General features: G+C 46.3%; 2 protein-coding genes across 4 annotated transcripts; both read left to right on the forward strand.

The window, feature by feature from the left end:
• Positions 1 to 13,255: 13,255 nt before the first annotated feature.
• SMIM14 (small integral membrane protein 14) lies at positions 13,256 to 74,162 on the forward strand. Its single transcript, XM_056125538.1, has 5 exons — positions 13,256 to 13,475; positions 41,650 to 41,759; positions 60,360 to 60,408; positions 67,216 to 67,358; positions 69,724 to 74,162. Exons 2-5 carry the CDS (start codon positions 41,685 to 41,687, stop codon positions 69,754 to 69,756), a joined length of 300 nt encoding a protein of 99 aa, XP_055981513.1. The 5' UTR covers positions 13,256 to 13,475; positions 41,650 to 41,684; the 3' UTR covers positions 69,757 to 74,162.
• Positions 74,163 to 79,813: 5,651 nt separating this feature from the next.
• On the forward strand, positions 79,814 to 100,875 carry UGDH (UDP-glucose 6-dehydrogenase). 3 transcript variants are annotated; one of them, XM_056125532.1, is made up of 13 exons: positions 79,814 to 80,017; positions 81,139 to 81,211; positions 86,193 to 86,361; positions 88,420 to 88,521; positions 91,283 to 91,483; positions 91,968 to 92,165; positions 93,473 to 93,620; positions 95,404 to 95,498; positions 97,111 to 97,241; positions 97,862 to 97,995; positions 98,558 to 98,649; positions 98,770 to 98,880; positions 100,031 to 100,875. In XM_056125532.1, exons 3-13 carry the CDS (start codon positions 86,200 to 86,202, stop codon positions 100,139 to 100,141), a joined length of 1,485 nt encoding a protein of 494 aa, XP_055981507.1. In that variant the 5' UTR covers positions 79,814 to 80,017; positions 81,139 to 81,211; positions 86,193 to 86,199; the 3' UTR covers positions 100,142 to 100,875. The 3 variants fall into 3 exon arrangements, with proteins under 3 accessions (XP_055981507.1, XP_055981508.1, XP_055981509.1); XM_056125533.1 differs by lacking the exon at positions 81,139 to 81,211; XM_056125534.1 differs by lacking the exons at positions 79,814 to 80,017; positions 81,139 to 81,211 and having other exon boundaries at positions 86,233 to 86,361; positions 88,424 to 88,521.
• The last annotated feature ends 5,355 nt before the right edge of the window (positions 100,876 to 106,230 follow it).

Consider the following 106,230-nt stretch of genomic DNA (forward strand, 5'->3'; position numbering starts at 1 on the left):
ACGGCTTCCCCCCTCCCCCTGAAGATGATTTTGTTTCATTTGTGGACCACATCCAGAGACGCTCAGAGGTTACTTCTGACTCTGCACTCAGGGATCGCTCCTGGTGGGCCTTGTGGAGACTATCTGGGGTGTCTGGGATAGAACCTGGTGAACCTGGGGTAGGCCATGTGTAAGGCTGGCACCCTGTTCACTGAACCATCTCTCCAGGCCCTCAGGATGGTTTTTATTAAAGATGTGAGGAGAAAGAGGAGAAATGAGTGCAAGAGAGAACACAGGGCTTCTCCAAAGTGGATAGCAGAGAGATAGATAATGTGTTCAGGCAAGATAGATAGAGCAAGCGAGAACACATGCTTTGCCGGTGGTAGTTTAGTTCAAATCCCTGCACCATCTGCTCCCTTAGAGCACTGCTCGGTGTGACCCCAAGTAGTGAGCTAAGTATGGTGCCTCTCCATGAGACACCCCCCGAAAGATAAGTTGTTCTGAAGCAACCACATTTTTAAAAAAAATTTCTGGTAGTGGGGGGGGGGGACACTTGGTGGTGTTCAGGGTTTATTCCTGGGTCTCTGCTCAGGGATCACTCCCAGCAGGGCTTGAGGGACCATTGATGGATTGAACCTGAGTCAGCCACATACAAGACAAGTATTCTGTCGACTATTCTATTTCTCTGATCTTGAAGCAACCATTTCTGGTGGTTATCCAATGTACTGAAATATTGGATCTGTGGCTCAGTAGTAGAGTGGCCACTCTGCATTCCCAGAGCTGTGAGTTCAGTCCCGCCAGCATGGGGCGTGCTATGTGGTGTCTCAGTAGTTCCACCGTTAGGTTCTTCAGCCATTGCAGCAAAGAAGAGAATGTAAGCGGAAGGGGGCGAGGGGAGAGTAAGCTTTTTTGGTTTTGTTTTGGGGCCATAACCTGCCATTCACAGAGATTACTCCTGACTCTGCACTTACGAATCACTCCTGGTGGTACTCGGGAACATATGAGATGCCGGGAATCGAACCCAGGTTGGCCGTGTGCAAAGCAAGCGTCCTACCCACTGTACAATCTCTCCAGCCTCAGAGCAGTCATTTTATGATTTTTTTTTTTGTCCACATCTGGTGATGCTCAGGGGTTACTCCCGGATCTGCACACAGGAATCACTCCTGGTGGTACTCAGGGGACAATATGGGATGTCAGGGGATTTGAATCTGAGTTGGCTACATGCAAGGCAAATGCTTCTCCAGGCCTAGAAAAGTCGTTTTAAAAAATCGGCTCACAACTGACTTGGACTTGATCCTCTGCATCCCATATGGTCCTTGAGCCCTGCCGGTTGTAATCCCTGAGCACAGAGCCAGGAGTAAAGTTTGTGCGCAGTCAAATGTGCCCTAAAGACAAAAAAAAAAAAACCCCAAAAAGTCTAATGAGGGCCAGGAGAGATAGGAATTAGGAGGTAAGGTGTTTGTCTTAAAGGCAGTTGACCCTGATTAGATTCCTGGTACCACATATGGTCCACTGAGCAAGGCAGACTGTGCTTAGGGGACCATATGTGGTGACAGGGATTATTTCTGTTTAGGGATCATTCCTGGAAGAACTTTGGGGACAATATGGAGTGATGGGGAAGGACTCAGAACCCAGTTGGCGGTGTACAAAGCAAGTGCCCCACCTGCTGTACTCTCTCTCCAGCCCCAGGGATTACTGCTGAACACAGAGCTAGGAGTAGACCCTAAGCACTGCCAGATGTTATCCCAAACACCACCATCCCCCCCAAAGAAGAAAAAATCCACAAAGATGTTAATTGAGTGTTTGTGGAGGTAGATCAACAGACTATACCACATGCTTGCACACAGTAGGCCTGGATTCATTTTGAACCCCACACAGAAAAAGTTCCTCCCCACCCACAGCCCCTCAGAGACTGAGTCTGGGCACTGAGCCAGGAGCAGTCCCTAAGCACTGCTGGATATAACTCAAAAACAAAGAGGAAAAAAAAAGAAAAACAAAAACAAAAGAAACTTGGGGCTGGAGTGATAGTACAGCAGATAGGATGTGCATTTGCCCTGCATATGGGCAACCTAGGTTTCATCCTTGGCATCCCATCTAGTTCCCCGAGCCCCACCAGGACTGATTCCTGAGTGCAGAGCCAGGAGTAATCACTGAGCATGGCCGGGTGTGGCCAAAAAACCCAGGAGAAAAAAAAAAAAAAACCCTAAACCACACAAAAGTCTGATGAGCTTTTTCTGCTTTCAGAATTCTATCTTGCTATTGCCATTACCCTGTCTGTAGCAGAGATGAGAGAGTCATAGGATGATGTGATCTGGGGCTGGAGTCAAAGTGTCGTGACCTTCTGTTCTCAGTGTCATCTCCAGTTGGAAGGTCCTAGCAGTGCTGTCTGCTGTGTCACTGTGAAAATGGGATGCTGTGCCTGCTCCTTGTTTCTTGGATCTGACTCCAGACTGTTCTGCATGATGGGGTCCCGATGAGTATCTACTTGTGAGCGATGGGTGGACAGAGTCACCCGTAGTTTAATGGCGTTGGCTCCTTGTGTTATTTCCAGTATTTGGGTGGAGAACTATTTGTCAAAGCCAAGGACTGTGTGTTCTGACTCTGTCATGTTTATTCAGTCATTAAGTAACCACAGTGCCTCTCCCTGGTCTTTGGTGCTCAGTAGTTCTATGATTTAAGTGTTGAAAATGATATCAGCTCCTAAGTCATGTGTGTATATATAGGGTCACTCCTCCTGCAGGAAAAGCAAACCTACACCCCGACAGATCATTCTCTTCAAAACCTTTGACCTCCACTCTGTCCCTGGTTCAAATAGAAAAATCTTGGTTTCTATCATTTTAAGGCAGAACCTCTTTGCTTTTATACTGTACTTTCAAAATATTGGCAAAATATTTCAGGGTCAGAGATGTGGTTTGGTGATAAGGTGTGTGTCAGGCATGCATGAGACTTGGGTGGGACCCCTGGAAATCCCTCCCCACTGATGCCAAGTATGATGTCATTTCCCTTCTGTTTGAATCTATGGATCTTACTTATGGTCCTAAATTGGGCAGGGGATGTAGCTCCATTTTAGGGCACATGCCTTGCATATGTGAGGCCCTGCATTTGTTCACTGGCAGTGCAAAACACGCAAAAATCAAAACATACTTCCACTAGCCCTAGATTACATATTTACAGATTGGAAGTTGCTTTGAGGGCTGAAGAGGTAGTACAGATCTAGGACCACCTGCCTTGCATGCAGTTGACCTGGGTTCAATACCCAGCATTCCATATGGCCCGCCAGGAGTGATGCCTGAGTGCAGAGCCAGGGTTAACCCCTGCTAGGTTATTCTTCGCTCAGGGATCACTCCTGCTGGTGCTCTGGGAACCCTATGGGATGCTGTGGATGGAACCTGGGTGGGCTGCATGCAAGACAAACGTCCTCCCTATCGTACTGTAGTTCTGGCCCCAATTTATGTTGTTTCTAAGGCACCATGTCAATAATACTTTGTTTATAGTTTAGACTAAGATAGCATTGCAAAGAAAATTTTTGGGGGACCAAAGAGTACTGTGAGCAAGGTGCTTGCCTTGCACATGGCAGAGCGAGCATCAATCCCCAGTGCCCAGATGGTCCCCTAAGTTTGCTGGAAGTGATTCCTGAGTGCAGAGTCAGTAGTAAGTCCTAAGCATAGCTGGGCATGGTCCCAACCCCCACCCCTCCAAAAAGAAAAATTAAAATAAGCTATGAAAGACTTTTAAGTTACTGCATCATACTGCTTTAATTTCCTTCCACTAAAAATGTAACTACTTATCTGATGGCAAAGACCCAACCTCAGCCTTTCTCATTAGAAGTGATAGTACAGCCTTGCCTTGCATGCAGCCCACCTGGGTGATCCCCAGCATCTCATATGGTCCCCCAAGTCTTTCATTGGAGCAATAAATAAGGGGCCAATACTGGGGCTAGAGAGAGCATCGCAGGTAGGGGCTTGCCTTGCAAGTGGTCAGGCCATGTTCAATCCTTGGTTCTGCACATGGCCCCCAGGACCCCACTATGAGTGATTCCTGAGTGCAGAGCCAGCGGTAAACCCTGAGCATTGCTGGGCATGACAGAAGCCCCCTTCCCCCTCAAAAACCAAAGCCCCAAACCCCAAACCCAGGAGCAGTACTATGCTCTTGCCATCTGAGGATGACACTTCCTCCCCAGGAATGCTCCCCAGGGCTTCTTGTAAATATTGTCTTTTCTGCTGGCAAACAGAACAATTATTAAGTAGCTAAGCTTCAAAGAGTCCCACCAATATATTTTGTTATTTGTCCACTGTTGCATGTGTTGAGTTCCCCCATGCTGGTAAGAGATCAACTTAAGAGCCAAGAGCATATAATGGGACATGAGGAGTCTTTTTTAATATTGGTTTTACATTAAACATTATGTTTATTTCAATTATATAACACAATCAATATTTGTATATATTACAATGTGATCATAATTATAGTTGCAAAACTTTTTTTCTTGTGAGAATTTAGGATTTGTGTTCTCTTAGCAACTTTCAAATATAAAATATCATTAACTATAGTCACTACCATACATTATATTTCAGAACTTATTTTTATAACTGGAGGGTTTTTTTTTTTTTTTTTTTTTGCTTTTTGGGTCACACCTGGTGATGCACAGGGGCTACTCCTGGCTCTGGACTTGAGAATTACTCCTGGAAGTACTCTGGGAACCATATGGGATGCTGGGAATCGAACCCGGGTCAGCTGCATGCAAGGCAAATGCCCTACCCACTGTACTATTGGTCCAGCCCATAACTGGAGGTTTAAAAAATTTATTTTAGGGGGCTGGAGCGATAGCACAGCTGGTAGGGCGTTTGCCTTGTACGCGGCCAACCCCAGTTCGAATCCCAGCATCCCGTATGGTCCCCTAAGCACTGCGAGGAGTGACTCCTGAGTGCAAAGCCAGGAGTAACCCCTGAGCATCGCCAGGTGTGACCCAAAAAAAAAAGCAAAAAAAATTTATTTTAATTAAAAATTTCTTTTTCACATCTCAAAAAAAATTATAGCACCATGATTTACAAAATTATTCATGGTTGAGAAGAGTTTTTTTTTTTTTTTTTTTGCTTTTTGGGTCACACTCAGCAATGCACAGGGGTTACTCCTGGTTCATGCACTCAGGAATTACTCCTGGTCATGCTCGGGGGACCATATGGGATGCTGGGAATCAAACCCTGGTTGGGCTGCATGTAAGACAAACGCCCTATACGTTTTAGACATACAATATTGCAGTCTTGATCCCACCCCCAGTGTCAACACACACACAGCCTGCCATCTTGACAGGTACCTTTCTAACTTTGGTTGTTAAAGTTTGGTCTCTTGATTTCATGCTGTTTACTCTGTAATTTGGATATTTGTCTCTATCTTCCTTAACACCTCCTTTGTATCTGACTCCCCTAACTTGGACCTCATTGCTTCTCATCTGTCTCTTCCTCTCCCCCCGCCCCCCCCCCCCCCCCGCCAACTCTTTCTTTCCTATACTCTAGGTTCAAGGTTGATCAGGGCACCACCCCTTTATTTATTTATTTATTTTATTTTTATTTTTTTGTTTGTTTTTTGGATCACACCCAGTGATGCTCAGGGGTTACTCCTGGCTTTGCACTCAGGAATTACTCCTGGCGGTGCTCAGGGGACCATATGGGGTACTGGGAATTGAACCAGGTCGGCTGCATGCAAGGCAAACGCCCTACCCACTGTGCTATCACTCCAGCCCCACACCCCTTTAAAACATTGCATTCCCTCATCCAGGTATTTTAAGTACCACATATAAATGATATCAAGGGGAAATCTCTTAAATGGTGCTGGGATAAAATGAACCCCCACATGCAAAAGAAGAAACTAGAACACTATCTCACAGTGTCCTAGTTTGTTCTCACCGTGAACTAAATTTGATTCAAAATGCATAGAAAACTTGTAGGTAACACACACACACACACACACACACACACACACACACAAAGTCATCATGGGGCCAGAGAGATATTCCAGCAGGTAGGGTGCTTGCCTCACATGTGGCCAACCTGGGTTTTATCCCTGGTACTCCGTATTTCTATATGGTCCTCTGAGCTCTGCCAGGAGTGGTTCCTGAGAGTGGTTAGGAATAAACCACCCGTGTGGCTGAAAAAAAAAAAGCAAAAAGAAAAGACAATCAACTGTGAGAAATATTTTCACACAATTTATCCAATATCCAAACTTTAAATAAAAACATGCCAGAGGGGCCAGAGAGATAGTACTTAAGTAGTAAGTACTTAAGTAGTCTTGCATGAAGCTAACCCAGATTTGATTTCTGGCACCCAGGAGTAACCTTGGGCACAGAAAAGCCTTGAGCACTGCTGGGTGTGATCCCCAAACTCAACAACAAAAGGATGATGCTGTTTACATTTGTAGCCACATGGATGGAACTTAAGGGAATTAAACAAAGTGAAGTCAGTCAAAAGTAGAAAGACAAATACCAGATGATTTAACTCCTATGTGCACTATAAAGAAACCAAACTCAGGAACAGACAAAATCATGACAAAAATCTGCCCTTGACATCTGTGTGCTGGACCAAGGCCCCTGGAAGGAGAGAGAACAGGGTGGGAACAGGATGGAGTGCCCATTCCAGAGGGGCCATTTCTAATGGCTCCAGGAAATGCCAGGCATTGAACTAGCAGCCTCAGCACACAGGTGGGTAGAATATGATGAGCAACATTTCCAGGGCCTTGTGTTGCTTTTTTGAGTCTCAAAGTTACGTTTTTTTTTTTTTCTTTTGGGGTCACACATGGCAGTGCTTGGTGCACCATATGGGATGCTGGGAATCGAACTCAGGTCGGCCACGTGCAAGGCAAACACCCTACCTGCTATACTTTTGCTCCAGCCCCTCAAAGTTACTTTCTTTTTTTTTTTGCTTTTTGGGTCACACCCGGCGATGCACAGGGGTTACTCCTGGCTCTGCACTCAGTAGTTACTCCTGGCGGTACTCAGGGTACCATATGGGATGCTGGGAATCGAACCCAGGTTGGCCGCATGCAAGGTAAGCACCCTACGCGCTGTGCTATCTCTCCAGCTCCTCAGTTACTATTTTGAGTTTCAAATATAAAGTCTCAAATCTTTACTTAGCAGGAAGTCTATTTTTTTTCCTCTCAGAAAAATAAAAATTAAATTCTCACTCAGAGAAACTACACTGACCTTGAGACAGTGCTCTGAGTCTTTATTCTCCCCACCCAGTTCTTTTTTTAACTTCTTACTATTTCCCCTCCCCATCCTCATCCCCCAAGGGTTTTGAGGGAAAAACACAAACAAAAAAAACTCAGAGAATTTTTCCTTTGGCCCATCTTAGAAGCAATATTCCCAAAGTATATATCTCTGCGGACAGAGCTAAGTTATGGGGTTACATTCATGTTGAAAGCAGGCTGCGCCTACACCAGAGAAAGAATGTGACTTTAGGGAATCACATGGTCCAGTCTCTACCACACAGGATTATACCCTTGTGTGAATTCTGAGATCTTAATGAGGGTTGACTTTTGAGAAAAAGCTTCGACATTCCTTACGTTCATTGAGTTTCTCTCCACTGTGGATTCCCTGGAGCCTGCTGAGAGGAGCCCCGGAGAAGTTTTGTACATTCCTTACATTCACTGTGGTTCTCTGCTCCAGAGCACAAAGGCCTGTTAGTGGAATCCTAAGTTCTTCTGACAAGATTTTAATTGTTTGGATGGCTTTATGGTTTAACAAAAAATTTCATGTTCGGAGGCTGGAGCAATAGCACAGTGGGTAGGGAGTTTGCCTTGTATGCACCTGACCCGGGTTCGATTCCCAGCATCCCATATGGTCCCCTGAGCACCGCCAGAAGTAATTCCTGAGAGCAGAGCCAGAAGTAAACCCTGTGTATCGCCAGGTGTGACCCAAAAAGGAAAAAAAAATTTCTTCTTTGTTCATCCCGAGTGCTACTGAGTGGTGACCTTGAGCACTGTGCCAAGAGTGAACCCTGAACACCACAGGGTGCATGACAAAACAAAGAGATAGTTTTTTTTTTAATTATTATTAGTGAAACACCATGGGGTACAGTTGTAGACTTACAAACTTTCATGCTTGGGTTTTAGTTATACAATGATCGAGTACCCATCCCTCCACTAGTGCCCATTCTCCACCACCAATGATCCCAGTAGCCCTCCCATCCCCCCCCCCAAATCTGCCCCCTTTGTGGCAGGCATTCCCTTTTGCTCTCTCTTTCCTTTAGAGTGTCGTGGTTTGCAACAGAGGTATTGAGTGGCCATTGTGTTCGGTCTTCAGTCTACCTTCAGCACGCAAGAGATATACAGTTTTTATGCTCTTATACATTTCCTACCCTGTTTGCAAGGGGCCCTGGTTCCTGCCAGTGTGAAATGGTTTTCGGAGATCATAGTGAGGGTGCTTGGGGGAGCTCGATGCCACACACTTGGTTTCTATCTCTCTCTTTCATTAGTTAATTCTTTCCATTTTTGGGGGGTCATACCCAGTGATGCTCAAGGCTTACTCCTGGCTAGTAAGCAAGCTTGGTCCCCACAGCCACAAAGTCCCCTACAGATGTGCCCACCCTGCTAGCAAGGAGGACACCTGTCTCACCTGTGGGGCCTCCCCAATTCAGTCCCGCTGGGTGCACTCACTCCCATCTACCAGGACCTTTCCAATCTGCCTTGGTGCAGGGTATGCCACCTGGATTGGGTGACCACTGGAGCCCAGTAACTGCAGACACAGTGTCTCTGATGCCCTCCTTGGTGGCTGCTCAGGCTCTGTCTGAACTCAGTGCTACCTTGAGGCAGTTGTGACCTTGATGCCCTGGTCTCCCTCAGCCTCACTTGATCTTGGCACACGGCTGCTGTGGGCACTTGCAACCGCACACTCCTGGTCCCTGCCCAGGCCCTCTCACTCCTGTCATTTCAGGGCATGCCCAGCACTTCTCATGGGGACCCGATTGCCACGCAGGCTGGTCCACTGGGCACAGAGGCCCTTCCCAGGCACTTGGGAGCGTGAACCTGCCATCAGCTGCCCACATGTGCTCAGACTTGGCTCACAGGTGCTAGTACCCTTTTAAGTGCCAATTCCCATTCACCCCGTAGGCCTAATAGGCACTGACACCATTAATAGACACCAATCTGTGTAAACCCTTGGCCACTGTCCAAAACACCTGACCTCAGCACTCCAGCCTCTGGAGGGTCCTTGAAACTAAGAATTTCCTGTGGGTGCCTGGGTTCCCAGAGAAAATAGAACCAGCACCTGGCAATTGCAACCAGGAACTCCCAGTTGTCACTGAGACCTGCTCAAACATGGCACTCTGGCCCAGGTGCCCAAGTAGAACCAAACATAATGAGGGGATGGGGGAACTCAGTGGCTTGAGTGTCAAGATAAAAGCCCTTGGAGAATCCCAAGTACAGGACAGCAACCTAAACTTCCTGAAGCAACTGCCTAAATGGTGAGATCAGCGAAAGTTTCCTTCAACAAAGATGGAGAAAGTAAGAGAAAAGCCCAAACATCCATTAGGAAGCTAAATAATACAGTAGCGGACCTAAAGAGTCCAACAGAAGGGCTCCATAGCAGAGGACAGAAATTGAACACTGACGCAGTGAGCCTGAGAACAGGGCAGAGGAAACCATCCAAAAAGGCAAGCCAGGGACTAGGGAGAGAGTGCAGGAGTTAAGGCACTTGCCTTGCATGCAGCCAACCCTATGCGTTGCCAGGGTTCTTCACGAGCACAAACCAAGAAGAAGTCCTGGACATTACTGGTTATGGCCCTACAAATGAATCAGAAAGGAAAAGACAAAACCTGAAGGCTCTCACCAGTATGTGGAATGTAAAGAAGTAAAGCAAGATATTAGATAGTCCCCACGATCTAATTCGCTATCAGGAATGAACCCGGATAGTGCCCATGGAAGTATGAACTTGAGGTACAAGAGCAGAAAGGGGATCCTTGGATAGTGCTGGAAGGGTACTGCCACTCCACTTGTGGGGTGGTGGAGAAATAGTGCAGGTATGAAACAGTCGTGTTCAGACTAAGTGTAACTCATGAAATCTCGGTAAGGTCACTGATTTTAAAATAGGGGCTGGAATGTTAGTACAGTGGGTAGGGAGCTTGTCTCCCAAGCCTGCCAGGAGTGATCCCTGTGAGCAGAGCCAGCAGTGATCCCTAAGAGCAGAGCCCTGAGCACTGCTCGATGTTTACCCCCCATCAGAAAAAGGGGAGAAAAATATAATACATGTTATTATTTTTAAAAATGGGCCCTGGGGCTGGAGCGATAGCACAGTGGGTAGGGCGTTTACCTTGCATGCAGCCAACATGACCGACACGGGTTCGATTCCCAGCACCCCATATGGTCCCCTGAGCACCGCCAGGAGCAATTCCTGAGTGCATGAGCCAGGAGTAACCCCTGAGCATCGCCAGGTGTGACCCAAAAAGCAAAAAAAAAAAAAAAAAAAAAAAATGGGCCCTAGGGATGTAACTCACGGGTGGAGTACCTGCCTTGCTTGTGTGAAGCTAAGGTTTGATATCCAACACTGCAAAAATGGTTAAAATGGGATATTTTATGTATATAATATATAACATATATATATATTTAATTTTTTGTTTTTTCACACACGGTGGTGCTCAGTGATTGCTCCTGGCTCTGCACTCAGGAATCATTTCTGGCAGTGTCCAGGTGGACCTTATGGGATGAGGATTGAACCCAGATTGCTGCATGCAAGGCAAGTGACCCACCTGGTGTAGCGCTGTTCCGTTGTTCTGGCACTGCTTATTTATACTGAATGCCCCTCACTTCTGTCGAATGACTGTATGTGGAGAAAGGGCCTTTAAGCATGCAAGGAGTGCTATAGGAGCCATGAAGGTGGCTCCTGACACAATAGGACTGGTGTCCTCAGCAGAAAAGAGAGAGACAGCAGGTGTACCTGCCCAGAGGGAAGACCAGGTGAGGATGCAGAAGATGCCAGCTATGTGCTGGGAAGACAGCAGCACCTGCTTGGATTTCAGCCTCCAGAACTATGAGAAAATACCTTTTTTTTCGTTTCTTGTTCTTTTGGGTCTCACCTGACAGTGCTCAGGGGTTACCGCTGCTCTGCACTCAAGAATCTCTCCTGGAGGTGCTTGGCGGTCTATATGGGATGTCAAGGATTAAACCTGGGTCAGCTGTGCGGCAGGCAAGTGCTCTAACTGCTGTATCATCTCTCTGGCCCAAGACACAATACATCTTTATTGCTTACGTCACCCTGTCTGGTCTGCTGTGATGGCAGTCTGGGAAAATGACTACATCAAGATTTTATATGGAAATGGAGGGTCCGAGAGAGTGCTTGAAGGGCTGGGTTGTGCAGGCTCTGAGCTCCATCTTGTCATGGTCCCCTCAATACCACTGGGAGCCAAGCTGGCCCGCTCCACACCCCTGACCCCCTAATCTTACAGTAGTAGCATTCGTGGAGCATGGCTGGATGTGGTCCAACAACAACAACAACAACAAAATGAAATCAAGGCAAGCACTTACTGCTGTTCTATCTCCGTGGGCCAAATTTTCCTGATTTTCACGTTGTAAAGTCATTGCTGGTGATCTTAACCAACCACCTCCCAATGGCCGTTTTGCACCATCCTGTTCTTTTAAACACAGCTGTATATGTGACCATGATTGGACCCAAGCACACATGGCTGACTCTCAGTTCCTGAAAAGGAAAGTGTGACAGATCTAAGACCGTGCTACAGGTTCAGCCCATGAACTTGACTCGTGTTGGAGATTCTTCCAGGTCTCAGAATTCACTTGAGTTCAAGAATGTAAATTAAGGGTCAAGAAGCTTAATTGTGGACTTGTAGCCATAATTAACTAGGAAACACTTGAGTTTTACCAGAAAATTGAAATTGTCTAGAAACTTCCACCTGTGCTTAACATTCACTTTCTGAAGAGTTTTTGCAGATGGCTAATTTGCAAGGAGACGCAGGGATTGGAGGTGATGAATCAAATAGCTGACCTAGAAATCCCCTTGCTTGAAAAAGTCACCAAATCAGAGTGAGGCAGGTGGCATGTGCAGCTAACTTGTACCTCTTCTCCAGGGTAAGCAGAGGGACAGCTCTTTAAAATCTGATTTTACCACTGGTCCCATTTCCTTCCTTCCTTCCTTCCCTCTTTCCAGTCCTCCCTTCTTTTTTTTTTTTTTTGATTCGGGGCCACACACAGCAATGCTCAGGGGAAATTTCTGGCTCTGCATTCCAGAATCACTCTTGGTGGTACTTGGGGGGACCATATGAGATGCTGGGGATCAAACCCAGGTTTGCAAGGAAAGCACCCTGCCTGCTGTACTATCACTACGACCCCATCGTCCCAATTTAAAGTTTGTCAATTCATGGATTTAAGAAAAAGCACAATACCCCTCCATTTGCCAACAACAACAACAAAAAACCAAACAAAACCCAAAACCCAATTTCCCCAACCCCTAAGGCTTAGCATGGACATTGAGAGGCCAGAATGACAAGCGGCCCCAACCCGGTCTAAGACTGAAGCGAGATTTTTCTTCATTTCCACTTCACATCCTACCTATTATTTCTCTTACTCCATATAAGGTCAAAGCCATAAAGCCTGGGACTGGCCGCTTCAAGTTCCCACTTCCCCTTCTTCAACCACCTCTTGATCTTTTGTGACATCCAGGCTCCTCTGTCCAACTTCCTCTCGGTGAGCCAGCACTGAGGCTAAGGCGCTGGCCCGGCACGAAGCCCTCCGGGAGGTTTGATCCCCGGCACAGCACAAGGTCCCCGGAGCCTCGCGGGGAATAATCCCCGAGCTCAGAGCCAGGCAAGCCTTGAGCGCTACCAGGTGTGTCCCCCGCCTCCCCTGCAAAACAAAACAACCTCAGGCCAGGGATGTGGCTCGGCGGCAAGGCGCGGGTTGGTGCCTGTGTGCAGCCAACACCGGGTTGCATCCCAAGGCCTCAAAGATGCAGCCCCCACCCCCGACCCCCACCCCATCCTCCCTACAGGGGCATCCCGGCTCGGCCCACCTCTCCGCGCCCACCGCGGTTTTCCTGGAGACCCCCGAGGGGCCAAGCCTCTTGGCCACCGGGAGGCGCTCGGTAAAGGGTTCGATCCCCCCCACCCGCACCCCACCCCACCCCACGGCGGACACGTCACACAGGCCCCGGGAGCCAGCTCAGCCCCCGCGCCGCTCGCCCCCCGCGCCGGAAGCCCGCTCCCCGCCCCGTCCGCGCCGCGGCCCGCGGCCCCGTGACGCCCGGCACGGCCCGCCCCCCCGCGCATGCGCGCCGGGCCCCGCCGGCCGCCCGAGCCGCTGCAATCTGTTGCGCGGCCGCCCGCGGGAGCCGGCAGATCCGGGTCTCGTGGCCCAAAGTGACGTGGGCAATCGAACCAAAACAGAGGAGGGGAGGAAGCCGGCGGCCAGCAGCGGCGGCGGCGGCGGCGGCGTCCCGAGAAGGCTCCCGGGTTCCCGGCTCGCATCCCCTCCCGCCCCCGTCGCTCGGGTGTTCCGGGCGGGTGAGTGTCTTCCCCTTGCACCCCACCCGGACTCCCCCCACCCCGTCAAGCCCTCGCCCGGGGCTTCGCGAGTGCGGGGGGCTTGGCGGGGACTGCGGCAGGCGGCGGGGCGGGGGCTGCAGCCGCTACCGCCGCTGCCTCCGCCGCCGCCGCTGCTGCCGTTGCTGCTGCTGCTGCTGCTGCTGCTGGTGTTGCTGTTGCTGTTGCTGTTGCTGTTGCTGTTGCTGTTGCTGTTGCTGTTGCTGCTGCTGTTGCTGCTGCTGTTGCTGCTGCTGGGGGTGGCCCCGGCCCGGCCGGCTGGGCTGGAAGTGGACGCAGCCTCGGGGCGGGGGGTGGGGGGGGTTGACTTGTCTTTAGGGCCGGACAAGCCAACTCGGGTGGAGGCGTAGCGTGGAGTTAATAAGACACACAGACACACACACACACACACACAGACACGAGACTCAGCTGCTGGAAGGAGAAAAACCTTGCAAGCTCTCGAAATCCACACGCGGGTCCTTACACACACACACACACACACACACACACAGACACTCAGAACTGCTGGAAGGAGAGCAACCTCGCATGCAGTTAACACACACACACACACACACACGCACGAGACCCAGACAGAGCTGCTGGAAGGAGAGAAACCTCGCAAGCTCTCGAAATCCACACGCGGGTCCTTACACACACACACACACACACACACACGAGACTCAGAGCTGCTGGAAGAACAACCTCGCAAGCTCTCGGAATCCACCCCACGCGGGTCCTTTGGCCTCGGTGCCCCTCCCCTGGGTTCTGGGGAAGCCACCAGGATGCGTCCTTTGTTGGGATGGAAGAGGCAGGCAGGCCGCCGAGCAGGGTAGTGGGAGTCGCGATTCTTCTTCTTTTCCCTTGTTTTCGGAGCCCTTGTTGCATGGAGGCGAGTGGGAAGGGCCCCCCAGCCGGCTTGGCGCCGTGCGTGCCCGGGGCGGCGGCAGCCTTGGACCTGCCAGATCCGGGTGCACCCGGGAAGTGGCTGCAAGTTCCGTGTCCCTGACTCCAGCTGACGACGTTTTCCAACGTGGCTGTTTCCTTCTTGAGCGCGGTCAGGATTTTGGCGTGGCCAGGGGTGGTCCACTCCGAGAGGGGCGGGCGCCTGTTTTTCAGTTGTCTGGCTTTGCACATCAGAGATGGGGCCTTGACCCAGAAGACCTTTGCTTTGGTTTTGTAATTTTTCAGCCATCGGGCGAGTTGGGTGAACTTGACGCACGGAATATCCGTGCTTCCACTTTTTCCGCTGTTGTTGGCAGACTTGGTTGGCAGCTGTCCTCGGTGGGTGTGATAGTGTTGAGACCCTACCCGGCGCCCTGGAGTTCGCAGAAAGCCAGTGCCTCCTCTCCACCAGAGGTGCCTGGTCATGTAGATCTCTGCAGCTCTTCCCCACGGAGACCAGAAGACCCAAACTTCCAGTGCTGACTTGTTTAAAAAGCAACAACAACAACAAAAAACACTCCCTTCCTCCCCCACTCCTTAATTGAGGCTTTTCTTTGGTAAGCCTTAAGCTAGAAAAACAGAAGTACATGCCCAACGATTGCCTTTTGCATCCTATCCAGGTGGTTTCTTAGTGAGAGATTGTCTCACTCCCTTGAAGGATCTCTGTGCTCTTGTGGTGGCAAGTGGAGCTCTTCTAAGGGTTGATGTGTGTGAAGTTACGGGTGATTTTTCTTAGCATTGCAGTTAGAACCCTGCTGAGTTAACGCGGTTTTTCAAGTTTCTTGTTTAACCATTCGTGTTTATTGAAGATTTTGGTTTATACTAAATAATTTGGGATAATTGGAGAAAATGTTGATTATACTAGATAAGCAAAAAAAAAGATCATTAATGTCCATGCCATCCCCAAATCATCAAAGTGTTAGCAAGAGTTTTTTGGTTTTGTTTTGGTTCACACAATGTGATGCTCAGGGCTTACTCCTGGCTCTGTGCTCTGGAGACCATATGCGATGCTGGGGATCGAACGCTGGTTCACCACTTGAAAGGGAATTGCCTTACCCACTCTGCTATGGCTCCACTCTTTTTTGAAGCATTTGGGCCACATCTGGTGCTCAGACCTGCTTGGGAGAACATATGTGTTGCTGGGGACTGAACCAACTCAGCTGCAAACAAGGCAGGCACTGTAACCTGCTGTCCACCTTAACCAAGCCAGGGCTTTTATTCTCTGAGACTTCCTTTTAAAATTTTGATGTCTTTTCATTGGATTTTTTTTTTTTTTTTGCTTTTCGGGTCACACCTGGCGATGCTCAGGGGTTACTCCTGGTTTTGCACTCAGGAATCACTTCTGGCAGTGCTCAGGGGACCATATGGGATGCTGGGAATTGAACCCGGGTCAGCCGCGGGCAAGGCAAACGCCCTACCCGCTGTGCTATCACTCCAGCCCCCTGGATTTTGTTTTTCTTTTTGATTTTATTATTATATTTTATTGAATCGCAGGGAGATACATAGCTACAAAGTTGTTCATGGGTTTAGTCATACAATGTTTCAGTACCTGTCCCATCACTAGTGTGCATTTTCCTGTCACCAATGTCCTCAGTTCCCCCCCCCCCCCGCTCCCTCCCCCTTCCCCAGCCTGCTTCTATGATGTCTTTATGTACCCAAATGGTAACACACTGCGTGTGCTTTTCTGAAGCCTGATTCTTACACTGTTGTATTTCTTTGAGCGACAAAATTGAACTTTGTGCAGATATTTACAGATAAAAACTTTTGGACCTTAACATTAAGGGAATAGCCAAAGTATGTTTAGTAAATACTAATAATCAAGATTGTGTTCCTAAGAGGCATCCTCCCAAATCTATGCTATGGTAAGATTTAAAAATTGATATGCATTTGAGTGTCAAAAATAATGCTTTGCTGAAGTCTCAGAGAAGAGGCACAGGGGATTCCGACTTGACAACATGGAATCTTAAAAAGTTTTTGCTAATTTAGTGATTTGATTCAGAAAAATGTTTGTTCAGTTCTAAACCTCTAGGGCCCTCTGTGTTGCAGAAGCTAACCAGCTGTCCAGGCTGCTGGCATTTAGGTCGTGGAAGATTTCACTTTACAAATCAAACTTAGTTTGTTTTATTAACTCTGAGTCTTGATTGTGTGCCCAGCTAGCCCGTCGCTTTATCAGTGGCACCAGAAATAAAGGAAATGTCTCCTTCTTTTGTACTTCAAAGATAAATGTATTCACTGGAGTCTCCTAAGTACACTAATAACTTACCGTTTGGGTTCTTTACCGGTAAACTGAACGAAAATCTTTACATCTCTGTTTTCATTCTGTATCACTTGGGTTATTACTTCAGTTGCTTACTAATGATCTTAGTGGTTTTCACTGATTTGTCCTCATTTACCAGTGTTTTTTTTAAATTTAAAAAAAAATTAGGCTACTGCTATTGATGCTCAGGGGTTATTCCTGGTAGATCTTGGGGGGCCATATGGGATGCCTGGGATTGAGCTCTGGCCAGCTACATGGCCAAGCACCCTACTCCCATACTCTTGCTTCGGCCCTTCAGTGTTACAGACTGGTCTACTTCTGTTACCATTCCCCACCTGGCTTGCTGAGGTACGCTCCAACATTGGCTTTTGATCTTTAGAGATCCTTTCAATTGCAAACCAGATTATATTGTCTTGTTGTCTTGTTGAAAGCCTTCTATCAAGTTCAGAATCAGATCTAAAAAGTCTTGCTAAGACTTGGGCATGTTTTGGCTCTGCCTTTCTTACCCTCTGACTCTGTTGTCCCTGCCGCCACCAGTACTCGGGAGCCTGGCCACGTCTTTGACTGCCTGTGTTCTGGTTCCATCAGCATCGCCCTTGCTGTGCTCAGAAGCTTCAGTGCTCTCCCCTTCCAGCTTTGTCGTGACTGATTCTGTGTCACCATTCAGGTCTCCGTTCAGATGTGGGCACTTCGAAGCGATTGCACTTAGATTATCTCTCTCTCTTTTTTTCTTTCTTTTTGGGTCTTACCCTGCGATGCTCAGGGGTTACTCCTGGCTCTGCACAGGGGACCATATGGGATGCTGGGAATTGAACCCAGGTCGGCTATGTGGAAGGCAAACGCCCTACCTGCTGTGCAATTGCTCCAGCCCTAGATTATCTCTTTATTCACCTCCTCTCCACTCATCTCCTCTCCTTCCATCCCTTCCCTACTCCTCTCCTCCCCTCTCCCTGCCCCTCTCCTCCCCTTCTCTTCTTTTCTATCCTCTCCTCCCCTCCTCTCCCTTCCCTTCCTCTCCTCTACTTTCCTCTGGTTTCCTCCCCTCTCCTTCCCTTCCCTACCTTCTTCCTTCTCTCCTTTCCTCCCCTCCCTGCTCCTCTCCTCTCCTTCAGGTGTTTGTGCCACACCCTGTGGCTTTCAAGGCTTCTGCCTCTGGTCAGGGATTACTTCTAGCAAAGCCCTGGGGATCGAACCCAGGTTGGCCATGTGCAAGACAAATTGCCTTTTCTGCTCTATCACTCTTTTCTTTTTTTGTGTGTGTGTTTTGGGTCAAACCTGGTGATACTCAGGGGTTACCCCAGGCTCTGCACTCAGGAATCACTCCTGGTGGTGCTCGGGGGACCATATGGTAGCCCAGGATTGAATCTAGGTCGGCCATGTGAAAGGCAAACGTTCTCCCTACATTATCATCACTCCGGTCCCTCTATCACTTTTATTTATAACATTTAATCACTCCTGGGAATTTCCTTGATTAAAAAAGTTTTTTTGACACACCCAGATGTTCTGTGGTGGGGTGCGGATGGGGAGGGGGGTACAGGATTAAGCAATGATGAATATCTAAACTGGGCCTCCTGCATGCAAAGTGTGTGCACCAGACCTTTGCACTATCTCCCTAAGCCCAAAGTCGGGATGCCTGGGATTGAACCTGGGTTGGCCACGTGCTGGGCAAGCATGCTCCCTGCCCACTAGTGATTCTTGGTCAGGGGTGCTGGCAATTCAATACTAGGGTCCGAGGATTCTGTGTAACTCAGGCCCTGGCAGTTCCAGGGAGATCTGGGCCATGCTGTCCAGGGGATCGACAGTGCTGGGGGCCTCCAGCGCAGCATATCCATTGTTGCTGGGGGATGGTGTAGTGCTGGGATGCTGGGTCAGGCACATAGTAGGCATGCACTCTTAGTGTTGTACTATCTTCCGACCCCTACCGCTTTTGTGCTTTTTTTTTTTTTTTTTTTTTGCTTTTTGGGTCACACCTCGCGATGCACAGGGCTTACTCCTGGCTCATGCACTCAGGAATTACTCCTGGAGGTGCTCAGGGGACCATATGGGATGCTGGGAATCGAACCTGGGTTGGTCACGTGCAAGGCAAACGCCCTACCCGCTGTGCTACCTCTCCAGCCCCTGCATTTGCTTTTTTTAAATAATGCATATATTTATTTTGGAGGGGGGCCATACGTGGTAGTGCTCAGGGGCTACTCCTGGCTCTGTACTCAGGAATTACACCTATCTCTGTCACTGTCCTCCCGTTGTTCATCGATTTGCTCGAGCAGGCCCAGTAACGTCTCCATTGTGAGACTTGTTACTGTGTTTGGCATATCAAATACATCACAGGTAGCTTGCCAGGCTTTGCCGTGCAGGCAAGATACTCTCGGTAGCTTGCCAGGCTCTCTGAGAGGGGCGGAAGAATTGAACTCAGATTGTCCGTGTCGGTCACCTGCAAGGCAAATGCCCTACATGCTGTGTTACTGCTTGGAGGGGTCACATCTAGCTTATTTCTGGCTTTATGCTCCAGGATCATTCCTGGAAGGGCTATGGTTCTAGTCCCCTACAGGTTGGTTTTTGGGTGGGACTCCACACCTGTGGTGCTTCAAGGAACATGCAGTACCTGGGACTCCCACTTCTGGCGCTGGAGAGATAATACAGCCAATAGGGCGTTTGCCTATCAGCTGATTTGGGTTCGATCCCCTGTATCCCCTGTGCTTCCCCAAGCGTCGCCAGAATAATTCCTGAGTACAGAGCCAAGGGTAACCCCTGAGCATCTCTGGGTGTGGCTCCAAAGCCAAAAAGCAAACCAAAAAATCAAAGCCCCTTTCCCCCCAAACTCAACCAAACCAAACCTGTGCTCCAGTCTGATGAATTTCTTTCTCTCCAGCTCTCACTGTGCTATTTAGACTGCCACTGGATCACCACAAACTGTAGATTTCTCACACAAGTCCCCTTTCAAAAGAGGTGGAGGGGGAATTAAATTAGATTGTTGTATTGACTTTTGGGGAGGGAACTTAATCCAGAGAAGTACTGGTTGTCTTTCTTCCTAGTCTTGAAGCCTGTCTAACTTTAAAATTTAGATTAATGGTGACCTTTACCGGCTCTCTGTCCTAACTCACTGTAGACTTTTGTAAATAACTGTCAGTTCACTGGCTATTTTTTATTTTTTTTCTTGTTTTTTTTTTTTTTTTGGTCACACCTGGTGATGCACAGGAGTTACTCCTGGTTCATGCACTCAGGAATCACTCCTGGTGGTGCTCAGGGGACCATATGGGATGCTGGGAATCGAACCTGGGTCAGCCGCTTGCAAGGCAAATGCCCTTCCCACTGCACTGTCACTCCGGCCCCAAGGCATTTAATGTTCCAACACCACCAGTGTGACCTTTCCTCCACCAGTGTTCCCAGTTTCCCATTCATCCCTAAATTGCTCCCTTAGGTACATAACTAATTTGCTTTATATTACTTGTTCCAACAAAACTTTAAGAGATGGCAAATAGAATGATCAAAAAATAAAACAGTAAGAGCCAGTTTGTGATTACTATATGACTTTAACCTATGTAAATAAAATCCTTTAGTAAATATAATAAAATGCTTATTCTCATTTTCATATATAAGTTCTCAACTCTGGAATCCAAAGTATATTGCATTAAATTTTTATTTTATATTTGGATTTTTTTATGGTAACAATCATGCCTTACCTGTCTTTAATAAAACTTTTAAAGAAATTCAGTGCTAAGGGGACAGAGAAATAGTACAATATGTAGGGTTTTGCCTTGCACGTGGCCAACCTGGGTTCATTCTCCAGCATTCCATATAGTCCCCTGAGCACTGCCAGGAGTAATTCCTGGGTACAGAGCCAGGAGTAACCCCTGAGCATTGCTGGGTGTGACCCCACCAAAAAAAGGAAATTTTGTGCTAATATATTTTGGAGTTTACGTGATACATGTAATGCTTACTCATTTATTTATTTATTTATGCTTTTTTGGGTCACATCCAGCAATGCTTAGGGGTTATTCCTGGCTCTGCACTCAGGAATTACTCCTGGCGGTCCTTGGGGGACCATATGGGATGCCAGGGATTGAACCCAGTCAGCCGCATGCAAGGCAAATGCCCTACCCACTGTGCTATCAGTCCAATGCCTGCTCATTTAAACTTTCCCCCTACACTTGATGTAAACAGTGGTTTACAAAGTTGTTTATGATAATTTTTTATAAAAGGTAAGGTAAAGGCCCTCCCATTGATCGTCGATTTGCTCGAGCGGGCCCAGTAACGTCTCCATTGGAGACTTTGTTGTTACTGTGTCTGGCATATCGAATACTCTCGGTAGCTTGCCGGGCTCTCCAAGAGGGGCGGAGGAATCGAACTCGGGTCAGCCATGTTGGCCGCTTGTAAGGCGAACGCCCTACCCGCTGTGCTATCGCTCCAGCCCTTGAAGAGGCACTGTTAAGTTTTTATTTTAATATTCAACCGTTTACTCTTGGGCCCTCGTTGTCTGAGAGACAAAGGTCTCAATGATGACATCTTGAGAAGACCCAGCAGATTCGACGCCCAGCAACCCACCGTTTAATAAGCATTTAATTTGCTTGAGCGGGCCCAGTAACGTCTCCATTTTGAGACTTGTTGTTAACTGTATTTGGCATATTAAATATACTCTCGGTAGCTTGCCGGGCTCTCTGAGAGGGGAGGAGGATTTGAACCTGGCTCAGCCAGGCTGGCTGCATGCAAGGCAAACGCCCTACCGCTGTGCTATCACTCCAGCCCAGTAAAGGCCCTCCCGTTGATCATCGATTTGCTCAAGCGGGCCCAGTAACGTCTCCATTGGAGACTTTGTCGTTACTGTGTTTGGCATACCGAATACTCTCGGTAGCTTGCCGGGCTCTCCGAGAGGGGTGGAGAAATCGAACTCGGGTCGGCCATGTTGGCTGCGTGCAAGGCAGACGCCCTACCCGCTGTGCTATCGCTCCAGCCCATATCCACAGGGCCGGAGCGATAGCACAGCGGGAAGGGCGTTCGCCTTACACGCGGCCAACATGGCCGACCCGAGTTCGATTCCTCCGCCCCTCTCGGAGAGCCCGGCAAGCTACCGAGAGTATTCGATATGCCAGACACAGTAACAACAAAGTCTCCAATGGAGACGTTACTGGGCCCGCTCGATAATTTTTTATAGGCATTCAATATTCCAACACCATCCCCACTACCATTATCACCTTCCCTGCATTATTTTCTCCTATTTTCCCAAATACCCCTCAAGCCTGTCCCCGTAGCAGGCCCACAATAATTTATATTATATTGCTTGTTATCAATAAATTGCTAGCAGAATGATCAAAAAATAATTTTCTTAGGAGAAAATTAGTGTAAATTGTAATGGAGACATTAAGTCCTCATATGACAGATTATGAAGATGTTGTTACAGGTTAAGCCTTCAGTGTTAATGTTTGGTTAGTCGAGATTGGTTGCCTTCTATGTTACATCCCATCCAATCTGCTGTGCTGCTACTGGGTTATCGCTGTCATGGAGTTTGAAGATGTCATGTGGCCACCTTTGTGGCCACATGCTCCAGGAAGTTCAGAATTTTTTAACTGGGTGATACAGCTAGAGTTAAAATTTTAACTGGGCAGCCGGTGCGTGCATGTGTGTGTGTGTGTGTGTGTGTGTGTGTGAGACTGTTGGGGCTTTTGGTAGTACAGGGAGGTGGAAGGAGGTAGTCCATCCTGACCCTGGAAAAGCCTGGAGATTTCAGTCACAAAGACCTACATACCTGACTTTACAGCAGGTGAATTTCTGGGTGAGTCTGCATCCTGAGATAATGGAGTCTGGCCAGAGGCATGGTGATGATTTTGTGGTATGGGAATGACCAGCTGCAGGCAGGCCAGTCTAGGCCCCCCCCCCCCGCCCCCTCCTCCCCGGTATCTCAATAATGCTCAGGTGCCCAGAGGATTTTTGGCAGCTGCTTGATCTCTTTAAAGATTTATTTTTATTGCTATGGAGCAATCAATGACCATTTCTATCTGTCTTCTGACCTCCTGGATGGGGAAGCCATGAAGTCAGGCAGGAGCAGGGTGGCTAATGGCATAAAGGTCTCAACTTTCATCTCTATCCAAATAATACTTTGCTGAAAGGAATCATCTATAATCTTTCCCAATATCTTTATTTATTTGGCTTTTTCCCCCTCCACACCAGCTAGGGTCAGACTGCTGACTCTGTGCTCAGGGACCATTCCTGGCAGTGCTCAAGGAATTGCTCATGTGGCATATTGGATTAAACCCCAGTCAGCTGCATGCAAGGCAAGTGCCTTCCCCACCATACTAGCTCTCTGGCTCCATTCTCGGATATATTAATAGACCTTAGACCCTCAGTGCAAGACACAAAATAAACAAATAGTGATGTTTTTATACCTGGGCAGTAAAGATTTGTTTTATTTTTATTTATTTTTTTAAGATTGCAGAACTTGGGGGTTGGAGCGATAGCATAGTAGGTAGGGCGTTTGCCTTGCATGCAGCTGACCCGGTTTTGATTCCCAGCATCCTGTATGGTCCCCTGAGCACCACCAGGAGTAATTCCTGAGTGCATGAGCCAGGAGTAACCCCTGTGCATGGCTGGGTGTGACCCTCCAAAAAAAGATTGTGGAACTTCTTAGTTACTCATGCAGGTTTGTAAGATCGTATTTTGGTACATGTATGTACCTGTTTAGGCCACACCACCACTAATCCATTGGTATTTCTATAGTTTGGCACCTATGAGCACTTGTTAAAGAACAGTATGCTATGTCAAAACTAGTGTGTGTGTGTGTGTGTGTGTGTGTGTATGCATGCATGCGCAGGGGAAGTCTTACACCCAGGTGGGTGTAGGGGTCAGTGCTTGGGGTGCTATGCTTTGCTGGGATTGAGGCTGGGTCTCCCAGTTCCCAGTTGCAAAGCATGTGCTTCCACTCTTTGAGCACCAGCCCAAAGCAGTTTTGAAAGAGAACTGAAAATTATTTGACACTAAAATTTGAAAGATGACTAGCTGCTTTAATAGCAGCTATAATGGTACTCACTATTTGTCCATGACCATGCTCTTAACTTATAGTTAAGTATCATGGCGCTTGGTCTGGTCCATTTCAGTGCCAGGGTAGCTCACAGCTTGTATTGCGTCCATCCAGTCCCTTGTAGGGACCCTGCTCTTGGAGTGCTAGGAACTAAGGGCAACTGAGGCTTAAGTCAAGTAAATATGGATGTCCAGGAGTAAATATTATTTTGGAGTTAGTTAACTCCCATGTTACATAGCGTAGCATCAGTTGTCTTCCTGTGTCTATACAAAAAGGACATTACTAAATAAACCATACAAATGATATAAAGGAAAGAGAAAAGTAATATAAGATTATTTAGTTGTGCCTCAGTTGCGCTACTGTAGGAGTGGCTTTAATAAACCTTAAGCTCCCTGCGGAAGCAGCAAAGACAACCCAAGTGCTATCCAACAACTATTCATGGAATATAGATGACAGTGCCTTGACTTCCCTTAGAAACCCTCTGTTTGGCTCTCACAAAAATGCTCCAGGTGAGAAACTCAGACATAATATAAACTGATGGAGGCAGGCTTTGGTTGGTTAGGTAAATTGCCCAAGGTAAAACCATGAGTACTCCTAGGAGTAAAACTCCTCCCTCTGGCTAGAGAGAGAGAGAGAGAGCTCAATAGGCAAGAATGCATGATTTGTACCAGGAGGCTCGAATTTAGTCCCCAGAACCACATGGTCCCCCGAGCCTCACCATCACTGCCTGCTATGATCCTCAAGCCAAAAGAAAAGGAAATTAAAACAATTTTTTTCATGATATGTATGTTTGTGTGTAGAGTTGAAGATGGAGCCCAATATGTCATATATACATGGCCCTGAAATACAGTGATTTTAAATGGTATTCAACAAGCATATGCAGCATAGATATATTTGTAATGCTTAGAAAATACACGTAAAATAATCTTCTTTTTAATTTTTTTTTTTTGAGGGCCACACCTGGTAATGCCCAGGGATTACTTCAGACTCTATGCTCAGGAATTACTCCTGGCAGGCTCGGAGAATCACAGGCTCGGGGATCAAACCTGGGTCAGCCCCATGCAAGGCAAGGGCCCTACCCACTGCACTACTGCTGTAGCCCACATATAAAATAGGCTTGTTTTTGTTTTGGGATCATACCTAGCAGTGTGGTCCAGGCTCCAGGCTCAGGTATCACTCCTGGTTGGGCTCAGGAGACCCTCTGGGATGCCAGGGATCGAACCTGGGTCACCTGCATGCAAGGAAGTACCTTACCCACTGTAGTACTCGCTGGCTCCTCACATGAAGTTTTTTTTGTGGGGTTTGATTTTTTGCTGATTTTTGGTTTTTGGGCCACACCTGGAAGTGCTCAGGGCCTGCTCCTGGCTCTGCATTGTGGAATTACTCCTGTAATTGGGAAACCATATGGGATGTCGGGATCAAACCCAAGTGATCTGCGTGCAAGGCTAGTGCCCTTCTCATCGTGCTTTCTCTCTGGCCTGAGAATCCCTTTTACTTGGTGTTTTTTTTTTTGGGGGGGGGTTGGGGGCTTGGAGGGTGAAAGGGTAGGGTTGGTGGTGGTGGTGGGAGCTGGAACCCCTGTGCATCACATATGTTGAAACACTGAGCCATATTGTTAGCATCTCTCCCATGCCCTTGCTTTAAAAAAAAACCCACTTCCATATGTTAATTTAAAACTTATTACTTTTCAAATTAAAAAAATAACTGGAAAATTGTATATAAACACCAGTTTTTAGTTGTATAGGAGGATTTTTATTTTGTTTCTAACACCTCAGTGCTTTTATTTTGGAGAAAGTTCCATTCTCGTTGCTTATTTTCATATTGAATTTTCATTTCCTTTCTTGTATTTCAGTCTGAGCACAGATGTGTCTGTGCTCAGTGTAGCAAAAACACAGACCAGAGCTAGTTTTTGCTTGAATGAACTCATTGACAAGGTGGTGCTGAACTTTCAGAATGTAGCGAATAATAAAGGTACTTCACATCAGATTGGGGATCCTTCTGGCTACTGCTTTCGTTTATGGCACACTCTTCTGGGAGGTGGTGTTGGTTGGGGACACATCCGGCTGTGCTCAGGACTTTTTCCTGGAGTTGCATTCAGAGATCACTCCTTGCCAGGACTGAATCCAGGTTGGCTTTGTGTAAGACAAGCATGCTATCCACTGCATTAACCCTCCAGCTCCGTTTTATAGCATACTTTTTTTGGGAGGGAGGCGGTAGGGCACACCCAGCTGTACTCAGGGCTAACTCCTGGCTCTACACTGAGGAATCGCTCCTGGTGTGCTCAGGGGACCATATGGGATGCTGGGAATCGAACCCAGGTTGGCCGAGTGCAAAGCAAACGCTCTACCTGCTGTGCTATCACTCCAGACCCTAGATATATTCTTTCTGCTCTCCTTTGATGCCCAGTAAGTATTGCTTGAGGTGATTCCTAGAATACTGTAGGAGTGTAGGTAAGGAGGAAATAAATGGTCACCGAGATCATTGAAGTGATGTGAAGGATGTAGGAAGTCAAGCTGACATTAACTGAAAACCTCCCAGAGGAGCTAAGGGGATAATGCCTGGCAAGCACAAGGCTTCAATTCAAAGCTGTTGCCACCAGCCTGTGTCACCTGCAAGGCTGGAGTCAATCCTGACAGCCCTTCTGTCCCCAGCAGTGAAAGTCCTGAAGGCCATGAAGTCTGGGTTCACGGATGAAAAGGGAAGTGTGAAGATAGGAGCTTAACTCCAGGTGCCACTCATGCGTGTGCAAGACACTCCTCACCGCCCTGTGGTCTGGGGCCCCTGTTTAAGCTTCTTACTAGCAGTACGATAGAAGGTGACGGGGAGAGACGTTCTCCTTTTCTTTTGAGTTTTTAGCGTTTTCCAGAGAGATGATCTCAGAAGTGATCTGTAATATTCTTTTTGGCTGTTCATTAGATTACTGCTTTTATAAATGAATTTGATACGATTCATAATTGACTGCAAGCCCTTGAAAGTTCAGACAGTGTTTTATTCTCTTGTCTTCTGAACTCTTCTGCCTGTTGGGAACTTCATCTCCAAGGAGTTAGGTAAGAGCTGTCAGAAAACCACTTTTGCTGTGTGACTCGGGAACATTCATGGAAAACTCTCCGGGCCTCAGTTCTTCCTCCGTGACTGTGTGAGAACTGCTGGCCATTTTAATAGTACTAGTGAAGTTGAGTTTGTTGACCGTGAATAAATGATGATGACTTGGGCCCTCTGGTTCTTTTATTGTTGTTATTTTTTGTTTGGGGACCACATGCAGTGATGCTCAGGATGCTCAGGATGCTCAGGATGCTCCTGGCTCTGTGCTCAGGAATCACTCCTGGTGGTCTTTGGGTGAACCCTATGGGATGTGGGGATTGGACCTGTGTTGACTACGTGCAAAGCAGACAACCTACATGCTGTACTGTCACTCCAGCAGCAGACCTTGCTGCCTTTATATATTTTCATTTCTTTCCTTAGAAAATAACCATTTTGTCCTCCTTTCTAACCTATAGTGTCTTCTTTTGAATAGTATACGGTCTGAGTGGTTTTATTCTTTGTGTAACCCTTTAACATATTTTATACTAAAAATTTTGTAATTTGGAGCTGGGGGTGTTGCTCAGTGTAAAGCATGTGCCGTGCATGCCTGAGACCTGGGAACTGTTCCCTGCTCTGCCCCCCAAAAAAAAAAGGACATTCAAAATGTGTATTTTCACTGTAGTTTTACTCTTATATGTAGCTCCTTCTAGGTAGAATAATATAGGGCCACCCTGTACAAAATATTATAAAGTATTATACTACTTTATACTGTATACGATTTTTATACTATAATGCTTTATAATACCATAAAGTAATATAAAGTTATGAAGAATCTATTAAAAAAATTGTAACTGCTTTCTTGGCCATTTCAATTTTGAAAATTTGTCATGGTAGAATTCAGGAAGCACTGAAAAGCATAATTTCATCTCATACTTCATGCCACTGATGTACCAAGAGTAGCACACCACATTTGATGGGGTTTAAAGTAGAATGCAGCCAATTTCAGAAGGGAAAAAAGAAAAAAATATACACACACCCACATATATATATATATACATATATATATAAAAGCACATAAGGCTCAACCTTTAACAGCATGTTAATACTCTCTTATAGAAGGGCTTAATGGCTCCAGGTTGAAATACAACAATCTTCACACACTTTCCTCTAAGGAAACTTTCTTTGAATCATTTTTAGCAGATTATTCATAACAAGCAGTACAAAATAAATTATTTCAATTCTGCTTTGAAGGCAGGGTTGGAGACTTGGGGTAGAAACATTGGAAATATGGTGGTGGGAAGCTGCAGTGGCGGTGGGATTGGTGTTCGAATATTAAATGTAATCAATTATTATAAACAAATTTATAAAAAAATAAAATTCAATGAATTCAGCAAGCACTGAAATGTCTGATTATTTAGGGTATATAATGGGATTTATCTGAACATGTAAGGGGCTGGAGAGATAGCTCAGCAGGTAGGGCATTTGCCTTGCACGCGGCCAACCCGGGTTCGATTCCCAGCATCCCATATGGTCCCCCGAGCACCTCCAGGAGTGATTCCTGAGTACAGTTCCAGGAGGAACCCCTGAGCATTGCCGGGTGTAACCCCCCCCCCAAAAAAAAAACCAAAAAATAAAAAAAAAATCTGAACATGTAAGGTTTTTGTTTGTTTTGATTTTGGGGGGTTTCACCCAGTGGTGCTCAGGGCTTACTCCTGGTTCTGTGATCAGGGATCATCTTTGGTGGTGCTTGGGTGCTTGGTGCTTCTGGGGATTGAGCCTGGGTCAGCAATGTGCAAATCAAGCACTTTACCCTCTGTAGTTAACTACCTCTTGAGCCCCCTGGACATTTAGACTCTTAAAATTACCGACTTCTTTCCGGCATAGCTTTGACATAGTGTTTAACAAATGATGGGCCAATTTATACCTTTCCTTGCCCACTGCCCATGAGAGATGGGAATGTAGCATAGGTAAGGTAAAGGCCCTCCCGTTGATCGTCGATTTGCTCGAGCGGGCCCAGTAACGTCTCCATTGGAGACTTTGTTGTTACTGTGTTTGGCATATCGAATACTCTTGGTAGCTTGCCGGGCTCTCCGAGAGGGGCGGAGGAATCAAACTCGGGTCGGCCACGTTGGCTGCTTGTAAGGCGAACGCCCTACCACTGTGCTATCGCTCCAGCCAGAAATTATGTCTTTAGGGGCTGGAGAGATAGCACAGCGGGTAGGGCGTTTCCCTTGCATGCGCTGCCCGGGTTCGATTCCCAGCATCCCATATGGTCCCCTGAGCACTGCCAGGAGTAACTCCTCAGTGCAGAGCCAGAAGTAACCCCTGTGCATCGCCAGGTGTGACCCAAAAAGCAAAAAAAAAAAAAAAAAAAAAAAGGAAATAGAAAAAAATAAATTATGTCCTTAATAAGGAAGTCAGTTGCTTTGAAGTTGTTTTTGTCAAGGTGAAACAGATTCATTAGCACGATATGACCATATCTGACAGCTGTAGAATGAGCCCTGGTCAGGTATTTATATTGTGATTTCCTGTGTCATAATACCAGTATCATCATGGGCAAAGTGCTAGTTTATCAGAACTAACTGCTCTCTCTCTCTTTTTTTTTTTTTAACTACCCAGTGGATGCTCCTGGCTCTGTGCTTGGGGGTCCCTCTTGGCAGTACTCTGGGGACTAGAACTGGGCTGAGTGTTGGTGAAGAATGTACCAAGAGGCTTGGAGCTTTTCTCTGGTTCTGTTTTCATGGTAACACAGTGAATAATTTTCCTGCTTTTCCTTTGTCTGATGGGCAGTTAGTAGGACGTGAAAGTAGTTAATAAAGCTATAGGCAGATAGAAACAATTATTGGGCGTGGCTGTTTTTAACTGAGACTCTTCTTACAGTAGAATAAAGCCAGTAAGTACCTTGCAAAAGAAATATTATGTGTGACTGAATTTGAAGATCTTACCATTTACACGTTGGGTGCTTGGGTACAAGTAATCCTAGATTTTTATTTTTTCTTTTTGGGTCACACCCGACGATGTTCAGGAATTATTCCTGGCTCTGCACTCAGGAATTACTCCTGGCAGTGCTTGGGGGACCATACAGGATTCACACCAGGTCGGCCGCGTGCAAGGGAAACTCCCTACCCGCTGTGTTATTGCTCCAGCCCCAATCCCAGACTTCTTACAGTAGTCTGTTAGCATGTAGTTCTGTATTACTGGAATTGAATTGAGAGACAAATATTTTGCTGCCCCTGTTTAATATGAAAGGTTGAGTTCAGAGGTGTCTGCTCATTGGTTAATGAGCTTTCTAATTTTTAAAATAATTGTCACTGTCACTGTCCTCCGTTGTTCATCGATTTTTCTCGAGCAGGCCCAGTAACATCTCCATTGTGACACTTGTTACTGTGTTTGACATATCGAATATGTCACGGGTAGCTTGCCAGGCTTTGCTGTGCGGGCGAGATACTCTCGGTAGCTTTTAAAAAAAAATAATTATTGGGGCTGGAGTGATAGCACAGCGGGTAGGGTGTTTGCCTTGCACGCGGCCAACCCGGGTTCGATTCCCAGCATCCCATATGGTCCCCTGCGCACTGCCAGGAGTGATTTCCTGAGTGCAAAGCCAGGAGTAACCCCTGAGCATTGCCAGGTGTGACCCAAGAAGCAAAAGTAAAAAACATTTAATAAGGATTAAGGATTATTATTATTTTCTAATTAGTTTTTACTGGGTAAAAAATAATGTGGAAGGGTCTGGAGAGATAGTGCAAGGTCTGAGCACATATTTTGCATGCAGGGCCCATTTGTTCTCCGATTCCACCAGTGAAGACCCCCAACCATCACCTCCCTCTGTTCAGAGCTGGGAACAGCACTCCAAGCACTGCCAGGTGTGGTCCCTACGTGAACAGACCCCATTAGACCTGTAGGTAAAATCTTGGGGCCACTGAACTATTTTTATAAAAAAAAAGTTCTTAGAGCTTTTATTCACTGTGGAGAAGCCTATGTTCTCGCTTGAACTTGTATTTCTTTTTCTCTCCCTTCAGGTCCTTCCTCAGAAAGTTCCATTCAGTAAGAAATACCTTAATTTTTGATTCTCTAAAAAATAAAATATTCTTTTTTGGGTCACACCCGGCGATGCACAGGGGCTACTCCTGGCTACTCTGTACTCAGGAATTACTCCTGGCAGTGCTTGGAGGACCATACGGGATGCTGGGGATCGAACCTGGATGGGCCACTTGCAAGGCAAACACCCTACCAGCTGTATTATCACTCCGGCCCAAAACATTAAATATTCTTAGAGGTGAGTTCCAACCTCTGTGACATTGTGACATTGTGAACAAGATTCAAAGTACAGAGTGAAAGCATGTGTGGGCGCCCCTGAAGGTCCTTAGGCCAGTGCCAGCAGTTTCTGGCGTGCTCTGCTTTCTTGGTTTTATATTTTTGGGGTTTGAGTAAGAATGAAAGCTTTTTAGACGAAAATGCGTAACTCAGAATGCTCTTCTGAGTTCCCCCGTTTCACTGCCCAGCATCTCCCTTTCCTGTTACATAAAAATAAATATCATGCAAAGTCATTGCTTTGCATTTTGCTTCCCCGCACTACCCCTACCTGTATTTTGGATGACTCATTTTAGGGGGTCCCCAGGGATTGCTCCTGGCTCTCTGATCAGGGATCACTTCTGGCTTGGGGGACCATATGTGAAATCTAATTCTGTCGGCTGCATGCAAAGCAAGAGTCTTACCTCTCTACTCTCTCTCTGGCCTTGCTTTTTTGGGGGAGCGAGGATGGATTTTTGGGCCACCCCTGCCAGTGCTCAGTGGCTTCCCCTGGCTATTCCTGGGTTGTATCTCTCCTGGCAGTGCCCAAGGGCTGTGCAGTGTTGGGGATGGAGGCAGTGCCCCTTGGCGTGCAGAGAATGTGCTCAGTCTGTTGAGCTTCATTTTGCTAAAGTGATGTTTGATGATACTGTTTCGTACCCTACCTGCTGTGCTATCACTCCAGCACAAACTTTAATTAAAATTAAAATTTTAAATTTAAGAGATTTCAGAGACGGGGCTGGAGTGATAGCACAGTGGGTAGGGTGTTTGCCTTGCACACAGCTGACCCGGGTTCGATCCCCGGCATTCCATATGGTCCCCTGAGCACCGCCAGGAGTAATTCCTGAGTGCAAAACCAGGAGTAACCCCTGAGAATTGTTGGGTGTGACCCAAAAAGGAAAAAAAAATTTAAGAGACAGTACAGTGGTAGGGTGCTTGATTTGCACATGAGGATTTTGATCCCCATGAGGTACCATGCAAAGATGTACACAGCCCTGTCAGGATATTTGCTAACTTTTGGTAAAGCAAAAAGTAAAAGCTATGCTAATTTTGGGTCAAAGCTGTGTTAAAGGGGGCCAGAGCAATATTGCAGTGGGTAGGGCGTTTGCTTTGCATGCAGCCAACCTGGGTTTTGTTCCTGGCATCCCAAATGTTCCCCCAGCACCTTCAAGAGTAATTTCTTGAGTACAGAGCCAAGAGTAGCCTCTGAGCATTGCCAGATATGACCCAAAAAACTGGAGAAAAAAAAAAAGATTAAAGGCAGGCAGTATCTTTCCAAATTAATGTGGGAACCACAGTGGGTAATCTAGCATATGATTTGGGTATTTGCTTTAAAACTTCATGACTCCCCCAAATATTTTGCATCAAAAATACTTTTAAAGTATTTACTATATTTCCATTTTACAAAAATATCCAACTCATTTAAAAATTACCTTTATGATTTTGAGACCTATGATGATCTTTATTGCATTTGATCTTTTTGTTGTTGTTAATCCTATGTGTTTTGTAAAATTGTCTTCTTTTAAAAATTTAAAATGGGGCTGGAGAGATAGTACAATGGATAGGTCATATACTGAAAGCTCTCAGACTTTTTATGTGACCAAAAGCAAGTTGCAGAAGATGTTTAATGTGATCTCATGCAACTTCCCAGAATGACATATGTGAACCATTTCTAGGTTTGTAGGGCTGTATCCTGGGAAGCAGTTATACCAGCCTGTTAACTGTGGGACACCGCTGGGAGCAAGGAGAAGACTTGGGGAGCGAGGTGGAGAAAGCTCACGTTTTTCATTGTACTCCTTGTACTTCCTGGAAGTGTCACTGAGCTTAGTGATCTCATGTCAGTATAACACACTAATATAAATGGGTTGATTTATTATGTGCTAATAAGAGTGTTTAGACCTAGAATCACTTAAAAATATTTTTTTAAAGAGCTTACTCTTAAAAATTCTTTAAGAGTTTACTCCTGGCTTTGCACTCAGGGATCACTCCTTGTGGGCTTGGGGGATTGGACATGGGTCCACCATGTGCAAGGCAAGTGCTCTAGCTGGGTACTATGGCTCCCCTCCATTTCTTTTTTTTTTTTTCAATTAACTACTTTTCAGAATGAACTTTGTCTATAAGCAGGCCTCATTCTAGAAAACACATGTGTTGAAATGCCAACATATACTTTTTTTACCTTTTCCAGAGTTTTGGGCAGGCGATCGAGTGTCACGCTCCAGAGGTGAACTAAGGTCTTGTGTGACTGAGTCGGTGAACAGAGCTGGAAATTTCCCTCCACTCATAGAGAAACAGGATGACTCAGCCGAGTTATTATAGCTGAACTCGACTGGGAAAGGTTCTCGCGTTGTAGCATCAGATCTTGGAGACGTGAGGAGTGGTGTTCTCCCTCTTACCAGAGTTATTTCAGTACTTCGCTAGGCCAGGAATGGATGGTTTGAGAGCTTTGGGGACGGATGCACCCTTGTTCTGCTCTTAGGCTACCGATAAAGCCACTGGTAAAAACTTCATTTATATGGTTTCTGGGTGTGATCATAAATACTGTGATAGGAAAGTACTTTATTATTATTTTTTTTTTTTGGTAGGAGTACTGCTATTTATTCAGCCACTGATTAGCTGATTGAATTGGGCATGAACTCCACAAGTGCTGTATTTTAAAACACAAGAAAAAACTCCACCCCTCCAAAGTAGAATACTCTGGAAGTGCCCTCAGATATGTTCACTTTACCTGCAATCATGTCCTGTGCTCAGAGACTATTCCTGGTGGGACCTGTGGGGGGTGGGGTGAGGGCAGCGTGTGCTATATTGGATGCCAGGGATCGAACCTGGGTTGGCTGCATGCAAGGCAAGCACCCTATCCCTTTATTATATCTCAGGCCCCCCAAAACGTTGTTTTATTTGTTTTTAATTAGAACTGAAGCAGTAGCACTGGCTGGAGCAATAGCACAGCAGTAGGGCGTTTGCCTTGCAGGAGGCCAGCCTGGCCAAGTCGGGTTTGATTCCTCCGCCCCTCTCGGAGAGCCTGGCAAGCTACTGAGAGTATCTCTCCCGCACGGCAAAGCCTGGCAAGCTCCCCGTGACGTATTCGATACGCCAAAAACAGTAACAAGAAATCTCACAATGGAGACATTACTGGGCCTGCTTGAGCAAATCGATGAACAACGGGAGGACAATGCTACAGACAGTGCTAATTAGGACCATCACAATTTATTTATTTTTCTTGGATTGGAGTGATAGCACAGCAGTGGGCATTTGCCTTGTGCGTAGCCGGCCCGGCCGAGCCGGGTTCGATTCCTCCACCCCTCTCGGAGAGCCTGGCAAGCTATCGAGAGTATCTCTCCCGCACGGCAAAGCCTGGCAAGCTACCCGTGACGTATTCAATATGCCAAACACAGTAACAACAAGTCTCACGATGGAGACGTTACTTGGCCCGCTCGAGCAAATCGATGAACATCGGGAGGACCGTGACATATTTATTTTTCTTAAAAAACTTTTTATATTGGGGCCAGAGCGATAGTACAGCAGGTAGGCTGTTTGCCTTGCACGCGGCCGACCTGTGTTTAATCCCCGGCATCTCATATGATCCCCCAAGCACCACCGGGAGTAATTCCTGAGTGCAGAGCCAGGACTAACCCCTGAGCATTGCTGGGTGTGACCCCCCCCCCAAAAATGTGGAGCGATAGCACAGCGGTAGGGCATTCGCCTTACAAGCGGCCAACATGGCCGACCCAAGTTCGATTCCTCCGCCCCTCTCGGAGAGCCCGGCAAGCTACCCAGAGTATTCGATATGCCAAACACAGTAACAACAAAGTCTCCAATGGGGACGTTACTGGGCCCGCTCGAGCAAATCGACGATCAACGGGAGGGCCTTTACCTTTACCTTTTAAAAAACAAAACAAAACAAAATATATTTTAACATAGAAATAACTGTTGGTACAAGTCTAGAATTAAAATGGATTCGATGCGAAAGCTGCAATATTAAAATCAATAGATATAAAATCAATTAATGTGAAAATTGTGCTGTTTAAAGATGATTAAGTCTTTGTCTAAGAGTTGATGTAACTATTGGTTGCTTAGGAGGGGGTCAGTCCAGAGACTTCAGGATCTGTGTCCTGGGCCGATGAGTTGGTGCTGCGGTGGCTGTGGGAAGGATGGGGGGAGGGTGCCCACCCCAACTCCGTGAAAAGCATCCTAGTTGTCTGCCTGGGCACCGGATACCTGAAATTATTTGCAGATTGGCATCTCTGCAGAGTATTCGTGAAGTGGTGGAGAAAGGCACTGTGTTAAAGGAAGTTTTATCGTACATCTCTCGGAGACCGATTTCCCAGAGCTCTGCTTCTAATAACACAGTTCTGTCTCTCCCAGGATAGTGCAGCTTTTAATGTCTCCGGTTACCTGGGATTTAAATGTGGGCTGGGGTTGGGAGAATTTTGCTCTGGTGCTTAGCCACTGCTGTGCATTGTTACTTGTTCTTAAGTTCTAGCTAACAGACAAAAATGGCAAGCAAACAAACAAAAAAAAGGCATTTACTGAAAACAGTAGGACCTAAAACAGTGCCTTTTTTTTCTTTTAACACGAAAGATGTTCCGTGAGGCCTGGAACCTTTGAGGGAGAGCCTATTTGTAAATATTTTCTCATTTTACTGGAGGCTGATTAAGACTGGTATATATACACATGTAATTGTTTTGAGGCCGCATCCAACAGTGCTCAGGGCTTACTCTTGACTTTGTGCTCAAGGAACCACATCTGGCAGACTTGGGAATCTTATTGGGTGGCAGGGATTGGCCCTGTGCAAGGCAAGCATCTTACCCGCTGTACTATGTCTCTGATCCCTCAGCTGAAATGTATTTTAAAATCCTGCTTGAGGGCCGGAGAAGATAGTGTAACATGCTGTGTACGTGCTTTGCATGTAAGAGATTTTAAGCTTGATCCTCAATCCACAGCACTGCATGGTCCCCGAGCATGCTGGGTGTGACGCTATTTGACTTTCACGTTCCTGGCATATATATGCAGGAAAAAAAAAAAAACAAATCCCAAAACCCAGCAGTGTCAAGCACTCAGCAAATATTAATGGAATGTCATGCTTAAGCAGTGATAGCCAAACAGAACCATAACTGAGTTCGGTTCCTGCCCTCAAGAAGCTGTTTGTTTTTGGGGGCTGGAAAATTGGGTGGAGCCTAATTTTTTTAAAGGAAATGAAGAGAATTGGAAAGGGCCCATTTTCAGTGGTCTGGCTGGTCTGGCAGCTCCCTTGCTTGGGGAGAGTCTAGGTTTGAGCAGATGGGGCTTGTACCTTCCATGAGCCCAACCCAGGTTCATCCCTGGCACCCTGTATGTTCCCCCGAGCACTGCCAGGAGTGATCCCTGAGTGCAGAGCCAGTAACTAACCCCTAAGCATTGCTGGGTGTGCCTCCCTGCAAAAAAAAAATTCATCTTTAATATATTCTTGGACTTCTACATGTATCCATATTGTCTTCTTTAATTGTAATTGTAATTGATTTTTTTTTCCGGGGGGAGGGAATACCTGGTGATACTCTGGAGTTACTCCTGGATCTGTGCTCAGGGATCTCTCCTGGTGGTCTTTGGGGGACCTATGGAGTACAAGCATTGAACCTGGCTTGGCCATGTGCAAAGCAAACACCATAGCTGCTGTACTGTCACTCCAGCCCGTCTTTTTTTTTTTTTAAATAAGATTGCATCTTTTCTTACAGCTGCAGGATGTTCCGTTGTATTATATATACCACGGCTTCTTTATCCACTCCTGTCGTTGGACATTCGGAAAGAGGCAGATCAGAAATCACATAAGGACAGTGGTCTTGGATACTTTGGTGGTGGCGAAGGTGCAAGTAACTACATCATTATCATAAAAGTTATCATTGTAACTCATCTTACGTAAGGTATAATAAATATATGCATGTATACATATACACACATATGTATGTATATATATATATTATATATATATATATATATATAGTTTCGGGGTTATGCTCCGCTCTGTTCAGTGTCCTGGTGGTGCCGGAGGGACCATGTGAGGTTCTGGTGATCCAACCTGGATCAGCTGTGTGCAAGGCAAGTGCCCTACCCGCTGAACTATCTCTTGGCTTCCATTTACACATTTTTTTCTGTGATGCTCAGGGCTTACTTCTGGCTCTGCACTCAGGGATCACTCTGACAGGGCTCAGAGACCATGTAGGGAGCCAGGGATCAAACACAGGTAGGCCGCATGCAAGGCAAGCTCTGCTCTCTCTGTGGGCAAAGACCACTTTCTCCAGAGAGCTGGGAGCTAGATAGCTTCATGGCTGAATGTTTGCCTTGAAGCATGAGGTTGCGTGTTTGATTCCTGACGCCTCCTGCATTCTGTGTGTGATCACGAAGGCCCTGGTTTCAGGGTCCCAAGTGCTGTACAGAGTGTGGTCTTCAGATCCACCATGGCTAGGCGTCTGTGAACAGCCCACCAGAATGTGTGCGGTCTCCAGCAAGCACCGTAGCCAAGCATACAGCCCCCAGCGGGCACAGTCAAGCATATGGCCTACCCTAGAGTGATCCCCACAGCCAAGGGTGTGCCATCCCCAGGTCCTCCGAACAGCAAAAATGCAAGTGTGAAGATTCACAAAGTGACCGGTGGTACCTTTGATAGCTCAAAGGACTCAAACACTTGCCTTGCATATAGAGACCCAGGACCTACCGCATGGTCTCTCTGAGCATCACCAGGAGTGACCCCAACACTGTGCCAAGAGGAGACCCTGAACTCTGCTGGGTGTGTCTGCCCCCCACCCCCAGAAGCAAACTTGGACAAAATGTTTGTGCTCAAAATTATATTCTCTAAAATCTATCTATCTATAGATATAGATATATAGATATAGATATGGATATAGATATAGATATATTCTCTTGATGGACCAGAGAGATAGCCCAACAGGTAAGGCACTTTTCTGGCATATGACAGACCTTGGTTTGACTGCCGGCACCCCACAGGGTCCCCTGAACACGGCCAGGAGTGATCCCTGAGCGCAGAATCAGGAATAGCCTCAACATTCCATGTGTGGCCCAACATTTCCCTGTGCATCCCCCACCCTCCAAATTCTCTTCTCTTACTCGGTGGACTATATGGGATACCGGGGATCGAACCTGGGTTGGCCGCATGCAATGCAAATGCCCTACCCGCTGTAGTATTGCTCTGGCCCTGTTCTCTGGCTTCCTAGCTGTTGAGTTTGCTCTGTCTCTTCCTCCTTTTGCACCCACCCCTTTGTTGTGGTGGTGGGGGCTTGCACATTTTGGTTGTGATGCTCACACACACTTGCTCACCATGCCTGCCATGTGCTCTCAGTTGCAGTGCTCACGCCCACTGTGTATGACACATCCTGACCCACGGGCATGAGCTGCCAGGTCTCCCGGCCTGGGTACTCTTGGTGGTGTGGGTTGGCTCCAGGGTGCAAGCTCATGGTCTCACACCTGGACACAGGTACTCGACCACAGAGCCACATCTCTGGGCCCAACGAGCTAATCTAGCACTGTGTGGTCCCTTGAGCACCACTGGTGTGGCTCTAATACAAAAATCCACGGAGGCCTGATGGATAGTACAGCAGCTTGGGAGCTTACCTTGCACGTGGCTCACCCATGTTCCACCCCCAATACCCCATATGGTCCCCCAAGCCCCGCCTGGAGTAATTTTTGAGTGCAGAGCCAGAAGTAAGCTCTGAACACCACTAAGTGTTCCCCCTGCCAAAACAAAACAAAACAAAACAAAAATACCCTAAGAATTATTTTCCCAGTACTTTTCTTTCTTTCCTTTTTTTTTTTCTTTTTGGGTCACACCGGCAATGCACAGGGGTTACTCCTGGCACTGCACTCAGGAATTACTCCTGGCAGTGCTTGGGGGACCATATGGGATGCTGGGAATTGAACCTGGGTCAGCCACGTGCAAGGCAGGCCCTACTTGCTGTACTGTAGCTCCAGCCCCACAGTATTTTCTTTATATGTGCCAACATAACTCAGTTTTTCAGAAATACTATTATTCTACCATTAGATATCGCTTAAATTTTGTCATGTTCAGTCACTCACTATATTCCATTCTCATATTTAATATATCATAATCTCTCATTATATTCTAAATTCTGGCGAAATCCTGGACCAGTTTGTGGAGGTTCTTATCCATTGCTCTGGTTGACTGCCTCTAGGTTTCCCTGTTTTGTTCCATTTCTGTGGTGCCTGAGAGGGTGCCTCCGCGTGCACAGCCTGAGTTCTCACACTGAGTCCTAATTGTGTAACAGCTGTCAGTTTAGTGCGTCACAGTCTTGCTCAACCATCACCATTATCTGATTCCAAAATTTATGGCCCCCACCAGACACTGTTCTTTCAGCAATCACCCTCCGTTTCCCAGCCCCCTCCCTCTTTTTATTTTTGGGCCACGTCCAGTGGTGTTCAGGGGTTACTCCTGGCTCTGCACTCAGGGATCACTTCCTGGTAGGCTTGTGGGGAAACCATATGGGATGCTGGGAATTGAACCCAGGTCAGTCATGTGAAGGCAAGAGTCCTGCCTGCTTAAATTAAAAAAAAAAAAAAGCGATGGGGGGAAGCATGTAGTGATAGCACAGTGGGTAAAGCACTTGCCTTGCACATGGCCACCTGGCTTCAATCCCTGGCATCCTGCTGGTCCCCTGAGCACCAGCAAGGAGTGATTCCTGAGTGCAGAGCCAGGAGTAACCCCTGATCATCATCAGGTGTGACCCCAAAACAAAAACAACCAGAAAAAATTAGGTCACAACAGGTGGTGATTGGGGGCTATTCCTGGTGATGCCAGGGAGGGATCGGAAGCTCCCATGGGCATAACCTTTGCACGCTCTCCTCGTTCCCAGTGAGTTATGTTTGTGAAGCCAGGGATAGTTCAGATCTCCGCCTGCAAAGGTGTACAGTTGACCACTGAGTCCTATGTCTAGCCCTCTAACTTCATTTTGGTTTTTACCCCTTTCTTACCTTCTCTCCATTAATTTTTTTTTCTTTATGGGTCTAATAGGTGATGCACAGAGGGTTACTCCTGGTTCTGCACCAGGAATTGCTCCTGGCGGTGCTCGGGGGACCATATGGGATGCTGGGAATCAAACCCGGGTCGGCCACGTGCAAGGCAAACTCCCTACCTGCTGTACTGTCGCTCCAGCCCCTCTCCATTAATTTTGTTCCTGACTCTCGGCCGCTGTGCTTGCATGCTGTGCTGTAGGACCCACTAATGGTCACACTACTTTAGTGGTGGTGCTTGCTGAAGGTTGAATTTCATTAAGAAATTTAAAAAAATTAGGCACCATAAACCTGTTAACGAAGGGTTTCCATGTATAAAAATATTCCAACATCACAACCTCCACCCAAGTATCTACTTTCCTTCATACCTGTCCGGGTGTTCCCCCCACTGTCACTCCCCTTCATTATTGTGGTGTTTATGCATAACTGACTTTGCTGCAACCAGAAATCACTCATGACCCTTACGATCACAGGCAGAGTCGTCAGGATCCCACCTGGCGTATGTGGTGGCATCTGGGGTGGGATGCACAACCTGTTTCTGGGTTTTTGGACCATACCTGGCAATGCCCAGGGCTTGCTCCTGGCTCTGTGCTTAGTCATCACTCCTGGCGCTGCTCAGGGAACCGTATGGGGATGGTGGTCATAAAACCTGGGTTGGCCGCGTGCAAGGCAAGTGCTCTCCCTGCTGCAGTGCCCGTGGAACTCAACCTTATGCTTGTCAGACAGGCATTCTTAGTCATGAGTATTCCTCTGGGCCCCTAGAGGAATTTTGTGTGTATTTGGATATGTGATTTTATTTGCAAATACATCTCTTATTTGGGGGGTTTTCTTTTTGTTTTTTTCTTTTTTCTGAGTGGGGCATACCTGATGTGATGCTGACGGGTAGCTCCTAGCTCTGCACTCGGGAATCACTCTGGTGAGTGTGGGGACCATATGGGATGCTGGGGATCAAACCTGGGTCAGCCACATGCAAGGCAAGCACTATACCCTTGGTACCACCTCTCTGGCCCCTCTTTTAGTGGGTTTTCTTGTCAGTATTGGTTTGATGATCTTTTTAGCACCACATGTCATTCCGTCCCTCCCCCACCCCCAGCGCGGACAGGAGAAACTCCTGAGCACTGCCAGGTGTGGCCCCAAAACCAGAAATCAGTGATTGACTAAATGGCATGAATGTATACCACATGAGGTTTTCACGATTCAAGAGAGGGTAACTCTGAATTGCACTTTTGTTTGTTTTGGGGCCACATCTGGCGGTGCTTAGGGATAATTCCTGGCTCTGCACTCAGGAATCATTCCTGGCATGCTCTGGGGCCATGTGGATGCTAGGGATCGAACCTGGATCAGCTGTGTGTAAGGCAAGCGCTCTGCCCATTGTACATTTTCTCCAGCCCCTGAATTGCACTCTTTATTTTTATTTTTTGTTTTTCTTTGGGGGTTTTTCTTTGGCGATGCTCAGGGGATACTCCTGGCTCTGCACTCAAAATTACTCCTGGTGATGCTCAGGGAACTATATGGGATGCCAAGGAATGAGCCTGGGTTGGCCGTGTGCAAGGCAAATGTCCTACCCGCTGTACTATCTCTCGGGCCTGAATTGCACTCTTAACGATGTTTTCCCTTCCTTCTAGATCTAAGCAGTCAAGTTCACTCAAGCTGGGTAATCATGGCAGAAGGCGGATTCGATCCCTGTGAATGTGTTTGCTCTCACGAACATGCGATGAGAAGGCTGATCAATCTGGTGAGATGAGCAGGAGGGTACTGTTCAGAGCTGGGCTGTCCCCCTCCCCCCACCCCACTGTCTTTGTGAGAATGTTGGTGATTGGGAGTTTGCATCTGATGGTCACAAAAAAATTGCCTCAGCAATTGAAATTCCATGGTGATGTAAGTCATCATGGCTAAATCTGTATTTATGAGTAATTATTAATGAGAGAGAAAAGGCAATTTGCTGCCTATTTATTTACTTCTGGGGCTACACTCCGTAGTGCTCAGGGCTTACTCTCGGCTCTGCCTGCGCTCAGGGATCACTTCTTACGGGACTTGGAGGACCATACGGGGTGCTGGGGATTGAACTTGAGTCAGCCACATGCAAAGCATGTAGCTACCCTCTGCATTATTGTTCTGACCCCTCCCCTCGACAGTCACTCTAGGCAGTGCTCAGCGGACCATATGGGGTGCCGACAATCGAAAATGGGTCGGCTGTGTGCAAGGCAAGCTTCCTACCCGCTGTATTATCACTCTGGCCCCATTCATGCCTTTCTTAGTGATAGATTTATGTTGGGGAGATTTCAACATCTTGGGCAGTTATCACCTAGTACAGCCTATTCTCTTCTGTATTAATGCAGAGAGTCTTTAACTACATGGGGTGTATGTAGGGGTATAATATCACAGATAAGTTAATACAGGTTTTACAGGCATTTGCTCAGAAGTTTGAATTGTTGATAGTTAATGAGCAGGTGTTTTTTTTTTTTTTTTGTACCTATCAGGTATACTTGGGGCTTACTCCTGGCTCTGTGCTCATGCAGGGCTCAGGGGATCATGTACGGTGCCAGGAATTTAACTTGCAACAGTGGGTCAGCTGTGTGTGCCAGGCAAGCACCCTGCCCTCGGTGCTATCACTCTGGCCTCAAGTTTTTGTTTTGCTTTGTGTACAGGAGATTGAACCCAGGGCAAGGCAAGTTCTTTACTGCTGAGGTATATCCCAGCCCTGGCAGTTAATAAGCAGGTCTCTATATATTGTGATTATATTAAGCAGGTCTCTATAGTGATTAATGCTATACTTTAATTTAAAAAAATGAAACCCCTCTCCAAGTCCATCTTGGAGTTTTGATGACTAGGGGTTGGGGGAAGGGGGAAAGCACACACTTATTTGTGGTGAATGCACGCTTTTTTTACATTTTATTTTACTTTCAATATTTTTGGCTTTTTGGGTCACGCCTGCCAAGGCTCAGGGGTTACTCCTAGCTCTGTGCTCAGTGAACCATATGCAGTGCTGGGAATCAAACTGGTGTGGGTGATATGCAAGGCAAATGCCTTAATTCTTATACCACCATTCTAGCCCCTAGACTTTTAATTTTTTTTTTACATTTAATTAAAAAAAATTTTTTTTTTGGGTTAGAGTATCATTTTCCTAAGGATTTTAAGTGATAATAGCTAGTTGTGAAACCTAGGAAAATTAGGGGTTGTGGGGGGTTGTTAGCCCCCTATGGTACTCGGCTACTTTTGGATCAGTGCTCAGATGTTGCTCTCAGCAGTGTTCGGGGAACCATGCAGTGCCAGGGCTTAAACTTGGGCTCCTGCATGCAAAGCGCAGGCTGAGCTCAATGAGCCGTCTGAGATCAGGGCTCAGATGGGAGGATTTTAATGATGAAAATGAATAGCCCAGGGCCAGAGCCGTGGAGCAGCAGGTAGAGAGCTTGGCTTGTGCATGCAGCTGATAGCTGACCCAGGGTTCAATCCCAGACACCACATACTGTCCCTTGAGTCCCGCCAGGAGTGATCCCTGAGTGCAGAGCCAGGAGTAAACTCTGAGCACTGCCAGACATGACCCCCCCCCCATAAAAGTGAATTGTAAAAATGTGTAGCTCTCTCGAGCCCCCCCACCCCCCAGACTCCCACTGTGTGTCATTAGCAACAAAGAAACAACAAAAGGGACTCAGATAAGTTTATAAAGGCAGATAAGAAGAAAAGTGGAGCCTGAGCAGTGGGATAGCGGGTAGGGCCCTTGCCTGGCATGCAGCCAAACCAGATTCGATTCCCAGCACTCCATATGTCCCCTGAGCCTACCAGTAGCAATCCCTGAGCACAGGACCAGGAGCAAGCCCTGAACAATGCCAGGTGTGGTCCCAAGAAACAATAATTAAAGAAGGAAAACTTCTTGTTTATTTTTGGCCACACCTGTAGTAGTGGTTATAATGGGGAGAGTTTCAAGGGAGGCTAGCTGCTGCTTCTTGGTTCTTTTTAAATTTTTGTGCCCTGCACTCAGGGATTACTCTTGGCAGTGCTCAAAGGGCCCTCTGGGATGCCAGGGATAGAACCTGGGTAAGATGTATGACAGGCAAATGCCCTACCTGTTGTCGTCTCCTGTCCCCATGGAGGCGGGACACTTTTTAAACTCATAGAAAGGCTGTAAGACAGACTTTTCTTTCCTTTTATTCTTTTAAAATTTTATTTGTTTTTGGTTTTTGGTCCATACCTGGTGATGCTCAGGGGTTACTCTTATCTCTGCATTAAGGAATCACTCCTGGTGGGGTTTACGGAATGCTGAGAATTAAACCCAGGTCAGCCACATGCAAGGCAAGTGCCTTATCTATTGTACTGTTTTTTGGCCCCAAAAGTTATTCCTGGTAGGCGTGGGGACCATATGAGATTCTGGAGATTGATCCCAGATTGACCATGTGAAAGACAAGCACCTTCCCCACTGTACAATCTCTCCAGCGCCTTTTAATTACTGTATCACTGTCATCCTGTTATTCATCGATTTGCTGGAATGGGCACCAGTAACTGTCTCCATTCATCCCTGTCACATGCTAGTGTAGCCCGATAGCATACTGGGGGCTCTTTCAGGGTCAGGAGAATGAGGACCATCATTGTTACTGTTTTTGGCATATCGAGTATGCCATGGGTAGCTTGTCAGGCTCTGCTGTGCAGGCAGGACACTCTTGGTAGCTTGCCAGGCTCTCCAAGAGGGATGGAGGCTTTTGGAGCAGCCGCTAATCACCTTTACAGGTGTTCCCAGTCAGGCATATACACGGGCAGGATACTTTCAGTAGCCTGCCGGGTTATCTGAGAGTGAGAACTAGACAATAGGAGGTTTCACTAGTCCACTTCTGGGTGTTTGGTTTTATAGTCTCTGGGTCTTGGCCATTGATGGGATTGCACGGCAGTTGGTGGGTGTTACTGTCTAGCTACTGAAAGATGGGGGATCTGGGTGGAGGAGGCCCAGTCTCAATGCAAGCAGGCTTGGAGATCTCAGCCCTGGGTCCCGCACACCTGGGTTCCTCTGCCGGTTCCTTCATGCATGAAGCTTGTCAGAGCGTGTGGAGAGTGGTCTTAGCATTTAAAAGGTTTTAGCACCTTTTAATAATAATAATAATTTTATTTTATTATTAAAATAAAAATATTTTATTTTTTTATTGCCTTGCACTCAGGAATTACTCCTGGCAGTGCTTGGGGGACCATATGGGATGCCAGGTAGTAGAACCCAGGTTGGCCGCATGCAAGGCAAACGTCCTACCCAGTATACTATCATTCTGACGTCCCGACTCCTTAGTACTGTTTAAAATTGGGCCACACCCAGCTGCGCTCTGGGCTTGCTCCTGGCTCTGTGGTCAGGGGTCTCCTGGTGGGGGTATGGGAGACCATATGTGATGTGGGGGTATCTAAAGAGGGCAGACCGCATGCAGGGCAAATCCTGTAAGTCCTGTGCTGTCTCTCCGGCCCCAGGCATTTCCTGTTTTAAGGGAGAGGACTCTGCCTGTGGTGCAGAGAGATGCACCTTCTCTTAGCAGTCAGAGATGACTCCAGAGTTGCAGAGGAGCCTGGACTTGTCCTGCAGCTCCAGGTGCTGGACCATGTCCTTCAGACCCCTTTCTGCCCCAACTGCTACTGGACCCCCAAGTACCCTACAGAGCACTGAAGGTTTGATCCATGGGGCTGTCAAGGGACCAGAGAGCAGGACAGAAACTTTGAAAAAATTCTAAAAACCAATTATAGCAACATCTTGGATGAGCCTTTCATACAGGAATAACGTCAAAGAGCTTTCGTGAAACCTCAGAACACACGTGCTCATAAGTTTAATGAGGAATCCAGATTCCTTTTCTTTCTAAGGAGTTGGACATAGAGTGTAGCTGCTGTGGAGAGCTGGCTGGTGCAGTGCATCTTGGATAACACTGTTCATGGCAGAGTTGATCAAACCAGCCAGCTCCTTGAACTGGGGCATCAGAAGAGGGGAAGAGCCCAATGCACTGCACTAGGTCAATGAACCAACCAATTGGATTTTCTCAACCAGGCTATAGTCAGTAAACTGACAACAGAGACAAGAATTTAGAGACATACCTAAGGCAACAGTGCAGATTTGTTATCCCTAAAGGAACTAAATGGCAAAACTACCGTTGGTAACTGTTTCCTGAAAATTATCGGATTTATGCAGAAGTACTTTTTTTGATCAGCTGCTATGTGTTTCACTGCCGTATTTATCCCAAGAAAAACAGCTTCCTTTCTATTTTTTTTTCTTTTTGGGTCACACCCAGTGATGTACAGGGGTTACTCTTGGCTCTGCTCCCAGGAATTACTCCTGGCGATGCTCAGGGGGACCATATGGGATGCTGAGAATCGAACCTAGGTCAGCCACGTACAAGGCAAACGCCCTAACCACTGTGCTATTGCTCCAGCCCCTCTTTTTCTTTTTCTTTTCTTTTATTTTTATAAAGTTGTTCACAGTAATTTATTACATTCCGTATTCCAATATCAATCCCAACACCATTACACCTTCTTACCACCACCCAAACCAGCTCCTAAAGCGAGTCCTAAATAATTTATTTTGTATTTCTTGTTATAAATAATCTGCTAAAAATTATCCAAAAAAGTTGGAAGTGTGTTAAGTTTGTTGTATCTTACCCTGAAGCTAGTAGGTCCTTGTATGAGACTACTAACATGCTACTATTGGTCCATCAGTGGAGTAAAGTGAGATGTCGTGTGGCCGCAAATGTGGCTGCACACTGCAGGAATTCTAAAATTTAAATAGGGTGATACAGCAAGAGTTAAATTTTTAACTGGACGGTGACTTTGGGGTCCATATGCTTCTCCGCAGCTTGTACCTCTCTTCTGAGTTTTATTTGTGAATCTCTGGATCATGGCTGTTAATGCACCTAACTGGCATCAGAGGCTGTTCATAGGTGTGACTGCCAGACTCCCAGAGGAACAGGGAGATGGGGGGAGGTCATGCGTTCCAGACTCCATGGGAGCCTGGAGATTTCGGTTACAAAAGCCACATACGTGAGTAGGAAAAATAGCTTTAATCTCCAGAAGAAAACCAAAAGCCATGGGATTTATGCTGTATTGACAGGGCGTTTTCCTTTCATGAGGCTGACCTGGCCGACCCGAGTTTGATTCCTCTGTCCCTCTTGGAGAGCCTGGCAAACTACTGATAGTATCTCGCCCACTCGGCAAAACCTGACAAGCTACCCGTGACATATTCAATATGCCAAACACAGTAACAACAAAGTCTGACAATGGAGATGTTACTGGGCCCGCTCAAGCAAATGATGAACAATGGGAGGACAGTACAGTGCTACAGTGACATCTTGCCGATACATACATACATACATACATACATACAACATCATTGTAATTTGTCATGGGCAGTCTGGCCAGAGAGAAGATTTTTGTCATGATTTTATATACACTGACACGATACTATTAGTTAAAATTAAACAGATTTTACCTGCAGAAATTCTCTCACAAATAACTCACTTTGGAATACGTCCTTTTTGCGTGTATGAAAGAATGTCATTGAAACAATGAAAGAATGTCAGTTCTCAAATGTGTTCATGTGTCTCTGTACCTGCAGTGTAGTAAAGGTTTAGATGAGACTCCATAATTATAGTGACATACTGTCACTTAGGTTTCAAGCAGCAAACCAGTGCCGCTCAGAAATTGTAGTTTGATTTTTGATGTTTTACTACATTTTGGACTTTTGTTATTTAGTTAGACGTTTCTAATTATATTATACCTTCAGTTAATGATTTTTAAAAGCCTGGGAGCAAATAAATTATTTGCTTTCAAGTTTTAAAAGTAGTCTTGGGCTAGAGCAATAGTACAGTGGGTAGGGCATTTGCCTTGCACACGGCCAACTTAGACATCCATGTGGTCCCCTGAGCACCACCAGGAGTAATTTCTGAGTGCAGAGCCAGGAGTAACTCCTGTGCATCGCTAGGTGTGACCCAAAAAAAGAGAAAAAAAGTGATCTTTATTACTAAAGTAAGGGCAACTACTTTCTAACAAGGAGCTTGCATAGTGTTTACTTTGACAGAGTTGGTTTAAAGGATTAAAAGCCTTCATTTGTTGTAAAAAAAAAAAAAGCCTAAAAACTAAACTTTGTAAGAATCATCAAAGACTTAAACCAACGAACTAAACTTTGTAAGAATCTTCACAGACATATGCTGTAATTAGGTAAAAAATGAGCCATCACAGCATTGAGGATAAGGTGTGTGAATGCAGCTACCTTAAAAAGAAATATGCTCTACAATGTTGCCATTTGCAGTGATTCTGGTGACTTTCTTTGCTTTTTCTCTTTGGGTCTAAACTGATAGAACCTCTTCTCATCATAATGTAAAAATTATTTGACTTTTTTGTTTTGTTTTGTTTTTGTTTTGGGGTCTCGCCCAGTGATGCAGATGCACAGGGGTTACTCCTGGTTCTATGCTCAGGAATTACTCCGGTGCTCAGGGGACCATATGGGAATCGAACCCGGGTTGACCACATGCAAGGCAAACACCCTACCTGCTGTGCTATTGTTCCAGCCCCCTTTTTGACCTTTTTAGAATTCATTTGTTTATTTAGGTTTTGGGTCATACCTTGTGTTCAGGTTTACTCCTGGCCCTGTGCTCAGGCATCATTCCTGGAGGGCTTGGGGGACCATCTGAGGTGCCGGGATTGAAGCTAGATTGGCCATGTGCAGGGCAAGCATCTTACCCACTGTATTATTGCTCTGCCTCTGTGGGAAAAAAAAATAAAAGCAAACTTTTTTTTTTTTAATTTATTTTTTGAGCCCTACCAAGCCGTGCTTGGGCTTCACTCCTGGCTCTGTGCGCAGGGAACTCCTGGTAGGGGTAGGGTTTTAGGGAGTGTATAGGGTGCTAGGGATTGAACTGTGGTTAGCCACTTTGAAGGCAAGTGCCCTTACTCACTGTAGTATCGCTCCAGCCTGTACACATTATTTCAGGTGTCCTAAGGTTTTTGGGCTCACACAGCAATTTAAACCCTTCCATCTGCTTAGTGCTTGTATGAGGTTTATTATTACTCAGTCGTGCAGCGATATTTTGCATCAGCAGTATAAAAAGTATAAACTTGATTTCTCATTTTATTGTCTTACTGCTTTAAGGACTTTAATGCAGTTGACTCAATCTTTATTATAGCAGCAGTGTTATGTTGTGCTTCTTTTGCTTTGGGGACCACACTCAACCGTGTGGGGGGATCCTCTCAGCTCTGTACAGGGGCGAGGGCTCCATGATGCAAAGACCGTGTGGCAGCCCTTTCTGTCACCGTGTTTTAGATGATGTGTTTATGAATGCAAGGTTGTTTAAGTGTAGTACAAAGAATGCCCATCTTGGGGTGCTAATTGCAAAGCTTTCCTCACTCTCCGGGCGGCACATGTCCTTCCCATGGCTTTAATCTCACCGTTGAGGTGAACGGGTATGAGACTGCTCTTTATGCCTCTGCATTTGCCAGCTACATGGATGTTTTCATGTGAGGAACATTCAGAAATATTTTTTAAAAAATGTAAAGGAGGTTATCACCTTGACTGTTCAAATACTTCCCCGTGGTATCCTCATACTGCAGAGTGGTGTTCCTCACATTGTTCAGACATTTCCTTCCCTTCCAGCCTTGTTTCCTTTGTTTTCCCACCTGCACAGCGTACAGGTTGGCCCCTAATCTTGTGCTGTGGCCTCCCCATCTGTGCAGTTTGCACCTGTGGCCCCTTAGAGTATCCTGCGGCCCATATTGTCCCGCTGTTGAGAAACGCAACTCTCGAATTTCAGTGCTTGGTTCATTGGCTAGAAGAGGGGTTGGGAAGAATGTGCAGTGAGTCTGGGAGGTGACTCAGGGTCAGACACAGGGGAATGTGGGTTGGGATCCCCCTAGCTTTGCACTCTCAGGGATCTGAGCCAGGGTTGGCCGGAGCAGGGGAAATGCCTTTAACAATTCTGGACTATCTCTCCAGCAGGGTTTTGGGTTTAAAATATTTTTTTTTATTCCTTATGCCATAAAAATGTCTTGTAGACACCTCCAGGAGTAATTCCTGAGCATAGAGCCAGGGGTCACCCCGAGCATTGTTGGGGGTGTGGCCTAAAGATAAAACAAAAAGCACCAAAAAAGCTTGTAGAGGGGCATTTCTATTCCCAGTGAATCCATTTTGGGGTTATTCTGGTTTCACTGTCTTCTGCTCCTTCCCTTCCCTTTCTCCCGCTGACTGCCTGTCTCGGTGTATAGTTTCCGTTCATAGTCGGCGTTCCAGAAAGAGAAGAGATGCATTGAGAAAGGTGAACTGGGGTCATGTGTTTTTCCTGTTCTCTGTTGTAATCTAAAATTTGGAACTTAGATGATCCTTTTATTTGTTTGTTCATTCATTCATTCATTCATTCATTCATTTTTTTGGTGATTGGAAGATTGTGACCCTTCGTTTCATCACTAATCCAGACAGTGTCACTGTGACTTCTTTTCTGTTGCTTTGGGGCCATTACCTGGTAGTGTTCCAGGGTCAAATGGTGCTGGGGCTAGAGCTGGGGGTGCCAGCGTGTATGTTAGTGTTCCAGCCCCTTGCCCTTGAGCTGTTTTGACCCTAACTGAAACGTTTACGTCTTTAATTATTTTAGAACTATATTAGTGTACTATCAGCATGTGATTTGGAGGTCCAGATTCCTCTCCACTAAAGGCCATGTACATGGTGAAATTTCAAGGATAATTAAAAATCATATCAGATCTATTGGTCTTTGCCAGTGAAACATGGCAGAGTTCATGCTTTGTATTCGTGAGACCTCTGTTCTGTCCACTGGTGCTTCAAAAAAAAAAAAAGGCCAACAGAAGTCAGGCTTACTAGTCTTTCTTTCTACTACAATCTTTTCATACTTAAAGTTTTTGTGGTGGTCTTTCTGTGTGTGTGTGTGTGTGTGTGTACCTCCATTTAATAGCACAGCGGTAGGGCATTCGCCTTACAAGCGGCCAACATGGCCGATCCGAGTTCAATTCCTCCGCCCCTCTCGGAGAGCCCGGCAAGCTACCGAGAGTATTTGATATGCCAAACACAGTAACAACAAAGTCTCCAATGGAGACGTTACTGGGCCCGCTCGAGCAAATCGACGATCAATGATAATGATAATCTAATGTTTCCCATATTGCTACAAAGGTATTTTAATTATGTGATTAACATAGATTTCATTTCAGCCAATTAAGGGAAGTGTAGCTGGATGGGTAGATAATATTTGAGTGTGCCCAACCACTAAAAAAAAAAAGTAAGAGTATAACAGACTTCTTTCAAATATCAATACTAAAAAATTGTATATTTTATTATAACATCATGATTTACCTAGTTTTTTTTAATGATGTTTCAGGCATTAAATGTTCTAATATCAGTTCTGCCAATGGTGTGACATCCCCTCCACCACTGACCCCAGTTTCCCACCCACCATCCCATCCTGTCTCTGTGCAGTAACAAATAATTTTACTTCATGTTGTTACACCACAAAGGCAAATGGAATTATCAAAACTTTGATCAGTAAGAGTTAATTTAGGATAACTGCTATTATCTCCGTGATGATGTCACTGATGTCATTGAAGACCTGCTGTGCTGGTTAGTGCTAATTGAACCTTCTGTGCTATTGTTCAGTCTCACTGAGCTTGGTGGGCTTCTCTGCAATTTTCCCATCACATTTGCTGTGATCCTACTGGGCTGATGGTACTGTGAAATTTTGACGGGTGCCATGGCCGCACACGCGGCTGTGCAGGTCCAAGAGCTATAGATCTGGAATAGTTTGGTAGCTTTGGCAGTTTGATGAGGTTTAGTTTGGAGCTGAGCCATTTCTGGTGTCTGGTGTAGCTGCGGGCTGCTGGGCCTGGAGGGAGGAAGGGGGACCTGCCCGCATTAGAGAATGACTCACAGTTGTCCGCCCGGAGCATCCGCCGGGGAAGATCCTTTGACATCATATTCTTTTTGACACATCTCTCTGGGAGGATTCTTCGCTGACAGGATGGCGGCTGTGGGTAAAGGCTGCTGGGTTTCCCATTGGGGTTGTGGGTTGGGGGGTATTTGCCCTGTCCCCATTCTGAGAATACCCCGGTGTTTTCAGCAGGTAGACTGGCCCCACCTGGGAAAAGGTGAAAAGCTTGTCATTCTTTCTGAGATTAGATGTGGAGTTGGGCCGTTTCTCTGTTGGAGGGTGTTGTGTGTGCCCAAGACTGCTGGGCCTCCAGGAAGCAAGGGGAATCTGTTCTCAAATCTCAGTGCTTTTCATCTGTATCATCCTGAAAGACTAGACTACAGCCCTGTAGTATGCTTGGTTTTGTGGTACAGTTGAATTTGCCAATTAGGAAGTGACGTTGTTCATTAAAAAAAATAATAATAATAACAACCAATAGCTGGTGCATGCCCACTGGGCCCCAAACCTAAACACTGCCAAATAAAGAAAGGGGAAAAGTAAACATTGCTGTCTCGGGCAGCTCCTCAGTGCCAACTTGACCGAGTGAACTGTTAGCAGTTGGTTGTTTTGTGTTGTTCCCATCTTTCTGACTGACCAGCAGTTGGCATCATTAACCCCCACTTGTGATGAAGCGGCCGCTGTGGGTTCGAGCGGGGCTGCCTCGCTGGAAGGGCTGCGGGGGGCGGGGAGCATCTGGAGTCATGCTCGCATTGCGGCAGTTGACGCTGACATGTGGCAGAGCCTGGCTGACGTCAGCAGCTGGAACGTATGTGTGGCGCTTTCATGTGGCTGCTCGGCCTCTCCTGGCCCCCGAGTTATTCCCAGGGCTGACAGCCTCCCGGGAGACGGCGCGGGGGAGGGGGAGGGCCAGGCAGCAGCTGGAGGCTTTTTATTTCAGTTTTTCTTCTCAGATGTTTTTTAGCCACACCTGTCAGAGCTCAGGGGGCCAGTACTGGGCGTAGTACTTGGGGAATACTACTAGCCAGGCTGGGTGTCAACTTCCGGAGGTACTGGGGGACCCTCCGGGACACTAGGGATTTTGGGGGGGGCACACCCAGCTGTGTCCAGCGCATACTGTTATCTCTGCACTCAGGGATCACTCCTGGCAGGCTCAGGGGACTCTATGGGTGCCAGACATAGACCGCTGGTCAGCCCCATATAAGGCAAGTGCCCTACCTGCTGTGCTATCTCTCTGGTGCTGAATTCCATTTATTTGGATATGTGTGTTGCTCAGGGATTGAATAATCCCCTGAGTACTACCAGGTGTGCCCCTCACCTCCCCCCAAACAAATACAAAAATAGGGAAATGTCTGCATTCCCCTTCTTATTGCCCCCCACTCAGTCAGCCTACCTCATCACCATGATGAATCACTTGGCCAGATGGACTTTTTTTTTTTTTTTTTTTTTTTTTGCTTTTTGGGTCACACCTGGCAATGCACAGGGATTACTCCTGGCTCTGCACTCTGGAATTACTCCTGGTGGTGCTCTGGAGACCAACCATATGGGATGCTGGGAATTGAACCTGGGTTGGCCGCGTGCAAGGCAAACACCCTACCCACTGTGCTATTGCTCCAGCCCCAGCCAGACAGACTTAAGTTCATCCTATATCTAAGCATTTGTTATCAGTTGGTATCAAAATAAACTATACCCAAAGGATAGCACATCTAAATTATACTGTTTAGTTTGCCAGTGCCCCAAAATTGCATGGATGATTTTTGATTCAATAAAGTTGTAGAATTCAAAATCAAAGTATTTTGTAGAGGCGCTGGAGTGATAGCACAGTGGGTAGGGCGTTTGCCTTGCATGCAGCCGACCCACGTTCGATCTCTGGCATCCCATATGGTCCCCCAAGCACTGCCAGGAGTAATTCCTGAGTGCAAAGCCAGGAGTAACTCCTGAGCATTGCTGGGTTGTGACCCAAAAAAGAAAAAATAAATAAATAAAATAGGCTTCTTTAAAAAAAGAAAAAAGGTATTTTGTAGAGGTATGGAAATATATGCAAAATTGGGGCAAGCATATACATAACATTTTAGCAAAAGTGATTCAATCTATTAATGCTAGAGATATTAAAAATTATATTTTAGGGGGGCTGGAGTGATAACACAGTGGGTAGGGCATTTGCCTTGCATGTTGCCAACCCGGGTTTGATCCCCAGCATCCCATAAGGTCCACTGAGCACTGCCAGGAGTAATTCCTGAGAGCAGAGTCAGGAAAAAGCCCTGAGCATCGCTGGGTGTGACCCCAAGAGACAAAAAGGTAAATTTGGGGGGTGGGAGAGTATAGTGAGTCAGGCACTTAGCCAACTTAGATTTGATTCCGGACTCCATATGCTGCCCTGGGCCCTATGAGGAATTAACCTTGCACACAGAGCAAGGAATAAGCTCTGAGCATCACTGGGTGCTATTCCCTCCAATTCCCCTAATCCCCCCACCAAAAAAAAAAAAAAGAAAAGAAAACTAGAAAAAATAAAGTTTGCATGGTGTTGGAACAATATATGCATGAGAAGTATAATTGAACAGTGTTGTTAACCATAGTATCTCAGCGAAAAAGGTTAAAACCCAACTTAAAGCAATTACGTACCTTTATTCTGGCATTTTTTTTCCTCCACATATATTTTAGACCACCACAGCATGTTTTTTTTTTTTGTACAAATTTACAAATATCGCAGCGAAATGAAATGCCAAGCAGAGTTTGCCCAGGAGAGCCTTTTCACAAGGCTGGTGCCCAGAGCGAGGAAAGAAGCCCTGTTCTTTCCAGAAGGTTGAAGGGAAAGTGCAGGCTTTGAAGGCCAGGGAAACAGCGCACAACCACAGACACGCAGAGATCTGTCGTCAGATGCTGGTCTCCCCCTTCTGACTGCTCAGGACTGCAATCCTGAGGGCAGCCAGTAAGCCTGAGAGCAGCCTGACCACTCTGCCGCTGCCAGGGTGAGTTAGAGAAGGGTAGGACTTAGGCGGGTAGGACAGAGGCTAAGGCACTTGCTTCTAGGTGGCCCACCCCGGTTTGACTCCTAGCATGGCATATGGTTTTTCAAGCAATACCAGGAATGAGCCCTGAGCACAGAGCCAGAAGTGAGCCCTGAGCACTGAGCCAGGGGTGAGCCCTGAGCACAGAGCCAGCGGTGAGTTGTGAGCACCATTGGTGTGGCCCAACCCACTTCACCCCCACCTGCTAAGACCAAAACAAAATAGAAATGAAACAGCACCAAGGGCATACATAATGCGAGGGGCTTGATCTCCAGTGTTCTAGCCTGCCCCATTCTCTGGAGACCCCCTGGTGTGGCAAAAAAAAAAAATGTGTATCTTGGTTCTTGGCATTAAAAGATTTACAGCAAGTTGAGTATGGGAAGAAGACCAACAAAATAATACAAAATGTCTTATTTTGTACAAGTGCATGCACCTTCAAAAATGCATCCTGGGCACATACACCAAAATGTTTACAAAAAGGTTGTCATTGCGGGATGGAGATTCTGTCCATTTTGCTCCTTGCTGTCTCTCCCTGACGACTTTAGGGGAGCTGATCCACGGACAGTTGTGGGAAGTCACTGGTTTGTCTTCATGGACGTTGGTGATTTATTTTCCCGTGAGGCTCTTTGCCACATCCTTGGATCCCTTACAGAGACTCATTATTCTGTCTTTCCTACACCCCGCATTAGAACCCATGCCCCTGTGATTTCTCTCGGTTGGAATTCGTCTAAGCTAGTCTCACTTACCGCCTTTCTCCATTTTTCCAGACGGTCTTGCTTTGGAGTTGGCAAGGAATTTGCTGATTGCAAGTAAAGTTGATATGTGCGATCCTGCTGGGGAGTTTGAAAGGGAAAGAGAAAAGCAAACAGCCTCTTACAATCTGAAGGCCGCACTTGGACAGAATGCGCCGCGGGTGGCGCTCACTAGTGACTCTGCTTAGGTTTTGACTTAAGCTACAGGCACCTGATTGCTTAACTGGAGCATTGGAGATTTTCAGTCCCCTCTATGGCTATGTTGTGTTAAGGTTGGTCAGAGTGGATGTTGACCCAGTGTTCAGCCATTAATTTGACCATGCATTTGTGCTGTTTTGGCATTTTATTTAAATAAAAAAAATAGTGGGCTATAGGGACAGTGCAAAAGTTAAGGTTCTTGCATTTAACTCTTTAAGGTGTGGGTGACCTGGGCTTGATCCCTTCTTATGGGTCCTCTGGACACTACCACGTATGAGTCTCTCCTCTCCCAAAATCTAAGTGTTTTTTGATTTGGTTTGATTTTTGACGAAGATCAAGCTGTATGGGAGACAAGCACCTTACCTAGTGTACTGTGTCTCCGGTCCCTTTTGTTTTTTGGGCCATGCTTGCCTGGTCTTTATTCTTCTTTGCTGAAAGCCTTCATGTGATTTCTACTCTCTGGATCTGTGCTCAGGGTTCACTCCTGACAAGTTATACGGGATGCCGGGGCTGGTTGCATGCAAGGCAAAAACCCTACCTGCTGAACTACTGCTCTGACCCCTGTCATTTGCTTTTATAGAAAAAAAATTTTAAAAATTTTCATTGATTTACACAAAAGCAAGCCTGATTGTTTGAGAGAATAATTTACAAAGTGATTTGCTTATTTGCTAATTCCACTGGTAGTATAAATGGCATTTTTGTGTGACACAGTAATGATAATGGCTCAATTTCTTGCCTTGTTATTTATGTTTCACATGTATTATTTAAATATGTAGATGACATTGTCCCTGCTTTGCCAGGTGAGGAGACGCAAGCTTAGAAGTGCTAATTTGCCCAGGGTCTTGAAATGAGAAATTTGTAGAGTCAAACATTTTTTTTTTTTTTTGGAGGGGAGGTCACACCTGGTGATGCTCAGGGGTTACTCCTGGTTCTGCACTCAGGAATTACTCCTGGCAGTGCTTTGGGGACCATATGGGACGCCTGGGATTGAACCCGTGTCAGTCCCATGCAGGGTACTATCGCTCTGGCAGTCAGTCAGAGCCAGGCTTAATTTTTATTGTTTGGTTTTGGGATCATGCCCGGCAACGGCCAGAGGACTACTCCTGGCACTGTGCACAGGGATCAGGTACTGAACTCAGGGATAAGGCACTGTGCTCGGCGATCAGGTACTCTACTAAGGGATCAGCACTGTGTTCCTGGGTCAGCACTATACTCGGGAATCAGGCGCTGTCCTTTGGGATCAGGCGCCTATGCCCAGGCATGCCTTTGGAGCCATGCAGACATGTACAGCAGCCTTGCAAACTGTCTCCCTGGCCGCAGTGCCAGACTTCAAATCAAGGTCTTCTTTCTGCCCTACGTAGTTGTTAGGAGCCAGCTACGTGCAGCAGTTATATGGCTGTTTCCCTGAACACCTGCGAGTTACGAGCTGCATCTTGCTTCTTGGGGAGAGGGTATCATTACCCAAGGGTGAGGCTGAATTTGAGTAGTCGGGTGCGCCTATTTTCTTTAGTTTGTACTCATTTTCAGCTCTAGGGTTTATGAGATGATCATTCCTAAATCTTTCCTAAACATCCTAAAAAGCCTCAGTACAGGGTGTACATTCCTAGAAGGGTGGTGAATTAAATTCCCCTTGTTTCGTTGTTTGTATTTTGCTACACTCAGTTGTGCTCAGGCTTGCTTCTGGCTCAGGGATCATTCCTGGGGGTACTCAGGGGATCATGCCTAGTGCCAGGGATCGAACCCAGGTTGTCCACGTGCAAGGCAAGCACCCTACCTGCTGTACTATCTGTTTAGCCCTGTTTCACTTTTAAAAACGATGTGGTTCCAAAGTTAAATTATAGGAAAAGATAGATACAGAACACCTCTCTTTTTTTGGCTTTTTGGGTCACACCCAGCGATGCTTGGGGGTTACTCTTCACTCTGCACTCAGGAATTACTCATGGCGTGGCTCAACGACCACATGGGGTGCTGGGGATTGAACCCAGGTCAGCCATGTGCAAGGCAAACGCCCTACCCACTGTGCTATCTCTCAAGCCCACAGAGAACTTCTTTAGATCCCAACTTTGTGATAATCTACACCTCTGTCCCTTCCACAAACGCTGGGTCTCTGATTTTCATTATTTTTTATTTCTCCAACCACTGTTTATGTAGATGAAAGCAAAAGGAGAGAAAGAGAATTCCTTTCTTTACAAGGGGCACTTCTATAGATCAAACCTTGGGTTGGATTGCCTGCTCCCCACCCCCGCACCCCCCTCGTTTTCTCTATCTTCAGATTTTCTTTTTCTTTTTTTTTTTTTCAAATTTTTTTTGAGGTCACACCCAGCAATGCTCAGGGGTTACTCCTGGCTCTGCACTCAAGAATTACTCCTGGCGGTGTTTGGGGGACCATATGGGATGCTGGGAATCAAACCCCGGTTGGCCACGTGCGACCACTTGCAAGGCAAACACCCTACCCGCTGTGCTATTGCTCCAGCCCCTATCTTCAGATTTTCATGAGGGAAAAAACTCATTAGTAGAGTTACCCCTTCTTCTGTTAGCTCTCTGCTGTGGGCCATTTGGGAATATAGATCATATATTCCTAAAGGAGCATATCGCAGCGGGAGTTCTGTAGCAGGTGACTTATTTTTCTAAGCCTATATTTAAATGGGTGTTGAACATCACCTTGAGTAGAAAAAATTTTTTCCGTAACCAATTAACCAACCCCTCAATATAGTTTTGTGTTTTTCATTTGGAAAGAATGTTATTCATGGTGGTAGTATTCATTTAAAATTTTATATTTAGAATTCATTTTAAAATTTAGAAAAGCTTAAAGGGCCAAAGAGATAGCTTAATAAAATCCCCCTGCCTTTTTTCGGGAGGGGGGTTCAAACCCAGCGATGCTTAGGAGTTACTCCTGGTTCATCACTCAGGAATTACTCCTGTTGGTACTCGGGGGACTATATGGGATGTAGGGGATCAAATCTGGGTGAGCTGCATGCAACGCAAATGTCCAACCGCTGTACTATTGCTCCAGCCCCAGCTTAATAAACGAGTTACATGCTTTGCATGCAAGAAGCCCCCATCCAATTCTTTTTACCACATGGTCCCCCTGGCTGCCAGGAGTAACACTGTACACAGAGCTAGGGATTGCTGCCCGAAGAAAACTAAATAACAACAACAAAAAAACCCACATATCTTTCTGGGAAGTACATATTGCTTGTGTCTTTTGGGGCCATCCCCAGCTGTGTCCAGGGATCACTCCTGAGCTCTGCTTGTGGTGCTGGGGGCAGGGTATATGGAGGGACATACTGCATGGGTTACCATGATGGAACCACGGTTGTCCTGTATAAGGCAAGCAAGCACCTAAATGCCCACTATACAGTCTCTGTCCTAATGCATTTTATTTTATTTGGGGGAGAGTGGGCTGGGGTCATACCTGGTGGTTCTCAGGGCCTTGGACAGTTTGTGGGGACCACATGGGATGCCGGGGACTTAATCCAGGTCAGTCACATGCAAGACAAGTGCCCCATGCACTGGACTCTCTCTACCTTGTGTGTATTTTATTTATTTATTTATTTATTTATTTTTGGAGGGTAATTTTTTTTTTTTAATTTTTATTAGTGAGACACCATGAGGTACAGTTGTAGACTTACAAATTTTGTGCTTGGGTTTCAATTATACAATGATCAAATACCCATCCCTCCACCAGTGCCCATTTCCCACCAGCACGGATTCCAGTATCCCTCCCACCCCCCATCCCCCCATCCCCCCTGCCTCTGTGGCAGCGCACTCCCCTCTGTTCTCTCTCTCCTTTTGAGTGTTGTGGTTTGCAAAAGTGGCAATCATGTTTGGTCTATAGTCTACTTTCAGCATGCTTCTCCCATCCTGGGAGGATCCTCCCAACACCCTTTATTTGGTGCTCCCTTCTCTATCTGAGCTGCCCTTTCCCCTAGCATGTGTGACTGGCCTCCAAGCCATGGAGCAAAATTCCTGGTACTAATCTCGGCCAGCCATTCTTGGGTGTTAGTCTCCTATTTTGTTACTTTATGTTCCCCAGATAAATGCAATCTTTCTATGTCTATCCCTCTACTTCCGACTCATTTCACTTAACATGATACTTTCCATGTAGTACCACTTGTATGTAAATTTCATCTTTTCTAACCGCTACATAGTATTCCATTGTGTAAATGTACCAAAGTTTTTCCTTAAGCAGTCCTCTCTTCTCAGGCACTGAGATTACCCATGACATTCTTCAAAGAAATGGAGCAAACACTCCTGAAATTTATATGGAACAATAAGCCTCCACAAAAACTAAAGCAATTATTGGGAAAAAGAAAATGGGAGGAATCAACCTCCCTAACTTCAAACTCTACTACAAAGCAGTAATAATTAAAACAGCATGGTACTGGAACAAAGGCAGAGCTGCAGACCAATGGAACAGGGTCGAATATACTGACATCTCCCCCCCAAGCATATGTATTTGATTTTTCACTAGGAGCGTTGCTCACTTTCCTCTCTTCTTCCTTTACAGTTGAGGCAGTCCCAGTCCTACTGCACAGACACAGAATGTCTTCAGGAACGTAAGTAGTCATGGCACAAAAAAAGTCTACTGAATGAATAGTGATCTCTTGGGATGCACCATTGTCTATTCATTGGATCACTGGCAGTTCTCGGGGAACCACCTGGGGTTCCAGGGATCCAACTTAGGTCGGCTGCATGCAACGCAAATGCCCTACCCTCTGTACTATCTCTGTAGCACCAGTGTTGAAATGGTTTCTCTTTGTTGAACTTTTAGGTTCCTGATAGATTTCTAAAATTTTTTGCAGTTATAAGCTTGCAACATGCTGTATAATAAAGACTTCTGCAGTGGTGAGAGGTTGCATTATTAATAGATTGGTGCTTACCTTTTAACATCCCTGACACTAAGCCCACTTTGGTCCATGAAACCAAAACAGAACATGTTAGCATGCCAATGGAGCTTGGCCTTGCTTGATTTATGACTGTTACTGCTTTGTGAACTATCACATCAGATTCCATACAGGTAATACACATCACCTGGAGGAGTATGAGCTGGAGCTGTGCCTTGGGTCGAGAGGACTTTGCTCAGCTCAGAGCCCAGGTCACAGCGGCAGAGCCCTGACTCGGGGTTTCTGAGAAGCCCCCACAAGTGTGGAGGTGGGGGCTTTGGGGATCCTGGGGGGTAGTTCCAGCCCTCAGATTTATCCTGCTGCTCCTCTGCCAGCGCTCATTCACCTTCAGCCGGGCCCTCTGACAGGCAGGTCATCAGAAACCTGTTCTTCTAGTAAGAGGTAATCACACTGAAATCCCGACAAGGAAACAAGTGTTTATTACATCGGTGGCATTAGGGACCTTTGAGCCAGTCCCACCTGTGAACCAAAGGCTCTCTTATTTCTGTGGGTGAAATTTCACTTAATCTAAAGACAAAGCGCTGGGGCTTGAATATTAATTTAGTATATTTATATGGCCAGCTCCCTCTCTCTTTCTCTCTCTCTCTTTTGTTTTAGAATGTGATGGAAATCCTTTTTTGAGGGTCATGTTTTTAAGTGGCTTCAACAGATGTTTCCTCTTGGTGATGGAATTACTTTTTTGTTTGTTTGTTTGTTTTATACTTGGGTCACACCCTGTGGGGATGCTCATCAGAGCTTACTCCTGGCTCTGTGCTCAAGGATCACTCCTGAAGAGCTCTGAGGACCCTTTGAGATACCGGGGATTGAGGTAGGGTCAGCAAGACAAGCACCTACTCATTTGAACTATGGCTCAAGCTCCTAGAATTACTAAAAAAATTTTTTTTTTTTTGATTTTGTTTTCTGAGCCATACCCAGTGGTACTCAGGGGCTATACTTGACTCAGGGATCACTCTTGGTGGTGCTTGGGGGACCATATGGGATGCTGGGGATGGAACCTTGGTATGCCATGTGCTCCAGGCCCCATACTTGTTTGTATAGTCTAAATTTGCACCAGTGATCAGACATGCATTACCTATTTATAGGTATATAGACATACATAATCAGTTCTCACAAACCATTTCTTCTCAGCTTAGTGATTTTTTTTTTCTTTTTTTAAATTTTGTTTCAAACCTGACAGTGCTCAGGGATCACTTCCGGCTCTTCACTCAGGGCCCCAGGGGACCATATGGGGTGCCAGGAATCAGGCCCGAGTTTGGCACATGCAAAGGCAAACATCCCTCTCGCTGTACTATCATTCCAGTCCAAGACTCAGTGATTTTTGCCAGACTAGATCCGAGAATATCTGACAACTGTTTCTGGTAGAAGGTTCACCTGGAGCGACCCATGGGGCCAAGGCCCAGAGTGGGCTGGAGAGGGCAACACCCACCCAGCACCTGCCATGCTCGCCACCCAGGAAGCCTGAACCTCAGTGATGCCTTGGGCCAGGGGCTTTGTGGGCACAGACCCTCAGGCCACTGGCCTCGGGAGGGGAGCTTGGTCTCTGCTTTGCCTCTGCTCCTTGGGGGAGGAGGGGGACAGCTCGAAGTTCCAGCCTGCTAATCGGAGAACAAAATGCTGATAACCAGGGTCCATCTTTTGCTAGGTCAGGGCCCATCAAGCATCACCTCATCACTCTAAGCTCTGGGGTGGTTGCAGGGTGCTCCTTGGGATATGAAGACATTCTTCTCAGGGCTCGAGCAGGAGGACAGTGGGAAAGATAGATGTGTGCTCCCTCCCCCTGCCGACTTCTCCGGGAGAGCTGAGCCACATACAATTGCAGGAAATCACTGGTTTGGGTGCAGAGCCAGGAGTAAGCCGTGCGCACAGCTGGGTGTGCGCCCCCCTCTCCCCAGCCAGTATCCCCCCACCCCCGCCCCTCCAATAGACATTCTTATCCCTATCAGGAAATTCTAAAGGCCTGGGAAGCCGCGAGCCAGGAATAGACACCAGTCATGGATGTCTGAGCTCACAGGCCACATTGTACGTGTCCGAGATCATTTCGCGGAGTGTGCCGCTCTGCTCTTCACTCAGTAACAAGAATCGAATTGCAGTTTCTTAGCATCTCAGCTGGGTGCTTCATCCGTCATGCTGAGCCGGATCCCCTGCACGTTGCTGCAGAACCCTGCCTGCAGACCTGACTCAATTTTGCAGTGAATCGGCTGAAAATGGGGAGCTGCTGTGAGGGCAGTGTCATTCCAGGCTGCATGCCCGCCCCTCCCCCACCCGCTCCACACACTGAGGATTACAGCCCCGGCCTCTGACTGCCCTCACTGTTGTGCCCATCTTTTCCCACTGGAACCCGATACATTTATAGAAATAATCCCGCATGGCCTGCCAGCTCCCGTTGGCTCCCACAGTGGTCCTCTCGACTTTCATTTTCCTGTGGCCAGCCAAGTTGGTGGCCTCATTGGGAAATTTTTTTTCCTTTCATTTTTAAAATTTAATTGTAGCACTGTAGCACTGTTGTCCCGTTATTCATCGATTTGCTCGAGTGAGCACCAATAACGTTGTTACTGTTTTTGGCACATCGAATAAAAATATCATGGGTAGCTTGCCATGCGGGTGAGATACTCTCGGTAGCTTGCTGGGCTTTCCGAGAGGGGCGGAGTAATCGAACCCAGGTTGGTTGCGTGCAAGGCAAACGCCCTACCCACTGTGCTATCGCTCCAGCCCAAAATTTTATTATTATTATTATTATTATTATTATTTTTGCTTTTTGGGTCACACCCAGCAATGCTCAGAGGTTACTCCTGACTGCACTCAGGAATTACTCCTGGCAGTGCTTGAGGGACCATGTGGGATGCCAGGGATTGAACCCGTGTTGGCTGCGTGCAAGGCAAATACCCTACCCACTGTGCTATTGCTCCAGCCCCTAATTTTTATTATTATTATTTGTTTTGGGGGCATACTCAGAAATTCTCAGGTGTTATTCCTGGCTCTGCACTCAGAAATTCCCATAGGTGATGCTCGGGAGACCATATGGGATGCTGGGGATTGAACCCAGTCAGCCTCATGCAAGGCAAATGCCCTACCCACTGTACTATCATCCGGCCCAATTTTTGTTGTTTATTTTGAAAGTGGTGGTTGGGCCAGCCTGGCTCGGGACTGCTGCTGGCTCAGTGCTCAGGATTCCAGTGCCATTGTTCTTGGAGGGACTGTGAACTGTCGGGGGTTGAACCCGGGGCTCTCGAACTCAAGTGTGTGTTGCAGTGCTTTGAGCCATCTCTCCACCTTGTCTACAAGTAAGGTGTCTCCAACCTCTTATTTGTAGGACTTGCTTTTTTGCTTATCACCAGAGACTCAACACGGAAGCAGGCACCCTTCAGAGGTGCTAGAGACACCCCTCTCTTTCTTCTCCCGCCTCTAGGTCAGTCACCAGTGATGCGGGCCTGTTACCTCTTGGCTAGCTGAGGGGTTCACGCCAGCATGTTCGCGCTCGGTCAGCTGTGCTCTCGTTCTCACGAACACCACCTGTGACTGACCTTTGTTAGGTACCTCTGCAAGCCAGGCCTTACACAAACTGCTTTTCATGCCCTGTCCATTTTAACCCTTGCAGCTGTTCTACAAGATGATAATAGATATTTTCATGTCACAGGGAGAGAACTTGAGGCACAGAGACTAAGAAGTGGCAGAGTTGAACTGCTGTTAGATGGTCTCACTTCTTTGAATGTTTTGGACCATACCCAGCGAAGCTCAGGGGTTACTCCTGGCTCTGCACTCGGGACCATAAGGGATGCTGGGGATCAAACCAAGTCAGCCACATGCAAGACACACACCTTACTCTCTGTACTATCTGTCCGGCTCAGAAGATGATGGCAGTTCTTAAAAAATAAATGATCTGGAGGCAGAGACAGTAAAGTGGGTTAAGGTTCCTGCTTGCGTGCAGCTAACTGGTTTCAGTGCGTGGTATCACATAGGGCCCCCTGAGCCCTGCCAGGAATGATCCCTGCCACAGAGCCAGCAGTCAGCCCTGAACACAGCAAGGTGCGGTTAAGAAATGAAAAGATAAAAGGAGAAAAGAAAAGAAATTCTGGGTGGGAGGGCTAGCTCAAGGGCTGAGCATATGCTTTGCATGTTGGAGCCTTGGGTTTGGTGCCTGCGACCATAGGATTCCTCTTCCCCAGGAGTGGCCCCTGAGTTCTGCCAAACATTCATGATGTGATTAGAAATGTCACACAGCCTAAAGACAGGAGGAGACGTGCATGGGGGAATTGGAGTTGTACCAGGAGAGGAAAGCTGGATACAGGTGAATAGATGAAGGTCAGTTTGGGTGGTGAGATAGCTCTCTGGGCTGAAGCGCCCAGCTTTTATCTCATTGAGCACTGCAGCTGGAGCTTCTAAGTGTTGCAGTCAAATGTATGTGAATCCTGGCCATCACGACACAGCAACAGAAGGGAAGGGAATTTTCACTCTTAAAACATGTGTTTTGGGGCTGGAGTGATAGCACAGCGGGTAGGGCATTTGATTTGCACGGGCATTTGATTTGCACGCAGCCAACCTGGGTTCTATTCCCAGCATTCCATATGGTCCCCCAGCAACACCAGGAGTGATTTCTGAGTTCATGATCCAGGAGTAAGCCCTCTGCATTTCTGGGTGTGACCCAAAAAGCAAAGAATAATACTAAAATTAAAACATGCGTTTTGGGGCCAGAGCAATAGTGCAGTGGGTAAGGTGTTTGCCTTGCACACAGCCAAGCCAGGTTCCACCCTTGGCATCTCAAACCCCACCAGGAGTGATCCCTGAGTGCAGAGTCAGGAGTAAGCCCTCAGCTCCACTGGGTGTGCCCCCTAGCTCCTCGAAAAAGTTCCCCTTGACCCAGAGAGATAATACAGTGAATAAGGCGCTTGCTTTACACCCACACATGTGGCTGATCAGGTTCAGTCTCTAAGAGTGCTCCCTGAGCACAGAGCCAGCAGTACCAGCAATAGTACAGTGGGTAGGATGTTTGCCTTGTATACAGCTGACCCAGGTTCAATCCCCGGCGTCTCATAGTGGTCCCCCGAACTTTGATTAGAAATGATCCCTGAGCACAGAGCTAGGAGTAAGCACTGAGTACCCTCCAGATGTGGCCCAAAACAGAACAAAACAACAACCCCCCCCAAAAGAAAAACCAACCCAAAAACTCCACATTTTTTTAAGTTTTAAAATTTTAAAGTTTTTTTTTTCTTTTTGGTTCAACCTGGCGATGCTCAAAGGTTACTTACTTCTGGCTCTGCGCTCAGGAATTACTGTTGATGGTGCTTGGGGGACCTTAGGGGGTGCTGGGGATTGAACCCAGGACAGCCACATGGAAGGCGAACGCCCTATCTGCTGTGCTATCGTTCTGGCCCCTTAAAATTTAAAAGATCTTAAAATAAGATTACCTAGGATTAATCAAGGAAAGATTAACTGCACCCTTTATATATTATTAATTTGAATGAATATTTATACCCCGTACGGTTCCCTGAGCCCCACCGTGAGTGATTCCTGAGCATAGAGCTAGAAGCCCTGAGCATCGCTGATATAAGTCCAAAATCCAAAAATAAATAAGAATAAAATTTTCATTTAATAGGTTTAGGCTTATGATTTTTTATATCCTTCCTTCCTTCTTTCCTTCCCTCCTTCCTTCCTTCCTTCCTTCCTTCCTTCCTTCCTTCCTTTCTTTTTTATTTCTTTCCCACAACCAAAAAAGTGTGCATCTGGCCAGTGAGTGTTACTGCGGTTGTCGACATGACCTGTGCCCCAGCCCTTCGGCCTCGTCCACCCAACTTCTTCAACCATGTAGGTTAGGTGCGCTCACGGGAGGAAAGGGATGTTGAATGCTTGCCAGTGGGTTCTTATAATAATTCATACTTTTTTATTTTAATATCTCAGATTTTAGTTAGAATATTTTCATCTTGTAACTCCAGGGGACTAAACCAGGACCTCACGTGTACAAAGCATATGCTCTACCATCGCGTCTCCTCCCTGGCCCATTAATTCCATTTTGGGGGGATAATTGGGGGGACCACACCTGATCATGTGTGAGTGCTGCTCCCAACACGGTGCTCCAGGATTGATGCTGGCATGCTCGGGGATCTGTATGGTACCACGATCCTTCCCTGCCAGCAGAGTGTGCGTGCTTCCATCCTCCAAGCTAGCTGTCCCGCTCCCAGTTTTTGACATTGACATTTAAACAGCCTTTGTTTTTGTTGTAAAAATAAACTAGAAAAAATTATTAAAATTTTTTTTTTTAAAAAAGGTCCTTTGTTGGGACCAGATTGCAGCGGGTAGGATGCTTGTCTTGCCTGTGGCAGCCCGGGTCTGCTCCCTGAGCAAAGCTGGATGTGGCCCCAAACAAACAAAAAAGGATTTGTTTTCATACTTCTCTAAATAATACTGTGGTCAGTGCTATTGGATTTTGTTGCAAATACTTAATTTTTTTCTTCTTCTTCTCTTCAGTCCCAGGCCCATCTACTGACAATGGCATCAGTATCACCATGATCTTGATGGCCTGGATGGTCATTGCAGTCATCCTGTTTCTCCTGAGACCTCCTAATCTAAGAGGATCCAACTTCACTGGGAAACCAGCCAGTCCGCACAACGTAAGTGTTCTAGGCTAGAATTTCCTTGGGTTAGTCAGTGGGCAGGTGTCGATGGGAACAGGGAAGTGGGGTTTGGATTTTTTGGTGAAAAGTTCTTTGGGGCCACAGCCAAGTGGTGCTCAGGGCTTATTCCTGGCTCAGCACTCGGGGATCACTCCTGGTGGACTCAGGGGACCATATGGAGTGCCAGGATTTGAACTTGAGTTAGCCACTTGCAAGGCAAGCACCCTACCCACTGTATTAACCCTCCGGCTCCCTAGGTACCAACTTTAATAAACTTCATTGAAAGATTTATATATATATATATATATATATATATATATATATAGTATTCCCCACACACACACTTGATTTCGGTGGTTGTTTTAAAATATTTCTGTGGCTGAGTCACTTGTTGAATTATTCCACAAAATTTCTATAAGCTTTTCATGTGGAATTTTCAAATGATTGCTTCGGGGACCAGACCTAATCGTGTGTGGGTGTCAGTCCAAAATCCAAAAATAAGGAAGAATGAAAATCTTCATTTAATCGATTTGAGTTAGCCCAAATGATTGCACTTGACTCAATCCTTTGTTGTTACCCTTAGGAAGATGTAGTGGGGAGGCAGAGTTGTGGTGTTCATCAATGTTTGGATGCTTATTGTGTGTGCTTTTAGTTTTTGTTGTTACAGTTGTTGTTGCGTTAGGAGTAGTAAACTTAGGTATATAGTATTGCTGAATTTTAACCAAAAAGGAAGGAGTTAGCTCTATAGAGCCTGGCGCTATTGAGATAGTTCAATGCATAGGGTTGTGCTGTCTCTCTGGCCCCAACAAAATGTTCTTTTGTTTGAATCTAGAAGTAGAGTGTTTTTAAACGCCCAGGTTTGGGGCCTGAGCTCGGTGGACCGGAGTGCATGCTTTGAATGCAGGAGGCCTGGGGTCCATCCCCAGTAACTCAGGGTCAGGGCTGGAGCAATAGCACAGCGTGTAGGGCATTTGCTTTGCTTGTGGCCAACCCAGGTTCAATTCCCAGCATCGCCTGTGGTCCCCTGAGTACCGTCAGGGGTGATTCCTGAGTGCAGAGCCAGGAGTAACCCCTATTTATTGCTGGGAGTGACCGAAAAAGCAAAAAACAAAACAAAACAAAACAAAAAAACTCAAGATCTCCCTAGTTCTGGGTGCAGCCATAAACAACAGCAAGGTAGTTTCTTCTGCTTCTACCTCTGGGTTGTGGGGAATCCCCGAGTGATCAGGGAGTGGTTGCCTAGAGTAGAAGGAACCCCCACACTGCTTCCCCGACACTGATGTGAGAAACAGTCTCAGGGCTGGAGACAGAGTCCAGAGAGCTCACCGCCTTGCTCTTAGAAAACTTTTTCTAAAAAAAAAAAAAACCTTTTTCTTATCCACATCTTGTCACCCTTGGACACTTTCTCCCTCCTTTCAAATCACAGAGAAGAATAAGACAAACAGGGACCAGAGCAATAGTACAGAAGGTAGGACATTTGCCTTGCACATGGAAACCCAGGTTCAATCCAGCACTCCGTATGGTCCCCCAAGCCCTATCAGGATTGATCCCTGAGCACAGAGCCAGAACTAAGGCCTGAGAGCATCACTAGATGAGGGGAAAAAAAAAAAAAGGAGTCAAACACTGGAGAATTGCACTGTTGAAAATGTACATGAGCTGGAGCAATAGTTTAGTTTAATTGCTTTTTGGGTCACACCCGGCAATGCACAGAGGTTATTCCTGGCTCATACACTCAGGAATTACTCCTGGCGTTGCTTGGGGGACCATATGGGATGCTGGGAATTGAACCTGGGTCGGCCGTATGCAAGGCAAATGCCCTACCCACTGTGCTGTTGCTCTAGACCCTGGAGCAACAGTATAGTGGTACAGTAGGTAGAGCATTTGCCTTGTATGTGGCTGACTCAGGTACAATCCCCAGCATCCCATATGTTTCTCCTGACCACCACCAGGAGTAATTCCTGAGTGCAGAGCCAGGCGTAGCCTCTGAGCATCGCTGAGTGTGATCCAAAAGCAATAAAGAAAAGAAAAGAAAATGCACGAAAGTTCCAAATAGGTTTCTGGGATGCAGGTTAAGGGACGTTGCTCTTAGACTGCTTGCACTGGGATGGAAGAAAGTTCAAGGGGTGGAGCAGTAGCATAGAGGGTCAGGCACTTGTCTCACATATGGCAGACCCAGGTTTGACCTCCAGCACTTCCTAGGGTATCGCAAGCCCCACCAGCGTGATCCTCCCTGAGTACAGTTCTGAGTACAGTTCTGAGTACAGAACAAGGAATAAGATTTGAGCACTACAAGTCTTGAACAAAGAAAAAAAGTTTTAAAAGAAAAAAAGTCAATTCATATTTTTTCTCTTTCTGATGTTAGGGACAAGATCCACCAGCCCCTCCTGTGGACTAACTTTGTGATCTGGAAATTGAGAATAATTAACACCTTGCACGACCAAATGAACGAAGATGACCAGAGTACTTTTAACCCCGTTAGAACAGTTTTTCTTTTTGCATTTGAATATGGGATGGTCTTGTTTTCATGAGCTTCTAGAAATGTCACCTGCAAGCTTCTGCTGTTTTCTGTTATCACTATTCTTCATTACAATTTATTTGAGTAAATGATTATATTTAAAAACAATTTACACGGGATTTTTTTGGTTATCCTAAGCTTAAACATTCCATTCATTCTCTTTATAATTGTGTTCATATTTTTTTTAAAATGATTTCTGACCTGATTGAGAGATTTGAGATATATGCATTTAAATATTTTAGTCTTACTAGGTTTTTTAATTTCCTTTTTTTCTCCCCAATCAATATTTATAAAGTTATTTGGGGTTTTCTGAGATTATATGAAAGAAAATTCTAACTACATTGTATTTACATGTACCTAGAAGTTTGGTTTGTGGAGGGAGTGGAAGTTTTCTCTAGTTTTGGGGATGATGGCAACATTTGAAATATTTTATTAGTTACAGCTAAAATCTCTAGCATTCACTAGAATTGGCTATGTGGTTAGGAAAGGAGATGGGAAGAAGTAAATTTGTTGTTTACTACGTTTTCTACTCCCACACAAATGTGTCTAATGTTAAGAAATCTTTAAATAAACATGATTTAAATATGGTCGATGATTTACTGCCCACTAATGACATTTGTAATGCACTGCACAAGAGCCTCACAGATTCATGGAAAGAGTAGAAAAATAAATTCTTTCTGCCTTTGCCAGGTTTAAGCGACACTTTATTTTTAATATGGTGCCTCTCTGGATGCTTCTTTCTGTTCTAATACTTCTCTCTTAAACAAAACAGTCTTGAAATTTTGGAGGTGTCTATGATATTTGAATGCCTATTTACTTATTTACCTGATTTTTTTCTTCAAAGAAACATTTTTTTTCTCCAGTCTTTTGTTATCCTTTGGCTTTAAGATTATTGAATGGGTTCTTGGCGTTTTCCAAGGGAAAAGAAGGAAAATGAAAAAACAATTAAGGTAGGACCAGAGCACAGCAGTGGGTAGAGTACCCCATCTTGTCCCCTGGGTCCTGCTAGGAGAGATGACAAGCACAGAACCAGAAGTAAGCCCTGAGCACCCCAAGGGATGGCCCCAGCACCCCTAACCTCCCAGAGAAGGTTTTTTTTCTCACCCTGTATCTCATTCTTGTTTGGTAATGGAATGGACAGGGGTAGGTAGGAGGATTAATATAAGTAAAAATTTTAATTGAATTTATTCTTAAAAAGGGGAATTAAAAAAACATTGTTTTTCTCAGAAAGAAAATAAATACAAATTGCACTTTTTACCAAAAAAGTCCGCATGACCTATGTGGAAGTTTCCCCTTAAATAATTACAAATGAAAATATGCAGGCAAGAAGATAATTTATTATCAATGTAAGGGTTCCCTCCCCCCCCCCAATTCATCTAGCAATCCACTGTATAGATCTGAGAAATTATTTATATGAATTGAATTATACTGTTTAAGAGTCTCTGGTGCAATTGTGTAATGTTGTCCATAAGGTTATTTCCGCCCCCTTTAGTATGATTACATTATAGGCCATAACTTCGCAAGGGCTTGGTTTCATTATATAAACCAGTGTGGACTGCTGTATTTCTTATGTTTCTTGGCTTTCTGATCAAATTCTTGAAATAACATGACCAACTCTTTTTTTCTTTCTTTTTTCTTTTCTCTACTGAATCACCGTGAATTACAGTCAGTCATGATTTAGTTTCAGGTATACAGTGTTCCAACACCAATCCACTTCCTCCACTAATGTCCTCGGTTTCCCTCCCACCCCGCTTCCTGCCCTTTTCTTTTCTTTTCGGCTCTGGGTTTACAGCACTCTCACTGATAGGGTATCACTCGTATCCCTTTAGTATCCCCTTCCCTGTCCTATCCCCCTCAGTGGCTTGCCTCCTACTGAAGATCAGTTCTCATGCTTTTTGTTCTGTTGCCTTTGAGCATTTATTATTCCCCTACTGTGTTTATATCCCATATATGAGAGAATTTATTCTGTGTAACTCTCTATGATCAACTATTAGTGACTTGTGTAACCTGAAGGGCATGGTGTAGCCTAATGTAGGCAAGTCAAACCCAGATGAATAAACACCAGAGTTAAGGTTTTCCTCACGTGACCTACCTACCTACCAGAAGCTTTCCTAGTTCTAGAGCTGTTCAAGTTTTTTTTTTCTTTTTGGGTCACACCTGGCAATGCACAGGGGTTACTCCTGGCTCATGCACTCAGGAATCACTCCTGGCGGTGCTCGGGGGGGCCATATGGGATGCTGGGGATCGAAGCCAGGTCGGCTGCGTGCAAGGCAAATGCCCTACCCCCTGTGCTATCGCTCCAGCCCCATAGAGCTGTTCAAGTTTTTAAATCAAAAAGAGGTGGATTGGCATAAAATAGAGCAACCTTGCGATAAGCATGCCTTTTTCCTGGCAGGCTTCAGAATTTGGGGGCTTGCAGTTATATCCTGTCAGTTTGTTTTTTAAAAACCACAAGGAAGCAAACTCTGGTAGAGATGCATGATATAGTCATGGAACCTACCATTACAAATGGTTGGAATTTGGCGATGATTGAAGAAGTAGCATGACTTGGAAGTAGAAACATATCCTCTGAGCTAGAGCCTTAGAATCCAGATTCTTTTCTCTTTTTTTCTTTTCTGTATTCTTGTTTACTCCTTGATGCCCCTGATTTTTGAGTTGTATTGTTTTTGTTTTTCCCTGGTGCCAAGAACTAAGTGCCAGGGTTGGAGAGCTAGTCCTAAGGGCTAGAGCTTGCTTGGCCTGTATCCTGGAGTCCCTCGGTTCAATCCCTTGCCACATGACCCCAACAACTGTACAGGTGTAGCCCAAGTAGCCCCTCAGCACTGCTGATAGGACGCTACCCCCCAGCCAAACATCAAACCCTATGTTACCAGATCTCCACCTCCCACACCTGGACATGTGGATTCTTAATCCCAGTCTCTCGTTCTGTCATGTATACTTAATGGTCATCCAGACTTTTCATCTTTTCATATATGGACCATTCACTTAATTAGTAACAAAAGTTCAGAGTGAACTATTTAGTCTTAGGGGTTTGGGTGTTTTTTGATGGTTTGTTTTGTTTTTGGCTTTTGGCTTGTAAGATTTTCTTCACATTTTGGATAAAGACAGTCCACGACTGCACACAATGTATTCCTGTTAGCCTAACTAGTAATTTAGATTATTGTATTCTTCAAGCTTCTACATGTGGCCTTTTATTGAGCGCACTTACTCAGTACTTGGCCTGTAAACATTTTGCCTAAACCGTAGCTACAACCATTTAAAAATAAATCGGTGTGCTGGGAATGTGTCTCAGTGGTAGAGCATCTGACTTCCATGTATGAGGCCCTGGGTTCAAGACTGGGTCGAGCACAGGGCCAGGAGTAGATCCTGAGCACCACTAGGGAGGGCCTAAAAGGCAACAACAATAGCAAAATTAAATCTGGAAACAGTACAGTACAAGACTAAATATTTGAGGTTTAGCTCTTAAGCATTCTACAAATGCCATTGTTTCAGAGTAATTTTTTAAATTTTTTTTTGCTTTTTGGGTCACACCTTGCATTGCACAGGGGTTTCTCTTGGCTCATGCACTCAGGAATTACTCCTGGCAGTGCTCAGGGGACCATATGGGATGCTGGGAATCGAACCCGGGTTGGCCCGCGCAAGGCAAATGCCCTACCCGTTCGTTGTACTATTACTCCAGCCCCAAGACTAATTTTTTTAATGCAAAATAACATTTTTTCTTGATGGAAAAAGTTAACATTGAAACTGTATTAGGAAAGATTTTTATTATGAATATAGCCAAACACTATCTCTGAGTTGCAGAGGTTTTCCAAAGTAGCTATTAAGTTACAGCTATTCCTTGGTTACTTTTATTGTCCTTGTGGTATGCAATATTAGTGTTTATAGAATCACAAATATTTTACATTTTCAAAGGAACCTAAGAACCTTGAATGAAAAATCTTTCACTCTAAGTGGATTATGTGCAAAAATTTGATCAAATTCAAGAAGCGAAGCTGTAACTTGAAGAGAAAAATAAAGCGTTTACAATTAAATTTTTGTTGTTGCAGTACTATTCCTGAATAATAGGTCTTCTGTATTTGTTAACCATGTCTGATTATTTGTTCCAAGCAAAAGTGGTCATGTGATATGCTAAATATTAATTGCTGTTTAAGTATTTAAATCATGCCAAACAAATCATGTCTATGCCATTCAGGTTTATTGTAATCTTTTATTGAGTTCTTGGACTGGGATAAAGGGCTTGTACTATGCACTTTTTATTAATGAATAAATAGAAAACATTAGTAACACCCATTGTTTTTTGTTTGGCTTTTGTGGGAAGAGAAGCAAGCATTTTGGGGCTCAGTAAAACATTAATGTCCTTTACTAAGTTTTGTTGTTGTTTTGGGGCACACCAAGCGATGCTCAGAGCTACTCCTGGCTCTGCACTCAGAATTACTCCTGGCGGTGCTTGGGGGACCATATGGGATGCCAAGGATCAAACCAGGGTTGGCTGTGTGCAAGGCAAGTGCCCTAACCACTGTACTGTTTCTCCAGCCCCTAAAGTTTGTTATTTGGAGACTATTTTTTTGTTGTTGTTGAGTTGAGGATTGAGTTTTCCTCCCCGCCCCAAGCAGAGTCCCAGCAGCTGAAGACCTCCGGAACCAGCCACAGCCATGCTTAAGACCACTCTCCACACGTTCGGATGAGCCTCACGCATGAAGGAACCAGTAGAGGAACCCAGGCATGTGGGAGCTGGGGCTGAGATCTCCAAGCCTGCTCGGATCGGGACTGGGCCTCCTCCACCCAGATCCCCCATCTTCCAGTACGTAGGCATTATACCCACCAACTGACCCCAGTGCTGTGTTGTCCCATCAACAGCCAAGACCCAGAGACTATAAAACCCAGCTCCCAGCCGCAAATGCGGCCATGCAACATCTTATTATCTAGTTCTTGCTCTTGGAGTACCTGGCAGGCTACCGAGAGTATCCTGCCTACATGGCAGAGTCTGGCAAACTCCCCATGGCATATTTGATATGCCCACACCCAGTAACAATGATGGGTCTCATTCCCCTGACCCTGAAAGAGCCTCGAATGTGGCACTTGCTAAAATCTCAGGGCTAGGACGAAGGAGACATTACTGGAGCCTGCTCAAGGAAATCAATGATCAATGAAAAACAGGATGTCAGTGCTACAGTAATAGTGATTTTTTTTTCGGGACGATAGTGCTACAGTGTTACTCTTTTTTTTTTTTTTTCTTTTTGGGTCATACCCGGCTATGCACAGGGGTTAGTCCTGGCTACTCCTGGCTCTTCACTCAGGCATTATTCCTGGCGGTGCTTGGGCGACCATATGGGATGCTGGGAATCGAATCTGGGTCAGCCATGTGAAAGGCAAATTCCCTACCCGCTGTGCTATCGCTCCAGCCCCTACAGTGCTACTCTTTTTTTTTTCTTTTTGGGTCACACCCGGTGATGCACAGGAGTTACTCCTGATTCATGTACTCAGGAATTGCTCTTGGTGGTGCTCGGGGGACCTATGGGATACTGGGAATTGAACCTTGCAGCTGCGTGCAAGGCAAACGCCCTACCCGCTGTGCTATTGCTCCAGCCCCATACAGTGTTACTCTTAACTAGAGATGCTTCTAACTAAACAAAATCTGTTGTAGGCCAGGGTGGGACTTAATGGTAGAGCACTTACCTTGCATGTTTTAAGCCTTGGGTTTGATCCCCAGTATGGTAAAGAAAAAAGATAAAATAACTTCATCATTAAAAGAATGTTTTGATATAATTAGTTTATGGGACCAGTATTCAGAAGTCTCAGAAGGAGGGATATTGAGACTCCCTAGAAAGATCTAAAGCAGTTTCTTTTTTTTTTTATTACTTTATATTTTTCCAAGAGAGGAAATAATAGCAATCATGTTACTTTATCAGACATAACCTTATCAAAAAGAAGCCATGAGTGAAACTTGCTTTTGTTCTGTGACCTGGACGGCATCCAGATAACAAGATGACATGTTATACTTATTTGCATGTAAAAGCAATGAAATTACTCTGATGTGTTTATTAGGGTCAGTGAGATATTTTAATATTCCTTTAAAAGAACAAATTTGGGGCTGGAGTGGTTGCACAGTGGATAGGGAGTTTGCCTTGCATGCGGCCGACCCAGGTTTGATTCCCAGCATCCCATATGATCCCCTGAGCACCGCCAGGACTAATTTCTGAGTGCATGAGCCAGGAGTAACCCCTGTGCATTGATCTACCCAAAAAGCAATAAATAAAATTTTAAAAATAAAATAAAAGAACAAATTTGAGGCAAGGATGTATGTAGCTCAGTGATAGAACATGATAGATGTCCTAAGTATGATGACAAAAATATAATAGCAAAGTTGGAAGTATATGGTGGGGGCACAAAGGGCTGGGGTGCATGCTTGGCACACAGAATCCCAGGTGGTACATTATCCTCTGAGCACCACTAGATATGATCATGGTGGGATCCCTAGCACCACCACATTTGGAACCTAAGCATTGAGTCATCCAGCCACTCCAGTATGACCATCTGATCCCCTTGAGTACTGGTTAGTATGTCCCCTCCTACTCACCCTCCAATAAAAAAGAATTTGTGAAATACGTAATTTCCAGGAAATAATGATTTCATCTAAAATTAGCCATGTTTGTTTGAATCTCTGAATCCCTATTGGAAATTGTGGCATTTTTCCATGAACTGGCTCAGCATTGCTAGTTTCCCTAGCAATGGAAATTGCAATAAAAGTGAGAATTTTGCCTCCTGCAATTTCATCTGATGGTTTTTCTGCAAAATCCCAGTTTATAGAGTCAGGTCATCAGCCCCACCCCTCGAAATGTTCTATTAACACCAACCATGGATAGTTCTCATGCTCAGATTGTAATTTTTTTCCTTTAAAAATTGAACCATCATGGGGCTGGAGCAATAGCACAGCGGGTAGGGTGTTTACCTTGCACACGGCCTACCCGGGTTCAATTCCCAGCATCCCGTATGGTCCCCTGAGCACTGCCAGGGGTAATTCCTGAGTGCAGAGCCAGGAGTAACCTCTGTGCATCACCACGTGTGACCCAAAAAGCGCAAAAAAAAAAAATTGAAACATCATGAATGACAAAGTTATTAATGATTGAGTTTCAGGCATATAATGTTCCAATATCAAACCCTCACTAGTTTCCACTTCCCTCCACCAATGTTCCCAGTTGCCCTCCAGCCCCCTAGCCTGCCTCTATGGCAGGCACTTCCCCTTCCACCATTGTCTTAGTGTTTACAAGCTTTTTTTTTTTTTTTTGGTGCTTTTTTGGGTCACACCCCCGCGATGCACAGGAGTTACTCCTGGTTCATGCACTCAGGAATTGCTCCTGGCGGTGCTCAGGGGACCATATGGGATGCTGGGAATCGAACCCCCGTAGGCCACGTGCAAGGCAAACGCCCTACTTGCTGTGCTATTGCTCCAGCCCCAAGCTTAGATTTCTTTTTAAACCTAGAGTTAACAATGTGATCTTTGCTGTGGGGAACTAAATCTTCCATTTCCCCCTCTCCTAACAAAATAGCGTGCATTCTTTAAACATTTTAGTGTTTATATCCAGGGGCCACCTGCACCCCCAACAGCTCCACCATGGGCATAACTCCCGAATTCTGCAGGGTGTGACTGAAAAAAATCTCCCAGGAAGATTGTTTGTTGAAAGTGAGGTGGGAGGACCAGGGATGTGGCTCAGTGGGAGAGCACTGTGTGTGTGAGGCCCCGAGTTCTACTCCTAGAATCACAAAAGAAAAAAAGTGCAATGGGAGATGTTTGGGAGACAGGAGGTACCTAGAGGTAGGGGACATTATGATCATGGGACAGAGAGATCAAAGGACTTAGTGAATGCTTTATGTGTAGGAGGCCAGTGTTCAATCTGTCACTGGGCTGGGGAGTGCGTAGAGCACTGGCCTTGCATGCTTCTCACCCGGGTTCAATACCCGGCACCACAGATGGTCCCTCAAGCCTCCCTGAGAGTCCTAGAATGAGTCCTGAGCACTGAGAGGCACAGCCCCCCAAAACCAAAAAACTAAAAATGCTTTAAGGCCTTTGCCATCTTCTCTCCCAGGCATTGCCTCTCCAAAACCTTAAACTATATCGGAACTATGGCTCTAACACTTCCTGTGAATTTCCACTGAAACAATTTCTAGCAATGAACAACTGCACTTATAGCTCAGTGCCGGGCACATGAAAAACACTAAGGATCAGTGGACTGGAGATGTAGGCCAGTGTTACAGCTCTTGTGTATGAGGCCCTGCACGGATTTCTGGCATTCCACCCCCAATTTTTAACCTCTAAAGATAAAAATATGAAAGAGAATATCAGTTTCCCATCAAGATTTTTAAAAATCTTTATTGAGACTCTTATTTACAATACTGTTTATGACCAAAACTTTTTTCTTTGGTACTAGGGAATGGTAGGGAATGGAATGGTAGGGTGCTTACTTTGCATATGACTGAGTGGTTTGGTTCCCCAGTACCACATACGGTTCATGAGCCCCACCAGGAGTGATTCCCTGAGTGCAGAGCCAGGACTAAACCCTGAGAACCACTGGATATGGCCAAACAATTTTAATCTTATTTTGCATCTCTGGTCTCTAGTAAAGTGTAACACACAGTAAGGCATTACATCTTAGTTGAACCAACGGACTTAACCGCACAGAAAAGAAAACATCTACAAGAGCACATAGCTAGCATGCTTGAGCCCCAAGTTCGATTCCCAGCACTGCAAAACTCCACTCCTACAAACTCACACACTGGGTACTATCCGCAGCAAAGAGTTTCATCGACAAAATCCAACGACTGTTAGGAGCCTATCGATAAAAGGTCATCTAAATGATATGTTAGTGTGCCTTTAGAAATTACCAACCACCTTCCTGTGATGTGTTTAAAAATCAGCTTCGAAGGCTGGAGAGTTTGCTCAACAGACTGTGCACAGGCTCTGCACTTGGGAGCCCCAGCCTCTCTCTTCAGCTTTGACTTCAAGTACCAATGATGTCACCTGATAGAAGTCTTAATTTAGTAAGAGATACAAAGTCACGACTGTGCTTCCCCCCCCACCTTTTCTTTTTTAAAATTTTATTGAATCACCGTGAGAAACAGTTACAAGCTTTCATGTTTGAGTTACAATCACAATGATCAAACACCCATCCCTCCACCACTGCACATCCCCCACCACCAATATCCTCGGTAAAGCCCCCCTTTCCCACCCTCCCCTTGCCTCCATGGCAGACAATATTCCCCACACACTCTCTCGCTCTACTTTTGGGCATTATGGCTTGCAATGCAGGTTCCCCCTTCTTCTCTTTGGAGGTTAGGGATGAGACTTGCACAGAGCGGGCCGGTCGGGGGGCTGCAGTCCTTCCAACCCCCCCCACCCCCACCCCCTGGCCCAGGCCGCTGGGAAGGGCTTGCACCCGCCTTCCAGACGCCGATGAGCGCTGGCAGAGTGACCAGGCCTGGAGGGCGTGGGCTCCCTTGGTCTCCCTGGGGCTCCCCAGTCGCGCCCGCACACTCAGCTCCGTGCTTCCCGGCCGCCCGGGTGGGGGGCGCTGACTAAGCGGCGGGCCGCGCGCGGAGGGCGTGGACTCAGCCTCGACACCGGAAAGCGGGCCGGGACCTTCCGGTCCCCGAGGGCCTCGCTGACCTAAAGCGCACGTCACCCGGGACGAGACCCAAGGAGGGAAGTCGGGGAGGCTCGAGTCAGAGCCCTGGCCGCCGGGGCAAGCTACCCCCACGGGGGCGCGACCGGCCCCGGCGCGCACGCGAGCCCCGCCCCGGCGCCGCTCGCCGCCGGGGCGGGGCCGCTGAGCTGGCGCGACCGGATTGGCTCCCTCTCGCCCGAGGGGCGTGGCCACCCGCCGCCCGGCCGGCCCCGCCCCCAGCCCCAGGAAATGGGGGCGGGCCCCGGGCCTAGAGAGGCGGGAGGTGGGGACCGGGATGCGGCGGGGGGCAGAGTCCTGGAGGGGATGAAGCCTGCCCCTTTTCGGGCAGGAACCTTTATCTACGGGCTCGGTCCCGGGACTCGGGGTGCGGCGCTCTGCAGCCTGCGGGAGGCGTGTGCCGTGTGAGCGGCGTCCAGTGGAGCCCGGAGCGAGCAGCAGCCGGGGCGGCCGCCGGGCAGCGGGTAAGCCGCGTCGGGATGCTCGGGGGCCGCCCGAGTTCCGCGCCCAGCTTTGCCAGCCCGCGACCCCCTCACCCCCACCCCAGCGCCGCTGCTTTTCGGACTCTGAGCCGGAATCGCCTCTTGCTTCTGCTGCCCTTGGGCATGGGATCACTCGAGCTGCTTCTGCAAGACCCGGCAGCTTCTCTCTGCTGCTTCCCGCCTGCCGCCGCCCCCCACTCCCCACCCCTCAACCCCCCAAAACGCCGGCCTCCCGCTTTCGGGCTTGGAACCAATGCTAGATTTCCCTGGCCCTTCCGAAAGCTTGAACGCCCCCCATCGAAGGGAGGGAGCCTGCGCTTAGGGACCCCATGGTGCTTGCAATCTTTTGTTTGGACCCTGCTCATTTAGGGAGCTCTACTTCTCATTGCGCTCCTTTATTTTAATTAAAAGAAAAAAATTTTTAAATGGGGGCCCCACAACAGGCGGTGCTCAGGGGTTACTCCTGACTCTGCGCCCAAGAATTACGCCTAGCGGTGCTCCGGGACCAGATGAGGTGCCAGGGATCGAACCAGGGTTCTCCGCGTGCAAGGCAAGCGCCCTATCCTCTTGCAGCCCTATCGCTCCAGGGTCTCCTTTAAATTAAAGAGAAATCCCAGCCTGGAAGCCCTTTGGAGGATGAAAGCCTAAGTACATCTTAATGTATATGGCCCGGCCTGATATGCGTGACTGACCTCTGCTCCTTGCAATCAGCCCATCTCGTGTCAAACGGGTTCGTCTTTTCTCAGGGTGCTTTGGAAGGTCATGTTTGCTTGAGGACTTAAACAGAGAAAATCTCCCTACATAAGAAAGAAATTCAGGGGGATTTGAAATCCCTGTGAAGGGAGTTGGCCTCCTGGGATGTGCCTCCTGCTTTTTAGTGTATGAGGCCCCATACCAAAAATTAAAGAAGTGAGAGATTCCTGGGAGAGAGCTATTCAGGGATAAACAGAGAAGTAACTGTCCATTGAGCTCATGTACACAGGAGTCTTTGAATTCTTTCCAGTGCTCTAAGAAACAGAGAACAGTAGTGGTGCCTATTTCTTCAGGGGGCTTCTGGGCGTGAAAGGGCTTACTGTCCACTGAGATGTGTTGTTGGTCCCCAGCTTCTAGGTTAAGGTAACTGACCCAGCAACCCCCACTATTGGATCTCCTGGGGCTGGAGAGATATCACGGAAGGTAAGGCTCTTGTCTTGCATGTAATCCAAAGGGATTCAATCCCTGAGCACCACCAGGAGTAACTCTGAGTGCAGAGCCAGGAGTAACACCTGAGCATTCCCGGATGTGGCCCCCAAAATAAAGCAAACAAAAACCCCAGAAGGATCTCATTTCTTTTCCCATTACTGTCTTCCTTTCTCCAACATAAAATCCTGTAATTCCCAAGCATGCTCTAATCTCCTTGTAGTGTCCGGTAGATTTGTTTAGTTAGAACAGTAGCACTCTCTTTCTCACAGATTAAACGTTTATCCCAGCTCAGGCATCTTGTGATCATATACTTTTTGGAAATGATGTAGATGTGCCAGGTTGGTAACCGTCAGCCCTAACCTCCCCATTGGCCTAGCTACTGGGAATCCTGCCCTAGAGTAGTGGTGGGAATCATCTCTGAACACAGAGCCAGGAGAAGTCTGGGGCACTGCTCAGTGTGCTCCCCCCAGGCGCCCACAAAACTATTACTAAAAAAATATAATAAAAAGAGCAGAGCCTGGCAAGCTCCCCGTGGCATATTCAATATGCCAAAAACAGTAACAAGTCTCACAATGGAGACATTACTGGTGCCCATTCAAGCAAATCGATGAACAACGGGACAACATTGCTACAGTGCAATAAAAAGAGAAGTGACTCTTGAAATTCTTGCTGAAGTTTTCCCTAAAGAAGAGAGTGAGGGGACGGAGAGAGTACAGCAGGTAGGGTGCTCACCTTGCATGTAGCAGACCCAGTTTTGATCCTCGGCATCCCAAATGATCCCCCAGCCCACCAGGAGTGTAGAGCCATGAGTAAGCTCTGAGCACAACTGGGTATGAACCAAAATAAGAGGAAAGAATGAGGGACTGGAGCTACAGTACAGTGGGTAGGATGCTTGCCTTGCAAGTACCCGACCCAGGTTTGATCCCTGGCATACCTTATTTGTTTTTGGTGTTATTGTTTTGGTTTTGGGCCATATCTAGCTGTGTGATATCTAGCTGTGTGACCTCCTCCTGACTTTGTGCTCAGGGATCACAACTCTGGGGTGCTTGGGATCGATCCTAGATCAGCCACTTATAAGGCTGATACCTGGTGTACTGTTCTGGCCCCTTAGATGACTCTTTAAAGTTGAAATTCATGGGGACCACACCCTGCAGGAGGAGAGAGTAGGCCACTTCAGATGATGCTGGGAGACCTAGGACCACCCTAGATGCACTCAGAACCTCTGGGGTCACAGCCAGCCAGGGGCTGGGCTGTGCAGGTATACTGGATTGTACCTAGGACCTCAAGTATGAAAAGCTCTTCCAATTGTATATAGTATTTTGCCTCGAATTTTGAAAAAAGGGATTTAAGCTTCTCATTAGTTTATTGGTGAGTAGCCTTGCCTGTTACAGATCAAAGGGAATTACTACAATACATGCCTATTTTTGCTTGTACTATATTTTTAAAAGTTGGAAGGATAAACAAAAGTTGCTGCTTACAGATGTGAAAAAGGGGTTAGCAAAATAGATCTTTTGGGGTTAGTGAGAGTTCTTAGTGTTCATCTTGCTTCTTTATGGTGCCAGGGTTGAGCCCAGGTCTCATGCAGGCAGCGCTTGTGCTTTATCACTGAACCATGTCTCCGTGCAAGTGGACGCCTTGCTACACAGATTACCTGGTTTTGATTTGTTTTGTTTGGGGGCCACACCTGAAGATCCTCAGGGCTTTTTTATGGCTCTGTGCTCAGGGATCGCTCCAAGTGGTGATTGGGGACCAAATGTGCAGGGATGGAACCTGGGTCAACTGTGTCATTCGAGGCAAGTGTCCTACCCACTGAACGACTCTTTGGCCCCCAGATTCACTTTTTTTTTAACATTAAGATCATATTGAGTTATAATTTTCTTTTTTTTTTTAATAGTGAGACATCATGAGGTACAGTTGCAGACTTACACATTTTTGTGCTTGGGTTTCAATTATACAATGATCAAATACCCATCCCTCCACCAGTGCCCATTTCAGATTCACTTTTTGAACTACCTGAATACATTACCTATTCAATATCAAGGTGAATTAAAAAGTCTTCCTTGTATATTGCTAAGACTATTGTTTTCGTCCCTCCTTCCTTTTCCCTTTCCTTCCTTCTTTCTTTCTTTCCTTCGTCTCTTCTTTCCTTTTTCTTTCTCTCCTTCCTCTTTTTGTCTCTTTTTTCTCCCTTCCTTCCTTCCTTCCTTCCTTCCTCTTCTTTCTTCCTTTTCCTTTCCTTTTCCTCCCTTCCTCCCTTCCTAACTTGCTTTTTGGCCCACAGCTGCCGATGTTCAGGGCTTACTCCTAACTCTACACTCAGGGATCACTCCTTGTGGGCTTGGGGGACCATATGGGGTGCTGGAAGTTGAACCTGGGTTGGCCACATCCATGGTAAGCCCACTGGACTATTGCTCCAACTCTGTTGTTTTATTTCATGGAATCAGTAGATTACAGATTCTGTTCTTTTTTACTATTTTGTTCAGATTGCCTCTTTTCTTAGTTAAACCATCAGAGGGCCTGGGGAAAAGCTCCCAGGAAGCTAGGGAGCTACCTGGTCTTACAGTTCTCCTGGAGCCATGTTCAGGTAGTACACCAGGTGCCAGCCTGAAGTCAAGAAGAAAACAAAACCCCTACCAGCATTGTAGAATTGGTGTCTGCTAATCACAGCCTTAAAAAGATTACGGGGTACAGACTATACTTGGTGGTGCTTGGGGGTGCTGAGAATGGAACCCTAGGTCCTGTACCTGTCAGGCATGTGCTCCAGTCTGTTAAGTCATCTCCTTGTTCCAAAGATTGATTTATAAGCCAGAATAGTCATTTATTAATAAAGAAAAAGATGTATGTAATTTGTTCAGACTATTATTTTTTCCAATAGGACATTCTACCCAGAAAACCAGTGAAGATTAGAACACCATTGTTTGATAAGCACTTTCAGACCAAAGAAAATGGTATCAACTTAATTACGTGCCTTGCTATATCTTTTTTCATAATAGGGATATTATATTCTTGCCAGGCATTGTAATTAGATCAGTCTTTGAATATAGTCTCTGATCCTTACAGGAATAAGCTAAACAATTTTTAAACTCTCTGATTACCATTTTTCTTCTCTTTGAAATTCATGAATGGGAACTGGAGAGATAGTACAGCAGGTAGGGTGCTTGCCTTGTATGTGGCCAACCTAGGTTTGATTTCCGGAACCACATATGGCCCAAGCACTGGTGACTGTTGACTCAAAACCAATTAAAAAGAAAAGAAAAAAAGGGGGCTGGAGTGATTTGTAGTACAGCAAAGTAGGGCACTTGCCTTGCAAGCAGCCAACCTGAACCCAATCCCCAGCATCCCATTTGTGAGCACCACCAGGAGTAATTCCTGGGTGCAGAGCCAGGGGTCACTCCTGAGCATCGCTGGGTGTGACCCAATCCCAGGCCTGACCACCCCCCACCCCCCAAAAAAAAGGAAAAAAGAAAAGAAAATGAAATCCATGAATAGGTTAGATTAGGTCATACTTGAAGTCTTGCAAGGACTAAAAATTTTTAGAACCTGATCAAAATTTAACAGTTAATTAACATTTCTGTGTAGAGATCAGTATTTAACAACCAGGGGCCATATGCTCTCAGGACCGGGATATTCCATACCAGGGTTGTACGTGAAAATCACATCAATTGGGGCTGGAGAAACAGTATACCAGGAGGGTGCTTGCCTTGCATGAGGCTGACCCAGATTCAATTCCTGACAACTTATATGGACTCCTGAACCACACCAGGAGTAATCCCTGACACTGCCTGGTGTGGAACAAACTATCCTCGCCTAAAAAGTCACAGATATTGAGGACCATGGCACAAAACTGGGAGACCAACGAGTAGGACAGCTCTGTGTGTGTGTGTGTGTGTGTGTGTGTGTGTGTGTGTGTGTGTGTGTGTGTCCCTTGTCTGCGTTTTAGTACATAGTCAGAAGGGGTCATGATCAGAAAAAAGTTTGGGAAGCACTGGTATAGACCAGTCTCTTGTAATTTTCATTTGTGAATCCATCACCGAATGACTAAAAACTCTGTGTGACAGTATTGGTAAGGACAGAAATTGCTTTAAGTATCTCATGACCCCTGGTTAATTGAAATAGGGTTTGAAATCATTGTCAAGGTTCCAGGGGGAGATGGCGCATACAACTTGTGCCATCGTGTGTTTTCCAGGCGGGATCCCTGGGCTCCATCCCCAGCACCACATGGTTCCTGGAATACCGTGTCAGAAGTATCCCCTGAGCATTGTGGGAGTGGCCCCCAAATTAAAAATAAGTCATGGTCACCTACTTAAAAATAAATAGCTGAAGCCAAATCGTGTGGGAGTGTAGTCTCAGAAATCAGTTTTGGACTGTGGAACTAATCTTAGTAGCTGCCTTGTTAGGTTCAATCTGTGGCAAGGCTGATCTTTGAACAGGTGTTGTTTAAACATTTGCTGCTCCAGTGCGTGAACTTTCCCTGAGCAATCAGAGTTCCCCTCATGTATTAGAGGCATGGGTAAGGTTTTGTTGTGTATTTTGTCTTCCTAAATACAATGTCGATGTCGTTATAAACTGTAGTGGTTCTTCTGCAAGATCGTTTCCTACAATTCATTCCATATTTTCATGGTAGTGTGGCCAAGAACAGGCTGGGTCATCCAGTTGGAATGTTGTGTTTCAGTCACTGTGTTCACAGTTCTTTTTTGTGGGGAGTGGCAGACACACCCACAGGTGCAGGGGTTTCTCTTGGCTCTGCTTTCAGAAATTACCCCTGACAATGCTCAGGGATGCTGGTGATCAGACTTGGGTTGAATGCCCTCCCCGCTGTTCCAGCCCCTGTGCTTCATGTATCAGGTATTGCCAGGGAAAATGAGTACAAACGCAGGCCTTTCTGCTTAACCAGTCACCTCGAAAGTTTATGTAAATGTGAGTTTGGCAGATGTTCTGTGTCCACAAAAAGAATGGTCTACTCTTTGCCTTCCAGTACCATCATGTTTCAAATCAAGAAGATCTGTTGCATCGGGGCGGGCTATGTCGGGGGACCTACCTGCAGTGTCATTGCTCACATGTGCCCTGAAATCAGGGTGACTGTTGTGGACGTCAACGAATCAAGAATCAATGCATGGAATTCTTCGACACTTCCTATTTATGAGGTAAATCTTCAATTCTGCTTTGTTCTCTTTGTGTTCTTTCTGTTTTCATGACAATAATTTTCTTTAGTTGGTGGTGGTGGGGGGGGAACATACCCAGCATATTCAAGGTTTACTTCTGACTCTGCTCTTAAGAATCATTGTATAACTGAAACCCAAGCACAAAAATTTGTAAGTCTATAACTGTACCTCATGGTGTTTCACTAATAAAAAAATTAAAAAAAAAAAGAATCACTCCTGTTGGCTGTGGGGGACCTTATGAGATGCTGGGGATCAAATCCAGGTCAGCCTTGTGCACGGCAAGCATCCTACCTGTTGTTGCTCTACTTTTGGTCCAGCCCCTGTTTTCATGGCACATTTACCATTAATATAAAATTCTGGGGCTGGAGAGATAGTACAGCGGGTAGGCATTTGCCTTACACGTGGCTGACCTGGGTTCGATTCCCAGCAATCCCATATGGTCCCCTGAGCACCGCCAGGAGTAACTCCTGAGTGCTGAGCCAGCAGTAACCCCTGTGCGTTGCCGGGTGTGACCCAAAAAGCGAAATAAATAAATAAATAAAATTCTGTGAGAGAAATGGAGAAGAAATTAAATGAAAATAACAAAAACCAACCTACACACAGAATGTTCAGGACATTATAATTAAATCATCTATCCCTAGGGAAAATAACTGGAAATCAATATATTAAAATAGTAATAATAGTAATAATAAATTGTTTTCTCAGTGCAGTGAGGTTTTCTTCTCTCTTTTCTAATTTTATTTCCTTTTATAGTTGCCATAGTTTAATAGTTTAATTAAAAGTGGTATTCTGGGGGCTGAAGAGATAGTACAGGGACAAGTTGCTGCTTTGCATGCAGCTTACTCTAGTTCAATCCCTGGCACAACATATGGTCCCAAAGCATGTCCAAGATGATCCTTTGGAGATCATAGAGTTCCCATAGAGCTAGGTATAGTACCTGAGCACCATTGTGGCCCTCAAAACAAAAATAAGTAAATAGATATAATAAATAAGAAAGGGTATTCTCAAAAAAGAAAAGTGATATTCTCTGGCCAGAGAGATAATGCAGACTAAAGGAACTTGCATTAGAAATAGCCAACCTGGGTTCCATTCCTAGTACCCCATAGAGTCTCTGAGCCCACCGGGAGTGATCCCTGACCACTGCCAGGTGTGACCCAGAAATCAAAGTGGTAAAAAAAAGTTATAATCTGTAAAACGTAAAAATGAATATTAATAGTTTTATTCTTATGTCTATTATATTTTTCGTTATTGTGCCTATACCAGGCAAACCTTAGTAGTGTTTTTCATATTAAGTATTTAGTATCACTAATTTAATTAGAATTTCAATTTTTTATGAATTGAGAGCATCTACAAGTAGGAAACTAAAATATGCTTATAGCTATTAAGCTATTTGTGTTTCTTTTTGCTGTTCATGGTGCTCAGGGCTTACTCTTGGTTCTGTGTACCGAAAATGTTCCAGGAGAGTGTCAGATGATCATATGGGGTAGAGAGATCCACTGTACTCTGCTTCTAGCCCCTCTAAGATTCTTACAAATATCTAAATTCTGTTCCATCATAGGACAAAGTAACAAATTTATGACACAAGTGCTTTTTACATAAGCTGTTAGAAAAAAATTTAATATGTATGGACAGAGTAAATATTATTTCACTGACTATTTCATTGGCCTGAATTCTTGGGAGTAAAATTCTGTTTATAATGATGATGCAAAAATCAAATGTTTGTTCAAAATCACAGAAGACCTTGAACTGTTCAATAAATATATGGGTGCTCATTGAACACGTTATCAGCCAGACCCATGGTAAGTAATGACACAGCATGAAATGAGTGACTGCATCCCCTATGTTGGGTTCAAAGTGACTTTATTTAGTAACATTACATAATGTGTACTTTGCTCTTTGATATACAAACCATGATTTTTTTCTTTGGTACATGAGTCTAGGCCTTTTGGTTACAATCTGCCCTTTCCCTTAAATAGAATTTTATACCACTGAGTAAGTGACTGATAAACTGTATATACAGCTCCTTTTTTTTTCTCTTAGCCAGGACTGAAAGAAGTAGTAGAATCCTGCAGAGGGAAAAATCTCTTTTTTTCTACCAATATTGATGATGCCATTAAAGAAGCGGATCTGGTATTTATTTCTGTAAGTAACTTCCTGTGTGACTTCTAATATATTCTTGTCTATTTGAGAGTTTCATTGGTTTTTTTTCTTTCTTTTTATTGTTGTGGGGGACACATAGGGCGGTACATGGGTGCCACTGTATCTCACCTGGCTGTGCTATGTTCCCATGCTGGGGATCAAGCCCAGTGCTCTCTGTCTTGCATGACATTCGTTCCTTCACTGCATTTTTGTTGTTGTTTTTGGGTCATACCCGGTGATACTCAGAGATTACTTCTGGCTCTACACTCAGGAAGCACTCCTTGCAAGCATGGGGTACTATATGGAGTTGCAGAGATTGAAGGGGATCAAACCCAGGTCAACTGCAGGCAAGGCAAGCGCCTGCCTGCTGTACTATTGCTCTGACTTCAGTATTTTAATAGTAAAGCCTTTGAGAGCTGGAGAAAACTCAAAAAGCTGCACACATGCTTATCACGTGGGAGGCTCATGTTCAATCCCTGACACCCTATATGATTCCCTGGGTACTGCTTGGAACAACTCCCAAGCACAGAGCCAGGAGTAGCCCCTGCGCGCTGCTGGGTGTAGCCCCCCCCCCCAAAGAAGCAAACTTGTAAAGCTGTTGCTATCAAATAGCTGTATTGCTTGGCTTAAAGTTGTACAGTTGAATATTGGTGGTCAGTAACTGTGTCCAAACTCTGTCTAGTGCCAGCCAGATATGTCACACAGGCCACTGCACAGATGAATTCACAGTGTGCCAGGCCCATGGGGCAGTGCTGGTGGAAGAGTAACATCTGTCTCATGTATGTTCTATTACTTCCTTTTGATAGAGATGAGGTCAAAGAAAACAGTCAGTTTCCAGGCCAGACAGTGCAGCAGGTCAGGCGCTTGCCTTGCACATGTCAGACCCAGATTTAATCCCTGTCTGCTGCATATGGTCCCCCAAATTTCACCAGGAGTGAGCCCCAAGCATAGCCGGTTGTGGTTCTGAAAACCAAAAAGAAGAGAAAATCCATTTGCACACTTACTTTACATGCAGGATGTTTTAGTTCACTCCCAGCACACATGGTCCTTCCAAGTTCCACCAGGAGTGACCTCCACAATACAGGAGAGGGCCAGAGCAGCAGCAGAGCAGGTAGGACGTTAGCTTTGCACTAGTGATCACTCCTAGTGTTACTTGGACCCATGCAGTGCTGGGAAATCGATCCTGTGCCTACAGCATGCAAAACTTGTGATCAAAGGTGCTGGGCTCTTTCTCCAGCCCTGTTAGAGTAATTTATCAATGTGTAACTAAATAGTCTTTTACAAATTCTTTTTTTTGGGGGGGCGGGGGGGGTCACAACCGGCAATGCATAGGAGGTGACTCCTGGCTCATGCACTCAGGAATTACTCCTGGCGGTGCTCAGAGGACCAAATGGGATGCTGGGAATCGAACCCAGGTTGGTCACGTGCAAGGCAAACGCCCTACGGGCTGTACTATCACTCCAGCCCGTACTCTTTTCAATTAACATTGTCTTCCAAGCATTTTGCTAAATTCAGTCCTTTATCAGCATGCCAGCCTCACCCTTTTAGCTGCTTTTGTCCTTCTGAACTCTGTTGCACCCTAACTGCCGTGTTCAAGTCTTTTCTTGAGTGCTTCCTTGCTCATAGCTCATAAACCACTTCTCCCTCCTGTTTTCCTTTTTCTTTTCTTTTTTCTTTTTGTTGGCTTTTTGGTTCACACCTGACAATGCTCAGCGGTTAGTCCTGGCTCTGCACTCAGAAATTACTCCTCACAGTGCTCAGGGGATCATATGGGATGCTGGGGATCGAACCCAGGTCAGCTAGATTCAAGGCAACAAACATCCTCCCAGCTGTAAATTATAGCACTGGCCCCTCCCTGCTGTTTTTCATGCTTCAGATTTTTAAATCTTCAAATTTAGGCTTAATCTGACTTAATCTCCTTCTTTCTTTTCCCATTGGTTATATGTTTGCAAGAGAAGCAGATTGGTATAATTGACTGCTTGCTCAGAAGTGTTCTCATGTTAGCATTTTGTACTTTGCAGACCACTTCCAGTAGAAAGCCCACATGTTTGGGGCCGAAAAGATTAGTACAGCAGGTAGGGTGCTTGCCTTGCACGCAGCTAAGCCTGGTTTAATACCCAGCACCCCATATGGTACCCTAAGTCCACCAGGATGGATCTGGAGAATAGAGCCAGGAGTGAGCCCTGGGCACCACTGGGTATGGCCCCCAAACAGAAATGAAACAAAAATAATGAGAGGAAAGAGTGAAAACATACATTTTATTTCTGACTGTGAACTCCTCTGAGACAAAAACCCTCTTTCTCCTCTCTGGCTCCAGGTCCTAGCCTGGTACCCTCCTGCCCTGTGACCCAACATGTAGATAGTCATGTCTTGACAGAAACATTCTCGAGATATTTCAAGCTTCTCCTGTATGTGTATTTTTTTCATGTGACTAGCAAAGGATTAAATCTGTTAAATTTGATACTGAGGCAGCTGACTTCCCTCATGGCTAGTTGAAATGGACAATCTGGGGCATATCTTTTGTTTGCTTGATTTCTTGGGGGACAGGGGTGGTGGGCAGTGACACATGCCTGGTGCTCAGAATTTACTCCTGGATCTGCACTCAGAGATCAGCTCCTGGCCAGGAATGAAAGACCCTTTGGGGATCAAAACTTGGTCAGCCACAGGCAAGACCGCATGCCTTACCCACTGTAGGATCTTTGGCCCCGATCTGGCGCATACCTTGAGATTTATGAACTCTCTGTTCCTTTGCACGAACCTCCAGGTAAACACTCCTACCAAGACCTATGGCATGGGGAAAGGCCGCGCGGCGGATCTGAAATACATTGAGGCCTGTGCGAGACGCATCGTGCAAAACTCCCACGGCTACAAAATTGTGACTGAGAAGAGCACAGTTCCCGTGAGGGCGGCGGAAAGCATCCGGCGAATATTTGACGCAAACACAAAACCTAACTTGAATTTACAGGTATTGCCAAAAAGGCTGCGCAGGAATCTGGTTCTTCTTCTAAGTAAGAGTCTCATGGTGTGGGGCTGGAACTATAGCACAGCAGGTAGGGCGTTTGTCTTGCACGTGGCTGACCCAGATTTGATGCCCAGTATCCCATATGGTCCCCTGAGCACCGCCAGGAGTAATTCCTGAGTGCATGAGCCAGGAGTAGTAACCCCTGTGCAATACTGGGTGTGACCCCCCCCCCCCCCAAAAAAAAAGGGTCTCATGGTGGGTGAATCCTGATTTCATGGAGAAACTGGGGTTTTTTGGAGGAAGAAGAAAAGCCCAAAATAAAGGAAATTGGGGTCCTGGAGGAGGACACTTGCATTCCAGGGGCTGGGGTCCTGTCCAGTAAGATCATCGCCCCTGAATGGAGAATGAGCCATGAGGTGCTTAGGAAATACCTTCAGGTGGTCCGTGAGGAGCTCTCAGTCGAGTCACCTTTGTGCTGGGGTTCCAGGTGCTGTCCAACCCCGAGTTTCTGGCTGAAGGCACTGCCATCAAGGACCTGAAGAACCCAGACCGAGTGCTGATCGGAGGAGATGAGACGCCGGAGGGCCAGCGGGCAGTGCAGGCCCTGTGCGCCGTGTACGAGCACTGGGTGCCCAGGGAGAAGATCCTCACCACCAACACGTGGTCTTCTGAACTCTCCAAGCTGGTGGGTACAGAGCATCGACTCTTCATTCAGGCGAAGGAAGACTTCTCTTCCTTAAACCTGATGCGCTACAGAGGCTCTTTATTAAAATTAATAAAAGGGTGGAGTTCATGCCCAATTCAATCAGCTAATCAGTGACTGAATAAATAGCAGTACTCCTATATAAAAAAATTAAATTAAATTAATAAAGGGGCTTGGAGAGATAGCTCAGCCACTCGAGCACATGCTTTGCATGCAGGAGGCCTGCCTGGGTTCAAGCACTGGCATCAGACGGTGCCCCAAGCTCTGCTAGACCCACAACCCTCTGCGCACGGCCCCCTAAGTCTCCTTCGTAAAAACTGATTAAAGATAATGTTCTTGGGCCAGGGAGATAGTACAGAGGGCATTTACATACAGTTAATCTGAGTTTGATCCACACTACTACATATGGTCCTCTAGCCCTGCCACAGGTGATCCCCGAGTACAGAACCAGGAGTAAGCCCTGAGCACAGTATCCTGGGTTTGGCCCAAAAACCCCCACAAGAAAAACAAATAATAATATTCTTTATGCATTATGAGATAATTGTTATAAGGGAATCAAATATCAAGGAATGAAATGTTCTGGAAAATCTTAAGATTTTAATAAAAATGGACAGTACATTAAAATAGTGATTTCTAAGCCTGGGAGTGTGAGTCTGTGGTAAAGCACATGCCTTGTATGTGTGAGACCTGGCATGTTCAATCCCTGGTATTGCAAATAAAAAAAAAAGATAGGCTGGGATGAGTACAGGGGGTAAGGTACTTGCTGCCTTGCATGTGACTGATCCGGTTCTGCCCTGAGCACCAGGAGTGATCCCTGAGCACAGAGGCAGGCATAACCCCTGAGCACAGCTGGGTTTAGGCTCACCCACCTTCTACATCCCCCACCCCCAAAAAGGCTAAAACAAAAATAGTAAATTTTAGATTATTTTCCCTTCCCTTTCCTACTTTCCTAATCATCTTTTTTTTTTCTTTCCTTTTTGGGTCACACCCAGCCATGGTCAGGGGTTACTCCTGGCTCTGCACTCAGGAATTACTCCTGATGGTGGTGGAGGGACCATATGGGATGTCGGGGGTCCAACCCGGGTCTGCTGCTGTGCTATCGCTCCAGCCCCTTTCCTAATCATTTTTATTCTCCAACAAATTCTCACACATATTCTCTGTCATCTTCAGCTGGGACCTGCCAGAAGCTTTTGTATCTCCCTTCATAATTCGCATCTACTTAATGAAACAGGATCCATATACATAAACTTGCCCCTTTCAACTCATCACGTTTTCCTTTCTCTCCTAAGGCCGCCAATGCTTTTCTGGCCCAGAGAATCAGCAGCATCAACTCCATCAGTGCCCTCTGCGAAGCCACAGGAGCTGATGTGGAAGAGGTGGCGACTGCCATCGGGATGGACCAGAGAATCGGAAATAAGTTTCTGAAAGCCAGTGTTGGTAAATAAGAAATTTCTGTACATAAACCAGGTTCCTTTCGTTGGTTTCTAGTTTTGCTCACCTCAGTGCCCTTAAAACAGTGTGCCTTGTATACAACTGCGAGAAGAAATTCCCAGATACCTAATCCTGGACTTTGCCCCGGAGTGAAGCCCTGTCAGGATTATTAATGATTTGTTAATTCATTGTCTTTAACAACCTTCTAGAAAGTATCTGCCAGGTGTAATAAGAATTGACAGTATTTATGGGTGTAAGTTAATGAAGTTAATATAAGGGTAAACAGTCTTATGCAGATTGGGCCCTACACAGCCCTGATTACACCTGCATACACTATTTCCCAATACTGGGACCTCTCACCATTTCCCAACACTGATTTTCTGCACTTTTCTTTCTTTCTTTTTTGTTTTTTGCTTTTTGGATCACACCCAGCCGATGCTCAGGGGTTACTCCTGGCTCTGCACTCAGGAATGACTCCTGGTGGTGCTTGGGGGACCATATGGGATGCTGGGAATCAAACCTGGGTCGGCTGCATGAAAGGCAAACACCCTACCTGCTGTGCTATTGCTCCAGCCCCCTGCACTTTTCTTTCTTGATGGTTTCTTCTAGGAGGCATTTAATCACAATATCTGGGTCAGGGATGTGGCTCAGATATAATGCATGCTTCAATTATATGAGGCTGGGGCCAGAATGATAGCACAGGGGGTAGGGCATTTGTCTTGCATGCAGCTGATCTGGGTTCTATCCCCAGCATCCCATATGGTCCCCCAAGCACCACCAGGAGTGACCCCTGAGCACAGAGCCAGGAATATGCCTTAAGCAGCACCTGGTGTGGTCCCCAAACAAACAAGTGTGAGGCCTTAAATCCCATCTCTACACTTGATCTTAGCCAAAAGACTGAGAAGTGATGAATTTCATCTTTAGCAACACAAACAGAAATAGTTACTCTTGGTTGAAGTCATGCACTACACAAGTTCTGAGTGAGCACATTTTGCTTCTCTTGTATTGAACTCGGTAGTGCTGGTGCTGGCATTTCCGTGATGGAGAAGACCAAGGATGAGAGAGCAATGTTTGCAACCAGATCAGGTTGAGGTGTTTCAGCTTCAGGCCCACCGCACGCTGCACTGCAGGACAAGTTGGGGATCACCCTAACCCTCGGGCCAAACCTGGTCATGCCACTTGCTTTTGTAGAGTTTGATGGGAACAGTCTTTCCCGGTTGGTTACCCAGCTATGACTGTTTCAGCTCAGTGGCTCTCTAGACACTGAGTGGCACACAAAGGTGAAAAGATTGAGCATATCTGGCCCATGGAAGTTTAATAGCTGGAAGGCCTGGGGCCATAGTACAGCAAGGTAGAGTGCCTGCACTTGCCAACCAGGGTTTGATCCCCAGCATCCTATCTGGTCCCCTGAGTACCTCCAGAAGTAATTCCTGAATGCAGAGTCAGGAGTAATCCTTGATCATTGTCAGGCGATGCTCCAAAACAAATCAAAATGAAAGTTAATAGCTGGGGCCAGAAAGAAGTCCAGGGGGCAGGGCATTTGTCTTGCATGCAACAGACCTGGATATGATACCCAACATCCCTTATGGTCTCTGGGGCCCACCAGGAGTGATCCCTGAGCCTAGAGTCAAAGGTAACTCCTGACACAGCCCAGTGTGACCCCAAAACAGACAAAAAAAAAAAGAAATGGAAAGAAATTTTCTCTGATTTATGATGAAGAGATTTGTCACATGATTCAGCTTTGTGATTCTTAACTACAAATGGTGTCTTTTTTTCCCCTCCACTTCAGGGTTTGGTGGGAGCTGCTTTCAGAAAGATGTTCTGAATTTGGTTTATCTCTGCGAGGCTCTGAATTTGCCCGAAGTAGCTCGCTACTGGCAGCAGGTAGTCATCTTCATAAGTCAACAACTTCTGATTCTCTTCTCTTTTTTGTTTCTGTTCAGAAATTCACATTCAAAAAATATTTTTTTTTAATTATAACCCCACGATTTACCAAGTTTTTCATGGTATAGTTGTTTCTGGTATTAAATGTTTCAATATTCTGGTTCACTTTTCATTGAAACATGTCACCCTGGATTTGTGAAGTGTCTCATTGTTTCTGATATTAAATGTTTCAATATTATGGTTCACTTTTCACTGAAACATGTCACCCTGGGTCTGTGAAGTGTCTCATAGGATTTATTCATTCTAGGAAGGGCAGGGATATAGGTCACAGGGCTGAAAGCTCATGTATGAGGTCCTGAGTTTTATCTCCAGTTCTCTATGGCCTGTTAACCTAGCTGGGGATTGCCAGGGTGACCCTCAGCATCACCTGGCTTGGGTACCCAACTTTCAGCTCCCCCTGCCAAACTAAGCATCCTTGGGAGTTGTCCTGGGGTTCCCAGCATGGTGGGGAGACCTCCCCAAAGAAACAAAACATCTGTATTTATTTCAGGAACTCAACAATTACTAATTCAATTGATTTTAATTTAACATTGACGTTATTAATTTTTTTTCCCTTTTTCCAACTTTAGTGTTAGTTTATCTTTTTTTTTTTTTGCCACACCCAGTGATGCTCAGGGCTCTGAGCTTAGGAATCACTCTTGGTGGTGCTCAGGGGACCATCTGAGATGCTGGGACTAAACCCGGATCAGCTGCATGCGAGGTCATACTCACTATACTATCTCTTCAGCCCGGGTTTATCTTTTGGATTCTTAACTGTGATGGGGGTTTTGCTCAACCAATATTTCTCTGGATCTGGGGAGATTTCAGAGGGCTGAAGCGCATGTCCTACTTTTAGAGCCCCCAAGTTTGATTCCCAACATTGTGTATTCCTATGAAGAGTACCAAGTGAAAATTGTTCCCAGAGTAAACCAAATATCAATTTTTTTTTGGGGGGGGGGCGGGAAAGAGAGTTACACCCTGCGGCCTTCCAGGAAACCTTGTGGTGTTAAGATCAAACTGGAGACCTTTGCCTGCCAGGCATGTGCTCCAGCTCTTTGAACTGCCTCCCCAATTCCCGAAATAAGTATGATTTGTCTCTCTTTGGTAAAATAAAACCAGGCCAGAGTAATAATATAGCAGATAGGCTAGATGCAGGTTCAAGCCCCAGCCCACATGTGGTCCCTTGAGCCTACCAGGAGTGATTCCTGAGCACAGAGCCAGGGGTAAGCCCTGAGCACCATTGGGTGTGGTCCCCCCAAACCAAAAGATAACCATGGATCAGAGAGATAGTTCAGTGGGTAGGGTGCTTGCCTTACACACAACTGACCCACGTTTGATCCCCAACACCCCGCGTCGTCTTCCAAGTCCTGCCAGAAGTGATCCCTGAGCAGTTGCCAGGTGTGACCCCCAAACCAGAATAAATAAAGACAGTGTTGGGTAACTTTTATTTTTAACTCTAAGGAGATTGGCTGTCTTTGATTCATGAGGCTTGTATTGACCTATGAGTCCTCACTGTCACACTCTGTGACTGCCCCTCCTGAGTCACTGTACTAAGTTGTACATGTAATTCTAGGTCATAGATATGAATGACTACCAGAGAAGGAGATTTGCTTCCCGGATCATCGACAGCCTGTTCAATACCGTCACGGATAAGAAGATTGCCATTTTGGGGTTTGCATTCAAAAAGGACACTGGTGATACAAGGTATTGGTTCTGTAGCTATTTCAGACCCAGGAGCAGGGGAGGTGGCTCCCAGGGCCCCACCAGGTGATGGACTTATGGATGCCTGGGTTCCATTCTGTATACTGTGAAGTGGCCTTGCACTGCTGGATTAGAGCTTTCCTTGTGCTCCACGGTGCCCTGAATGTTACTGAGAAGTCTCCAAATAAGATAATCAAATTCATCAGTATTTCAGTCCCTTCAGAGTGTGAACGCCTCATCTTCTCCTGAGTCTTGACTAGTCAGTGTGTCTGTGAAAGACTTCTGTTTACATCGTGGGAAGATAAAAATAAAATGAGCATCTTAAGGAATAGCATCTGGGTTAGAGGGATAGTATAGTAGTAGGGAGCTTGCCTTGCATGTGGACTGACCTGGGTTCAACCCCCGGCACTCCATGTGGTTTCCCAAATACCACCAGGAGTGATGCCTGTGTGCAGAGTCAGGAATATGCCCAAAACACTGCCAGGTGTGGCCCCTGAAACCAAACCAAAACAAAAAACAGCCCAATAACAAAAATAATAGAATCTTAACATGTTTACTAAGTCCAGTACATAGTGTATGGAATTACACATTTTAAAAGTTGGCAATATAAATTTCTTTTTCAGAGAATCTTCTAGTATATACATCAGCAAGTATTTGATGGATGAAGGCGCACACCTCCATATCTATGATCCGAAAGTACCAAGGGAACAAATCGTTGTGGATCTTTCTCATCCGGGAGTTTCCGCCGATGATCAAGGTCAGGCTCCCGTTCTCATGAATCACTCTGAATACAGGCCACAACATTTGCCCTCTAGAAACCTTTAGTTATTCTGTTTCTGCCATTATAGCAATGGCGGCCCCACTTACCCACTTCATTTCTCTAAAATTAAACCTGGGGGCTTTGGCTCATCAACTTTGAAGAGTTCCACGGGGGTGGGGGTGGGGGCAATCCAGTAATTTTCACATCTTCTGCAGTGCAGGTGGACCAGTGGAGAACTCAGGGGGCTGGAGCTCCCGCTTTACATGGAGGAGCCCCAGGTTCTATCCCCACCACTGCCAGGACCAACCCCCCCGCCCCCTCAGTCACTGCCAGGAGCAGCCCCCAGCACCATCAGGTGTTGGCCCCTAAAGGAGCGAAATCCTGGGAGGTTCTAAATGAAAACTTTCAGAGCGGCTTGGGGTGCTCCAGGCCCTCCACCATCACCCCTGCTCACACTTCAGCCAGACTCATCCCCCTTCCCTGAGACCCGCAACCCCTCCTGAAATCCTCGGGTCCAGAGACATAAAACGCAAACACTGACTTTTTGTTGCTGTTTCAGTATCCAGACTCGTGACCATTTCCAAAGATCCCTACGAGGCATGTGATGGTGCCCACGCGGTCGTTATTTGCACGGAGTGGGACATGTTTAAGGTGAGCTGGCGGAAATGACATGGACTCCTTCCAGGAGGGCAGCAAGGAAGTAGGAGAAGGGGGTGGCAAGGAGACAGGTAGGTCGGTGTTCTGATTGTCCCCTTGGTCCTTTGACACCAGGATCTGGATTATGAGCGAATTCATAAGAAAATGCTGAAGCCAGCCTTTATCTTTGATGGGCGCCGTGTCCTGGACGGGCTCCACAATGAACTTCAGACCATCGGCTTCCAGGTATTGCCGAGCCTGGCCTGGCCTGGCTTGTTTGTTTGCTCATTTGCTCTTTTCACACCTTTGACTTTGAGAACCTCAGTGTTTTTGCACTCAGCAACCGCATGTGACACCGTGTGTAGCCCATCAGGAGTGATCCCTGAGTGCACAACCAGAAATTATTGGCCACCACTTATTGCAGGCTGACTTGTATGCCAGACACTTGCACAACCTTTTGTGTTGGCTATACTAACAGCAGTTACCAGTGAGGTGGGAAGAGAGTATAGGTAGCAGAACAGTTGGCCAGCAGGATTCCAGGAGGGCCCTTTCAGGCTCTGAAGCCAGGAAGCTCTACTGTTTCAGTGTGCACAAGTTTCCAGCAGAAGGAAATTGGGCACAAGCCACATAAAGAGAATGTGAGAGGCTGGAGCAATAGTATAATGGGTAGGGCATTTGCCTTGCATGTGCCCGACCAGGGATCCCTGGCACCCCATATGGTCCCCCGAGCCCATCAGGCGTGATCCTTGAGCCCCAAGCCAGGAGTTACTCCTGAGCATCTTCAGGTATGGTCCAAAAACAAACAAAGAAAATGTGAACTTACTAGAATCTGCTTGATGTGTTCATTAGTGCTAGAAAGGAATAGCAGCCTGTGATTCTCCACTGGGGCAGGCCCAGGTGCTGGGAAAGGTAAGAGTGGAGGCTTCTAGCTATGAACAGGAAAAAAGTAAAGTGGCAGGGCCAGAGGATGGCTCAGTAGGCTTAGCACATAGTCTGCAGGCAAAAGGGCCCAGATCAAAAACTGGTACTGCATGGTCCTCTGACCTCGCCAGGAGCAGCCTCTGCACACTACCAAATGTGGCCTCAAAACCCAAACAGAGCAAGAGTGGGCCGGAGTGATAGTACCATGGGGAGGGCGTTTGCCTTGCACATGACTGACCTGGGTTCATCGCCAGCATCTCATGTGGTCTCCCAGCCCACCAGGAGTAATTCCTGAGTTCAGAGCCAGGAATAACCCCTGAGCATGCCGGATGTGGCCGCCAAAGCAAGCAAACAAACAAAACAACAGAAATAAAACAAAGCAAGACCATGGAATTTCTCCTTCTGGTTGCACTACACTGTCGACTTTGATGTATTAGTAGTTTTCTCTCTAATGTCTTCCCCCCCCCCCCTTCAGATTGAAACAATTGGCAAGAAGGTGTCTTCTAAGAGAATTCCCTACGCTGCATCCGGTGAAATTCCAAAGTTCAGTCTTCAAGATCCACCAAATAAGAAACCTAGAGTCTAGAATTGGCGTTTTAATTTGTTGCTTTTCGGTACTTCAGGATAGTAAATATCTCTCTGATGCTACAGATCAATGAAACAAGGGTTTTTAGGGAAACAAAACTATTTTTTTAATCAAGTTTGTACTAGCTATATGGGAATTAGCTTATCTGATATTATGGATCTAGAATATTTTTTACGTATTTTTTTTATAATATTGTTACCTCAGTGATTGGACAAGTGGCAAATAATCATGTTGGTTTTAACGGTGTTGATTTTTATAAAATAAAAACGAACCTACAAATATTTTTTACTTTATAAAATGTCTATAGGCAGCACTTTAGTATCATGTTGTGAAGTTTTAAGGAAAAGAACTCCTCGGCTTCTCTTTGATCGTCAGTTTACTCGTCATGGAATTGGTATTTTTAAACCATGAAATTGTTATGCTGAAAAGTGGCCATCACCCCGTTCACTTTCTGAAAGTTTCTTGGTCATAGAGATTCCTGTCTCTGAAGAAGGATGCTTATTTGTACTTTATTTTTCTTTTTCTCATGTGCTTGAAATGTTTTTCTTATGCTTTATGCTGCAAAATCTTACAAATACGGTTTGGTTAATGTTCCTTTGCTTCTTTTGTTTTTATGAGTTATGAAGTTGACTTTTAGCTAAAAAAAGTCATGTCTGTGTATTTTCAGTCAACCCAACTATGATTACAAACTTTTTAAAAAAAATATGAAAATAAAATCAGGAATATGGCCTCTTTCCTTGTCCGTGTTTCATTCCCCCATCTATATAATTGTTTTTTCAGTCTCGGAGCTAAAAGCATTTGTCACTTTAATTTTGCATTTTTATTATCTTTCCTTATTGCCAGTTTTCCTTTCCTTTTACTAAAATACCAATATCATCTCATGTATAGTCTTAAAAGCAGACTTTAGAAATCACATATAGCATAAGTCTAAAATAACAGGTTTTATATATATTTCCATCTGTTTTCTTTTTCTTTTTTTTTAAAGTCTCTTACTGACTTATTGGTTCTGTGTTTGTTGTTAATGAAATATGCCCATTGGATGCTTTTGCTGTGCTGAGTATACTGACCTAGTGAAACAGATGGAAGCCTCATCCTCTCCGAATTTGGCAGTTCAGTTAGAAAGCAGATACATATAATGATGAGGGCAGATGCCTGTCCAGACATCAAATATATAAATAAAACATTCTGCATTAGAAACTGCGTATTTTGGGTCAGGACCCAGGGGACCTTAGTGGGGCGGGGCATATGCATTGCATGCAGGAAGCCCTGGAGTTGACCCGGGGTCACCTGATGGCCCTTTGGAAGCAATCTCCAAACACTGAGCACTACTGGGTGTAGCCCCCCCCAATCAAAAATCAATAAAAGTTTAAAATATTTGAGGTTTTTTTGGAGGGGGGTGGTTTGGAAGCTGGGGAGTGCTTAGAGATCATTCCTGATAGTCTTAGGGGACCATATGCTGTACCAGGGATGGAACAGGAGCCAGCCATTTGTCAGAAAGTGCCTTGACATTTGCACTATTAAATCTCCAGCCCTGAATAGACTTTCTAAATTAGCTTCTTTTTTTAAATAAAAAAAATAGGGACCTGGGTGATAGCACAGCAGGTATGGCGCTTGCCGTGCATGCAGCCAACTCATGTTCAATTCCTGGCATCCAATATGGTCCCCAAGGAACTGCCGGGAGAAATCCCTGTGAAGAACCAGGAGTAACCCCTGAGTGCTGCTAAGGGTCACCCAAAAACAAAACAAAGTAGGGACCACAGCGATAGTATAGGGGTGGAGTAACAGTACAGAGGGTGGAGCACCCGTCTTACACAAAGTCCACACAGGTTCGTTTTAGTCATCCTAGAGACTCAGCCTCGCTTCCCAGAGCTAGTGTACACCCCCCCAAAAAATACTAACATTTCATTTATCCATATACTGGCAATGTATTAAAATTTTTGGACTTGAAAACAATATGACAATCTTGGAATCACAGTGATCCTACAATAGACAGGGTGGAACCACAGAGATAGTACAGTGGGTAGGAAGCTTGTCTTTCATGTTGGCCCACTTGGGTTTGATCCCCGGCATCCCATACGCCAGGAGTTATCCTTGAGTGCAGAGCCAAGAGTACGCCCTGAGCACTGCTGTGACTGAAAAAAAGAGGGCAGGGCTCTTGCCTTGCCCTGCACCCCATTTGGTCTCCTGAGCTTGTCAGGAATGATCCCTCTGAGGACAGAATCAAGAGGAACCTTTGAGCACAACTGGGTGTGGCCTGAAAGCAACAAAAATCTGACAACATGCCAGCGTCGCAAAATAACTCTACTAGAGGGTCTTCAGCCTCAGAAGCTAAGCCGAGGATCTCTGCACCCCTCCCCTCTGCTGTTTCCCTGGGGATGGGCAGGTAAGGACCCTCACTCCCCAAAGAGCTCTCTGTACTTGGCAAGGCAGCACTCATAACAGAGGAGATGATTTTAGGTGATCACATGTTTTTCGTTTTTGTTGTGGGAGGGTTGGGGAGTGGGCTCCCCAGCAGATGCTCTGGGGGCTCAGAAATACAGCGCAGTGAAGGAGTACCTGCTCTATGTGCAGGAGATTTGGGTTTGATCCTCAGCCCAGAAAAAAACATAAAAAAATCCAGACAGCACTTGAGGTACCGAGGCTAGGCCCAGGGATACCAGCCTGGCAGAAGGCTGCTAGTTCAGTGCTCCCGCCCTGGGATGGGGTGCTTCTCAGGCTGGGGGCCTGCAGGGCCACTCTGGGGATGTTCGGGGTCTACTGAGGCACTGAGTGGTACCATGTGGCTGGGGGGGACCATGTTGTGCTGGGGATTGAACTTGTAGTCCAGCGAATGCAAGGCATGGCTTCGGCTACCTCCCAGGCTCTGCACTTTTTCTTAATTTTTTTCTTTTTTTTTTTTTTGCTTTTTGGGTTACACCCGGCGATGCTCAGGGGTTACTCCTGGCTCATGCACTCAGGAATCACTCCTGGCGGTGCTCGGGGGACCATATGGGATGCTGGGAATCGAACCTGTGTCGGCCATGTTGGCTGCGTGCAAGGCAAACCCCCTACCCGCTGTGCTACTGCTCCAGCCCCTTTTCTTAATTTTAATAGGCACTTTATTACTTCATTTATTCAGGCGGGTGTTGGGCCACACCCTGCAGTGCTCTGGGGCCATTTCTGGCTCTATCTGTGCTAGGGTTCAAATTGGGGCTGCCGCAGAAGCAGCCAGCCCCACTCAAAGCAAGGGCCTCACTTTCTGTGCTATATAGTTATGGACCCAAATGCACTTAAAGACACCAGAATAAGACTCAGACAGAAACTCAGCTGCTCTAGCCGAGACCAGCAGTGAGCATGTTCAGGGTCTGGCGTGTGAGATCCTGGGCTTCATCCCTGAAACTATGTGGCCCGCAACAAAAGAGTAAATATATCCATGATACACACCCCACAGTGTAGTGGGGCCTGAGTAATAGTCTTGCGGGCAGGTGCTTGCCCTGTACATGGCTGAACTGAGTTTGATCTCCTAGACCCCATATGGTCCCCAGAGCCCTCCTGGAGAACACAGAACCAGGGCTGATCCCTGAGCTCAGAGCTAGGAGTAAGCCCTAAGCACCACTGCTTGTGGCCCTAAAACAAAAACAAAACAAATAATGGTAGTATAACTCTATAAAACTCTCTTTAGGGGCTGGAGCGATAGCACAGCAGGTAGGGCGTTTGCCTTGCACTTGACTGACCCAGGTTCTATTCCCAGCATCCTTTGATTCCCAGCATCCCGTATGGTCCCCTGCGCACTGCCAGGGGTAATTCCTGAGTGCAAAGTCAGGAGTAACCCCTGTGTATTGCTGGGTGTAACCCAAAAAAGAAAGGAAAAAAAACCCACCTCTCTTTAGAAGACAGTAGTGGGAGCTGGAGAGATAGGTGTTGCATCCTGCCACCCATAACTGGAATTCCAGAACTGGGCCAGGGGATACTCTTTTTTTTTTTTTTTCCTTTTTGGGTTACACCCAGCAATGCTCAGGGGTTACTCCTGGCTTTGCACTCAGGAATTACTCCTGGCAGTACTCAGGGGACCATATGGGATGCTGGGGATTGAACCCGGGTCAGCAGGTGCAAGGCAAATGCCCTACCCACTGTGCTATCACTCCAGCCCCAGGCGATACTCTTGAGCACAACCAGAAATGGTCCCGAGTACTTCTGGCTGTAACCCACCTCCCTCCCCTCCCAATCAGAAGAACAAAAGACAGGAGGGCCAGGGAGATGGCTCATAGGGTTGGAGCCCAGTGTTTGCACGTGGCAGTCCTGGGATCCATCCTGGTGGTCACCGCAGGAAATGAGCTCCCAGCACTTCCGGATGTGGGAAACAAACAAACCCTCAGGGGCTGTAGGATAGCTCTAAGCGCCAGAGTGAAGGCTTGGCTCAGAAGGTCTGGGCTTGAACCCTGATCTTGTTGGGAGTAGCAGTGCCTCCAGAGAAAGAGGCAGGGAAAGGAAGGAAATTTTAAAAGGGTAGGGCATACTTTAGTCACAGAAATTAGCGTGCATTCCTCAGTGGTTAAGTTGTGCAATAAACTTCTGGCCCTGGCAAGGTGGATGAAGGTCTCTGAGCCAAAGGACAGGCCCTGTGCGGCTGGGGACAGGCCTCCCGCATCTCTGCACAAGCTCCCATGGTAGGTTAGACCATGGGCGGGTCAGGGGCGCTGCCTGGCGTGGAATACGCGGCCTCAACTCCAGCCCTTGGCCCAGCTGCCCACCTCAGTCAGTCCCTGAACAGCCTGTGACGACCCGGCTGAGTCCTGGGCACGGAAAGGCGAGTGGGGGCTCTGCTGAACGGACACAGGGGTCTGGGCAGAGCTGGAGCCAGGCACTGTGGTTGTGTCCAGGCCAGGCCTTGCACATTCCAAGCATTCCACTGGGCAGGGCCTTCCTGGGCCCTGAACGCAAAGGCAGCCAGGCAAGGCTGTGTCCTCACCGCTGCAGGTGTCAGAATAAACACACGAGCTGTTTCCTTTGTCTCCTGGACCCTAGCCCTGTAGCCGCAGACAAGGCAGAGCTCCATCCTGCATCTCCCTTTCACTCCTCCAGAGCATCATTTCCTTCTTCCATGGGGCTCTCTCTCCACACGTTCTCCTTCAATTTGGTATCGTCCCTCAGTAAAAACTCAGTAATATCTTAAGGAAAGATATTACAGCAGGTAAGGTGAGGGCTGTGGAAGCAGCTGACCCGGACTCTGTCCCTGGCACCCCGTGTGCTGCCCCGAGCACTGCCAGGAGTGAGCCCTGAGCACAGCTGGATGTGGGCACATACTCTGCATGAATGAGCCCCGGTTTTGATCTCCAGCGCCCAAGGGTCTTCTGAGCAGCTCAAGGGTTCATCTGCTGAGCACCCTGCCAAGAGTGACCTTTCCCAGACCCCCATTTGTGCACGGGCAAATCTCTTTGCGTGTGGCTACCTAGAGCTGCGCCAGATTGGACCATGCTGTGTGGGGATGGCACCTGGGCCCTAAGAGGTGTTCAGATTCCAGCTCCTGCCCTGTCAGCTGTGCCAGGGCCCCTGCAGCTCATGCTCACGGCGCCTGCACATCCTGCAAGAACCAGGCCTTAGGTCCCCCAAGTCTGTTCACAGTACCGGGACCCGTTGTGCAGTTACAAGGGAATAGAAGTCAGGCCTCGAAGATACTACTTATGTTTCTACTTTGAAACAGATATTTCCTGCTATTCCTGTTTCAAGGTTCATGGGAGAGCTAATCCTGAGGTTGCAAGACCAAACACTTTAAAACATTTTTTTTTTTTTGGCTTTTTGGGTCACACCCAGTGATGCTCAGGGATTACTCCTGGTTTTGCCCTCAGGAATTACTCCTGGCAATGCTCAGAGGACCGTATGGGATGCTGGGAATCGAACCCGGGTTGACCACATGCAAGGCAAACGCCCTACCCACTATGCTATCGCTCCAGCCCCTTTAAAACATTTTTTAAAATTTATTTTTATTTTAGTATGTGGGCCCCATCCAGAAATGCTCAGGGGCTATTTGCAATTCAGTGTTCAGCAGTTGCTGGTGGTGATGTTCGGAAACATGCTGAGACAGGTTTTTTTGGGGGCCACGCCCAGCTGTG

This window comes from Sorex fumeus, unplaced genomic scaffold (genome assembly GCF_029834395.1).
Source record: "Sorex fumeus unplaced genomic scaffold, SorFum_2.1 ptg000055l, whole genome shotgun sequence".
NCBI lineage: Eukaryota > Metazoa > Chordata > Mammalia > Eulipotyphla > Soricidae > Sorex > Sorex fumeus.

Excerpts from the sequence above, each read along its gene's own strand:
- SMIM14 (XM_056125538.1), top strand. The coding sequence starts at position 41,685 with ATGGCAGAAGGCGGATTCGATCCCTGTGAATGTGTTTGCTCTCACGAA. Across the intron at positions 41,760-60,359 it reads TGAGAAGGCTGATCAATCTG|TTGAGGCAGTCCCAGTCCTA; the intron begins GTGAGATGAGCA and ends CTTCCTTTACAG. Across the intron at positions 67,359-69,723 it reads AACCAGCCAGTCCGCACAAC|GGACAAGATCCACCAGCCCC; the intron begins GTAAGTGTTCTA and ends TTCTGATGTTAG.
- UGDH (XM_056125532.1), top strand. The coding sequence starts at position 86,200 with ATGTTTCAAATCAAGAAGATCTGTTGCATCGGGGCGGGCTATGTCGGG. Across the intron at positions 92,166-93,472 it reads CTTCTGAACTCTCCAAGCTG|GCCGCCAATGCTTTTCTGGC; the intron begins GTGGGTACAGAG and ends TTCTCTCCTAAG. Across the intron at positions 97,996-98,557 it reads AGTTTCCGCCGATGATCAAG|TATCCAGACTCGTGACCATT; the intron begins GTCAGGCTCCCG and ends TTGCTGTTTCAG.